Below are 144,179 nucleotides of genomic sequence, written 5' to 3'. Positions count from 1 at the left end.
GAAGGTTAAACATGTGTGCATGAGTGTGTGGTATATGCGTGTGTGCATACACATGTATCTATGTACATATATATGTTAGTGGGAAAGGACTAAGGCAAAAAAATACTCATTTAAAGTGATGTGCGTAGAGACATACATTTTTTTAAATGCCTGTAAATCCTCAGGTCTCTTCTCCTATCTTGACCTTGTAATTCAGCTCCTGAGTCGCAAGGTCACTCGATACAATGCATGAGCCACTGCTGTGTATCTAAGTGCATCTGCAAGAGCTAGGCTCCTTGCTTCCTCTGCCTGTCTTCCAGCTGCTGGAGACCTCAGCCATCCAGCCGCCTCCAACTCACATTTTCCGTTGTGGAGCTCACTGACAACGGACCAATTAAACAGAGGTGGAATGCCGGAGATATTTAAGTTTCTGTCCATAAATTGTGGTGGGAACCTTAACGCAGACCTTGCTTGATTTTCTCTCAGAATCTCAAGGTCAACAGGAAGAACCCATTAGGAGCCAACTTGTTATTCCGATGTTTAACCCTGCTCTTCATTAATCTTCCAATGTGCTTTCACTGCTGATGGTTTATAAGAAAGCTGAGTCTGCATCTTGGAGCCCCATGTGCATTTTAGAAATGCATGCAGAAAGAGAATTGTCGGAAGGCATCTAGAATTTTAGTATCTTTTTTAAAAGAAATTTTAAAACATTTAAAATTCTGTGGTTTAAACAAAGTTTATTTTCTTTTGACTTGTATGAAGGGACACTAAAAAATAAAAAGTACCTAATCGTCTATTAAATGACTTGATTTACCTGGCATTGTGCAGGATAAACTTATCCCCATTTCACAGACAAGCAAGTTGAGGGATGAATGGCCCAAGTGAGCAGAACTTGGGCTGGATTGTGGCTCTATTCCCTCAAGTTGATCTCTTGCTGTTCAGTTTTCACATCTAGAAAAGGGAGCTAACAAAACCTTATCCACTAGGTCTTACAGTTTCTGGGAGGACTGAATTTGAAAGGGGTCCTTTCTCTCTGTCTCTGTCTCTGTCTCTCTCTCTCTCTCTCTCTCTCACACACACACACACACACACAAAAACACACACGTATTGGGTCCCTTGGCTTCTGTCCTTGGAATAGCATCTACCTGCTGGTGGCCATTGAGAAAGGCTACAAAATCAAGTTCCTCTAACCATCCACCCCATGTGGGCCCTTTAATTGGAAAATTAAACAAACTTGGTTTTCTCTTTGCCGACATGGTGATAAATAGTCTCAATCTCACTGGGATGTCATGCAGATAAATGATGTCATAGGAGCAATGTCAGCACCTAAGAGTTGTATAGCTTATCAATGACTATTATTATCACTAACAAGGTATTTCATGCCTATTATACTTTTTTACTATCAGTCTTTAAATTGATACTAATTTCCTTGCCTTTTGAACTTTATCAAAGAGAGAAAATTAAACAAAAAACTGCCTCTATTTCTCATAAGAATATACAAAAATAATCATTCTTCAGCCATATCTATTTTGCATTTCAGACTCAATAGGTGACGTTGTTGTGCCTTCTACATTGCATGGACTAGAGAAAGCACCTTGGGATAGTGTCAGGAGAACTGTCTTCTATTCTCCAATCCAGCACTAATTCTCTGAGGTGAATTTGGGCAAATCATTTGACATTTCTGTGTCTCTATTTCATCTGCTAAACAAGAGGACTACAAAGTCTGTTGAATAATTATATGTATAAAAATCCCTCAATATGCATGTGTGTGTGTATGTGTGCATATCATGTCTCCATAACTATGTTTGTTATCTAAAACCACCTTGTAATCAGCTGAGTTAAACCCTTCTTCAAGTTTTCCTGTGAGATAATGCACAGAGCCTGTAGGGAGTTAATGGCAGAGACAGAGTTAGAACGTGCCGACCTCAGCCTTGGGTGTCTGCTTTGGCTCAGATCTCAACCTTGCTTAATCATCCAAGCCTGACATCCTGCTCAAGAACTCACTGGACCTGTGGGATTGCTAATGAGGTGGGGAGGACCTGCTGGCCCTTTCTCATGTCTCCTATCATTGTTGAATCTGGACATCTTTGTTACTTTGCTTTGTTAGTTAAAAATAGTTGGAAATTTCTGACAAATATTTCCAGTGGTCCTCAACAATCCATTTACTTCACACATCTGTGTGTAGGAAGGCAAAATACAGTTAAATTCTGCCTGGCTGGTCCTAGCAGTATGACATTCAGTATCTTCAGTACCTTTCAAATGCTTCAATGTGGAGGTGCAATCATTTCTCCCCTGTGCCCAAGAGCTGCATTTCCCTTTACTTCTTCATGGTTAGATTTCCAGATGCCTGATGATGCTGGCTTTCTTGATATTGACAGAGCTTCAAGAGATTGACCAAAGGCTTTTCAGATTTAACAGGGCTTTAAGAAAAGACACAGTAAACTGATTCCTCAGACTCCATTCTTTCCAAAGAGGAATGCTGGCAGAGCCATTCTGAATGAATCTGGAAAGGGCTGATGGCCTGGAAAGGACAGATACCCTTAGGTGTCTCGAGATCCCTGGACGTAGGAAGTGACACAGCTCTGGCTCTTCTGTGGGGTATGGCCAGGCCACCCATGCTGGTGGGTTTGCAGTGCAGATGACAGAGATGGGGACCACCAGGCCACACTCATACTCCCCCTAGCCCTTCAGCTGAGGGTCCCAGGAGATTTCACAATGCCCTTAATTTGCCTTGTCACTCACTCAAATGAGACCACAACTGTTTTTCCTCCTGCTGAGGCTGAGATTCCTCCTTGGCCAATGCTTTCCCCAGCAAACCTACCAGTTCCTTGCCTCCCGGGGATGAGTTCACCAGACTCCAGGGCCCAAGGACCCAACATAGGGGCTACATGAAGATGGGAGTAAATGGAGGGCTGATCCAGAGGCTCTGTGCTCCCCATTGCTAGACCTTCCCAATCTAAGAAGACCAGCAAAGGCCAGGAATATGGCTGAAGGAGCAGAGCTGGGCAACAGGATGAGAGGGACTCCATCAGCGTAACCTTCCGAGGAGCATGGAGTGGTGCTGCAGAGCTTCTCTGAAATGCTTTTTAAAATAATTAGTGATGTGCTTGTAGTTAGCTGTCACGGCTAATTCATTTTATCAGTGCAGTCGTGTTTTCCCTTGAGACCAATATGCAAAGTACTGCTTCTTCTCGTGCTTGGCCCCCTTGACAACAGCGATGATGATGCAGTGTTTACTGAGCACAGGACTAAATGTTTACCAATGTCATCATCATAGTATTAATGCCCCACTTTACAGACAAGGACAGTGAGCTGAGAAGTCTGGCGTCTGGCCCAAGGTCACCAACTGAGTGGTGGAGGTAGCGTAGGAGTTCAACTGGTCTGCACCAGCTTATGACCTGTCATCACCCTGCACCTGCCCCTGATTGGACATTGCGACTTTTCTATGACACATTCTCTTGTTACAGAGAATTTTAAACAGTGGAAAACCAGAAGGTAAATAAATTAATATGCATGGGGACAGTAGGCTGGAACAGCACAGACTACTGTGAATGAAATACAAAGGGGAATGGGAATGTGACTGCTCTACTAAGGGGAAGCTAGGCAGGAGAGGAGCAACATGGGAACAGACTCCAGAGGGATCCCAAAGCCACCAAGGTGAGCTTCGGGGGCTCCTCAGCCCTGTGAGGTGAAACCGGGGGGCATAAAGCCCCAGGTCTGTGCCATCAGACTTGACACTGTCTCACACGTGTCCACCACGAGCTTCTCCTGGCTTTGGAATATTCCCTTCCATGAAGGAGAAAATGCCTACTAGAAATCCCAAGCATATTTTCCCTGTGCCAAGCCCAGGGAATGTGAGGAGTGCGGAATCCACAGTAGTTGTGAGACAGCGATAGAACAGCTTTGCCTCCATGAATGTGCCTGTTTTTGCATCACTGAGAGGGTAACAACACTCATCTCAGTGGGATAATTTGAAAACCAACCTTTAGATGAAAGAATTTATACAACAGATGGTCCCTGACATAGGATGGCTCAGCTTCGATGTTTCCGACCTATGAAGGTGGCAGAGTATACCCATATTACCATGTTTTTCACTTTCCATATGGTATTCAATACATGACTGAGATATTAAACTCTATGATGATGATGATGATGATGATGATGATGATGATGATGATGTATGTATGTATGTACAAAAGCAAGTGCCAGTCCTGGGGCTTAAACTCAGGACCTGTGTTCTTGCTCAGCCCTTTTACTTCAGGCTGGTAGTCTGCTACTTGAGCCATACCTGTAGTCTGGCATTTTTCTGGTTAATTGCTAGTTCATAGAATCTTATGGCCTCTTCTCCAAGAGCTGGCTTTGAGCCATGATCCTCAGATCTCAGCCTCCTGAGGATTGTAAATGTGAGCCAGCAGGGTCTGATTTCAACACTTTATTTTAAGCCAGGTATGTTAATTCTCCTTTTGTTGCTTTAGCAAGACAACTTAAGGGAGGTAAGATTTATTCTGGCTCATGGTTTCAGAGGTTTCAGCCGATGGTCACGTGTCTTGTTTTTGGCTGTGATAAAGGAGACTATCAGAGCAGAGAGTATGTGGCAGAACAAAGCTGTCTGTTTCACGGCAACCGAGAAGCAGAGCGAAGCAGGAGGAGCAGGGACAAGATACACCGATCCAGGAATGTTCCCAGTGGCCTACTTCCTCCAAGCAAGCCCACATCGTAGAACTCCATAATGGTATCAACCACCCTCTCAACAGCACCACCATATGGAGACCAAGACTTCAATCCACGAGCCTGTTGGGGCCACAGTTCATATTCAAACCACTGTAGTTGTTTTTGGTGATTTTGCTGGTTTGGGTGATTAGGTTATATGTTCCGTGAACCTTTAAGGGGGGTGAGGCCTGCTAGTAGGTTTTTAACTTCTGGTTCTTCCCCACTCTTCATGTATTTGTCAGAATAGTTTCCCATTATATGTCAAGGAATACTTGTAGCATGTATATAGCTCTGTGCCATGCCAAGCCTGTTAAAAACTACAAACAAGTAGCTTTCTCGTTTGACAATGGATGAAAAGAGAGCCTGGGGATGAGGAAGTGTCAGTTGGAGGGGTCTTCGTGAGATGCAATTGGAGGAGGTTTCCATTGAGAGGACAGGACTGATGAGATTCTGGGGAGGTGGATGGACTTGAATTGTCTCCCACCCATCCTCATTTCTCAAATCTAACATGCCATGACATAACAGGTGTGGGCCCTGTGGTGCCAAGAGGAGATTACAAAGGTAGAAGATGTAAAATCTCACGGGAATCCATCTTTTTTCACCCATCTCTTTCTGAATTGCTTTTGCTCTTCAGAAAAATTCAAAACAAAACTTAAAATTCTATACGTGATAGCTCCATACAGGATATACAATTCTGATTTGTACCTGTGCTGATAGCATGAGCCCCTGTGTTCTGCGCAAGTTAAAACCATTCATGGGCCCTTCTAGAACTTGAGATTACTCCTAGAAGATACTGCTTGGGAGGACTGTTATTTTCCACCAAAGCACAGATTCTGTCTTCTTCTGTATGGTCAACAAAGTAGAGCCAGGTGGTGTATGGTAAATAAGACAAGCTCAACTATGAATCAATGGGCATTTTCAGAATGCCTGCACTAATCTGGGAAAGTCACATGCCTTCTACCAAAGCACTCTGGCTGTGTGCATTCTTTGTTGGTTTCTGATCCTCCTGAGGCTGTCCCTGTGCTGGCCACATGGCCTGCTAGGCTTGGCCTTTGACATTATCTCTTCATTTTCCAGGGCAGACATCAGCTATCTGAAAATGCTCAACTCAATGAGCATGCTCCTAGCTGCTAGCAACTCAACCTGAAGCAAACTTGTATTCCAGGATCCATTGAGAAGGAGCTTTGAAAGCCAGTGATGGGCAGCAAAGATGCCAATGGTAACCAGGGCATTTGTAGCCCTGTTGGCTTTACCCATCACTACTGGTCACAAAGTATAGATTGAGACCCATTGGACAGAACAAGCGTTGAAAACCATTGTGTGCTGTTTCCTGTGTCTCATTTCAGAGAAAAGAATTGTATTTCAGGGCTTCTCACCTTGACATTCTTTTCCATACAAGGTCTCTATTAAAGTTAAGAGCCTGAGCTGAGACTTAGTAAGAAGTGACTTGATGGTGACATGGTGATGTGGCCTGGTTGATTGAGTTACCCTCGGAAATCTCCCACCAGCATCAGAAAGGGATTTGTTCTGTGAGTCACTGTGACTCACAGGCCATGTACCTCAGAGAACTCCTCCAGTTCAGAACACAGCACTGGATTAACAGGAAAGGTGCTTCCATGCCAGAGATTGTACCCACTCTCATAGGGGAGGAGGATTCAAGATCACCTCTAGGTGACTTAGGAAGGCTGGTTGAATATGAAATTACTTCTTCCGGAAATCTCCAAAGCAGCTCCAGAGAAATATTCCAATAATCAGGGGGGACATCCTTTGTTTTATCCTCCCCTCCTTCTTTCCCTCCTTACAGTAGCAGATCTCCCCTTCTCTTGAGATGACCACTGCATGGAGGTCAGGACTTGCTCTCGCCTTTTCATCCCACATGTCATATAAATGGTTCAATCAAGGCCAACCAGGGTGGTTTCTGCTGGTGGTGCTAATTAGCCTGGCAGAGCAAAAAGTGAGTTAACCCGGCAGGAAGTTGGATCGTCTGATGTGGACTTCCTGAGGAGTGTCAACATCTAAGAAAGTACTCTAAAATGGGAATGAGTTTAGCATGTGTAAGAAACAGAGGATCAATATGGGGAGAGAATGCACAAGGGCCATATCCTTCCTAGGTAAAGAGTGTGGCTCTAAGGCAGGAGTAGGAGCAGAAGAAGGAGGATCAATAAGAAGAGGATGGCAGTAGCCCAAGAACAAGATAAAAGGGTTTGGATAAGAACAGTGAGAGTACAGATGGAGAGATGGGGTTGTGTTTCAGGTGTGTGAGATGATGGTGACAGGACAGGCTGGTAGAGTAGATAGATGCTGGTGGCAGGAGGTGAGAAGAGTGGTGCAAAAGACAGCACAATCAAGGAGAACTCCTAGGAGCAAGTTCTTGTGTGGAATAGCAAGAAGTAAGAGTTTTGGTTTGAATGGATGAGGCCTGGAATGACCATTGGGTAGCAATGTCCACAGGAAACGGGGCATCTCATAGGGGAATTCCTAGAGGAGGCCAAGGCTGGCAATCAATACGTCAGCACCATAGGCTTTCAGGTAGCATCAGAAACCCTGAGGCCAGATGGAATCACTCTGAGGGAGGAAAGATGTTCCCAGCCCTGAGGGAAGAGCAATAGGAACCATCAAAGGTGGCTGAGAAGGAGAGCATAGGAGGAGGACAAGGTGCGGTCATAAAGGCCAAGAGAGGAAGGGGGTCCCAGAAGGAGGAAAAGGCAGTCTTACTGAGCACTGTACATACGCCAAGCAAGATAATCAGACAGACCACCTCCAGGGTTTGCCCTATGCACAGATGGCGGGTTATCTAGACAAAGGCAAAGCCGTCTGGGAGAAGGTTTGAGTTAAAAAGAAACAGTGGAAGAAGGCTGAGCAACTATTGAGACAGGACTCCAGATAACTCTTTTCTGAAATGTGATACCATCCTCTTTAATCAGCATAATTGTGATACGAGGCAGGTGTTATAATCCATGGGAAAATAAGAAAATGGGGCTTAAGACCCTAATGTCAGTAAGAGATGGAGGTGACTTTTGATGCAGAGCTTGGCTCCTTAACCAAATACTCTTCCCTTCTGACTCTCACTCCACTTTCTATTCCCACAGCTGCCTGGGGAAAGATTAACCACTTAGGGATGTGGCTACCAGAAGAAAGAAAACAAGCTAAGGGCCATTTCCCTTCAAAATGTCAGCTACCAGGCTGTCTGGAGACGGTCTTCCCTGCACCTCCACCCCCTCCACAGAGATGATGTCATCTGAGCCAGTACAGGTATAGACTGCACAATTACTTTTTCAATCTTTCCTTTAGGAACTCCAAATTCAGCCTATTTTTCATCTCCTTATCTTGAACAAACTGCCCCAGAGTCTTAAAAAGAACAACATCTCCATTCCAGTTCGCATTTTGCCTGTGGAATACAGACATCCCAGACAAAGGCCTTGAAACAGCCTGGCAGGCAGGATGATTGAGACCAGAGTGTTCCATTTTATATATAGCCTTGAAATCATAGCATTAAATCTTACCAGTGACACACTGTCCACCTAATCCATCTCCAAAGAAAGACAGCCAGTTGCAGAGGTGCCCAAGGGGCATGAGGTGTGGGCCACGGACCCATAGTCACTATACACATTGTTCTAGAAGGAATTGCAACTTTCTTCTTTTTCTGTATAAACTGCTTTGTGGAAAACATGAGGTTTCTTTTGTGAGGAAGGAACTCAATAACCTTGCTAGAAAAGTCCCATCTCCTTGGGCTGACTTTTCTCAAATATAAAATGAGCTATAAAGACTTAAACCTGATTTCAGACATTTTCCCCATAAGCACACTTTCCTTTGGGAAGCCTAGATTTACACAGAACACCAGGACATTTAAATCTGTGTGGAGCTGGGAGTGGTGGTTCTTATCTGTAATCCTGGGTAGTCAGGGATTGGGAGGACTTTGAGACCAGTCAGTAAGTTGGACCTAATGCTCACCGATAACCCCAAGTCTGCCTGCAGGAGGCATAGATAAGAGGACTACATTCTGAGGTGGACTCTGGCAAAACAAAAACAAACAAACAAAGAACGTAGACCCCGCGTCAAAAATAAAGCAAATACAGACACAACAACAAAAAAGGACACACTCAAATGGTAGAATTCCTGCCTAACAAACGTAAAGCCCTGAATTCAAATCCCAGTGCTACACACACACACACACACACACACACACACACACACACACACACACACACACACACACACACACACACACACACACGTGTTTCTTGTTTCTTGTTTCTTTTTCTTTTTTGTGCCAGTCCTGGGACTTGAACTCAAGGCATAGGTGTTGTCCCTGTGCTTCTTTGGCTCAAGGCTAGTGCTATACCACTGGAGCCACAGCACCACTTCTGGCCTTTCTGAGTAGTTTATTGGAGATAAGAGACTTTGCTGCCCAGGCTGGCTTTGAACCATGATCCTCAGATCCCAGCCTCCTGAGTAGCTAGGACTACAGGTGTGAACCAGCAGCACCTGGCTCACAGGTGTTTTAAATGTGCAGCCAGGGCTGAATGAATCACTGCACCGATACCCTAGTGGCATTCTCAGACAGCAGCATCCACATCAGCTGAGATCCTGTAGGAAGAACACAAACTCTAGGGACCCATTTCAAGCTCACTAGATCCAACTTCCATCTGAGGAGCTTATCGGGAAGCTGTGCAAATAAATCCATGTTCACATGTCAAATGCTTGCTTGAGCTCTCCTCCTCCCCTTCTTCTTTTTCGGGGCATAGCCCACATGTTTTGTTTTTTGTTTTTGTTTTTTTTTCTTTTTAGAGTTCTAAGTTTTATAGAAATGCAGAAGTGCCACTGGGAAAGACATGATTAATCATCTGTGACTGGTAGAAGGATGTTTGGCAGAACACAAATTTGTTGCCCATCCATAGCAATGAAATGACCCAGGGCAGAAAACAGAAGCATTGGGGAAAGCAGCAATGCAGAGGTCTAAAGGCTTGGAGCGGGTTTATGCTTGTACTGTTTTCCACCTCTGGGATCCCTCATATGCCGAGCTTGTCTAAACATTGGATTACATCTGGCACTTTTAAGATTTTTTAGTGTCAAACTAACTTCAGTGAAGCCTAAGCCAGACTCTTCCAGTAACTAGGTAGCAATCCCAAACCATGGGTAACAAGAAGTCAGATGCAAGCCGAGGTGTAAATTCCTCTTGTTGGTCTGTCTTTACACCATTACCTTTTGAGCCTATAGTAAGAACTGGAGGAGGAACAAGGGGGGCAGAGAGGATACAGAGATTGGGAGCAAAGCTCAGGTAACACCATGAGCTCTGAAGCCAAGGTAACGCAAAGCCCAGGACCACGAGAGCTGTATCTACAGACAGGGTGAGGGTGAGAGGTCACACATCAGCATCTCCGCCTCTTTCTTCCCAGCTACAATATGTGGTTGTGGTTGTTATTTTTGTGCCCCTCCTCAGTTTGAACTCAGGGCCTAGGCACTGTTCCTGAACTTTTTTTTTTTTTTTGCTCAAAACTATCTCTCTACCACCTGAGCCACAGCTCTACTTCGGGCTTTTGGCTGGTTAACTTGAAATAAGTCTCATGAATTTTCCTCCCTGGGGCTGGCTTTGGACTGCAATTTTCAGATCTCAACCTCCTGAGTAGCTAGGATTACAGGTGTGAGCTACTGGTGCCCAGTCTTAGGATACATGTTTTAAGGGGGGAAGCCACAGTAGTGGCTCCTGGGATGTAATTGGCCAACCTCTGGTTTAATATGTCTTCAAAATATCATGTTTCCCAAAATCAAAATTAAAGCAAAATTTGGGGCAACAGCCCTTTAGGGATACAGATATTTTTCCAAGAACTGCTCAAAGATGTACTTGAAAGAGAAGCTTCTCATGGAGACTTTCAACACCAGAAAGCTCACATTGTACAGGGAATGTGCCTAGAAAGCAGACCTTGGGTCCCTTTGATGTCTGGAACTGTCTGCTCAGCAGTGAGGAGGCCATAAAAAGGATGGTATTGAAGTGAGAAGACTGGGTCTAAGTATAAGGCGTCTTGTCTTTACAGCCATCCTGGCTCATTGCTGGGTGGTAGGGGCTCCAAAAGGGGTAGAGGTGAGAGATGCCATTCATTGAATTGCAGATGTCATGCCGTTCAGTCCCAACACAGCTTGGGAACAGAGAACATTCACCTCTGACTGTTTCCTCCCTTGATTTACTGGCCTCTGAGTGAGTATCTCCTCCCTTGATTTACTGGCCTCTGAGTGAGTATCCCCCTATGTGGAAAGTTCTGCTGGTACCTGAGCTACTTCCCTATATAGAAAGTTTGGCTTGTATCTAAGCATTTTCCTGTACAGCCTGCTTTTGTTGGGGTGTCCACCCCAAAGATGTGGGTTTTGTCTTTAAAAACTCCATTCTGGGCTGCAGGTCTTTGGGACAGGAGTCCCATGCAGTCGCCAGTTTTCTAATAAAGTGAACTCGGCCTCTCAAGAGGTGGCTTCTCTGTATCTTGACGATCAAATTCCCGTACAACAGTGTTAGGAAACTGAGTCATTTGGAGGTATTAGAATAAAGAAAGAGCTAACTCAACAGACAAGATCAACATTAGTGGAGAGTTGAAGAGGGATGCCATGGTGACCTGCGGAGAGTCAGGAGACTCCAGACATGGGGTAAAGGCAGCAAGGGTGGAGGGCTTAAGTAGGGTAATGGTTAAGGGGCAAGGTCACAGGTAGCTGAGGATTCAGAGAGTTTGGTGAGTTTATATTGGAGGTCTGGCAGGTCCAGGAACTTAGTGATTAAGTCTCCAGCCTCATTGCTTTCAGGCATTTATCACCTGGGGGGTGGGGCTGGAGGGAGTGGAATTTTACACTTAGATTAAGATTCTGTGCCAGAGACTCAGCTGAAGAATTTCCAGAAGATCCCCTGGGCAAGATCTTCCTTGGCCTGAGCCAAGGGAGCAAAACTGACTTGAGAGCAAAGCAGATTCCTATCAGATGGCAGGCCACAGAGACTGGCAGCCTCCGCAGAGGCTCTGTGGTAGAGCACTTAAGCTCTCATGTACAAGGCTCTGGGTTTAATTTCCAAGAGGAAGAGGAAGACAAGGAGGTGAAGGGGAACAGGAAGGACAGGAGGAAAAGGAGAAAATTGGAAAATTGTAAGCATTATGCCCACCTTTGGTGCTCAGCTCCACCCAGACCTGAGCTTCTCCCTGCCCTGGGGTTCCTGCCATACCCCTCCCACTCTCTGCCCAGACCCACCTGAACTCCCATCTACCTAATTTCTGACCCTCAGACCCTGCTGCTACCTATAGTTGAGGCTGCCATGTGCTCTCCTCTAATAAACCTTGTAATAATCTTTCTCCTGTGTCTGCCTCCTCTGCATGGTCTCCTGGCATGGAGGTGGTGGATCCTTTCATTGATCCTTTCAGAAATGAAATAGGCAAGTTCCAGCAGAATATTTACACCAGAATTCTAAGAACTTCAAAAGAAATTGGGGCAGCTGGCTCCTCAAAAAAGAAAAATATTTCCATTTCTCCTTAACAGGCCATCAGGATAATGAAGCAATTTGGAAAGACTGGTCATTTCCATCATCTTTTCAGAGCTAAAAATGTTGTTTGGAAGCTTGATCAGCAAGAAACAGAGAAGCCGCATTTTGAGAGGTCGAACTGGGAGTCTTTATTGGAGAGCGGATGACTGCTAGTGGACTCCTGGTTCACAGACCTGCAGACCAGAACAGAGCTTGCACAAAACTTTTAAAGACACAGACCACGTGTTTGAGTGGACACTAAAGCCAACCAAAGCAGACCATATAGGGCGGTAGTTCAGGTACTAACAGAACTTTCCATCTGGGGAAGTACCTTAAGGGTCAGCTTGAACTTTCCATATTGGGGGTAGGGGGATAGGGAAATACTCAGAGGCAAGTGAATCAAACCATTTAGGGAGATAATCAAGGTTGAGCATTTTCTGTAGCAAAAGTTCTCCTAAGACTAAACAGTATGATATCTGTAATTCAATGAATGGCCCCTTTCACCTCTAGGCTTTTCAGAGCTAGTGGAAAAACCCCTCCACCCAGCTAGGTACCAGGGTGGCTGTGAGAACAAGGCAATATTACCTAGACCCAGTCTCCTTATTTCAAAAACACTGCACCTGTAGAACTAACTGCATCTAAGAATGGGAGTCTATTTCAGAGTAAACATTTCCACTTCTTATCCATGGATTGTGAAGAATCCAAATATTGACTAAAATACTTGAAATCTCTAAAGAGAATTCATCAATTTGACATCTTCCACTGAAAAAGAAAGAGTGAACTGAAGCATAGAAAAAATAGTTGGTGGGGCTGGGAAGGTGGTTCAGTGATAGAGCGCGTGCCTTGCGTGCATGAGGACCTGGGTTTGATTCCTCAGCACCACATAAGCAGAAAAAAGAAGCCGGAAGTGGTGCTGTGGCTCAAGTGGTAGAGCGCTAGCCTTGAGCTGAAGAGCTGAGGGACAGCGCCCAGGCCAAGAGTTCAGGCCCTACGACCTGACCCCCCTCCAAAAAAAGAAAAAAAAATAGTTGGTATATAATGATATAATGCAATCTTACATGTGAGGTAGCATTTTTGTGAAGACTGGAAATGGTTTAGGCAATATAGTTGTGGGTTATTCCACACAGAGTTCAAATACACATTTTTCTGAGGATAAAAGCTATTCAGGTCACATTCTTCGAGTAGAGCCTAAAACAGGTTTGGGGGCATAAGGGAGCCATGACAGGACAAAGAAGAGGCAGAAGGCAGGCAGGAGTTGGGGAATGAGGCAGAGGATATCTCTTAGGCACTATGAAGTGAGATTTATAGCACACGATCCTCGATTGTACTCTTGTGTCAATCAGGGTTGCTGGGATGGCTAGTATCATCAGGGTAACACTGAAGAAGGGAGCAGCTGTGAGCCATTATATAGCACTACCATCCCATACTTATATTAGAAGGACAATGAGGGCTCTTACTTGATAAAGGGAGCTTGAACAAGGTACTCGCAGCACCTGCCTCAGGGCATCATTTCTACAAGATATTCTCTGTCTTATATATATGACTTCCACTTCCTAAAAGATCAAGAAACAAACAAGGTATCAGGGGCTTACACCTGTAATCCTAGCTACTCAGGAGGCTAAGATCTGAGGATCACAGTTCAAAGCCAGCCCAGACGGAAAAGTCCATGATATTCTTTTCTCCAATTAACCACCACCAGAAAAGCAGCAGTAGAGCTGTGGCTCAAGTGGTAGAGCACTAGCAGCTCAGGGACAGTGCCAAGTCCCTTACTTCAAGCCCCAGGACTGGCACCAAAAAACCAAAAATCAAGAAACACTGATACACATTTTTTAAAAAATGCAATCTCTTTAGGTAAGAAATGTGGTGTATATAAAGTTACTTATTGCATCCTTCTTTATAATAGTCAAAAGCTGAGATCAACCTCAATGCCCATCAATAAGGGGTTTATGAAATCATGGTAGTATGCATATGATTGAACATTCTGAAACCATTAAAAATAAGAATTCATTCACAGTTTATTTTACAGTGATTATCAACATACATTGTTAGATGAAATAACTATACAGAGCAACACCTTTGCTACCCTATTGTTTGTATGAAAAGGGTGGGGGGGGTCAATGTTTTTTGTTCTTACATATATACTGTGTCTGAAAAGATTCACAAGAAGTTCCTACTGCTGGCTTCTAGAAAAATGGCCTCAGTGATGACAGGCTGGGAGACTAAGGGAGGACAATGACTGTCCTTTGCTGTGGCTTTAAGTACTATTTTATGATAGTGTTTTACTCAGAGATTCTAGAACAATATTACTTCAGCCCTACTAACAATTATGTTTTGCTGAGGGCAATGAAGACATGTGTTCTGCTTATCTAAGAATGTGAGCTGCTTTTGTCCTAGACTCTGTGTAGTTCCTTAGCACCAACATCACAAGGAAGAACATCACAATAATAGAGAGCTCTGTTTTCGTGGGATCCTTAGTTTTTTCTCTCAAGAGCTCCTTATTTGATCAATTAGCAGCCTAATTCAGTTGATGAATTCATTCCCTAAGCTATGTGAAGTTTTTGGTGCTTAATTCTGACTGAATATTTCTTTTTCTTGTTCATAGGCCATGATTAGGGGAGGAAGTTCCAGGAACTTGTCAGAGATATGTTATGATGTGTCTAGTATGTGAAGTGCAGGAATGTATTGTTCTACAGAGAGTAGCTTACTAAATGGACAGCTTAGTAGTGCGTATCAAGTGCGATTTAAAGGAATGGCTGGAAGATACACAAGAATAATAACTAACCCCCTTGGAGAACTTGGTACCTACCAGCCAGTGTGCCCAAAGTCTTTTCCATGTTTCTTACCTGACACATTGATTTTTAAATCTTCACAACAACTTTATGAAAGCTGGAAGGATGGCATTAACTTTCCACTTAAAAATTTTTAAATTGTTATAAGGGCGATGCGCAGAGTGGTTTCATAAGTCAGGTAAAGAATACATTTCTTTTTAGACTATGTCACCCCCTCATTCTCTTCCAGTAGTGTCTTCATTTTTATCCAAAGAAGTAGAAACCAAAAAAGTTCATAAAGTCACCCAGGAAGACTGTCCAAAGGAAGATACTTAGGAGAGGAACAGAAAGGTACAAAGTCTATGTGCAGCTGATCATACAAAATAATATCTAAATGAACTCCAGGATATGGAAACAAGGTTTTTTCTTTTTTGTTTTGTTTTCTTTCTATCTTATTTGTTCATATATGTCTTTGGGAATATAAGGGGAAGCACAGAAAGGAGGGACAAAGGGTAAACAAATGCAGCAATGGTACTCACTGGACCCTGTGTTGAAAATGAACTATATAACTTGTTGGTGGGATGGTAGAGGAAATCTGGGAGAGAGCAAGGGAAGGGGTGACATTGTCCAAAAGGAAATGTACTCATCTGACTTATGTAACTGTAACCCCTCTGTATCTAGCTTTTTCAAATAAAAATAACATTTAAAAAGACACCCAGATTATATAGCTAATAAAAGAGAGAGCTGAGTTCGTTTGGTTGGCCTGACCTCCAAACTCCCCAAACCACTTCCCATTCTGCTGTTTGTAGCCACCTGGCTGACTGCAAGAAGGAGTCATTTGTTCCACTCAGCCTACAGCTGATGCTAGTCCTGCCATATGGTCAGTTAGAGGTCCAGACACTGATCATAGACTTGGTTCCAGCACATGTATTTCCAATCACTTCCCTTTTTCAGTTGCAGGAGATGCTCAAATAATAAGTATTGGTCTGGTGGCTCAGAAGACAGTTATCACAAATAAAGCCAGAGGAACAGAGTACTGAAGACCAGAAGTGGTACTTATAGTAATGATTATAATAACAGCATCCTGATGATGATTACGTTGATATTGCAGGCTCAGACCCATGTGTCTGGAAGAGCAAAGAAGAGTGATCTTATTTCCTCCAAAGAAGTCACATATGCAAAGTCGGTCTGGCTTTTGTCTGCATCCAAAGACCTTGCCTCCTCAATTGCTGCAGGAGGTGCCCCTTCTCTGTGTGGCTCTGACCTGCCACAGAGGAAATGAACTTCATAACACTCGAGGGGTAAATGTCCATGTCTAAGCCATCCACTGTGGCACTTATTTTAATGGCAGTGACACCAAGGGCTTCATCTTACTGGATGATCCTTAGAATGGCTTCATAATTCAACACTGCTTGTAACAGGAGAGGTAAAGGGAAGACCTAATCCACATTCCCCAGACTCCTAGTGGTCAATGTTTTCTGTACAGATGTACCCTCCACATTCTGGAATGCTCAAGGTGGGCACTGAGCACAACTTTAGGAAAATAGGGAAGGGTGAGGATTCAGATACAAAAAGAGGTGGGAGGTAAGTACTGGTGGCTCACGTCTATAATCCTAGCTACTCAGGAGGCCGAGATCTGAAGATCTCAGTTTGAAGCAAGAAAGTCTGTGAGAGTCTTATCTCTAATAAAGTACTCAGAAAAAGCCAGAAGTGGTGCTGTGACTCAAGTGGTTGAGCACAATGAGCCTCAGGGACAGCACCCTGAGTTCAAGCTCCAGGACCAGGAAAAAAAAAAAAAAGAAGAAGAGGTAGGTCACTGTCACGTGATATCTGTGTGAAGCCCACAATAGCCACACAGGGCTGGTCTCAGTGTCTGCTGTAGCAACCTATCTTGGAATCAGATGAGGCTGAGAGCAAAGGAGTCACTACAAAGTGACTTGTGGAAAGTCTCTAACAGCCCCCAAAATAGACTCTGTAAGGATATAAATATGAGGTTATTCCTTTAGTATATATGTATATATGGTACCTATGGTACTTTGTTTCATTTATTCTAAAGAACAATTCTGCCAGATAAGTATCTATATGTGAATAAACCAAGGTTCAGGGAGGTTAAATAATCTGACCAATGTGACACAATTTGCCAGTCAGGACACTAACAAGGTCTGACTCTGGAGCCCAAGCCATGTCTACCACAGAACACTTATCATTGTTTATATCTTAAAAGGTAGAAAGAGCCGGGCGCTGGTGGCTCACGCCTGTAATCCTAGCTACTCAGGAGGCTGAGATCTGAGGATCGAGGTTCAAAGCCAGCCCGGGCAGGAAAGACCGTGAAACTCCTATCTCCAATAATCCACCAGAAAACCGGAAGTGGTGCTGTAGCTCAAATGGTAGAGCACTCGCCTTGAGCTGAAGAGCTGAGGGACAGCGCCCAGGCCCAGAGTTCAAGCCCCACGACCGACAAAAAAAAAAAAAAGGTATAAAGAGAGAGAGAGAGAGAGAGAGAGATGCTGTTTCCCCTCCCCAACCCCCAGACTTTTATTGAGAATAAGTAACCCTTCATCTACTCCTCTACACAAGATGAAGCAGATCATCCTCACAGTCTCCACAGAATGGATCCAAAGACAGTTTGAAACTGGTTTGAATTCCTGTTCTTCCCACCCCCTCCACAGCAAAAGAGGGTAGACAGCAGGACCCAGAAATCTTTAATCCATTTTGACAGCACAGGGTACTTCCTTTTATTCCATCTTCCCAAGTCAGAGTTGTATCCCCAAGATCTACTGGTTAGTTTGAACTAGTATTGGGCTCACCCACAGGCAAAAAGCCTATTGGTCCATTGGAAATGGACAATTAACTAAACAGGAGCCTGGAATAACTAATCAGGAGCCTCCCACAGCTTCTAAGAAGGCTGATTGGGTTAGGACAGGTGAGCCTCCAGGCACTGGGGAAGAGTGGCAGAACTGCTGTCAGGCCACTGACTAGACTTTTCCCATCAAGTCCCTTCTCAATGGCCACCCTAACTGCTATTAGGAGAAGGGGTGTGGTGGTTTTTCTGGCTACTTCCTGCTGAAAGGGTTGATGTAAGGCTCCCTGCAGCATCAGAGGCCTGTATGGAAGGAGGGACTGTCTAAAGGTCCATGGTTGTAGGTTCTCTTCATTTCCATTAACATTTGTAACTTAAATTTCTTTTTTGATGTTTTCAAGTCCCAACAGGTGGGTCCTTGTTCTCAGTAACAGAATAGAAATAAAGCTAGGAGCAGAAAAGAAAGAAAAATAAACAAAACCCACAAAACAAAAGAGTTTATTGCATAGCAAAAGGAGGAAAAAGTCTGCCTGGAAGAGCTGACAGCAGGACTGATAGTCCCTGAACTCTTGCCCTTCCTGGCTTTTCTCCTGTTCTCTGATGGAGCATGGTGATGGCTTCCTGAGAAGATGGGGCTCCAGGAAGAAGTTGTCACTGTGGTCACTTTAGGGGAGCAATCTGGTTCTTTTGTGTGTGTGTGTGTCAGTCGTGGGGCCTAAACTCTGGGCCTGGTGCTGTCCCTCAGCCCTTCAGCTCAAGGCTAGCGTTCTACCACTTGAGCCACAGTACCACTTCCAGCGTTTTTCTGCTTGTGTGGTGCCGAGAAATGGAACCCACTGCTTCAAGCATGCAAGGCAAGCTCTCTACCACTGAGCCACCTTCCCAGCCCAAGCAATCTGGCTCTTATGACATGCTTACTCCTGCCCCAAGGTGCAGCCTCATCACTGTAAGCTAATTGTCCTCATTTTAGAGGGTGGTCTGTCTTGCAAGGCTCTGTTGTTTTTTAAGGACAGTTTCAGCCCCTTATCATAGCTATGCTATTTATCAGTTTTGTCCTTCCTGGAACTCAAAGTGGTTACAAGAAAGAGAGAGACTCAGAGGAAAATGACACATTAAAATAGCAGAGAAGGATAAAATGGAGTTAACCAAGACAGTCACCAATGCCTCTTTCAACAGCATTTACATTGTACTGGGCATCATAAACAATCTAGAAATGGTTTAAAGTTTAAGACACATGTGTGCCAGCTAGATGAAAAACCTTTTCAATTTCACGTAAGAAACCTGAGCATCTATGGATTTTGAGCAGGGTTTAAACTTCCATCTTGCCCCAGGAATTCCAGCTCTTCTTATTGCTCTCCTCTCAACTTACCATGGGAAAGAAACCTCCCTGGTTGTTTTTCATTAATTAATTTATTGGTGGGAGGGTGGACTAAAGTGCTCAAATCATGGAAGTTTTATGATGTGTGCTGGGAGTTATTAAGCATAGATGTAAACAGTTTTCCCCATATGAAAAGCGCGGGCATAGTTCCAAGAACAGAACTTTCCATAGCAAAGCGTCCTCTGATTTCCAGTGACTCTGGAGAATCAGAGTGTGCAAGACAGTTTTAAAGCATCAGTTAGGAACACAGCTTTGTCTATGGTATAGGGCTGGCTCCTTCCAGGTTCCTCAAGTTTTTACCAGGTCTGAAGGGTGAGTCCCTATCCATAAGCCATCAGACAAGCAGATTGAAATAAAAGTGCTAATATTATGTTTTCATTTTGCTTTTTATTAAAGTAGAAAATGATACTTTTCATTGATCTGTCAGAAATTAGTTATATTCAAGTTTAAGATATTGCATTCTTTTTTTTGTGGTACTGGGATTTGGACTTAAGGCCTTATGTTTGTTAGGCTAATTCTCTGCCACTTGAGTCATGCCTCCAGTCCTGCTTTTGCTGGTTAGTTTGGAGGTGGAGTCTAGCAACTTTTTTTTCTGCCTAGGTTGGCCTCTGATCATGGATCTCTTTATCTCAGCTTTTTAAGTAGATAGAGTTACAGGAATGAGCTAGATGTTTAATTCTTTTTTTAAGTTTTTAAGTATTGTTATTGTAAAGGTGATGCCTAGAGGGGTTACAGTTACATGAGTCAGATAAACAGTATATTTCTTTTAGAACAATGTTACTTCCCGCCTCACTTTCTCCCAGTGTTTCCCTCCTATCCCTGCCCACAATTTGTATATTGAACAAATGCAGCCATGATACTTACTAGACACTGTGTTGAAAATGAACTATAGCTAGCTAATCCTGAGTAGTTGAGATTCTGAATCTTCATGCCCTGGATTTCAGCAAAGAAAAATTGCATTAAGCATTTGGGGGGGAAAAGCCTTCTGCAAATGTTTATCAATTTTATTTTTATTTTCCTGCCTTCTATTTTTGTTTTGCAAAATGATGCCTTTTCAAATTCAGTTCACATTAGTCACAGCCTCTGCGGGGCAGGTCACTAGGTTGGTTTCCACAATACTGCGGGAGTAATGATTCCTATTTTGTCACAGAATATACTCCTTCCCACCCAACATGCTCTCAAATGCTGCAACCACCCCAATGTTTCAAAATAGATTAAACATGACTGATCTTTGTGTAAGTCTGCTCTGTTCTAAATGGCATCCCAATGTACTGTTCAGTTTTACATCTGCTCATTTGTGAAGTTGCTGGGAAAGCAGCTGAGACACGGAAGATGTGGGGCGACTTAAATCTGATGTCCATTTTCTATTTTTGAAGAAGATTCAATAACGCTGAACTTGCCTGTCACTCAAACAAAACAAGCCTGTGACTAGGGACTGAGTTGCCTTGAAGTTGATGAGCCTTAGGAGTCAAGGAGAAAGCGCACAAGCTGACAGCTGACAGAGCACCAGATCCCCAAGGCTGTTTCTTAAGCAGTTGTGTGTACAGAACAGTGTATCATGGGAAATACACCCCGTGCCATCCTTGCAATGGGAAACTTGAACTATTTCAGCAATGAGATACGCTTGCACCCAGGAGACAGGGAACCAGCACACAAGAGGTAACTGTGCTTGGACCATCTAGAAACATTCTCTTCCCTCATCCCTGCATCCCTAACTCAGGCTAGGATGCTTCGGCCCACTCACATGGTGAAGGGATCTGATAGGTCGTTAAGCCTAGAGATCATATTTTACAGACAAGGCCACAGGCCCAAAGAGGAAAAGCTGCTGACATTCAGCTCCAGTGTTAGCACAACAGAATCCATGTCATTCACAAGTCTCTGAGGAACATGGCAGGTGGCCAAAGGCAGGTCAGAAATGCTGAGCTCCTACCTGGTGGCCTGCCACACCTTCCTCAAGCACTTTTCACTCAGTATACACCTAAGAAACTCAACCAGCCACAGAATGTCCTAGAGACATTTAAAAGAAGTTCTAAGAAAAAGGTATGATTTAACCAACATGTCTGTTTCAAGTTCTAGTGGCGATCCTCCTCACCTAAGGGTGAGCACACAAGGAAGTGGGAGGTGGGAGGGACACCTTGTCTTTTTCTGGTATCCGATACTGAGGTTGGGCAGAGCCTCTCAAGATCATAAGTGAGCTGTTAAAACTCACGTAGGTCTTGCGGGGGTGAGGGAGTAGTAATTCTGAGCAGTTCAGAGGGGGTACAAGTTGGAATTCAGGACAATTTCCAGGGCCACTAGGAGCTGGAAAATGTTCAAGAATGCAATCTTAGATTGACACAGGTAGGAGCTCCCTCTGAAGTTTCTGGTAAAGACTGTGCAACCTTCAATTTCTTAGTCAGTCAATCAGTCTTGAGTGCGGAGCTCTCCACACTCAAGCTGCTGCAGACTGCTGCTCTGATCCCAGCCATGGTATTAGCCATGAGGTTGTGAAATGGCAAAGCATCATGGGAATGAACTTCCTAGGGAGTATGTATGAGTAAATCACTGCTCTAGAATTTTAAAACCAAAATGTTAATAGTTTTTTGTTGTTGTTGTTTCTGCTAAAAAAAGATGAAAATAAAAGACATAAAAAGATAAAACTTATTTTTGCTCTCCCAGGCAAAATCCTGTTAATTATTGATATTTTATGGTTGAAATCTTATGATTTGCCTTTCACTTTATTTATTTAACAAACTTCTATATGCATTTTTCAAGATTAGTAAAAAGGCATGTGGACATCATTTTAATGCATGCACAATTATCCTCTAAGTTCCCTGACTACTGTGTGCTTGGTTCTTCCTGCGACTTTGCTGTCATAAGCAGCACTAACAGAGGAGATACTAGAAGTTGCCATGAGGTTGGTGGCTCATTTTAAACTACAGCAAAAGTTCAGTAGCTGAATCTAACTGGATGTTATGGGAGTTCATTGTACTTTCAACCTTTATGCAGATTTGAGACGGTTTCATAAAAACACTGGAAATAATAGCATAGTGATAGATCTTTTGTTAACAATTAAAATGCGATGCAGTAATTTGCATTCAAAATAAATTCAGAGAAAAGATAGCAATGTCTTCAGGGATTGCAATATATATTTTTCTATTGTGCTCTGGGAGATTTACTTCTACAACATGAAGACTGTGTGTTTCATTCAACTCACACCATCATTAAATAATAATTGGCTTTGATTATCATTGGCTAGTACATTAAGAAAACCAGTATATGGGGCTGGGAAGGCCCAGGCCCAGAGTTCAAGCCTCATGACCGGACCGCCCCCCCCCCCCAAAAAAAAAAAAAAAAAAAAAAAAGAAAACCAGAATCTTATAACAGAGATTGCACGACTTTGGAAGTAGCTCAGATGTACAGACCCAGCAGATCAGGGTCAGTTCGGTACATGAGGGTGGCACCAGATCCATGTGGGCATGGTCAACCTGAAGCCTATTCCCAGATCCAGGAAACAACAGATAACCAGAAGGTTGGAGAAGAAGTAGAAAATGTAGCAGAGGCCTTAATGCCGAAAGACAGAAAGGAACTTGATCCTGTCTGTTCTTTGAGGGAGGTCTAGTCCCAAAAGATTTAAAGAGAGGCATTAAATTCAGACATAAGTATCAGTCTTTGAGTCTCAATGATATAGGATAAACAGGAAGGGAATGATTATATAGAAAATCCAGGAAACAGGTACTATATCCTGTCTGGGATTTTGCCAAACATTCCGCTCCACCATCAACCTAGACCATCAGTTGACTGATTGAAGCTTCTTCTTAGAGCAGCAGCTGATAGTTCCAGCAACTATCTCAACAGGTTGTAACGATAGCTAGCACTTACTAAGTGCCTAATGAGCACAGATATTACTAAATTTCTATTGAAACCAAAGTTTTCCTTTGGTTTTAAAATAATGACCTTTACTGAAATAATAGAATTGTATTACCTTGGGAAGAATGAGTCATAGATAGCAAATGGTATTTTGAATATTTTTGTGTCTCTTTTGGTCTGTGGTCAAATGTTAAAATGAAAGAAAGCTCCATTCAAAGTGAGCAGGGCTATCTGCATGATATATCTATGTATTCAAGAGGGTTATGACATACAATTTTGCATAAATTGTATACTTGGCAGACATTTTTCTGTGGTGCAGGCATCTCCCAGAGGCGGGGGAGAGAGAGACTATATGTATGAGAGTGTTGGAAGGGAGCTTTAAAAAACATACTTTAAGTTGATATGCTTCATTATATATAAGTCCTATGCACTTAGCAATTGGGCTATTGAGAGTCCCTGTTAAGAATATCACAGACATATTCTAGTTATTACAAATGAGGGAAAGCATGCAACCTACTTTTTTCTTTGGGTCTGGCTTACTTTGCTTAATATATTTTTTTCCAAGTCTTTCCATTTCTTTACAAATGGGGCAATGCCATTCTTTCTGATGAAAGCACAGAACTCCATGTGTCTATATACCACATTTTCTTGATCCATTCATCTACTGAGGGGCATCTGGGTTGGTTCCATATCTTAGCTATGGCAAATAATGCTGCAATGAACATGGTTGTGCGGGTAGCTTTAGTATGGCCTTGTTTGTGCTCATTTGGATAAATGCCCAGGAGTGAGATTGCTGGATATGCAGTTATTTCCTTTCCCTTTCCCTTCCTCTGTTTGGATAAGCTTATATACAAGACAAAGAGTACAGAAAACTAAAACAGAAACAGTAGGAAAAAGAATGAACTAATGAAACAATGATACTCACTTGACACTATGTTGGGAATGAACTATACAACTTGTGGGGGATAAGAGTAGGAAGGGGTAAGCAGGAGAAAATGAGGGAAGGGGTAACAATGTTTAAAAAGAAATGTATTCATCACCTTACTTATGTAACTGTAACCCTCCCCCTTCATCACTTTTACAATAAAGATAAAGAAAAACATTAAAGAAATAAAAATCCTCATAAGTAAAAATAAATAAATAAAAAAGATAAAAAAAATCATTCTAGTGAGTTTGAGCTTTCAGCCATGTGAATTTATATTTGTTTTCTATTTAAAAATGAATTTAAGATCAAATAGAATCTAATTGTGTAAAGAATGTAACTCTAACCTGATATCTGAAAAATAATCATAAGGACTGGGAAGGTGGCTCAGTGATAGAGCGCTTGCCTTGCATGCATGAGGCCCTGGGTTCAATTCCTCAGCATCACATAAGCAAAAAGAAAAAAGCCAGAAGTGGCACTGTGGCTCAAGTGGTAGAGTGCTAGCCTTGAGCTGAAGAGCTGAGGGACAGCACCCAGACCCAGAGTTCAGGCCCCACAACTGGACCTAAAAAAAATTAAAAAAAGAAAGAAAAATAATCATAATAGAAAACCTTCCATAAGCACCATTCCACACAATGCCCTCTTTCAGGACTGAGCATCTTAAATCTTCAGTCCAGACCAGGGTCAGTGCTTACTGAACAATGTGGGGCTAGGGATCAGAAGGGAGAAATGTATAAAGATCAGATTTGGGGGGCTTCTGGGAGAACTCGATTTATTGGCCTGCCAACTCTCTGGCCTGTAGATGGCGCTGTCCAGGGTCAGAGTTATATAGATCCTAGCCCTGTTCATAGCAGTTGCTTGGAGCAGCTGGACCAGAGTCAGGAGCAGTGATCTCTAGATCACCTTTGGGGCCTTCAGGTTTAGGACCAAAAAGAAAAATCAGGCAGAAATGAGTCATTCTGGCAGCAAAACATGTTGGTCAAGCCTGCGAAGTCCAGAGTGGTCAAAGGGACCATTTCAGTCCCTCTGTATAGGCAGCCATGCGAGCAGCAGGTGCAAGCAGCAGCAGCCATACACACTGCACAGGGTCTTCCACAGCATGGTAGCCAGTTCTGAACATTAGCTGAGGTCCAGGCATTATGACCAGGGTTTCCCATGCATTCTTTAAAAAATAAATTCTACTTTATTTTTTATGATTTATTGAATGTCTATTTTTACTGTTGTTTTTATGTGGTACCAAGAAATCGAACCCAGGGTCTCATGCATGCTAGGCAAGCGCTCTATCACTAAGCTACAATCCAGTCCCTTCCCATGCATTCTTTAACCTAATTCCCCCACCTGCTCTATGAGGTTGACAGTATTCCAAGCCCTCATTTTATAGATCTAAAAGCTGAGGCTTAGAGTGAATGAGGTAGCAATTTACCTGAAGCCATAAAACCAGTAAGTCTTAGCAATGGTATTTAAATCTGAGCATTCTGGTTCTTGAGGCAGAAACTGTGCTAAGGATAGAGACGAGACAGTTAGTAGATTATCTACTCCTTCCTTCTAATGAACATGTATTGCACATTGAGGTAAGAAGACTAAAGAGCCTGTCTGCCTCTGCTGCTGCCTTGAAAAAGCTCGTGGTGGGCTGGGAAGATGGCTCAGTGGTAGAGCGCTTGCCTTGCATGCATGAGGCCCTGGGTTTGATTCCTCAGTACCACATAAGCAAAAAGAAAAAAAAGCTGGAAGTGGCACTGTGGCTCAGGTGATAGAGTGCTAGCCTTGAGCTGAAGAGCTGAGGGTCAGTGCCCAGGCCCAGAGTTCAGGCCCCATGACTGGACCCAAGAAGAAGAAGAAGAAGAAGAAGAAGAGGAAGAGGAAGAGGAAGAGGAAGAGGAAGAGGAAGAGGAAGAGGAAGAGGAAGAGGAAGAGGAAGAGGAAGAAGAAGAAGAAGCTGCTCGTGGTGAAGGGGGCAAAAAGAAGCAGGTTCTGAAGTTCACCCTGGACTGCACCCCCATATAGAAGATGGAATCATGGAAGCTGCCAATTTTGAGCAGTTTCTCCAGGAGAGAATCAAGGTACACGGGAAAGCTGGACATCTTGGTGGCGGAGTAGTCACCATCGAGAAAGCAAAAGCAAGATCACTGTAACCTCTGAGCTGCCTCTCTCCAAAAGGTATTTGAAATATCTCACCAAAAAACATTTGAAGAAGAATCATCTACATGATTGGTTACATGCAGTTGCTAACAGCAAAGAGAGTTATGAATTGCGTTACTTCCAGATTAACCAGGATGAACAAGAGGAAGAAGAGGAGGATTAAAATTCATTTATGTGGAATATTTTGTATGAGTTCTTGAATAAAACTTGGGGTTTCAAAACTTGGGGTTTCCCTCCCACACACACAAAAAAAAAGTAGATCAGAAGAGACACTACTTCAAAGATGCTTAACCTTCACTGCAGGATTAGAGAAGAGTTTGCTGACAGAAAAACTTAACTGAGACCCACATATCTATATAAAAGGATGGAGCTAGAAGAGTCAGAGAAAGGAAAGAGAGTGCCAGACAGGGGAATTGACATGTGCAAAGGTCCTGTGGCAGAAGAGAGGATGTTGAATTTAAGGAAAGCCCAACACGGTAAATGCAGGCTGCTTTGGGGGAGAGCATAAGCCAGTGACAGAACCATGTAGAGGTTAATTAAAACTTGGTAATTGTCAAGGCATCTAGGATTTAGAATAGACAAGTGATCTGGCAGGAAGGCCCGGGCTTCCTGCGGGTGGTCATGTGTAGCTAGCTCCATACTTGCACATATTAGCAGTTCTTCCTCTTCCAGAGCCAGGTTCCTCCTTTCCAGAATTAAGCAACAATACCAGGTTCCGCAAAGAATTGGGCTATGATGTCCTCGAATCTTCTGTCCTCTGAATAGGAGGTCTCTCTCCCCATTCACTCTGTCCTGGATCTACAGTGACTCACCATATTGGAGGGACAGACAGCTAAAGTGCATTTGGCCAAGGCCAAGAGCACACTGTGTTTGCAGGGTTTGTTGGCTTTTCCCATCCTGGTCTTTCAAAAGCAATTCAAATAAGAGATGAACCAGGTGCCAGGGTCTATTGATCTGTGTCTGTTAGAATTGAGGCAGTCGTCAGCTGTGTCCCCATTTGGCACTACCCTTCTGCTCTGTGCCAGAAAGGCATTGGAAAATGCCTACTGCGTGGGTGACAGAAATCTGGCTGGTTGGCAGGTATGCTCTTATTTTGTTTATCTGGGTCTCTGCATAGTGGCAAAAGCTCCTTCGACCACAGAATTGCTGTACTCAGCTTGTCCAACTAGGGAGTTTTAACTTCTTTTTTGTTTTTTTTTTCCCTTCCTATGAATATGAGATGATTATTCAGTTAATAATCAGAGGGTGATTGGTTATTCAGGAAAGTCCTACACTATCACATTACAGGACTCAGTCCCTGACCTGCAGAAATAAAGGCAACACACTCGGAATGTTAAGATCCAAGTTAGGCACTGAAGCATAAAAACAGGAGGATGTTAATGGATGTTTCTAGCCAATTCTTCCAGAACTCTCTCTACAAAGACTCTTTTATTTCATTTCTTCCCCTTCTCCCCTCCTCCTCCTCCTCTTTCTCCTCCTTCTCTTACTCCTCCTCTTCTTTCTCTTCTTTTTCTTTCTTCTCTCTCCTCCTTCTGTCTTTGCGCTGGTACTGGGGTTTGAACGCAGAGCCTGGGCATTGTTCTTTAACTTATTCACTCAAGTTGAATTCTACCACTTGAGCCACGCCTCTACTTCTGGCTTTTGGGTGGTTAATTGGAGATATGAGTATCATGTGCTTTTTCTTCCCAGTTAGCTTCAAAGCATGACCCTGAGATCTCAGTCTCTTGAGTAGCTAGGGTAACAGGTGTTAGGCACCAATACCCAGCAGGAACTGTCTCCTTACCTACATTGAGTCCAAAGCACAGGAAATGTTCACTAGCAGCACTTGCTAATCACTTGGCATGACCCAGCTTTGCGGTGCCTCCTGGACCCCTGAAGAAGAACAAGCCAGTGACCTGGGGGTTCCCAAGAGAGAAGGGATGTTGACTATCCATTACCTCAGATATACCTCAAAGCATGATGGGAGCAGAATGCAAGCCAGGCCCATTTGTCTGGGAAGGTCGGTGGCAGCCTCAGAGGCCATCTGACTTTCACCTACTTGTTCAAAGAATGTGAAATTGAGAATTCTTCCTGGAAGAGAATTGGTTTACACTATGTGATGGCTTAAGATCCCCTTTCTTTGCTTCTATAAATGTTGTTCTACTGGGTATTGTTACCAGAGAGTCTTCAGACTGAGATCCTGACTTAATAGTAACAGTTAACATTTATTTAGTTCTAAGCAGGAGCCACCTCATTCAACCTTAGAACAAACATGCAAAGTAAATGTCATTTCTGCCCCCACCTTATAGATAAGATACCTGCGACCAGGAGGGATGTGTGGATTGTCCAAAGTTAGGGGATGTACAAAAGGACAAAATGGATAGTCTGTTGGTTGAAACATTGTTCTAATCCAGGTATTGACAAACTTTGGCCCCCTGTTTGATTTTGTAAATAAAGTTTTATTGGAACAAAATTTTGCCCACTTGTTTGCTATTGTCTGTGGCTATCCTTATGCTGCAGAGACAGTTAGAAAGTTGTAAAGATGACCACAGAGCTCATAAAGCCTAAAATATTTCCTGTCTGATCCTTTGCAGAAAAGTTTTTCCTATTCCTGCTCTTGGTCATGACACCAAGCAACTTCCTTTCCAATGAAATGGGCATCTCTCAGAGGTCCAGGGCTGCCTCATTCATCCCTGCCATTCCTCAGCCTCTAGCCTGGGAGATGCCTTTACTGATAGTTACACTTCAATAGACAGTAAATGCTTCATTGATTAAATGGCTCTAGTCTGTGTTTAAACAATCCTAGTCCTCCTCCTCTTAAAAATGTAAAAGCACAGGGGGAAAATAATGTTTTCTGCAACCTTCATGAAGCCAGACAAATCCCACAGGGCAAGACTGATGGCCTTAATAGTGTAACAAAGGACAATTCTAAATTAAAGTGCATGCTACCTCTGTAGCAATTTCTCTTTTTAAAAAATGTACGAGGCCTGTGAGTAGCTCTGCAGTAAGCTGCCTGGAAAGAAAAAAAATATATATCTCCCACCACTTTGGAAACTGGAAAGGACACATAAGCAAAACCTCAAGGAGACAGGAATAAATAACAGAAGCCCACACTAAGTCCCTGGCGTCTGCGGGCAGCCCTGGAAGGACAAACAAAGACTGAGGGATGGCCTCAGCCAGCCCTGTCCAGCAGCAGGGAGGGTATGTGTTGGGGGTGGGGAGCTGGGTTCCCAAGGGCTGCCATGGTCTGAGAGGAAGTACAATGGCATTGGAGCTCTGGGATCAATTTTCTGGTGACTTCCTGACTGTATGGCTTGACCCAGAACCTGGCACAGAGATGAATAAATGTATCACAGAATATGTGTGGATGCCACGCAATGGATGTAATTTCTGGTGCTTGCTCTAGCTCAAATCCCAGCTCTGCCTTTACTGGCTAGAGTGTCTTATGTAAGTAATTTATTAATTAAGTTCGCAACTTTGTTGAGGTAGGGACTATATCTTCTCCAGCCTTCCATTCCCAGGACCTGGGAGATAATAGGTACTCCGTGGTGAATGGACACATCTATTTAAACCTTGGGCGTTAGTGTAAATGTTAAATAAGAACAATGAACGTCAAGCCCAAGAAATTAACAAGTGTTTGGTAAGTATAAATGATGATACATGGGAATATGTTAGTAAAGTAAGACACCTTTTGTGCCTCCATTTCCTTGACAGTAAAAACAGAATCACAAATGCTTGACAGGGCCAGATGTTGTAAGATATCAAATAGACTGAGAATAAGAATGTTTTCCCTCTCACAGAAAAAAAAATTTTTTGGTTGGTCATAGGACCTGAACTCGGCCTGAGTGCTGTCCCTCAGTTCTTCAGCTCAAGGCTAGCGCTCTGCTGCTTGAGCCACAGCACTATTTCTGGCTTTTTCTGCTTATGTGGTGCTGAGGAATCAAACCCAGAGCCTCATGCATGCAAGGCAAGCACTCTACCACTGAACTACCTTCTAGGTATAAGCCACCAACACCCAGCTATTGCAGCATTATTTTCTATTGCATGGCCATGATCTGTTTCTAATTGCTCAGCACAGCTAAAAATAATAGCATGTCCTCAAGAAATAAACACATACTAGATTCATCGACTTTGAAATACAGAGCAGCAGCAACAGCACCAGCATGGAAAATGACACTATACAAATATAACTTTCAATGTTGAAAGTAATGAACAATCTAATAATGCCATTGAGCAACTTTATAACCAGGAAGCAAGTGGTTTACAAAAGCCATATTGTACTCCATTGCTTACACTTAGTAATATTCTGCTATCCTTGCTAATTTCTGGGGGTTTTCCCATCTACAGAGTCAGCATTTCAGATCGAGGTGTCTTCCAGATTTTGCTTCTGATCTTTTCTAAAGTGTAAAATAATGTTTGCTTTTTGTCTAGGATTCTTACAACTTCAATGTCATTTCAATCCTTTTGTCTATGTCAATAACACTTCTTCCAAATTTCTTCCATGCACTCAATTACATCCCTGTCTTGATTCTCTGAATCCTATAAATAAAGGAGGTGCCTTGCAAAACAGAAACAAAAACACAAAAAACCCACAAACAACAACAAAAACTACAAAGTGCTTCACCCTCAGCTTCTATTCCTAATCAGCTAAGCCAGTTTTATGAGTAAAATATCTGTAGAACCTTTATGGGACTCAAGATGCAGCTAAATTTAAGTAATAAACAAACAAGAAAATAAATACAATTAAGCTAATTCAACTTATTGCATTTGTAAGTTTTGCCAGGCTCAAGGTAGATCTCAAGGGTAGAGTATTTGCTTTGTACCTTCAAGTTTTTGGGTTCAATCCCTAACACTACAATAATAATAATAGTAATGATAATAATTTTGCCAAAACCTCAAAGTGAGTGAAGAACATTCAGCTACAACAAAATGTGGACATAGGAAGAAGACTCAAATCAGGACTAACTAGGCTGAAAACAATGGACGTGCTCAGATGTTGATTTAGCAGAGTCAGGGAGGCACCAAACCTTTATTTCCTGCCTCACTGGTGACAGGGGTGGCCATCAATTACCCTAGACCAATCTTTTTTCCATGTGACATGAAATCAATAACTCCTACATAATCACGCGCAAGTTTCCTTGTATCCTTGGCAGCTCCAGCCTCTCACAGCTTCTGGAAGCTCCTCCCTATACAAGTGAGAGCCAACAGCTGGGCCATTGGGAAAACTCAAAGGTCATCATTTAAAAAGCTAGCATATAATTGCTTATAACACATCCTGTACCTGCTGGCAACACACAAATGAGTGATAACTCTATACAAATCTTCAAAAAAAATTGGAATATGACAATGCATAATACATGGGCTCTGCTATGGACTGAATATTGCTGTCCCCACTCCCTAAATCTACATGCTAGAGATGAACAGAAAGCCCATGGACTGGGAGATCTTCACTAGCCATACAACAGACAAGGGCCTCATATCAAAAATATGCCTAGAGCTCAAAAAATTAAACCCTCAATAAAAAACCCTCAAAGAAACATTAATAACTGGGCTAAAGAATTAAAAAGAGACTTCTCTGAAGAGGAAATAAGAATGGCCAGTAGACACATGAAGAAATGTTCAACATCTCTGTCCATAAAAGAAATGCAAATCAAAACCACACTGAGATTCTACCATACTCCAGTTAGAATGGCTATAATCAAGGAAACAAGTAATAGTACATGCTAGTGGGAATGTGGCCAAAAGGCAATGCTACTGCACTCTTGATGGAAATGTAAACTGGTTCAACCACTCTGTTAAGTAGTATGGAGGTTCCTGAAAAGACTAAACACAGAACTACCCTATGATCCAGCAAATCCACTCCTGGGCATTTATGGGAATAACATAAACAAGGCTGAACTAAAGTTACCAACATAACTATGTTCATTGCAGCACTATTTACCATAGCTAGGATATGGAACCAACCCAGATGCACCTCAGTAGATGAATGGATCAAGAAAATGTGGTATATATACACAATATGCCTCCATCAGAAAGAATGACATCGCCCCAAGGAAATAACAAGACCTGGAAAAAATCATATTAAATGAAGTAAGCCAGACTCAAAGAAACATGGGCTCTATGGTTTCCCTCATTTGCAATAATTAGTATATGTTTAGGATAGTCCTAGCAGAGGATCACAATAGCTCAATAGTTATGTACATATGATCATATAAAATGATACTAAATCAAAATGAACTCCAAGATATAGAAACAAGAGGTTTTTGTTGTTGTTGTTTTAATGTACTGTGTGAAGTTATTTCTTTTTTCTTTCATTTTTTTCCTTTTCCTTTGGTTTATCCCTTGATGTCACTATTTTTGATTTTGTTCTCCTGTGTCTTGAATACATGTCTATCTGATTGGGGACGGGAGGGTGAATAACAGAGTGGTGAGACAAAGGACAAAGGGTGAACCAATGCAACAGCGATACTCACAAGAAACTATGTTGGAAATGAACTTTACAACTTGGTGGGGGGGAGGAGGAGAGGGAAAGGGAAAGTGGGAGGAAAATGAGTGAGAGGGTAACAACGTTCAACAAAAAATGTACTCATTGCCTCACCTATGTAACTGTAACCCCTCTGTACAGCACCAGCGTGGTGGCTCACGCCTGTAATCCTAGCTACTCAGGAGGCTGAGATCTGAGGATCACAGTTCAATGCCAGCCCAGGCAGGAAAAGTTCGTGAGACTCTTATCTCCAAAAAGCCAGTCAGAAAACAGGACATGGCACTGTGGTTCAAGTGGTAGAGTGCCAGCCTTGAGCTGAAGAGCTGAGGGACAGCGCCCAGGCCCAGAGTTCAGGCCCCCCAACAATAAATAAATAATGTAAATCTAAATGCTGGGATCCTAACCCCAAGGGTGATAGTAGTCAGGAAGCAGGGTCTTTTGAAAGGTGCTTAGACCCTGAGTTGGGGTCATGCCCTTATAAAAGAGGCCCCAGTGACCTTTTTGTCCTCTTCCAAGTAAGGACATATCAAGAAAATGTTATCTTCCAACCAGCCCCAGAGCCTCTAGAACTCTAAGAGACCGGCTTCTGTTGTTTATGGTACTTCCTTATAACAGCCCAAAGGGCCTAAACCAGGCACATGGAGTGCTTGTCTTCCTGCCATTCTGTTTCACCTGGAGGATGAAATACAGTTTACATGAATGACCTGAAGAATCCACTCGCTTTGCCTTTTGTTATGCAAGCCAATTCACTTATTGATTTGGTTTGCAAACTTTTAGTTATGTCTCTGGGGCAATGAAGTCATGAATTTAACTTGCTCTATGAGTGTGGGGAAGAACCCCATAATTCTAAAATTCATCTCCCATTGCATAATAGACCAGCCCAAAGTTAGTCGATTCAAACAACAATTTTCATTATTTCTCAAATATTTATCACAAGTTGAACAGTACTTTTGCTGGGCTGGCTTGCTGGCCTAAGATAACTGTTAGCGAAATGAGCTCCCTAACAATAACTCTAGTTGGTGTCTTGAGATCTCAGCTAGCAAAGGATTGCTGGGGCAGCTGGAGACTGTGGAGAATAAACAAAGCTGGGCATTAGTTAAAAGCAGTGACACATTTTACTCAGAAACTCCTGCAGCCAGAGACAAGCTAAGCTCATTCCACTTTGCATAGGGGTGACTGGGCAATTTAAAAAGGAAATGAGAGTCAGGACACAGCTGAGTGAAGGAGGTGACAAATCATAGGAGAGCTGGCTAACGATTAATGGCAATGTAATCAGGCCATTTCCCCTATCTGCTAGACTCCGTGCTCCCCACAGAGAATGGGAGGTAGGGTCCTCCTCCACACAATTCAAAGGAGACAAATGTGTCTCAAGAAGACAGAGGAAGGATTCACAATTGTAATGTGTGCCCCACATTAAAAAAATGCTTCAAGAAAGTAAAATGGATGGGGGTTTGTGTCCAGGTATTGGCTAGAACTTGGAACCTACTGCAGATTTGGCTGCTTTCTGTTTGTCCAGGCAGGTTGTCAAGGAGGTGGTAGGAGTTGTTATAGGCCATGCTACGTTTGGTCACATCTCCCTTCATAGGGATCTGAACCCAGTATTTGCAGTTTTAGGGCTCTTACGCATGATAACCTAGCTTCTAGTAGCCTTTCATAGGAGAGAGATAAAGCAAGCTGCACACGGCACATTTTGAAAGCTTGGCTTGCTTCTTGTGCACTATCATCTCATTGGTCAGAGAGTGAGAAGGTCAAGCCTAGATTCGGTGAGGGGACCGATAGACTCCATTGTGGGAGCAGCCAGGCTGTACTACAGAGGGAATGCAGGAGCTACTGTCACCATCCATGCAAACAATCTACTGAAAATTCCAGCTGATCACCAACCTGACCTTATTCCCAGAAAATATAATGTAATAATATGCCTATCTCAGCTTAAAACCTAATGCATTCTGGTCATTTAAACAGTTTGCTTCAGTAGGTAGACTTTCTCTGAAATAAAATTGCTCTTAGAGGGTTGCTATTCTTCTTATTTCATGGAGATAGTATCTGAGGATGAGGTTGTAGCTGAGACAAGTCTGTCCAAGCTTCTATGTATGGTTGGTCCCCTTGTGTCATAAATGTGCCTTGTTGTGGTTAGAGTGGGCCTTCATCCAAGCTCATAGTCTGTGTGCCACGTGATAACCAGGCTGCAGCTGTACTAGCTGGAGAAGGGACATTCTTCCCAAGTGATCAGCCCAGAGAGGTACCCATTTCTTACTTCTGATATACACCAAGATCCTTTATATGCTAGCACAGCCCTGGGCACAGTGTTCTCCACCTCCTTTGGCCTCTGGGGGTGTTTCTTAGTTAACTAATCATGTCTGGCCTTGGCAGTGGGGCCTGTGGCCAGACTCCCCACTATCCATTAGTCCCCCCCTCCTTCTGCTTACCCTTACTCTCTGGATTAGTTTCTCTTCTGTCTGTGACCCTCAACTAGAATCTTCCTATGGGTCTGATCAGTGGTATTCCCTGAAGAGTTACTTAACTCTGCGATCATGACCGGTATCTTCAGCTATTTCTAGGACCTTTTTAGGTCACAACAGTCCCTAAGATGTCATTCATTCTGTGAGTCCAGGTGGATGTAGCTTTTCCCTAGACTGGTCAGGGCAACAGGTAACTCTTCCCAGAGTTCCATAAAAGCAATTATTCCCCACCTTAGGTGCTCCTCTCAATTTTCCCTGCTCCCTAGGCGAGAGGTCAGAGAGGAGAAATCAGGGACACTTGGTTCTCCACTTTTCCATTTTCTCCCTACAATCCCCAAGCTTACTCTATTCCCTGTTCTCCCTGACCTATGATCCCATCTAACCTTTTGTGGTAGGAAGAGCATTTCCCTCTATTCTATAGACAAGTCTATCTACTAAATGAGTCATTTGATTTTTTTAATGTACTAAAAGAAGGGCTGAATTTTTAAATATGGGAACTTCGTTCTCAACCAAATAGCCTGGCTTATAAGATTACTCGTGTGTGTGTGTGTGTGTGTGTGTGTGTGTGTGTGTGTGTGTGTGTGTGTGTGTGGCTGTTTTACATAATTATTCTTTGTTCCCCATGATGACCAGGCTGAAAAAGGGGCTGATTCACTCAGAGAAGTACCCATTACCTACTTCTGATGTGCATAAAGATACTTCATGTGATATCACAGCCCTGGGCACCATGTTCCGAAATTCACTACTACTTTCTACTTCATTTTCCTCCACCTTTCTCCTGTTTTTCCTCCCCCATCCCCATCCCCCTCTTTCTCCTCATCATTATCATCATGACCACATACTTCCTCCTCCTTTTTTGTTTTCTCCTGAAACAACTTCTTTTGACCACCTTTCTCCTAGAGGTAGAAGGGGTTCAGGAAGACAGGGTCCAAAGACAGCAAAAGCTTTACCCTGGAACTTGTTGGTAAGGCAAATTCTCAGACCTGACACCAGACCTACGGATTTAGAATCAGTGACATGGGGTCCAGAAATCTGTGTTGTTGTTTATTTGTTTGTTTTAACAATTCCAAGAGATTTTGATGGCCACAAATTGTTGAGAAGCACTGGACCTGGATAAGGAACATGTATTATACTTGAAAATGCATTTCAAAGCTTTTATGATTTCCCCATGGAAGATTCTGGCTCATTTGAAATGAGGTCACTACAGTAGTTAGTAAGCCATCCTCTTAATTAATGTACCATTTCTCAACAATTGCTCTCCAATGGCAAATGCAATAAACAAAGGATCTCTCTTGCTCTTCTGTGTAACTGTCTCACTCAGGACAAAAGCAGATGTAGGAAAAGGAGGTCAGACATAATCCAGTGGATTTCTGATCTTAAGAGACAAGATTTGCCTTCCTACTTAATCTTTTTCTTCTCATTTTGGAAATGAGGTCTTATTACATTGCCCAGGTTGGTCTTGAACTCCTGGGCTTAATTGCTCCTCCTGCCTCAGCCTCCTTGCTACACATTTATTTCAAATACTGAAAAGGGACAAGGGGTTGCTGGGTAATGGGACCACTGAGAGAACCTGTGTGGAAAGGCCTCCTATCTAGAAGGAAACAGCTGAGCCACTGCATAGACTGAATCTGCCATTTTTTTAATATAAAGTTAAATGATCTCTAAGCATTTTGTACAAATGGGTATCTATTCAACATGTTCATTTAAATACAACACATGTGGATCTATGTCACTCTTTCTACCATTCTTCCCCATTTGACCCATCCCCTCAAGCTACCTGCAAGTCCAGACTCAGCCAGGTACTACATCCAAGTACTGCAAAGGATTAATAGAGCAGCAGGGGTTTAATGCCCATGCAAATGGCAGAATGGGCTGGCACCCCAGGGTGACAGGACAAAGTCAGAATTCAGGTGGCAGCCACAAAGGAAGAGCCCAGCTAGACACAGTCAAAACACAAGCAGAAGTCAAAGACCACTGCAGAAAACCATTCAACCCAAGGAAGCGAATGATAAAGGATCCAAACAAGAGCTCCAGAGTGCAAGAGCAGAACAGCCAGGAGGGAGGCTGGAAATGTGGGGAGAGGATGTGACCGGTCAGCCGGAGTGCATGCCAGGCCAGGGGCAGTGTGGTCTTCCCATCCCTGCTAACTGGCACTGTGATCTCGGAGCAAACTTCCAGGAGCTCTGACAGCATGCCGAACGCCCTAACATGGTGTCGTTCTAAGTTGATTTGTCTTTCTGTTATTTTTTTCTCAGTAGGCTCTGCTGCCACTGCTGGCTCATCTATCTCTCTACAAGAAGCCCAGGGACTCAAATCTCTTTAGCTCTTTACTGCACCCTGCCAATGACAAGCAGAGGCCAAATGCCAAAGTAGGTCAAGGTGAGGGGGAACTAGCTCTGCTTTCCAGAGGTTCTCCCTAGAAATGGGCAACACTCAGAAGACACTCAGGAGCTTCCTGCTTGCTCATGAGTGGCGGGAAGAGCCCACATAGTCCCCCACTGCTTCCTGCAGTGTGGGGCAGGGGGTTCTGTTGGTGTGTTACAGGGGGCACCTTGAGCAGCACGCAGCCTGAATCTCACTAAGGGGAATGATGATAATCCTTGTGCTCACCTGAAGGTGCCAAAAGTTCTAACAAATGCTCCTGTTGCCCTCCCATTCCCACCAACAGCCTCAGGAGATTGTGAAAACAGAGAAACACTGTCGTCTTATATATTAAAATGCAGGAGGAAGGAAAGCAAAAAGGACTCATTTCAAAGTGCCAGACCCTATCTGAAAAATAACCAAAGGAAAGGGGCTTGAGCTGTGGCTCAAGTGGTAGCATACGAGGCCCTGAGCCCAAACCCCAAATACCCATACCACAAGAAAAAAGAAGGAAGGGAAGAAGGGAAGAGAAGGGAAGGGAGAGGGAGAGAGAGGAACAAAAGAAGGAAGAAAGGAGGCAGGGAGGGAGGGAAGGAACACTTCTGAATATTACTGCTGGAAGTCCACTCACAGGTGACAGCCTCATGGGGTACAGGCAGTGTAGTGGATGAGGGAATGCCCATCCCGAGGCTGTTTGGGCCCCTGCCTCTCTCATAATGCCATATGGTAGGCAGGCCAGTAAGCAATGCCAAGAGAGAGCAAAGCAGACAGCTCTGGTTTTCTACATCATATGTAGAAAAGGAGTCTAGACCATGTAAATAGAATTTCAGAGCTACTGACCAGTTAGCCTAATACCTTAAAGAAAAAGAAGCCATTTGTTTCAGGAGGGGGAAAAAAAAGCAACCAAACTAATTCCTTGATATACCATTAAGAAAACAAGCACTACAATTTTTTTTAAATTTTTTCTAATCAGTTGTTTCAATGTTTGCTTTAGCATGAAGTTCTTAGAACATATGTCACCTGCCAAAGTCACCTTTACTTAAAAAAAATAAGTCCCCACATAGTGGAATTACAGCAATAATAGTGTATTTATGTGCATGGGAAAATCCTCTCCTCAATATTGTTTAATAAAAAGAAAATCACAAAATAGTGATTACATTGCATAAACCTTTTGGGATAAAAGGGAAGATATAAACTTGTTATGTTAATTGCACACATGTTAATTAGGCAGGTGGGATTTTTGAGCATTTTTACTTGGTTTTGTTGTTCAATTTTTGTGAAATAAGCATGACTTTTTGAAGAGTTAAAAAAAAATTTAGTAGCCAGTGACAGCATCAGGGAAAAAGCCTGTGTGGGAGAATTTTCCAGAGAAATGACACAGTCCAGGATTGCTTCACAAACCAAATCTCAACAATTAGTGAGCATTGAGATGTATAAAACGTATTTGTGAAATAGCCGCAATACTTTCTGCAGTCAAAAGCATCAAGACCCCCCGAGAAGCTATTGAGAAGGAGAAAGCCTACCCTGTTAGAGAACTCAGACAAGAAGTGCTAACTCTGTGAAATGTCAACAAGATGGCAAAGGAGGAGGTGCCTGGCAGCCAAGAGTCAGATCTGTTCCTTGTCACTGCCTGGAGACAGCAGCCACTGAGCGCTGGCACTTGTCCTGAGAAAGTGTTTCCATCTTGCTGCTCGGTTGATGTTTTTGGTGCATCGCATTCGCATTGATTTGTTTTGTTTTGTTTTTGTGCCAGTTCTAGAGCTTGAACTTAGGGCGTGGATGCTGTCCAGAGCTTTTATGCTCAAGGAAGCACTCCACCACTTGAGCCATATCTACACTTCTGGCTTTTAGAGGGCAGTTGAGTGGAGCTAAGAGTTGCGCCGACTTTCTTGCCCAGACTAGCTTTGAACCACAGTCTTCAGATATCAGCTTGCTGAGTAGTTAGGATTACAGGTACGAGCCATTGGCGCCTGGCTACTCACATTGTTTGTGTGAGTGTCCCACAAAATGGACAGACATGTGCGGCAGTGGGATGGATGAGGAGACAGGAATGGGTTCTGGGCCAGTCACGAACTGTCCCCTCTTTACCTACTGTAGTCCCTGAAGGACTTTTCATTCCACACTCAGAGACCACAGAAATACACTTCATTTTTTTGAATTAATTTAAAAACACTTGGTAAACTGCTGAGTACAACTTCTCAGAATTACCTTGAATATGGTTGATTGACCTTACAAAGTCTTTAGGAGAATTAAATAGTTCACAAAAAATATTTAACATAAGGCTTGATATATAATTTCATATGATAAATGTTAGCTGCTAATACTTTCTTTTCTTTTTTTTTTGGGGCGGGGGAGTCTGGTCATTGGGTCTGAACTCTGGGCCTGGGCACTGTCCCTCAGCTCTTCAGCTCAAGGCTAGTGCTCTACCACTTGAGCCACAGTGCCACTTCCGGCTTTTTTTCTTTTTGCTTATGTGGTGCTGAGGAATCGAACCCAGGGCCTCAAGCATGCAAGGCAAGCGCTCTACCACTGACCCACCTTCCCAGCCCCTAGCTGCTAATACTTTCTAACTGTGTTTTTTTCCAATTAACATTAAATAAGTGTGCTGCTTTTCCAACCCGTTTACGTTGAACAGTTAAAAAGTTTAATTTGATCAATTCTTGTCCCACTGAGAGTGAAAGAGTTCCCGAACAGAATTCAAATTCAATTGTTTGGACATGTGATTAGGCAGTAAAATGCAACCTTGCTCTCAAAATGATTCTGGTATGCACTGGAAATCTATGAGGGTCAATTCTCATGCTTTAACTCCTGGAAATTTCCACTGCTATGTTTTTGTTTTGTTTCTAGATATTTGGGTTCTTTGCTTTGTCTTTGCTTAGTATTATTATTAGCTTACATTAGTTACATGGAAGGGGATTTCATTGGTACATTGCCACACACATTACAATGTATCCTAATCAATCTCACCCCCTCTATCACTGACCCAGCCCCCTTCTCCTTCCATTAGTGTCTTCATTGTAGTTGTATCCATGGATTTTGGACTGAGTTAGCCTAGGGAAGTTTGCTTCAAAAAGGACAGTGGCTGATGGTCTTCTTTTCTCATGATTATTGAATTATATAAGGATAAATTTCTAGGGATGAGCCAGGCACCAGTGGCTCAGGCCTGTAATCCTAGCTACTCGGGAGGCTGAGATCAGAGGATCGCAGTTCAAAGCCAGCCTGGGCAGGAAAGTCTGTGAGACTCTTATCTCCAATGAACCACCAGAAAACCAGAAGTGGTACTGTGGCTCAAGTGGTAGAGTGCTAGCCTTGAGCTGAAGAGCTGAGGGACAGCACCCAGGCCCAGAGTTCAAGCCCCATGACTGACAAAAATAAAAAATCTAGGGATCACCAGGACAGGCTATAAAAAAAGAGATGAGCAATTCCTAGCAGCAATAGGACTAATGACAGCTTGGGCTAGGGATAGTGATGTTTATTGTCTGCTGAGGTCTCTTGTGAGAAACATCTCTCATTCTCCCACCTTGTGGATCAGTCATCCTGTGGCCTGAGCAGTCCAGAGTTTTATCTCCCACGCTGATCAGCTGTTCATGCTCAAGCAGGCTACACCAGATCCTTACACTTGACTTTTAATGGCACTAGTAAGAGAAACTCCTTCCTTCTTTTATCAGAATTGTTCACTGGGAGACCTCTATAAGCCAGGAATGTCTGATGGCTGTCTTTGTCTTTATGAAGAGTGATGAGGGGGAAAAAAGTCTTCCTAAGAAGGAAGCTAAAATGGAGCTAAGAAAAGCAAAGACAGTTCACTGAGAGCTTCTTTTTAGGCTCTGAGTATACCCCTTCCAGAAGCAAGTTGTGTCCCTTGTTCTCATAATTGTATGAGTCATTACAAGTAAGGCTGAGGGTCTGGCATGCTGGTACATGCCTGTAATCCTAGGTACATGAGACAAAGAGATAGGAAAATCACCTTGTGACCCATCCTGTGCAAAAGTTAGCAAGATTTAATCTCAAAAACAAGCTGGGCATGGTGGAACTTGGTAGTACATGTCTGTGATCCCAGGTATTTGGGAAATAAAGATAAGAGGACTACTGTTCTGGGCAAAATGTTCATGACCCCATCTGAAAATTAACTAGAACAAAAAGGTCTGTAGTAAACTTTTGCTTACAACTTTACCTTGTTAAATACCGTAGCTCAATGGCTAACATTAGTAACCAAATACATAACACTAATGTTATATTTTTTTAAAAAGAAAAGCCAGAAGCAGTGGTGTTCTAATAAAGTAATGGCAACTGTCCTAATTAGTTTCTTGAATACATTTACTCTTTAATGGTTTTGAAACAACTGTTTAATTTTTGAAAACTTGCTAATAATTTTTGTTCTAATTTAGCAAATGGGTTAATGTAGAACATCAACTACATAATGAAAAATGCTTGAAATGCTCTGTTTTTTTCAGACAGATCAAATTAAATCAAACTATAGAACTATACCAGAACCTTAGTCCTTGTTGTTTTTGTGAACTGGATTGATTTTTCTAATAAATCCTTAAAGACTTTCCCACAGCATGAAAACTGTTGGCATTTTGAAAAAGTTTAATAAGTAGAAGCATTCATATTTTCCTTTGTTTTTGAAAAAAAGTTTTATTCTGCCAGACCCAGTCCCAGGGCTTGAACTCGGGGCCTAGGTGTTGTCCCTGAGCCTCTTTGTGCTCAAGGCTAGTGCTCGACCACTTGAGTCACAGTGCCACTTCTGGCTTTTTCCAAGTGGTTTATTGGAGATAAAAGTCTCATGGGTTTTTCTTCCCAGGTTGGCTTTGAACCACAATCTCAGATCTCAGCCTCCTTAGTAACTAGGATTACAGGCATGAGACACCAGTGCTCAGCTATTTTTGAAGGTTTTTGTAGACATAAATAAGCCCTGTTAAAGAAGAGGAAGAGAGGGAAGGAGGAGGATGAGGAGAAGGAAGAGGAGGAAGAGGAGGAGAAGGAGAAGGAATAGGAGGAGGAAGAGGAAGAGAAGAAGAAGGGGAGAAGGAGGAAGAAGAGAAGGAGGAAGGGGGGAGAAGGAGGAGGAGGAGGAGGAGGAGGAGGAGGTGGGGGAGGAGGAAATGGCTCATAACTGTAATCTTAGCTACTCAGGAGGCTGAGATGTAAGGATTGTGGCTCAAAGCCAGATCAGGCAAGAAAGTTCGTGAGACTTGTATCTCTAATTAGCCACCAGAAAATTAGAAGCGGGGCTGTGGCTCAAAGTGGTAGAGTGCTAGCCTTGAGCAAAAGAGCTCAGGGACAGTGCCCAGGCCCTTGACCAACAGAGGAGGAAGAGGTCTGTGTTGGTCTGTCATTTGACGTGTAGTACAAAGTTTATTGAACGTTATTTATTAGCTCCTTTCTTTGTGCCAACTGCTGTACTATGCTCTATCTAGTTCTTCTATTTTGAAGCAAATGAAACAAAGTCTTCACAAGTAGTGAAGTCCCTCATGAGGGCCTATGGACCTAGAAATCTCATTCAACTTAAACTTTAGGTATTCAGCAAACCTTAGACTTTCAAATAAGTTCTTCTCATCAGCACCACCGAATTTCTTAGTTTAACCAAAAAGGAGTATCACGTCTGAGACTGCTCTTTGTACCATGGTGTTTGTCTATCCAGGTACCACGTGGTCCATTCACTGTGTGAATCCCTGACCACATCCTTGGATGAGGAGTTTTCTGTAAAGCCATCTCTATTAGCTTTCTAAGCTGCTATAATAAATGATCATAAACCAGGTGACTTAAGACAGTAGGAATTTAGTCTCCCACACGGGTAGTTGGAAGCTGAAAGTCTGATATCAAGGTCTCTGCAGGGCTACATTCTGAAAACTTAGGGCAAGAATCTTTGTCTTATTCTAAGCAACAAAAAATAAAAAGAAAGAGCAGTAAAAAGGGGTGGATTGGAGCAGAGTATGTTATATACACATATGGAAGCATCACATTGAAATCTCTTTTGTACTAATTTGCACCATTAGAAAAAATAAGCGAAGACCAGGAAAAGAGTGAAGGGATCCGGGCAGAGAAGAAGCTCCTCACTTCTCTTGGAAGTTAGCCCATGGCGCTGTCCTTCTGGACCCTCCAATGGGGAAACACGTCCTCTTAAACACAGGCACTTGAGCCAGAAGGACTTGTAAAAACAAGAACACATTCTATGCTTTGGAATGTTCTAATAGGGAAACCCATATTCAAGAATGGACTATTCTATTTTTCAAGTAGCCTCCCTTTTGGTGTAATGAGCCTAAAGCCCAGACTGAAGAACTAAAGGCAGATGAAAATGGTATCAGACTGATTTTCTCACCTCACAGTATTGCTCAAAATAACTCTGCCATAAAGAATACTGAGACCCATAAGACATGGTTTGGTGTACTGGCGAGAACTAGCTAATAGAAAGCAAGGAGGGCGTTGAGGGTAGAGATGAAGACCGAGCCTGTTGGCTGCCAGCTATAGAATAACAGAGAAAGTGTGCCAGGCCCTCTCCTTCCCAAATATAGCAACCAAAGCAAGTAAGAACACCTATGATCTATGTTGGCCCAAAGGAAAGTTCTGGATGGTTATAATCTGAAGGAGGGTCTCTTTTTTTTTTGTTGCTTGTCTCCTTTGCTTAAAATTCTTGTCTCCACAGTTCTTCTAGATGCCAGAGGCTGCCACTTGTTTGGACCACAATTATGATCAGGGTAGCTGGAGTCAGGACAGAAACAACCAGTACTAAGGTATCAGGTACCAAGCACTCACAACGTTGCTTCCTTTATCCCTTACAATCACCCTAGTGGAGCATTGATGGCTTCTGGCTTCTCCCAGTGTCCATTTCTTGCCCATTCTACTGCTAAAAAAAAAACCTATAAACAAGTTTCCACAGAGTTTATTTGAACAAAGATTGACTCAGCATTCAGAAGAACCAGGGGCAATTCAGAGCACTCTACCTAGCATGGTGAACAGGGAGCTTCTGTAGATAGGACACCAGAGCAAAGCTGAGAAATTTCAGGATTGGTTACAGTTGGTTGTTTGCCTTATATGAGCAGAGACTCATCAGTTGAATGTTTGTTACTAAAGATACTCCAAAATTAGGTTTGGTTCACTTATGTACTAAATTAAGTTGTGGTTTGTTGCGTAGGAACTTGAAGTGTGGAGACAGACACACATGGATGGTTTCTTGCTTATGGTAGTTTAATACTTCTAACTGAACCTTCTCTTCCCTCTTCCCCTGTGGCTTTGGGAAAATCACATGCATCCCAGCTCTTAGGCTCGACCTGATCCATGGCGTGATCTTGTCTCCTTTCTTGGATGGTTTTGGAGTAGGCAGGTGCACATCTGGTCTGGACACTGAAATAAGATGATGGTCAGTGTCCTTGGGCACCCCCTCAGAAAAATGTTCTCACTAGTGGTTGGGGTGTTTAAGATGTTCTTCAGTTCTTGGCTGTACCTAAGATTAGAATACTGCCACGACACAAAACCATAAAGAGGAGAAAGATGGTACAGAGTAATTTATGGGGAAACTGGAATTGCTCCTCCAGGGGTAGGTGGGCATTCAGGTATGAAAGCTGCTGGGACCTAGGGTGTTGTTCAATTGAGTGGAGCTCCTAGATAGAGCAAAGCTCAGGCCTTTCCCTTGTGACTTTTCTCCAGGTGGTTTGGCCGTCATGCAAAGATGCCCAGGTATGAGAAGGCAGAGGCCTATGCATTTGCTCCTCTTTGCCCTTCCCAGATCCTGGAAGAGAAACACAAAGGTGTAATGCCTATGTGCTTCAGAACTTATAAAATAATGTTTATCAAAATCAACTCCAGGAAGTGGACACAAGGTTTTTGTTTTCTTTGCTGCTGTTTTTGTTTCCTTTCCTTTTTGTCACGTTTGTTCATGTGTCTTTGGGAGGGTAAGGGGGGACACAGAAATGGAGGGACAAAGGATGGACAAGTGCAGCAGTGGTACTTGTTAGACACTATGTTGAAAAAGAACTATGCAACTTGTGGGTGAGGATGGAAGGGGAAAACTGGGTGAGAGTAATGAAAAGAGTAATATTGTCCAAAAAGAAATGTACTCTTTACCTGACTTATGTAACTGTAATCTCTTTGTACATCTGTACATCACCTTTATTATATATATATGCATATGTGTGTATACATGTATATAATAAAATCTTTAAAAAATTCTTGATATGGGGAGTAAGCTCTGTGAGGATATAGGGTTATTATCTAAATCACTGGCCCAGAGTGTGGGCCATGTGGGTATTTACTTATTTATTTATTTCTTGTTAATTAGTTACTAGGGTTGAACAAAAGCTCTTCCCTTGCTTGACTTGCTTCCTTGGCTAGTGTACTACCACTTGAGCCATCTCTTCAGTCTAACTTTTGCTAGTTATTTTGGAGATGGAGTCTCAGAGATTTTTCTGTCTGGCTGACTTTAAACTATGAACCTCAAGACCTCAGCCTTCAGAGCAACTAGGATTACTGGACTGAACCACCAGTTCCCAACTTCCTCTGGGGTTTTAACATGGAATCTTACAGCTTGGGGACGCTTCCTCACACCAATTTCTGTCTACCTAGCTGCCTAAGCTAACATTTCCTTCAGCCATATAGCTAACTATCTAGGCAGAGCCAACCTCACTACACTCATAAGCCACTGAGTCAACAGCATTGAGACCTGAATTCTTCTAACTGTCCTTTTATGTTTGTGACTCCCTGCCCCTACTGTGTGAGCCACTATGAGTTGAACTGTTACGTAACCTGCAGCTTCAAGCATCTTACTGGATATAGTGTTATCATTTTTCCCACATGGAAATCGGGAGTCAGGTAGATTGAGTTGGCTAGCTGAGTAATTTTCAAAGCCTTCACTAAGTGAATAGAGCAGAGTTGAAGCCAGATATCTCTGACTCCAATGCCAAGCAAATGAATCTGAGAATGGACCAGTATACAGGGAGGAGGGCACCAGGACCACTGGTATACCAAATTGTAGGTTGGAAGCAAATCAGATTTTTCTCTAAATGTTCTTTCATTAGATTGTGGGGTGAGGGTGGGAGGTAGCTCCCTAAGCAACCAGGGCAATCCAACATGCTGGCCTTTGGATGGAAGAGGGGTCTCAGAAGTCCCTTTAGAAGAGAGGGACTTTCACTATATATATATATATATATATATATATATATGTATATATTTACATATATAGTATATATACATATGTATATAAATATACATATATATCAGTGTCTTCACGGAGCTCTCCATGTACAAAGTGACTTTTGACTGTGTTCTTTGTGTTCTTGTTCTTTTAATTATCCTATTGGGATATGAATTCGATTCCACTTTACAGAAGAGGAAACTGAGGTGTTGTATAGTTAGGATTTGCCTTGGGTCTTTCAACTATGAGTTGGAGCTAAGGCTTGATCCAAAGTGTATCTCGTTCTAAATCCAATATTCTTCCCTATGTTGGTTAGTATCAGTCTTATTTCTGTGGGTGATATGCTCATGGCCATAATTTATTGGCGACATCTTGGAAAATGGTGACTTAAATGGCTGATGCTCCCAAGTGATTTAGAAGACAATCTAGACTCTTCCCCTTTTAGAGGGAAGAAGGAGCCAACTGCCTTGAGAATTCCCCGACAATGTACAATGCCTGAGCCAACATTCCTTATTGTCTGGTATCAGAAGAGGCCCTATAGGGCAGGCTGGAAAACCTCAGGCAAGGATCCTGCTCGCCAAAGCGTCAGGAGTAGTATTCTTCCACATAGACAAGCCTTACTTGAAGGCCCTCCCTTAGGCTATGAGAGAAGATAATTTGCAGTATCTCTCTTGATATCTGGCAAAGTCCCCATGCTGAGAAAAACTCTTACCACAATCCATGGAGAAATTCAGTCTATTGGTTTCCTAATGCTACTAGCTAAAGTTTCTCCTTGCTGGTCTCAAAGTGAATGATAAAGTAAGCTGCCTCTGTACATACCCACCCACCTAAGAGCAATTCTGTTGTCTTGGCCAGCAGATACTGAGATCCTATGGGTGACTCCTTTCTGGAATATTTTAAAAAATATTTATTGCTCACTAAGTACCAGACACTAAGCATTCCTTTAGTCACCCTAACCTTATGACAGAAGGTATTGTTCCCACTAAACTTCTGTGCAGTCTTTGGTCCATGATGATTTGCTTGGAGACCTACAGTAGTTCTGTGGTAGAGAAGAGGGCCAGTTTCCACTGCAGGTACCTGCACTACCCACCATGACCAGGCCCTGCTGACAGGTGGCAAGAGAAAAATGAATGACACCTCTTGTTCACTGATCATCAACTGCATATATGTATATATGTGTATATATGCATATATGTCTCAACTGTATATATATATATGTGTGTGTGTGTGTGTGTGTGTGTGTGTGTGTGTGTGTGTGTGTTGCTTGGTGAAATCAGGCTGGCTAGAGACTTAGTATCCTTGAGTTTCTGATTTAGTAGAGGCAGATGTTGGAGAAGAAAACTTTTAGTTAACATCTCTTTTTCTAAAGTGGCATAATTTTCAGCTGGATACATGATTACCGAATGAAATCCTTTATTTTCCCCTTAATCTTTGACCTTCAACAGCGTTCTGGACAATAGAACATAGGAGACAGTGATCTGTGCAACTTATCAATTATACCTTTTAAAGGAAGCAATATTCTCTGTCCTCTCTTCTGCTCTTCTGCTCTTCATGTCTGTTGCTTGGCTAGCAGACATGATGGCAGGAGTTGAAGGCTCCATCTACACCTATGAGGATTTTGGAAAGGAACAGGAAGAGCAGCATCAAGAAGTGCAGGAGGAAATGACAGGGTCAAAGGCAAGGAAAAGGAAAATGGGAGGGGGAGAGCTCTGAGAAAAGAAGGAATCATATCTCAAAATATCTTAGGTCACAAAATAGCCCCTAATGCCCCATTTCTAACAACCTCAGAACAGAAATCTGTGCTGGAGAGTTGTTAAGGAGAAAGGAAAAAAATCCTTTTAAAAGACTTTCCATGCAAGTTCATCTGAAGAATAAATCTTTTTGATTGCAGGAAACATCCTGGAGAAAATGGAACTCAGTGGAAATTTTTAAACAGGGTTGGAGGCGATGCGGGTAAAGATGCATAAAATTCAGCTTGGCGAAAGAGGAAATCAGGGGTGGGATTAGCATTAAGCACATCAAGAGCAATGGAAAAATGTTCTAGGAGTCTGTATTAATACAAGGGAGTTATCTGTAAGGCAGAAAGATATCCAATGACTGGTTCTGAAGCAGAAAAACAGAAGGATTAGATGATTGTAGATGATTGTAGGAAGAATGAGAAAAGTTCCCTTACCCCCTAACAGTGAATGATGACTTACTCCTGCCACGGGGGTTTTGCTCCTCTCCTGAGCCTGACTTCCATTCCCTGGCTCTGATTCTGACATAGGCTGGCTGTTGCTCTTTCATGGGCTCCTAGAAACATTGTTGTAGGACCCTGGTATGCTGCGATGCCCTTTACTGATGTGTAAAACCTTAGGAAATGTTCCCACCCTGTCTTCAGTTTCTGTACTTTAAAATACAACCATTTTGATGAGAATAATAATGGAGTCTATTCTGTAGTATCACGAGGGCTGAGTTTAACACATGTAAAGTGCTTAAAACACTATTCTGCATTCTCAGGAAATGTTTGTTGTTTCCATTATTATTAGTGACAGCCTTGTTCTATTTCCTCCTATTTTACATATGAAATTGCATGTTAAATTATTTCCCTAGCTGGGCACTGGTGGCTCATGCCTGTAATCTTAGCTACTCAGGAGGCTGAGGTCTGAAGATTGCCTTCCAAAGCCAGCCCAAGCAAGAAAGTCTATGAGACTTATCTTCACCAGAAAACTGGAAGTGGACCTGTTGCTCAAAGTGATAGAGTGCTAGCCTTGAGCAAAAAGAGTACAGGGACAGTGCTCAGGCCATGAGTTCAAGCCCCACAACTCACAAAAAAAGTTACTTTGCTAATGACAACACATTAGATAAAGATGGTAGAGCTGGGTACGGCCAGAATCTTTCTTTTTGTATAAGAAAATGGTTAGAATGATGAAGTAATAGAGCTTGTGCTTCAACAAAGAAAGGTGGGAGCTGGGAGTGATGGTGAATAACTATAATCCCAACCATTTGGAAGATAGAGACAGGAGGATCATGAGTTTGAGGCCAGGTCAGGTGAGGGTAGCAAGACCTTCTCTCAGTAACAAGACAAATGTAGCTCAAATGGTAGAGTGCTAGCTTAGCAAGCCAAGGTCCTGGATTCAATCACCAATAACTCCAAAGCTAGAATGAAGAGAGGGAAAAAGAAGGAGAGAAAAGAAGGACCCTGGTTGTGTGGATTCCAATCCCATTTCCTCCTCCTTTTCTAGAGTTGAGTGATTAAGTCTGGCTCTGTTTTCCTACATATCCAGATGGTTGCTATGGTTTCTCCTGGGTGGCAGCCATCCCATGGAATTCTGTGAGCACCCATGTATCCAAACTGATAGTGTATAAGCCATTTATGGACAAAACTCTTCTCTTAACCTTGACCACAAATACCTTCTGAACAGTGAGTTTTTCTCAAGATCCTGATGGTTTATCATGCGAAAAGAAACAGCTCGTGGGATTTGCAAAGTGAATCACACAGAAAGGTTACTCCACGTGAAGTGTCACAGGCTAGTGTTGGAAAAACATTAAATCTACCTAATTTACTTCCTCTGGTCCTCTTATGAGTTGGCTGCATTTCAGTGCATGTATGTTTAAAAAGATGAGCTGAAACTAGTACTCAAAATGAAGTCTCATTATGGGACATGGAGAATCACAGCCAAGATCTGCACATTCTGGTATGTAAAAATTTCTCATAATGGCTTGCCTTGCAGTGGCCAGGAGAATTCAGCAAGCTCTACTCTGTCCCCGCTTTAAGCCTCATCTTCACCAGATAGTTGTTGGCATCATTACTATGGATGCCCCAAATCAGGTTCACTCACATTAAGTGATGGTGTGACCTTTTATAGCACTCAGAGAGAGACATAAATCAGTGTTAGTTTTTGCCTTGATATTTTCTTCTCTTTCTTTTTTTCTATGGGGGAGGTCAGGGTTATATAAAAACATGTCGTAGTCTGCTATCAAGATTGTATATATAGGAGGCTGAGATCTGAGGATCATAATTCCATGTCAGCCAGGCAGGAAACCAGAAGCGTAAGTATGATTCAAATAAAAGAACTAGCCTTGAGTAAAAAAGCCAAGCCAGAGTCAGAGGCCCTAAGTTCAAGCCTCAGTATCAGAAAAAAAATGTTCATGATTGAAAATTCAGCAAGTAGTTAAGGAAAAAAATCTATCTATCTATCTATCTATCTATCTATCTGTCTGTCTGTCTGTCTGTCTGTCTGTCTGTCTGTCTCTCTCTCTCTCTCTCTCTCTCTCTCTATCTATCTATCTATCTATCTATCCACCTACCTACCTACCTACCTACCTACCTACCTATCTAAAATCATCTAACAACCAAAAGAAAAAAATTCAAGAGAGACCTAGAGAGAGGTTATTAGTGACTTTGCAGCTCAGTAAAATCTAGATTACAGGCTTATTTTCTCACTCACAGATGGCTGCTGAACATTTGTCTCCTTTTATCAAGGTACTTCTACCTCCTTTGACAAACATTGGTTTATACGCGTATGCTGGGATGTGGATGTATGAAGCTCATATCTAGCTGCCCAAGGGAGGTTCAGAAAGTCAACAAGGAAGAGGAAATAGGGAATGAATGTTGGATTGGCCAGTTCACAGTGCCCTCTCTTTTGAAATTGGAGGCAATGACTCAGGTTTTTTCAACCCAGTCAGTGGGAAAAAAACGTTTGCAGATTTGTTTGGTATGTTTTATTATCTTTGTATAGATAAGTGTGTAGCATAATTTGGGAGTTTTCTAGGTATCTGTTTTTGAATTGTATTTTAATTTCATTGTAATAAAAGAATATACTTTGCATTATTTTGATTCTTCAGATATATGAGACATGTATTATGGCTCAGCATATCAACAAAATAGTATCTTTTCATTATCAGCAACATAGTTCCACTGCTCTAAGCATCCCCTGGGCTCTGTCTATTCTTCCATCCCTCCATTTCCAACTTTAGAAACCACTCTTCTTTTTCCTGTTATTCATAGTTTTGCTTTTACCAAAAAGTTGGAATCACAGTAAAGAACTTTTCCAGATTGGAATCTCTCACTAAGTAGTAGTGAAATTACTATTATAGTAATGAAATTTCAATAATAGTGAAATTACTAAATACAAATAGGGCATTTAGAGCCATTCCATGTTTTTACATTGTTTTATAGTGGATTTTCTTTTAGCATTGAATAATATTCCATTGTCTGGAGGTTTCATACTTCATACAGTCCCTACTGAGAGTCATCATTGTTGCTCCAAAATTTTGGCACTTATGAATAAAAATATCATAAACACTTGCGTACAGATGTTTGTGTAGATGTATGTTTTTCACTCATTTGAGCAAATACAAGGACTGTGTTGGCTGATTGTGTGGTTTAACTATGTTTAGTTTTGTAAGGACTTGCCTACCAGAATGTGGTATGCTTTATTCTTGCTGGCATTGAATGAGTATGACTGTCTTGCCCATTCTCCCCAGCATTTGGTATTTATCAGAGTATTATCAGGTCCCAAAACTCCATCTCACTAAAATTTAAAAGGATGCTGTAATACTGTGAGTTTTGATCCTTACCTCTTCCCCAAATTACATTCCATGGCATCTCCTACCTGGAAATTAAGATTATGGTGAAAGGTCAGGAAAAAAAAAAGAAATCCAGAAATCTGTTGACTATCTCACTTGGAAATTAAAAACATAAAATAAATGGTTACTTTTCATTTTGACGAAGCACCCAAATACTGGAATTAAAACAATTTTATCAAACTAGTCTCTAAATCAAAGTAATTGCATTAAGCGAATCTTGTTAAAATGTTTTTCTTCAGGCATAACTTTTTTTTTCAAAAGAGAGTGAATTTCAAACAAATCCATACTTAAAAATACATAGTTAAGGAGGAGGTACCAATGCTCGATAGGAAATGAACTCATTACCTAACTCACGTAACTATAACCTCTCTGTATAGTATTTTTACAATTAAAAATATAAAAATGCATAGTTAAGCTGAGCATAGTGGCTCACACCTGTAATCTCCATGCTCTGAGACAGGAGGATCACAAGTTAAAGTCCAGCCTGGACTGCAGAGTGAGACCTTGTCTCAAAACACCAAGGACTCAAGGTGTAGTTCAGTGGCAGAGCATTTGTCTCACAAGAACCCAAATTCAACCTCCAACACTCTATTACCCCCCCACCCTCCCACCCACGCCAAACCACAATTAGCTGAACATTTGGCTTTGACCATTTGTTATCTAATTTGATCAAATTAGATTGGAATTTTCCAAACGCAGCTTAAAGTTATGAAATAGGAGACCAAAGTGTAAACTGGGTCTGAGAAGGCATCCATCTTCCCAGCTCGGTCATTTAGGCAATGATGTCTATCATCCTCTTTCTTAAGCAACACTCATTGCTGGTAGGTGAGCGAGACTCCAGTGTGCTTTTCTGCAGTAACAACAACACTTCCTGATAAAGGAAGGAATCCATTTCTATGAATACATATTCCTAACATAGTAAATGATCACAGGAATGAAGTTGAATACACATGACTATTGGCAGGCCTCAGGTCCTCTCTGGCTCTTTATCAAAAACATCACTTTTCTTTTTCTATTTTTGTCACACACAAACCTTTCCCTAGGATAGCTCACAACGCAACAGCTAGCTTCCCCCAGAACAGGCAAATGAGAGACAGCAAGAGGAAGCAACCCAATATGGAAGCCATAACTTTTCTGCTGACTGGTATCAGAAATACATCCCATTATTTCTGCCAGGGTCTATTTGTCTTACCTCCCAAATCCAGCCCACAGACATGGGGGGGTGGGGGCGTTGTTAGACTATAGAAGGTCATGAATTCCAGGAGTAACCATAACCATGCTCAGAGCAATCTCAGAGTCTGCCTAATAAAGTAATCATAAATGAAAATTCCTACTAGTATCATCCAGACTATTTTGGGGTTCAACTTATTTGATCCCTATCAGTTCTGTTTATAGTGCCTCTTACTATGTTATACCTTGTCAACATGTATTCCTTCTTACAACTTCCTTCTCTCATTTTTGTTAATATTTCAGTCAAATTTTTGCACTACTTTTTGTTTGTTTTTTGGAGACTAAACTCAGGACTTCTTGCTTGCTAGAAATATTTTTAATACTGGAAACACACCTCTAGTCCTTTTGGGGTTTAGTTCATTTTTCAGGTAGGGTCTCATGCTTTTGCCTGGACTAGCCCCAGGCTATAATCCTCCTATCTCTGCTTCCTGAGTAGCTTGGATTGTAGAAGTGCATCATGATACCCAGCCTGTATTATTCTTCTGACCACTGTTTCTATTATATTTCATAGGACCATTTTACTCTAATGAATTTTCATCATTTTCAAAGTATATCTTCATTCTCTGTATCAAAAGTTATTGATACTGACTCATATATTCAAGTATCAATTAAATGAAAACATTGGTTGAACATTGAATACCTGATACCCTGACATCAACCATTTTGTTTGGTGGAGACATTTGAAGATTAAATCCTTTGACTTGGTGCCATGAGTTTTCCATATGTTCACATATTGGCTCTGAAGATGTACTAAACTCCCATGGAGTCTACTTTGCTATTCTAAATTTGAAATCAACTGCACAAGCAGGTGGGGGTGAACAGATCATTCGGCTTGTTTTCCATTCTGCTTTAGGGACATATGATTTAGTTTTAAAAGTTCATAATGTTTGTCCTAAGTTTGCTCATCTGAAAGTGATTTTAACTTGAGTAATTTAATGATTGGAACATTTTTGGAGCTTTTTCCAAGGCACCAAAACTCTTCACATGGTTTATGAATTCTGCAGCACTTAACTGACTGTTGCCAGCTGTTGGGGAGCCTTTCCCAAGTCTCTGCAGACTCACAGACACAGATTTCCTCTCTTTCCTCTTCGTAAACTGTTGCCCAGTTCATCTCAGAATCAGGCTGTTATTGTGGTAAAAAGACAGCATGTTCTCAGCTGGGCAAACATTACAGTAAATATGTGCTAATCATTTAGTGGAAGAGCTCAGGAACATCCAGAAGTCCTTTCTGAGAAAAGACTCAATTGAGCTAGAAGATGAATGGAAAGAAAGCTTCAAGCAGCAAAAGCTATACTACCGCTTGTTACTCAGTTTTCTGACTCCTTAGGGAGAACAAAGCAATCAGTAGGACTTTGTGAATAATGTGAATAGTGTGGGAATTTGAACACAGTGACCCTTAGCTAAATGCTGAATCCTCTAACTTGGGGGTAAATACTATGTCAGACACTAAGTAACTTGTTGGATAAGGCTGCTGCTCGCATTACTTACACTGTCAGAGTAAGCACTCACTGCTCTCAGCAAATGATTGCTTTTCTCTCTTCTTTCCTCACCCTGAGCATTTTTCCATGCTTCCTTTGCATTCTAAACATGATTCTGTAAAAAGGCTATGAGAAGTACTAATGTCAAGCCGTGTGAAGGAGCTGGATATATGTCAAAGGGAATTATTCAGGCAGGGTTGAGAAAACACATACCCACGTGACTTCATTCCCAGCTCTATTAACACCAAGTTGTCCTTGGCCAAAACGTGGCCATTAATAATCCTTTCAAACCCTGAAATAGCCAGACACTTCTAAAAGTGTTGGGATTTCGGTCAGAGGGCTTTGTTTAGATCTTACATTGTTGTTCTACTATAGCAGAAAGTTATTTTTAGTTCCTTCTTTATCCTTATTCAATCATGTCTAATTTGGGGTAAAGAGAAAATTTCCAAACAAAGTCATACATTAAGGCTGAAAAGAGACTTCTGCTTTCTAATAGTCTTGGTCAGGAGAGATGTTTGGTTTATGTAGTCTTCCTAATCAGCTTTCTGTTCCTGTGACAGAATACCTGAGCAAAGGGTTATTTAGGCTCCTAACTTCGGAGGTTTTAGTTGATGGCCCCGCTGGTGCTGGTTTGATTTTGTTTTAACAGGGAGGAGCTATAGCAAGGCAACACACTGTGGCAAGGAGCCTGTGGTGAACCAAACCTTAGGTGTTGTTTTGCTAGTGGAAAGTTGGGATGGTCTTAATGTTTCCTTCTAGGACATCCCTTAGTGACTTAACATCTTTCCACCAGACCTCGCCTTCTAAAGGCTTTACGGTGTCACAAGCTGACAGCTTATGGGCCTTTGCAGCATGCTTCAGATCCACATTGTGAACTGTGCTTCACAGGCAATAGTTTGAGCCCAAGTGACCTGAGACAATCTATACTGCTTGAAAGAGAAGAGACCTGAGCTAATTCTCAGACTCTTCCATTCTATTTAATATTCGTCAACTATCAGCCTTACCAAAGATGTTACTAGTGACCTAGTTGGTAACTTGGATGGAGTTAAGATAGACGCAGGGGGAGGAGGTGGATAGAAGGGGTGATACTGATCAAGATATATTCTACTTACAAATTGACCTGTTGAATTGAAACCCTTGTTGTACAACTCTTTAAAGATAATAAAAAATAAATTTAGTAAGGATTTATCACCAAAGATTCTACTGAAGAGCAACAATGGTATAAAGGCCTGATTTCCTGCACTGAAGGACTTGGTATGAGGCAAGCATTACAAACCAGTAATGACAAGAAAAAAAACTCCATACTCCATAAAGAGAGCTTTTGCTTTCCCTGCAGATAGTTAAACTAACAACACCTATTGATTGTTGACTGATTGATTGTACAAAATGGTATTGGGACTTGACTGGTACTGGTCTTCAAGTGTGTGGCAGGAAAACCCATGCAATGTACAACTGTGAGTGATCAAATGATACGTTCTGTGGTGTGGTTGAAAAATAGAAAAGAGGAACAGCTGATGGACCATACTGTAATCGGTGAGGCCCATCTGTGTACTTCTAAGAACTTTGACAGAGGTCCAAAATGCAGCCATCTGAGGGCCTTTTTGGACACTGGGAGTCACTTGGTCCCTGAGGAGGACAGCATTTATCCTTGTATCTCCAGAATATCCTCATTCTTATGCTGAGGATCCGTGTGTGAGTTCAGTCCAGTGCTGTCTGGTTTCTATCAATCCTGATCACCTTAGCCACCTTAGCATCACCTTAACGAAAGAGAGACATAGGGGTGATTGCAGATACTGGAAATATAGATGCTGCAAACTTCCAGAGAGCAGAAAACTACTTCTTTTGTCCCCTCTACGAGTTGCTTTTTCTTCCCCAAATGGATTTTCCTCCTTGACCAGCACTAAACCTGAATTCTGCTTAACCTGTTCCACTCTAATACATGGAAGATATCTTGACGGTTTTCATACATGGCAATTTCATTCTCTAGGCAGTTCTGTAGGTCATTATTTTCTGTCACATGTACCACTTGACTCTGCTCTCTGTTTATCAAGAACTGGAGCTCAGCCTGCATGACAGGCACCATGCCCACTGCTGGGAGGCAGCAATCAGCGAGGCTTCGCCCCCAAAGATGCAAACTGGTATTGGATGCCATTATAGATTGAAACAGATGCTGCAGAGGAAAGTAACGGGGCAGTGGAAAGTGACCTGGTGACTGTCTCGCAGGAGGCCTAAAACAAGAGGAAAGGCCAGCCAAAAGGGGCTGAAGCTGGGAGAATATTCCAGGCAGAGGTTCATCCATGGAATACAAATGGGACAAGCGGCCAGGGGCAGGTGGTTCATGCCTGTAATCTTAGCTACTCAGGAGGCTGAGATCTAAGGACCACGGTTCAGAGCCAGCCTAGGCAGGAAAGTCCGTGAGACTCTTATCTCCAATAAACCACTAGAAAACTGAAAGTAGTGCTGTGGCTCAAGTGGTAGAGAGCTAGCCTTGAGCTGAAGAGCTCAGGGACAGCTCCCAGGTCCAGAGTTCAAGCCCATGACCAATCAAAAAGAAAAAAGAAAAAAAAAGAAATGGAAGGAGCTTAATCTCCTTTAGACAGTAGCAGGTGGCTAGGGTGAGCAATGGGACAGAAGCAGGAGAAGAGGTCCAGAAGTAGGGAAGGTGGGGTTATGCGGGGCAAACCGTGAAAGACCCTAATGTTATACTTCATTCATTCAACATCTGGTGCTCAGCCAGGACTTCCTTCAATAGTCTTCTGGCATTCAGCATGGACCTTTGTGCAGAGTGAACTTTCAGCAAATACTGAACGGTTGCAATGACTCAGAGATTCCAGGCATGTGCTGACACTTCCAGAACCTTCCAACCTATCAATCACCCAAGCCTGACTTCAGCACCAGCTGAGGTTCCTAAAGGTCTCTCCTCAACCCCATGTTTGACCCTGTCCAGCCCTGACTCAGGCCTCTCCCAGACAGTGAAGAGTCCAGTGGGCAAGAATGACTTCACCGAACACATCTTGTCACTAACTCACTTCTGTATCACATTGAACATTCGAGAGCTGGATTAGCCAGTGTGCTATGAGTGAATCGGTTTAGCTTCTGAACCTCAAGTTCCTCTCCTATAAAATAGGTCTAATCACAGGGCTTTCTTAGGGTTTCTGTGAGAATTAAAGGTGAGGATATGTGAAAAGCCCTTACCACAGTGCCAAGCACTTGGCTAGAGCTTAGCGGGTTCTTAGCTACTATTGGCTACTGTCATAGTATATCAGCATCATTATTATCAACCATGGCCCCGAGAATGTGCAAAATTTACGTTTCCTCCTGCTCCTTTCTATTTGGAGACACCCTAAGTTCACACTGAGCACCACTTTCGGTGTGAGGGGTTCCCGACCGTCTCACAGTGGCAGCGTCCTCCTCTCTGACACAGCAGAAGCTCATGCGCTTCTCTCCATGCCACTGGATACCTCCCACATGGGAGCCATGTTGAAGTCTGTCCTCCTGTCCAGCTGTGAAGTCCTTGAGAAGGACACGTGGGCACCATTGATTAATAATCATCAGTCTCCCTTTGAATTATTGTATCTCTGAATTGGGCATGCATCTTAATGTTGAAGTTTGCTGACCATGTTTTCTTTCTTTTTTCTCTCTTCTTTCTTTCTTTCTTTCTTTTTCCTTCCTTTCTTTCTTTTTTTTTTTTTTTTTGCTGGCTTCGAACCAGGATCCTCAGATCTCAGCCTCCTGAGTAGCTAAGAATACAGGTGTAAGCCACTGGCACCTGACTTCATGATCTTTTCTATTTTTATTGTTATTATAAAGGTGATGTACAGAGGGATTACAGTTATGAGTACATTTCTTTTTGGACAGTATCACCCCTCCACTCTTTTTCTCCCAGTTTTTCCTTTCCATTCATCCTCAAAACTTGCATAGTTCGTTTTCCAGATAGTGTCTAGTGAGCATCACTGCTATATTTGTTCATAATTTGTCCAACCATTTCTGTGCTCCCCACTTCCCCTCCCCAAAACAGATAAACTTACAAACAAGACAAAAGGCACAGAAAACAAAAACAACAATGAAGTTTAAAAAAATACCTCTTGCTCAGTAGCTATGTGCACATGATCATATAAAATGATATTTATCAAAATGAACTCCAAGAAATGGAAAAAAGAGGGATTTTTTCCCTCCATAATCTTTCTTATGGTCACATCTCTTATCATAAGGAGAGCCTTAGATTAAATGAAATACTAAAGCTTTAGGCATAGGTTTTCAAGTACCACTACTGGAGTCAGTCTGTACTTGGCTATCTAGCTAACCTTCCTGTGTAGCACTTGCTCATCTGAACAACAGACAAATCAATTTTCTCTACATCTTCACAGTCTTAAGAATTCATTGACTTAACATATTAGAAGGCATTTAGAATAGGGCCTGGCATATGGTAACTGATACACACTTATTATTTATTGTTATTTGTGTACTCAGTGGCCAGCTTGTTATCTGGCTTTAATAAGGCTCAACAAATGACAAATAAATTGAAAAGCGGGAAGTAAACTATGATCTAATATCCAGAGAGCACATGGTCAGTTCTTCCCTGAAGAGAACCACACTTGGGGAGCTGGCTGGTGACTACCGTGGCTATACCCTCACACTGGAATCTGTACTGGATCACTGGGTCAAAGCCAGAGTTGTAACAGCCCACCCCTAACAGTCTAACTGGGCTTGAGGTTTCTCATTAGCCCAACTCTTGACTTTCTCAGAACTACATGATGGCCTGAGACTCTTACAAATCTTTGTTCCTCATCATGAGATGGTCTGAGGCTTTACCACTTACTCCTATTCTCTCCTGTTTATCCTTCACAGACCTTCTCCACCATAATCTCTTGCCTGTGTCTATCTATCTTCTATCATGGCTTCTGCTTCATGAAGGGCCATCTAACTTGGCAAGGCTTGTTGACCAGGTTGGTGCCTACTTGGATCCAAGGAACATTTTTCCAGTTTCTTGCCTTTACAAAGGTGGTCCTGCTAAAGAAGCTGAGCTGAAAGGATGTCCAAACATCTAGGAAGAACTTAAGCCCTGAAGAAGCTCTTTCAGAGTGTCAAGGTTCAACAAGAACTGTGTCAGGCCTTCAATAGTATCCATACGGTTTACAGGGAAATCCTGCGCTCTCCTTCTGTAGGTCCCAGGAAAACTGTCTGCAATCTCAATGTAGAAGACAGAACCTCAACCAAGGCCTTTCCTTCATACCCTGCAGCTGACCTGGCCACTGAGAGACCTTTTCCCTGGTTCTTTCTGTCTCTTGTGAACCAAGGCTATGGTGGACTTGGGTTGTTCCTGAGCAAAGCCCTAGGAAATTCTGCCTTTCGGATCTGTTCTTGACCAGGAGCCAAAGAGGCCCAGTTTTGTCTCCCACCAAAAATATATTCTGTTTCTTTTCAGTCTTGTGCTTAATTCAAAAGAGTAACTGAAAAATGCAGGGTAAACACATGGGCTATTTTTATTCCCATGTCCCCGGTGCTTACTCTTCTCTTCTTCCAAATGTAGCCTTCCGCTCCCGGACTCACACATCAACCAACTGCTGCAATGGAAAAAATGAAAATGCTTTCTCTCGGTCCGATGAGCACTGACTTCAGCAGCCCACCCCCTCTTCCTTTGACCTTCTGTCCTTTGCCTTACTGTCCTCTCTGCGGGGCTCTTCAGGGGTGACAAACATATGGGAAAGGCAGGTTTGGTTTCAGCCCAAAGAAATTAGTGATCGTTTGAAGATAGTACATGGAGGCCTCAAGTATGACTTAGGCATTAGATGTCAAAATCACTATACCAATTCTGAGACAGCCCTTTACTCCAAATTCCAAACAACCCATCTTCTCAAGGGGACATCCTCTATAAGAGCCCAGATGGCTTACAAATGACTAACACACAGCAGATGCTCAGGAAATCATTCTGAAATGGTTAACAAAGCTTGGAGCATGTGGCTGTGTAAAAATATAAACACAGAAAAATCAATAAAATGGAAATTATAACCCGCCTTTCTGTTTTTACATTGTCAGTGATTGTGATGGTGAATGCTGACTATGAACTCGACTGGCTTGAGAAATACCTAGGAAATGAGTCAAACACATCTCTGGATGTCTGTGATGGTCTTTCCAGAGATTAAATCTGATGGATTCAAAATCTGGATAGACTTTTAGGAAGTGGTAGGACAAAGAAGGTGGGAGCCTGGTTGGAGGAAGTTTGTCATTGGAGAGGTGTCCTTGGGGGCTGTGTCTTCTCATGGGCTTCTTCCTGTTACTCTTCCATTTTCCTTCCTGTCAGCTGTAATGTAAGCTGCCCTTGTACACCTTTCCTCCCCACCACCCCCCCATCCTCACCCCTGCCGTCACGGATTGAAACCTCTGAAATATCAAGCTAAAATAAATCCGTCTTCTTCTCTAAAATTGTTCTCCCAGGTGGTTGGTTGCTGCAGCGAAAAGGTCTGAATAACCCAGTGGTATTTACTGAAATAGCCATCTCTGTAAGCATATGACAAGATCACTCTGAGAGCTGAGAACATGAACAGAGCCTTGCCACTTGTTCCTACAAGGGAAGGCTGCTCACCTGAGGACACAACCAGCTGCTTCACCCTGGTTTCACGGTGAGGTTTGTGCAGGTTCCAATGTACAGGCACAGGAACCCAGGCTGCTGTTAGTTGAAAGCTCTCTTGGGCTAAAGGAATAATTTTCAGTGCCACTGTGTTTTAGTTTGGCATTGTTTTTTTAAATATGAAATGATCCTGGAGAGACCCTTATCCCTTATGGGGCTTCAATGAACACTGTGTGAAAAGACAAAGACATTTGGGGCACAGTGTAATAAGACACAATACTGTGGTCTTAAAAACAGACATTAGGAGTTAGTGGTTTTTCTTTACTGAAGATCTTCTTCCTGGGTGGGTGGTTGTATAACAGGGCAGGTAGGAAACTCTAAAGAGTAGAGAACCATTGTTTTCTGGTCCTTTTCCTTTAACAAATGAAAAGAAACAGCAAAGAGATCAGGGAAATATAAACAATGACATTTTTTATTCTTGGTTTTGGTCACCATTTTTATGCTTCTTTCTTTTCCTCATGCATTAAATATATAACAACCAAGGCTTTATTAATATACACATAAAGGTAACATGCGCAGCATGTAAGCATGGTAGGTAATAAGTGGACCAAGCAGCTGCAGGTCTACGCTTAGGCCTCTGAAGTTGGCCTTCAGGAACACAGCAACTGTGTTGGAGGTATGCAGGGCTTTGCATCGTCCCCAAGTTGGAGCCCCTCCATGGAAGAGCCACCTCAGCCACACTGGGATAAAAGTGATTAACAGCAACCTAGAACAGCTTCTGCCCATCCTAAGGGACCAGGTTGCTTGAGTATTGTTTTTCTGAGAGCTCACTTTGTTCTTTAGCCTGACAAATGGTCTGGATTCAGTGAGCTATGGACTGAGGGGCCATAAGATGGAATGAGAAAAATCATAAACAGCATCCAGAAAGTTCTGTGGGAGACAACTGTTGCATCTCTGTAATGAAGCAGACATGTACAGAATAGTTAATCAGCTCATTTGTTTCCCCAAAGAGGGAAAATACATATTTTTGGTTTGGGTTAAATAGCTAAAACTTTGGCAAAGGGGAAAACAATGTCATGGGAAAATACAAAATATCTCTAATGTCTACAGCACATAAAATATCTAAGAGTGATAAAATATTAAAGGGCAAGAGGGAGTCGCTGTAAAAAATTACAGAACACATGTTGGATGGGAAGTAGAATTATGAAATGAAGCAGCTGGTCGCTGAAGTAGCACTTGATGGATGAACTCTACCATTTCTCTTCAAAGTCAGCGTCTCAGAGGGGTGGCTTCAGGTGACTGGGTGTTTTCAACATTACATTTGCTTTTATCATTCCTTATACGGATAAACACAACTGCTAAAATTATACCTACGAGAGAAAACCCAGGGTCAAAGAGATGGAATCTTCAAATGGACTGTCACGGTCACTTATAAACTAATGTCCTGGGAGGAAAAAATGACTCATGTTGCTTCATTTTTTGTTTGTGGCTCAGCGAAGTTGTTCAAGTGAAGGAGGGACCCTCGGCGCTGGCTGACTTGGATAAGTAAGCTTATCACTTAGTATCAGTATGGCATGGAGTCCCAATGGTTTCCAACCTGGGGGTTGCCACCAAGATTATCTCAAGGCAAACAGGATGTGTTCTGCATTCCAAGAAGAAAGCAGCTGAGTTTCTGGACTTCATACACACACAGTCTCAGTTGACCTTCCCCAGAGCCAGCAGTCCAACCAGAACAGCCAGAGACCTCTTAGGATCTGTTCACCTAAAGCCTACTTTCATTGTGTCCACATCTAAGGAACTTTGAATAGACTGCTTAAGATTTTGACTGTTTCTTGCCTCTTAACTCCTACAAAAAAATATATTATGTATCTTAGGATTGATTGTGCTACCCTCTATGGAAAAGGGATTTCGTTATTTAAAAGAAATTACCTATTAGCAAATATATAGGAAGAATCTTGGCGTAAGTAACAGGCTTTACCAAACCACCAGTGAAAAAAATATATAAAGGAAAGTCATGCAACATTTCAGGTATATCAACAACTCCACTGGAAGGTCAAGTTCTATCCATCCCAACCCTGGCAGCTGAGACCATGACCTCTGTGACCTTGACCTCTATGGATGAAAGATCTTTGCTGATCTCACCCATCACTGTCTGCACTCTGAAGCCCCATGTCAGATGTATAGCAGGGTCATAGCAACTGCATTTCATTCTCCCTCATCATGTTAGCTTGGCATTGAGGCTTAAAATATAACAGTTAGGATCAACATGCATTGTATTCATAAACTGTATTCATGCACATTGTATTCATGCAAAGTATTCATAAACTGCTTTGTTTAATGGCAACTCTTTTGTGCACTACTTAAAAATAATATTTTTGAAGGGAAAAGGTAGATAATAAACCTAAAATACTTATAACACACAGCAATGGATTAAAGTCATATATATATATATATATCAGTTAGTGGTGCTGTGGTTCAAGTGGTAGAGCACTCGCCTTGAGCTGAAGAGCTGAGAGACAGTGCCCAGGCCCAGAGTTTAAGCCCCACAACCAACAACAACAACAAAAAAAGAGAGACATTCCCATTTTGAGTTGGGAAGGTGGTTCAGTGGTAGAGTGTTTGCCTTGCATGCATGAGGACCTGGGTTCAATTCCTCAGCACCACATTAACAGAGAAAACTGGGAGTGATGCTGTAGCTCAAATGGTGAGCTGAAGAGCTGAGGGACAGTGCCCAGGCCCAGAGTTCAGGCCCCATGATCAACAAAAAATAAGTAAAGACATATATATATATTGGATCTGAGTGTCTCCCAAAAGGCCATGTGCTTGGTCTCCAGGTTGGTGTTGTGTGGAAGAGGTAGAAAGTTTAAGACCTAGTTGGCCCGCTTCTGATCTTTGAGGGAATACCCTTAAAGGCTCATGTGTTCCTAGCCCCAAAGTGAGCACCTTTGCTCTGCCACATGCTGCCTGCCATGCGGTGCTGCCTCTCCACAGGCCCAAAGCAACAGGCCAATCAGTCATGGATGGAGACCTCTGAAACCACGATGCATTATGCCAAAAACTTCTCTGTATACCTTGATTATGTCAGGTATTTGTTACCATTAAGAAAACCTGATTAACACAAAGCCTCTTTGGAATAGAACCTGTTCTGCCAATCGAGAAACCACGATAGGTAAAAGGTAGTTCCAAAGTAATGTTTTCCAAGAAAGTATGAGGGGGTTGACTGGTGATCTATGTCTTCGGTTAATGTCTAAGTTGCCATTTGGGTAGCTACTAGATCAACCCCTAAGATGAGCTAATATTTCTGAGGCCAAGGCCAGAAGTCCTTGAATCTGGGAAACCATACTCACCTATGATCAGAAAAGTGGTCAGCAGTATACCAACCGCCATGCCCACGGTGGGTATCCCAGCCTGCTCACCCACTGGCCGGAAGCAGCTTCCTTCCACACACTTGCAGAAAGTCACTGAAAAGCAGAAACATACTTGGTAGGATACATATTCAGGTGAACAGCTAGAGAAGAGAATCCCACATCAAAGCTGAGAAGCTCCTTAAACTTCCCATGGTGACAGCGCCTATTCAAGTAGCAAAGTACCTACCTGATAAAGAGACAGTCCCCTCCAAGGGGGGCCGACCCCCGTCATTGATGCGGATGGGGATCTCATAAACTTTCTCCTCAAAATTTGTGTGCTTAGTAGAAAGTCTGGCGCTAGTACCTGTCAGAATGAGGAAAAATGAAAACAGAACTCAGACTCCTGGCTTCACAGGAATAAAATTCACCTCTTCATTGTGTACTAGAGTTGACTGGGAAGTGGTTGGACAGGAGTTAAGTTTATCAATGTATTATTACTTACAACCTCCCACATGTATCTTTGAAGAAGGAGAAAGAGAAGGAGGAGAAGGAGAAGGAGAGGGAGGAGGAGGAGGAGGAGAAAAAGGAGACAGAGGAAGAGGAGGAGGAGGAATAGGAACTACAGCATCTTTTAAGTGCTCAACTCATGATTTCTTGGTAGAAAGGAATATTAAATACAATCAGTTCTTGTTATTTCTAGTAGTTGTGGTCTATGAATTACCCTCAAACACTGAATTAGTGAATACTGAACATTTAGTCATTAGGGAAATAGAGGGCTAGGTTCTTATAAGCCTTCATCACCACATTTTAATGAATACATATGCTTTTTCCTGTCTGTTTCTCTTTAAAGGCATTTTATTTAAACATATGAATGTTTACTCTTTAACATGGACCTTTAACACTGGACCACAGCACTTGACTCCTGCCTTCCCAAGGCTCAGCTAAGTAGTTCTGTAGACTCACCAGCTTCTTGCACTTAGGAACACTAAACTGCCCTTTTCTCCTATTTGAAGCCAACAACAAAATCAAGTCAGGCACTGGTGGCTCCCACCTGTAATCTTAGCTACTCAGGATGCCGAAACATGGAGGATCATGGTGCAAAGCCAGCAAAGACAGAAAAACCTGAGAGACTTTTAACAAGCAAAAAGCCAGGCATGTATCAGATGGGAGTACACCATCCCTGAGAAAGCAAGAAGAACTAGAATGTGTGGCCTTGAAACAAGAATATCACCTTGTTTGACTTTGGTTAGGAATATGTACATTGAGTAATTCAAACGTCCACCATTCTGTGAGTGTCCATACACACAAAAATTCATTAAGTATTGGTCTGGAGGATGTAAATTGTAAGCAGTAAATGAATTTATCAACAAATAATCGTGGAATAGTGCATCTATTGGCCTGATCCTGAGTTTCAAATTTGCCTTTTGTGAGCTATGTATATAATATGGTAAGTCCTGTCACCTGTAGCTTCAAGAGTTTCTTTGAGCCCTGAACTAGGGAATGTGTGGTACCCACCTGATTTTCAGGTTATTTCTTTTGTTTTATGCTTTGCAAAAAATTAAGAGCTCAAAATAACACTGTCTCAAATCTCCAAAGACAGTTTTGCTCTTCTCCTATTCTCTCAAAATCATATTTATGACTAGAATTTTTTAAAGTTTGTGGTAAGATTTTCAGACTTTGAAAACTATTATAGCTTAAACTTGCATTCCTAGAAAAGACAGATTAATAGGGACCAGATTCATCATCCCACCAAGAACAATAAAAAAGAACAGATGTAGGAAATTAAGGTTTTAAAAGCATTGGAGCCAGGCACTAGTGGCTCACACATATAATCCTAGCTACTCAGGATGCTGAGCTCTGAGGATCAAAGTTCAAAGCCAGCCCTGACAGACAAATCCAAGAGACTCTTATCTCTAATTGACCACCAAAAATCTGGGAATGGAGCTATGGTGCCATTGGTAGAGCACTAGCCTGGAGTTAACAAAAAGCTCAGCGATAGTGACCAAGCCCTGATTTCATGCACAAGTACTGGCACAAACAAACACAAACATTGGATATTAGACAGTGAGGGACAATGGCCCCTGTAAAAAGAAAAATGATGTAAGTTTTATAATTGTCCCTAGCAAGGGAGACTATCCAGGTCTCAGAGCAAGACAGGGAGCCCAGGGAGCATGGGCTACCTTCACTGCTGTAATCAGAGAGGTCAAGGTTACAAGCAGACTGAGGAAGAGAGGGAGAAAAACACAACACCACACACACACACACACACACACTCGCTGAAGACCTCCACAGACCCTCAGCTGAGTTCATGTCAGATACATACATGAGGGGACAATGTCCCCAAGATCAATGATATTGATCTCAGAATTTACAAAGGGGCACCATAGAAACTTCATCGTTTGTGGGGGTAGATAGACTCAAAGAATTTTGTCTCAGCAGTTGGGAGAAATGAGTCTTAGAATAAATGCTACCCTGGGCCTGCCTAATGAAGCTTAAAAACAATATGTGAAAACAACAAAGTATTTCCAAGTAAGATAACCGCACTTCAGAGGAAAATTCAATAATATTTATGAGAATACAAAAATATTCAGCATCTAAGTGTTTGACTTTTACAATTTGCCAGGCAAGCAAGAAAAGAGAAAAATAATGAAGAGGAAAACAAATAGATTGAAATATATCCAAAAATGACATATAAGACATAAATAGTGGACTAGGCTAAGAAAATAGTTATTATAGTCATGTTCTCGGTGCTCATGAAGGAAGAAGATTGAGAAGATTAAATACAGATGAGGAAAATGAGAAAAAGACCCAAGTTAACTTATAAAGATCGAAAAGCTTGATATGAAAAATACACCAGGTGGATTGAAGAAGTCAGGCTATCATTCATAGGCAATATAATTTCTGCATAGAAAAATCTATGGAATTTAGGGCTGGGATCATTGCTCAGTGGTAGAAAGAAAGAAGAAACTCTCTGGACTCTAAATAGTATAACAGTAAGATGAGCAAGGTTGAATTTTTGGATATAGGATCAATATCCCAAATCATCAATTATATTATTATAGCATAGAGCTATTTCAAAATGTAAGTATCAATCTTAAATATTATTTAAAAGAGCATCAAAAATAAGAAAATAGAATGCTAAAAGGGGTGGCATTGATCAAGATGCATTTTATGCATAAACTGCTCTGTTAAATGGCAAGCCTTTTGAACAACTACTTAAAGATAATTTAAAAAATAGAACATCAATAAATAAAAAGAAATAACACGGCTGGGAATGTGGCTTAGTGGTAGAGTGCTTGCCGAGCATGCATGAAGCCCTGGGCTCGGTTCCTCAGTACCACATAAGCAGAAAAAGCAGAAGTGGCAATGTGGCTCAAGTGGTAGAGTGCTGGCCTTGAGAAAAAGAAGCTCAGGAACAGTTTCCAGGATTGGGAAAGAAAAAAAGAGAAAAAGAGAGAGAGAGAGAGAGAAAGAAAGAGAGAGAAAGAAGGAAGGAAGGAAGGCAAGCAAGCGAGTGAAAGAAAACAAGCGAGTGAAAGAAAGGAAGAAGGAAAGAAAGACAGAAAGAAAGAGAGAACAAATTTGGAAAAAATCACACCACCTAAAACCAAATCTTACCATAGAGCTATAGTAATCAAGACAGTGTAGTGTTAGAATGAAGACAAAGACCAATGAAGCAGAAAGTTCAGAAGTACATCCCTATATACATTTTCACCTGGTTTTCACTAATGTTGCCAAGACAATTTGAAATGAAAGGAATGAAGGAGGGGGTGGGTTGGGAGGGGTGGGTGAGAATGCCGAAAGGAGCAACATTAATCAAGACTCAATGTATTCAAAAACTGCTTTGTTGAATGGCAACTCCTTTGTACAACTACTTTAATAATAATAATAACCTAAAACAAAACAAAAATAGAAACTCTTCAGACAGCACAGAAAAACCTACATAATTTTAGTACATGTAGACAGCCACCTATGCTACACAGGATGCTATATGTTAACCATCTTTCCTTCCTCCAAAGCCTAAAGTTTTGTCCCCGTGGCAGACGTTGTGAGTTTCTGAAGATGGACTTCCTGGAACGTGTGCGAAAGCTGTGGTTGAGTTCTAAAAGCCCACAAAGACCATAAAACCTGAAGCGCCACCCATCATTGTTTGCAGGGTGCATCTGACAACTCACCATTGATTTTGGAAACTTCCCAGTCCCTTTGTGAGCTTTCGCTGCCCAGGCCAAATGTAAACTGGGGGCCCCGAAATGCCTGCTGATCATCATCAGTGGCCTCAAAAATGAGACTTCCTGGGGCAGAGACGGGATGGCAGAAGAACAAGCCGGTGTAGTCCCTGGCTAGGCGCGGCGGGTTGTCGTTCACGTCGGCAAGCATCAGGTGGAAATGGGATGTGGAGCTCAAGGAAGACCCACCTACAGCAAGGAGTGATCAAACAAGGAGTCAGCGTGTTCACTGTCCATAACAACAAGGAGCATTTCTTGTTACGAAAATATTCAGGCAGTCAAGCCTACGGAGCCAGTGGAAAAAAGAGACCCTTTGTGTCAGAGATCTGGTTTTATTGCTGAGTAACAAAGTCTCAAGGGGAGCTGGACCCTAGTGGCTCACTCCTCTAATCCTAGCTACTCAGGAGGCTGAGATTGAGGATCATGGTTGAAGCCAGCCCGGGCAGAAAAGTTCATGAGACTCTTATTTCCAATAAACTACTTAGAAAAAGCCAGAAGTGCCACTATGACTCAAAGGTGGCACTGGGGCTCACTTTGTGCTTAAGCGGGGGCAGAGCCCAGGCCCTGAGTTCAAGCCCCTCCTGGCCAAAAAATAAAAGGTCTAAAGTGATAGTCATATTAACAAAGATGTAGGGAATAATTGTTTACATATATTACACCAAAACAACTCTGATGTAATATGTACAGATGAGAAGACTAAAGCTCAGAAAAGTTGTGTGACCTACCCAAACTCACACAGCTAGAGAGCAATAGCTTCAATTTAGGGGTTCTAGCTGTCACTCACATCTTCCATCGCTCCCTAGCACTGCCTTACCTATAAGAATCTAGTTTTCTAAGCCTCACTTCTTTGCTGAGAAACATGTGACTTTGTAACTATTCCACTTAAAAACAAAATGACCTAAGAAATTGTAAACAGCTGCACAAGCGTTGTCATACTATAGTGGAAAAAAGCTTTGTCCTCTTGCTGCAGAACACATTGATAGCTTCATGATCTTGGGCAAGTTACTCCACTTCTCAGTGCACAAGATTTGGCCAGTAACAGAACCGACCTCATAGTGTGGGGTGAGGAGTAAGTTATTGTGCGAGGTGCGTAGCACAGGGCTGTCAGGTTGGCGTAAACATGGACTGCTTTCTCTCTGACATCCAACATGGACTCTTGTTTCGACAGTGTCTGACTCCACTCCAGTTCCAGTAAATCCTGCTTCCTGGCTCCTACTTTGATTCCAGTAAGCTCTGTTTTCGTCTCAATTGTTTTCTATATTCCTAAACACTCTTAAACCAGTGGTGGGGGAAAAAAATTTGTACTCATGTCCTTCAAGTCATTGTGTCTATTTACATTATTATTTCAGTGCCAACAACCAGAAGCCATGCAGCATTTTGGACCTTGGTCTTGATCCATACAACTTCCTTTAGCATACACCCAGAGTGAAGTGTTGATCCCCAGGAGATGATGAAGGGCATTGGGCAGCACAAAGACCCAGCCAGAAACTTTCTACTGATTAGCTGGAAGATTTAAATCAAGAGTTAAATGTACACAACGTGGGAGTGGAATGTGCTAAGTTAAGGCAAGTGTCAGCCAGCTCCTCTGTCCAGCGGGTCCGCTGTGCTGCATTCCTGTCCTCTTTGGATCTCTTCATCTTGCACATACAAGGACCATTTTTATGATTCCTTTTTCTCTGTTCCCCATCCCAGCCTCCAATTTGGGACTTTGCATGCCAACGAAATTTTTTTAAAGTCTAAAATTATTTATTTAGTAGTAATTTGTTCCATCCTCATCTGTTTTTTTTACAAAAAACCAAGAAGATGTATTTACTAAACATAGAGCCTCCACTGGGCTTTAAGAATCACAGAATTCCTACAGCAAATTGGAAAATTCCATTTAGATGCAAGAGACTCAATGTTTTAATTATCAGTCTTATCCCTAGTTAGCTCGCTATTCCTGTGAGTTTATTTTCATGTTAATTTGGAAAAATTCCCTAGAGTTCCATGTTAAGAGTCATGAGATGCAAAGATTATACAGGGATGGCTCAGATTTCTAGTTCTTTTTTTTTGTGAAAATACTGTACAGAGGGGTTACAATTACATGGGCAAGATAATGAGTACATTTCTTTTTTTTTAGTTTTTTAAAGTTATTTTACTGTACAGAAAAAAGGAAAAGCCACTTTTTGAGAGGTTGAATCTTTTGAAGTCTTTTTTTTAATTTTTTTTATTGTGAGAATACCGTACAGAGGAGGTACAATTACATGGGCAAGATAATGAGTACTGTCTTATCAAGCATTGTTGCCTCCTCATTGTTTTCCCTTCCCATCCCTTCCCATACTCCTCCCCTCCCCCAACCTGATCCTCCCCCACCCCACACCAAAGTTGTTAAGTTCGTTTTTCCACATAATAACTTGTACATCTCATTGTTGCAATGGGTCCACCTGTATCTCTAGTTTAACGATTTGTTTTTTTCCCTTCCCCTCCACAAATTATACCAACATCAAAAACAGTGAAAGTATGGGTTATACTGTGGGGAAGGGACATACAAAGCAACATAGAAATCATCTTATAAATATGATAGAAACAATTGCATGAAAAGAAAAAAAAACAAAAAAATTTGAATACTTATCTTGGGGTTCATTCCCCTAACATCACCTTATCTGACCTTTTCTGCTTGACTCAGACATATACTAGATATTACAAATAAGGGAAACCATGGGACCTATGTTTCTTTGGGCCTGGCTTACTTCACTTAATATAATTTTTTCCAAGTCTTTCCATTTCCTAACAAATGGAGCAATGTCATTCTTTCTGATGGAGGCATAGAATTCCATTGTGTATATATACCACATTTTCTTGATCATTCATCTACTGAGGGGCATCTGGGTTGGTTCCATATCTTAGCTATGGTAAATAATGCTGCAATAAATATAGTTGTGCTGGTAGCTTTAGTGTGGTCTTGTTTGTGATCATTTGGGTAAATGCCCAAAAGTATGATTGCCGGGTGATAGGGGAGCTCTATAAAAGACCCCGAATAGCAAAAACGATCCTTAACAGAAAGAATAGTGCTGGAGGAATATCAATACCAAATCTCAAACTCTACTACAAAGCCATAGTAATCAAAACAGCTCGGTACTGGCACAAGAACAGACCCCCAGGACCAATGGAATAGACTTGAAAACCCAGAAATGAACCTAAAGACCTATAGCCATCTAATCTTCGATAAGGGAGCTAAAAAAAATAGAATGGAAGAAAGACAGCCTCTTCAGTAAATGGTGCTGGCAAAATTGGTTAACTACTTGTAGAAAACTAAAGCTAGATCCTATATATCACCCTGCACCTGAATCAACTCCAAATGGATCAAAGACCTCAGAGTCAAAGCAGATACTCTGAAAACATTACAGGATGGAATAGGAGAAACCCTAGGTCTCCTTGGCACAGGCAGAAATTTTCTTAATAGAGACCCAGAAACACAACAAATCAAAGAAAGGTTGGACAAATGGGATTGCATGAAACTACAGAGCTTCTGCATGGCAAAGGACATAGCTAGCAAGATCAATAGAAAGCCCACGGATTGGGAGAAGATCTTCACTAGCCATACAACAGACAAGGATCTCGTATCTAAAATATACCTGGAACTTAAAAAAAATTAAATCCCCCAAAAACAAATCTTCAAAGAAACAATTGCCCAATAAATAAGTGGGCTAAAGACTTAAAGAGAAACTTCTCTGAAGAGGATAGAAGGATGGCCAATAGCACATGAAGAAATGCTCAACCTCTCTAGCCATAAAAGAAATGCAAATCAAAACAACATTGAATTCTACCTCACCCTAGTTAGAATGGCTAAAATCAAGAACTCTAATAACAACAGATACTGGAGGGGATGCGGATAGAAAGGAACCCTACTGCATTGTTGGTGGGAGTGTAAACTTGTTCAGCCACTTTGGAAAGCAGTATGGACGTTCCTCAAAATGAGTACATTTCTTATCAAGCATTGTTGCCTCCTCCTTTGTTTCCCCTTCCCATCCCTTCCCATCCTTCCCTCATCCCCCCCACCCAACTCTCCTCCTCCCCCCACCAAAGTTGTAAAGTTCATTTTCGACATAACAACTTGTACATCTCATTGTTGCAATGGGTTTCTAGGTCTTATTTGTATAATAGTCTTGCCTTTCAAAAGTTCATTCTGTTTCATCAAACCACAGATACCTAGGTCCCTTCAGATCACCAGAATCATTATTCCAAGTGACTAAGAAGTGCTGTCGAACACACAGGCTCGATGATTCTGACATATACCAAAATGGACAATATTACATGACATCTCCTACTTCAGAAAGGCTGAGCATGGTGGCTCACATCAATAATCCCAGCACTTGAAGCAGGATAATCATGAGTTACAGGCCAGACTGAACTATATAACAAGACCCATTCTCAAAAACAAAAGAAACAAATAGATGAGCCCTGAAGGTCTATAGCTTAAGGATCAAGAAACAGCAGGCCACTGGTCTGACCAATCACCCAGGAGAAAACCACAACCAATGAGTGAGTTCAAGGAGAAACCCTGGAACATTCCTAGAAGACAATGTGGCTGGTGTAGGAAACCACAGAGTGAGCAGCATCCTGGGGCAGCTCCACCCTGCCCAGAAGCAGCTCAGGTGAGCATAGGTGGTTTTTGCTTTTAACAAAACTAGGAAGGGTGAACACGGCCTCCATGTTTCTGTACCTACCCTTCTCATCCTTCTGTGTAAAGCTTGGTTGGTCAGGCCTGATGATGTGAATTCATTGGGTTCTTTACCTACCCTCTCATTTCTATCGATGTGTCCTGGATAATCTAGCTTTCTATGACTTGTGCTGTGCTTATTTCCTTTTGCTCACCTACTTCAGTGGCCACCACTTGCACTCGGTACACATTTTCAGTTTCCCTGTCCAGTGGGGCCACGCTGAAGATCTCACCGGTGACAGCATCAATTTTGAGCCAACCTCTGGTATCGCCCTTCAGTGAGTACCTTCATGAATGGAAAGAGCAGGGGAAGAAAGAACCCACATTACTTTGTATGAAAAGACAGTTTGTCCATCACCACACAACCTGAACAGCACTATCATTTGTCTGTTATTAACAACACATTTGAAGGATCATCCAATGTCTCAGTCATTTCTACTTGCATATCATCTTGCTTCAAATGAGCATTTGTTCATCTTTACAACATGGTGTGGGTGCCTGTCTATTGTCACAAACTCTGTAAGAAAAGTTAATTTTCCTTGCAATTGAAGCATTCAAATTTAAGCAATCTAAAAGCATCTTTTAAAATCTCTCAGCAAACCACCCTTTCTAAGGCAACAAGCCCCCAGTGGTGAGCCACAGGTGAGATGAATGAAGAATCAGAGACCGCTGGGTCAGCAAATCCCACATTCAGCGAACATCAGTTGAGTGTTTCACATCAGGCAGTGGGTCAAGGGAAGGATCTACTAAAAGAAGCTCTTAGGCAATGGAGGAGATAAAAAGGAGAATGGGTATTTCCACTGAAATGTGGTAAATATTGTGGGGAGAAATCCAGAGAAGTCTAGGGAACCACCGAAGCCTTCTGACAATGATGTTGACAGAGATGGAGTGGGGAGCTCAAGTAGAAGGGTGAAGGGAAAGTTTGATGGGGGAGGGGTATCCCATGTGTTGGTGGTTTGAGGAGCCAGACATACACAGTGCTCAGCCATGGGCAGCCATCAAATGCTGTTGAGTGGGAAAGTGACCCGTTACATCTGTGTTTTCAGTGGAACCCAGCTCTCCTCATCCCCTGTGACTGTGGCCCTAGCACCGGGATAGGCCTGGCCAGCCCTGCTTTCCATACCTTATGTCCAGACCCTCGGGATCCCTCGCGGTCACACTGTCCACTTTAGTGCCTACAGCCACATCCTCACTGACTTTTGCTTGGAATATATTTTGGGAAAATACGGGTGCTTCATTCACATCTGTCACAATAAGCCTGAACGAGGTAAAAGAACTGGTGTTGTACACAACACCAGACACCAGAGGCTCGGGATTCTCTGCTTGGACTGTGATGGTAGAAACAGCTGCTGTTTCAAAATCAAGAGGCTGTGGAGGGTTGGAAAGAAGAGGATTATCTCCATGAAAATACTCCTTTCTTATACATGCAGAATGGCACTTCTTAATGCAGTATCAGCAAAACATACTTCTCAGGATGATAACAAAGCCATAAAAAAGTCTTTACTGTGGGATTTATCAGAGCTTTGAATAATTTAATGTGCATGATGACTCTCCTAACCCAAACTCACTGAATCTTGGGACTCTTCATTCATTTACCTATTAAACATTTACATTCTGAGCCCCAAAATAAAACACTTTAGAATTATGGGAGGTGGGAGAGGTGATCAGGAACCATTGAAGATGGACGATTGGTTCTCATCCAAGTCATGCTAGTGGGACCAGGAATGAAAATCAGGAAACCAGGAATGAAAAATGACAGATTTTTGGTTTAGTATGATGGCATAGTTAACAAGTAGGGCTATCTAAGATGAAAAGAGTTGATTAAGAAAATACATAAGGAGTTGGAAGCGTAACTGAAGTGGTAGAGTGCCAGCTAATGAACAAAAACATCAGAAACTGAGTTCAAGTCCTGGTCTCAGACCAAAACAGAAAACATGAAAGTTCCCACTTCTGGAAATTTCCAAGCATAGGCCTAAAAACATGTGACAGCTTAAAGATATGACCATCATGTAAGCAACTAGCTCTATGGGGTCTTCATGGTCCCTCTAAAAGCTGAAGACTTGAGAAAGAAATTCTTAGGAGAGGCCAACTGAAGAACAGATGGCCACTGCCACAGGCCTTGCTTACTGGGCCTCGGGTGTCTCTGACTACCTAAATGTTCTACACATGAGTTTATGTGGATCTGTGAGGACCAATGCAAAGCCCTAATCTATATTATAGATTATGGAAACCTCCTCCTACTACGTTCATTTTTCTAGTTCTAGAAGTCCCAGAATGTCTTGGTGAACTGTCGGGGCTTCATCCTTATACCAGTTTTTCGTACACAGGCAGGACCATTACCCCTTCATAAAGAAAAAGATGGAGACATGTCTGAATCGGTTCAGCCTTCCCCTCCCCTAGGAGCTGCTCAGTTCTGTCCTCTCCTTCTCTGCTTCCCTGACCCCAACAGACAAGCTCCACGCCCCCTGCAATCTCGCAGCGCTTAACCTAAGAATTCTAATTGTTTGCATTTTTTTGTTGTAGATCCTCACCAACTCTCCACTCCATGAGGAGAAGTGGGGACAAAACTAGATACCTCAACTTCATCTATGGTCGCATGATGTGGAACACAGATACACCTCTCTGTTCTTAGTCTGTCTATCAAGGACACAGCTCTGTTCCTTGTCAGTTCAGCCTAGCCCAGCCCAGGCAAGCTATGTAGATGTCTACACTCCAAAGCAAAGAAGGCCTGCCTATCCTCATCCCCAAACAAGCCCTATGTCTACTTCATGGCTCTTCCATCCCATCACTACAGTCCCAAAAGCACAGGCTTAAGAAATCAGGCAGAATGTGTCGATGGGAAGCAGCCTATGTTACCAGAATGAAACATGTGAGACCAAAGGGAGAGAGAAATGGCAGAGAAGACTGGGCGCCAAGCCAAAGAGCTGGGACTTTATCCTTGACTGAGAAGGTCAGAGTTGAGTTTCAGAAAGATAGCTCCTGGTACAACTAAAGGAGGGATGGGTTCAGGCTGATCCAAAGCAGGACAGAAAGATGGGATAAGAAACTGGGCAAGAAGATCTGCCAAGAGACTCAGCTGGTGCTCCATAGTTATAGAATGGAGAGGTAAATGACAAAGGAAGAGTCTGCATTAGGTACTCTGTCTGCTTAACTTCTGCACCTGAACAACACCCAGTCAAATCTGCAAGGAGCAAAAAAAAATTGGAAAGGGAAAGTACTAAGTTAGAAATGGTAATCAGCAAAGCCGAGCCCAGGGGCGCTGTTTTCCAGGTCAGCAAAGTCAAGAGACCTATCTCGGCCTGGTGAGCCACATTCATCTGATGAGCTGGAGACTCTGTTCTTGCCCTCATTCCTGCCTGCGCACAACTGCCTGCAAGCTGAAGCGGGGATTTAGACTCAACCTTAAAGGAGAGCTAAAGTGACAAAGGAGAGGGGCCAAGATGGGGGGGACATTCAACATTTTCACCAAAGTGTGCACATGCATTTATTAGATGATGCTCCCATCGGTTAATATTTCAAAGGGCTTCCCATGCTGGAGAAGGGACAAATTTACATTTAAAAAAAGATAAAACCAAAGAAAAACTCTGCATTTCAAGAAAGGAGGTCTCAGGAGAGTTATAGATGAGCAGAGCTCAAGAACGTAACTGTCCTGCTCATGATCAACACTACTTAACCCTACAACAGGCCCAGGGATGGGCACCAAAAAGGTGGTCGAGTGAGTCGGTTTTTCCACGCATTGCCTGGAGGACTTGCCCTAATTCCTGGTTTCCAGTCTTCTCCTGGGGAGGCTGAGGCAACAGTCTCCAGTGTGGGGGCTGGTGTGTATGTGGGGAAGGGGAGTATTTAAACAAAAGTGATCGACACAATTGTTCTGAAGTAGCGTTCTGAAGTTGTGGAGCGACATAGGAATAACACTCAGCCATACTTAAGAACACACATTTCAAAGCCAGGTGCTGGTGGCTCCCGCCGGTATCCTAGCTACTCAGGAAGCTGAGATTTGAGGATGGAAGTTTAAAGCCAGCCCCAGGAGGAAAATCTATGAAATTTGTATCTCCAACTAACCACCACAAAGTCCAAAGTGGCTCAAGTGGTAAAGCTCAGCCTTGAGCACCAAAGCTCAGGGACAGCTCCCAGGAGCTGAGTTCAAGCCCCGAGGTCAACACATATACACATACACATACACACACACAAAAGCATATTACAAGGGTCTGTCATTAAAAACACTTTGGCAAAAATGGCGTGAGCACATGCATTTATCCCACTTTTTTCTACATCTGGTAGGCAAATATTTAGTGGTTCTGAATGAAGAATCCACGTCTGAGACCTAGTTGTTGCTTGGTATTTGAGAGATTTCCCCATCTGAGGCTCACACTGTGGAGGGAGCTGCTACAATCCTCCAGCTAGCACTCTCCACCAGCATGACAAGGCTTGTTAATTAACAAAGGAATCTTTCAAAGAGATTTTCGCAGTACTATGGCTGGTGTTCAGTACTTCATTTAGTTACAAATACAATAGGTTGCTTGATCATTGCCAATGGAAGTATGAGCCTGGTGGCTCAGCAGCTGATGCCCTTCAGAGATCCAGGACTCCAGCTGTGCTCTGTTGAGCATCAGTCTTCATCAGGATGACCAGGAAATCCCCTCTCTTGAATACTGTTATTACAGTGTTTCAGGGACACAGTCTGCTTATGTGACTGTTCATAATTATATATAGAACTGACTTCAATTATTCAGTCAACAAATATATGCAATACAACCATATACAAATTAAAGATGTGACAGAGTCTGGACAGAGGTCCACTCTATTATAGCATATTACCTCACGTCAAGTTTGGGATTAACTCTCACTACTAATCACTGAGATTACCAACATCTCCCTCACTAGTGGAAAATTACCTTACTTTGACTTATCAGAAACTGCCATTATAGAAATTGACATTAGGAATGAACAGGCCTCTATCTTCCCTAGAAGGAAGCTCATAAGAGTCCTCAGAGAGGAAGGGAGAAAGTTTCCAATCATGTACAAAAGAGATGCTGCCTGGCCAGCCACTGCCAACTCTGAAAGCTGCCTTCTTCCTAAACTATCCTTCTGCGTACTTTCTTCCCATGTAGAGAGCCATGAACAGCAGTAGGGGCTACAATGGAATCTTTCCCAAATGCCATACTTAAATAGAATGTGCTGCTTTCCAGAGCCCCCACACAAACCTCTCTGTTGAGCCCAGAGAGGCCATTTATCTGAGATGGGGACTATAACATGTAGTCAGAGGTCTGAGACACTGTCCTGGGTACTGGCTTCAGTACTAGAATTTTACCCATTTGCTTTTATCCATTTCTGTGATATCATTCTATCCGTAGTCACCTTCAGCCTCTGCTTTCAACTTATCTTTACTTTGACTCAAAACTGTTTCCTAGAACATTTCTTTGCAGCCTCCAGACACTGCCCTGCAATCTTTCAACAGTTAACCATGCTTAATGATTCCCTATTGCTGAACTTCTGGCACCTCGTAACTGGAAAGCTTCCCTCCTTCTCCCAGGAAAGGTATTTTAGCTATGAGTACATTGGACAGCGTTGAATGTGCTTACAAGTGCATCATCAGACAGACCCATTATGTGTCCTAACACAGGCAGAATAGACAAAGAGAATAGACTGAAGACTTCAGGGGAACAGGATGAGGACAATGTTGAAGGAGGACAGGGAGGATCTGCATAAAGAATAACTGACACACTTTAGCTATAGACTACCTTGTCCTACAGAGAAAGATACAAAGCCAGAGCTACTGGGTTTAGCAACATCATCAAAGATAAAAGTAAGGAGAGGAGCCAGATGCCAGTGGCTCATGCTATAATCCTAGCTAGATTGCGAATGGGAGGATTGTGGTTCTAGGCCAGTCTGGGCAGAAATGTCTGTGAGATTCCATCTCAACAGCAAGAAGCCGCATGTAGTGGTATGTGCCTATGATTCCAGCAATTACAAGAAGCCTAAAACAGGTGGGTCGTGGTGCAGTTGCATGCCCAGGCAAGAAGTAAGATTCTATCCTAAAAATAAAGCTCCATATGTGGAAAACATGGCTGAGGGCATGGCTCAGTGGTAGAATACCAGTCTAGCAAGTGTGAGGTTCTGAGTTCAAACCCCAGTATCATAAAAGAAAGAAAAGATGACTAGATAGATGGGAAGGAAGGAAGGGAAGGAGGGAGTCAGAGAGGGAAGAGATAAAAGGATAAACTTGTCTATCAATCCTCAGACGAAAATCCAGTGATTCTTAATCATTCAAAAGGAGTTGGTGTCAAGAAAAAGAAAAAGAAACAGCTGGGGATTTGGGTGTTCAGCTCAGTGGAAGAGCACTTGCCTAGCAAGTGCAAGGCCCTGAGTTTGGCCCTCAGCTCTGCAAAAAAACAAGGGTAGGAGGGGGGTTGCTGAATAGGGGCTGGAGGCATAGCTCAGTAGTTGAGTACCTACCTAGCAGGTTCAAGGTTCTAAGTTCAAATCCCATTAATGCTAAGTGATATGTCACCTCTGCTGAATGGTCCTCACACATTTACAAATAAGTCAATCCACAAACAAAGACAAATTCAGCAAATGGGCTATTTACCTTTTTAATTGTGACATATCCTGCATTGGTTTGGGGATCTGTGTCAATTCCTAGTCTTCCCTCGTCGTCTCCCTGGGTAATCCGATACAGGATTCTAGAACTCCCAGTAAACGGCTCGTCAGCATCGGTGGCTTGGATGGTTAAGACGACAGACCCAACAGCTGTGTCTTCAGGGAGAGTCAGGACCCCATACTAAGGAAGAAACAGGGAACAATGAAAATATCCATTGTCATAGAATGTAATTGCCAAAGGGTAAGCCTGTTTTTTTGGTTTCAGAATAGACCTACATCATGGTCTACACCAATATTTTCCAAGTGTGGTTTTCCAATGGATAAACATGTTGCTGTAAATTTTAACTAACAATTAGATTTATGAATCCAAATCCATGGGAACGTTTCAATGACCTACTGGCAGGATTCTAAAACAGATCACCCCTTCCATATCCAAGATGGTGTGTGTGTGTGTGTGTGTGTGTGTGTGTGTGGTGTGTGTGTGTGTGTGTGTGTGTGTGTGAGTGTGTGTGTGTGTGTGCCCTGAGGCTTGAATTTGGAACCTGGCACTCTCACTCAGCATTTTTGCTCAAGGCTAGCACTCTACCATTTGAGCCATATCTTCACTTCTGGCTTTCTCATAGTTTACTGGAGAACCCTACAGACTTTCTTGCTCAAGCTAGCTTCAGATTTCATCCTCCTGAGTAGCTAGGATTACAGGTAGGATTAAAGGCATGAGCCACTGGAGCCTGGCTCCCATGTTTAAGAACTATAAATGTAATAATAATAACATTATAAATAAATAGCTATAATATACTGAAATGCGCAGAATGTGACAGATGCTTAATATACATATATTCTTTTAATTAATTAATTAATTAATTTATTGCCAGTCCTGAGACTTGAACTCTGGGCCTGGGCACTGTCCTTGAGCTCTTTTTGCTCAAGGCTAGAACTCTACCACTTGAGCCACTCCTGGCTTCTCCTGTAATTTAATTGGAGATAAAAATATCACAAACTTTGCTGCCTGGGCTGACTTCAAACTGCAATCCTCAGATCTCAGCCTCCTGAGTAGGGATGAGCCAGTGGCACCCAGCTCATTATTTTAATTTTTAAATCAACTAAGAAATAGAGGTTAAGAGCTGGAACTTTAGAGTCAAGAAATTAAGATGAGTCCTACACTTACCATTCATTACTGGAGTAATAAACATATCAGGTCATTCATCAGTTTGATTTGTCTAATGGAGACAATAATAGAACCTACTTTCTGTTTGTGGGGATTAGAAAAGATGATAATGTATATAAAGTAAGACCCCTGCATGCTTGCTACATAGTACTTCAAAGAGATAAGCAACAAAAACCCAAGTAGGGGTATTTCACTGCCAGCTCTATTTAACAGAAGAGCAAAGAACTAGGTGGAACAAACCTTTAGACAAGATTACACAGCTGGGAGTCACAGACTTGGGATGTAAGCTGGGAGTCACAGACTTGGGATGTAAATTCAGGTGTTTCCAACTCCAAAGCTGGTTTTGTTAGGACCAGCCTAAAGAATTTCCCACTCCCCTGACAACTGCCCAGATCAGCTCTCCTAGCACTAAGATAGTATAAGATAGTAACTGAAGGGGTCCAGGAGGGGATGGGACAATGAAAGAAGCAGGATCACTCTCCTCATAGTCAGCAATTGTAAGCTCTGAGACTCCCAAAGCAGAATCCTTAACTACTGCCTGGATGAAATGCAGGAACTCACAACACTGAGAAAGGTTCAAATACCCTAGGGAATAGAGGCTGAGAAGAAATGGGTTTTTATTTCATGCTTGCTTAACCTCAGTGCCTATTACACAAGGTGTGTCAGTCACACCTCTTACCATCCTGAGCCCTGTTATAAATCAATTCCCTTCTTTGTCACAGCCTTGTCCCTAATTTGATTTATGAGCAGCATCAGAGGGCTCGAGGCTGCCTCATAACTGGCTTTAAGCATGACATAACAATCTAGTCAAATGAGCTTGTCTCCCCTTCAGACTAAATAAATCGAGATGTCCCTTTGAAAGGAAGTAGTGATTAAAGCTACATCTAGTCTACAACTTGTATGAAAGACAAGAACGCAGTCACTTGCAATGTCTGACAATCTGAATCAACTATTTTCTTTATGTCCAGTTCTCCTGATTTTTTTCTCCCAAATGCATGCTGTCTTTAATATAAGCTAAAGATTCTGTTTTTCTTTTTCTTTTCTTGTACCCAATTATTATAAAATGAGTTAAAGCTGACCATATTTCAAATATTAAACTATACATAATTATGCTTTCTATTACCATTCAACAAATCAGTTTATAAGTACAATGAATCTTGATTGATGTCACCTCTTTCATCATTCTCCCCCTCAAATACTAACTTTTAAACTCAAATGCTTGATTGAAATCTAGCCATAACTTATTTATTGTTCTACTGTACACAAAATCTATAACAACAAACCACAAGTGGCCATTCGACTCCATTCAATTCATCAAAGCTTGTAGTTGTTTCTTTTAAGCGATCCTTGGAATAAATGAGCTGCTTATAAGAATTTAGAAGCAGACATTCACAGATAGTAGGACAGTGATTGTTTTTGTTCCCTGAAGATTTCCACTGAACATGGTGTCTGGGTTTGTTATTGGAACACCAACTAAGGCTACCTGTCATATTTGTCATTTTTTTCTTAACTATTGTCTATGAGTTTACTGGAGAAATAGGGGTAGAGTAATGGGAACAAAGTAAAGAAAACAGCCAACAGTGACAACTACTCACATCTGATTTTTCAAAGACAGGAATTTGATCATTGATATCGATCACGTTGATTTGCACAGAACAGAGGGTCTTGAAATCTGAAAAACCAAAGTCATATCACAAACATACATTTTCACTGTAAACCATGTATTCTTTGACTCTAAACAAATCAGAACTGTCAGAAAAAAATGGCAAGTGAAATGACAGTCACAACCACAAATTCACTTTTGATGTGTAATTTATGCAAATAAAGGGTTCTCTGCTCCCCACCTGGACTAACAAGCAAGTCTCCAAGAGGAAGGCAGAAGCTGAAGAAAGATGTGACAGAAGTTCCCCCTGGGTTTCCCATTGCCCCATCCTAAGAAAGGCGTGCTGCTGATCAAGATGGAGTCTTTTTTTCTGTAGGCCTCTCCCTTCTCTCTTAATGAAAAATGCATGGTCTTCAAAGTCCAATGCAAAGCTCTCCTTCCAAGAAGAAGCCTGCTCTGGATGTCTTGCAAGCTGTCCTTTCTTCTCCCAATGCATCCTCCCTTCATCAGTTCTGCCCACTGTTGGGGAGAGTTTCAAAGGCTCCTTGTTTTTCTCTCCTAGTAAGGAAGCTGCACAATTAGCCTACTCCAAGGAAGGCTGAGAGTGAGCGCACAGGACCCTGAAGAACTCCCTTGTACATGTTCCTTCCATTTACTGATTCACAGGTCCAGGTCCTCTCCAGAATGAGCACCTTTTATGACAGACAATGAGTCTTATGCAAATGTGCAACCCCAATACCTGTCTGGTGCCCAAAATAAGACAAAAAGCTCAAAAACCACTGAAAGAACAGACAGCTAATAGTGTAAAACTGTCACTTCATCATAACAGGGATGATTTATCAGAATCACTTCCACACAGTGTTAAACAAAGATTTGACCTTCAATAGCTGTCAAATTACTGGGTTTCAAACCTTCTGCACTGGAACTTGCTAAAATCAAGTTCTCCCAACAAATCTACATCCATGTGAAGAAGAGGAATGCGGAACACAGGAAGAATGATGCTCATTTCTTCTCCATATTTATGTAACCTGTGTTCCCTAGCAGAACAGTTACTGAATTGTTTCCTATTTTAAGACTGAGTTAGTGCTAGCTCAAATGCTTCTTAACCTTCTAGGAGTCTGCACACACTGCTACCAGTCTTTTTGAATGAAGGTCTTTTTGTGTATCTGTGCACATTTGCCTAAAAATGTATATGGATCTTGTGATGCACAGCGATTAGGAACCATTGTTTTGAAAGTGTGCAAGAAGTAGGGGAGAATGTTTCCTGGTATTGAAGCTGATGAGAGAAGACAGAAATTTCACAAAGATTCAATTCTCCTCCACTTTCATATCCACCTCCTTTGAGTCCAAAAGCAAGATTAGGAAATACAATTCATTTGCCTGTTTGTGATCATGGTGGTTCCAAGAATGTGCCTGGGAGGTCTTTAACCATCAGGATAGCAATTGCTCAGCAATAAAATCCAACAGAGCAGTGTTGCTTGTGCTACATCTCTAGCCTTTATGAAAACATGCATTTCACCCAGGAAGCAAGGAATTCTTAAATGGCACCATTCTATAATATATCCAGGCATTGGAGCCACCACAGACAACAGAACAATATGAGGTATTCAAGCACCCAGCCAATCCTAACAGAAGGAGAGTAATTACTTGTGATTATGACAGCAAATGTGATACTGACCTCCATTGGACACCTCTACCGTTAAATTGTACTGAGGACTATCTTTCTTCTTCAAGGACTGTTTAGCTAACTGGAACTTCCCCTCATATTCTCCAATCATGAAGAGTCCATCTATAGGAACTTTGGGGGTTTGTTCCACAATTTTGTACTTCAAAATGCTGTTGAAAGTGTTTGCTTCATCCAAGTCATGTGCAATGAAGATTCCAATACTGGCACCTGGGAGCAAGTAAAGAGGGAAACCAGGCTCCATGTGACATATTTTTAAATTGTCTCACTGATATAACCAAATCACACAACATGGCCTTTTACAATAGTATGTCATTTAATACACACCAGTTTTTAAAAGACAAAAGAAATGGTTTCACTGGATAAACAAGGACCTAGGAAACACATGGAATAGTTTTGAATTAGCAGACAAACGCTTTTAATTTTATTTTAACTCCTTAACCTTTTCTATGATGTAAATTTATATATACATATATACATATATATAATACACTAATACACACACACACACACACACACACACACACACACACACACACACACACACACTGCAGTGTATTAGTTAGCCAGGACTGCCATAAAGTGTTGTGGCCCAACTGACTTAAATGAGAGAAATCTGGTTTTTTTCTCAATTCTGAAGGATGCATAACTGATCAAGGTTGTTGACAAGGTTGTTTATTTCTGAGGCTTCTCTCTGGCGTTCTCTTCCCTAAGCTTTCCTGTCATCTCCTCTCTGCCTCCTTGTGTCCAAATTTCCTCTTGTTATAAAACACCAATCATAATAGTTTATAGCCAACCATAAACACCTCATTTTACCTTAATTTCCTTTTGAAAGACCCTATCTCCAAAGAACCACATTCTGAAGTATTAGAAGTAGAGCTTTACTGTATGAAGGAGGCGGGGCACAATTCAGCCCACACAGAGGGATAAGACTTCAAGGCACAAATCTGGGGGACACGGTTCAGAACAAGTGTCCATCTAACCCATATCCACCCACATTCTCAGCATCAGACCTTTGAAAACAGGGACATCACAGACAGAACTAGTTAAGGATATTGAAATGAAATCATCCTGGATTTATAGTAACCCTAAGTCCTTATAAGAAGGGGCTATGCAGGGACACACAGAGGGGAGTTGATGGTGTGAAGGAGGACAGAAATCAGAGTTATGCTGCCACCAGCAGCCAATGTGAGCCCAAAAGGGCAGAGATTCTCGCCTAGAGACTAGAACCTTCAACCTTGATTTTTGCTGCCTCCGGGACTTCGAGAGGATACTTTTCTCTGGTTTTAAGCCACCAAGTGTCTGGTGGCTCATTACAGCAATGCTAGGACATTCATAACCATATGGTTGAAAGGAATAGGGAGAGACCAACTTCAAAGAGCAACTGGCTCCACCCAGAAGATAGCACAGGCCAAAGAACAGGCACACACACCCTGCCTACCATGCTGCAAGCTACCAACCTAAGTATTTTATTCCCGTGACTGTCGGTCAGGGAGCAGCAGAGGTCAGTGCCCATGACTCTGTGCTCTACCAGCTCAGGGTAAGTTCTGAGAGGCTCCTAAACATCTTGTTCCATGAAATGGGAATTGTGGGGTTTTTACATAAGCTAAGAATCTCACCTAAGAGTGAAGACTTGAATTCATTCTAGTCTTTTTTTAAAGACAGGTCTCATTTTGTACTTTCTTCTTTAACTCATAATCCTCCTGCCACCAGCCTCCATCTCCTAAGGGCTGGGATTACAGGAATATCCCACCACAACATCTGGGTGGTGCAGGGTCTTGAGGCTTGAACTCAGGACCTGGGCACTGTCCTTGAGCCATTTTGTGCTCAAGGTTAGTGTTCTACCACATGAGCCACAGCACTACACTCAGGTTTTTCCAAGTTTTATGAAGATAAGAGTCTCATGGACTTTCCTACCCAGGCTGGCTTTGAATCGTAATCCTTAGATCTCAGCCTCCTGAGTAGCTAGGATTGCAAGCATGAGCCATCAGTGCCTGGTAGATTCAACCATTTTTAAGATAGTTTTCATGAACTGCCTGATAGGGAGACTGAGAAGAATATCTTGGTTTGGTGAGCTGGAAAAAGGAAATTGCCTACACTGTTTCTTCAATGGAACGGGCCCAGGCATGTGTTTCTCATGGACTGGGTTAATGGGCCATGGTGAATGACAGGACAGAAGAGAACATGTATCTAGAACATGGGCAGCTACTGCCCATTTCCAAATCCATCATGACTGGTTGATCTCTGTGGAATGTACAAGTCCTGGTAGGTGTCTGTGTGAGATAAAAGGATGCCCTGCAGAATCCTGTGATCCATTGGTGTCTGAGCAGTTCTGCTTCAGATATTTCCACTCAGCAAGTGAGTATGACACAAGGATTCTGTTCTCTAACTCCACAGGAAACGTCTACCTGTCAGGGGCATCATAAGGGCTATTGGTGTCCAGTAGCACCCCTTTGGTGGGAGTAAGAAGACTCTTTCATAAGCCAGAGTTCAAGGAACACCACGCCTCTGAGTGACTGAGCTAGGACAAGTGGTAGACCAAGCCACTCAGAGGCAAACCCAGCCACACTTGAGAGTACCCAGAATACTCTGGGGAAGCAGGGACTTCAAGAGAGGCTAAATTCCTTGTATAAATATGGTATAAACAATGAGATGTACAAGACAGTATGTCAAAAAGTGAACTTTACAACTGCAGCACGGACTGGGGTGGGAGGTGGGGGGGGGGGGGAGATGGGAAGGGATGGGAAGGGGAAACAAAGAAGGAGGCAACAATGCTTGATAAGAAATGTACTCATTACCTTGCCCATGTAATTGTAACCCCTCTGTACGGTATTTTCACAATTAAAAAAAAAAATGGGCTGTCACTTCCAAGATTAGGTTATTATCATATAGCAAGGAAGACTGATGTTCATGTTGCTCATTCTTTCTCTCTCATTCCCTCTCTCTCTCATTTCCTCTCTTTTCCCTCTTTCTCTCACTCTCTCTCTGTGTCTGTGTCTCTCTCTGAACTACACCTAGATTCCTTTGCTGACTCACAAAAACCATGAGATAATAAATGTCTCTAGATTCCTTTCCTGACTCACAGAAACTATGAGATTATAAATGTCTATCAGTTGAAGTTTTGGGAAAATTCCTTATACAGCAACAGACAACAAATACATCATTTGTTCGGCCTAGTGACTTGAGGCATCATCTGGAAAGGTTTTAAAATCTTCAAAGATTTTCCACCTTCATTCAGCTTCACAGACCATTCCTAAGTTCCACAGAGGATGGTACTACAAGTACAAATCCACTCTTCTTCCTCATTCTATTATTATTCAATTGTTACTGTGATAAGATTATTAGTTCAAGTTGTCGTTTAATTCTTCTTTTTGGGTCAAGAGTTAGAACTGAGTCAAATAGAAAGGACCGGGGCAGTACAGATGATAAGTAGCTCCTATATGTTACCTGACAACAAGGAAAACAATGATCATAGACCGAGAAAATCGACCACAGTGCCAGAAAAAAACAGTGTCTGTATCAGAAGTCTGTAAGGACAGATTAAATTGATTTTAAATAGATTTAAAACAAAGAAGAGAATGTCAACAACAACACCACCTGCAAAGCCCTAGCAATGATATTCACAGGAGACTGTTAAGTTTATAAGCCTTGGAAATTTCCATAGCACATAGACAAGAGCATTTCAAGAAATGCCATCCTTCTCAGTCATTGGGCTCAACACCAGGGGGAAATAGGTAAAGGCTGTCCCCAATCCAGGGAAGTCACAAAACCACAGAAATGATAAGGAACTTACAGCAGCATTTCTATTCCAAACTTAAAGTTTTGATTATGAGGTACAGCAAAAAGAAAAGAAGTTATAACCAAAAGGATAAACATAAAAAGACTTAACTTCATCCACTAGTCTCCTGAAACATCAGCTTCCTAGAGAAAGTGCTTAAGGGTCAAATTCAATTTTCATTGTGCTGTTATTATGGGGTACCTGATTGGGTATAAATGTTTATTTACAAGTTTGATGACATGTCATCTCTTTGAAATGATCTTATTAGAGATCAAATAAGATTATTTAAGGGAAAATCTTGCAAATGATATATCCCTGTATATATACTCAGGACACTGGTATGGGAGTATCTTGACAGTGAGAGACTGTACTCAGAATAATAGTAGAGGTGGTCGCACTTATCATGGTTGTAAGTTCCAGCTCAAGAGCGACACCCAACAGGCATGTGAGAGACCCTATGATGAAACCCCTTTGAACGATTAAGATGCACAAAAAAGAATATTAAGAAGTTAAAATATTTCTGATCTGGGCTGTAACCATAAGAAGGGGCAGACAAATAGGGAGGAAGAGGAAGACAAAATATATACATGGGTGAAAATGGAACAAGGCAACTTGGTAAGACTAGTTTGGGAAGGGGGATGGGGGACATTGGTAAAGGGTGAGTTGAATCAAGAGCAGAAGCCAGGCACCAGTGGCTCATGCCTGTAATCCTAGCTACTCAGGAAGCTGAGATCTGAGGATCAAAGTTCAAACCCTGCCCATGTGGGAAAGTCCATAATGTTCTTGTCTCCAATTAACTACCCAAAAAGCCAAAAGTGGAGATGTGGCTTCAATGGTAGAGTGCTAACCTTAAGCAAAAAGGAGCTCAGGGCCAGCGCTCAAACCTAGAGTTTGAACCCCAGGACTAGCAAGAAAAAAAAAAAGAAATAATGTATATAAGATGGAAACCTTGAAACTATTACTACAAGAAAGAGAAGGAGAAGCATTAGAATTGATTGGCACATAAGAAATGTAATCACCACCTTACTTATGTAACTGTAACCCCTCTATACATCACCTTAACAATACAGTTTTTTAAAAAAATAATTGATTGGCACAGGCAGGAAATTCCTGAGTAGAATTCCAGGGGCTCAACAAATAGGAGAGAGAATTGACAAATGGGATAACATTAAGCAAAGCTTTTGCCAAGTGAATGGTTTAGTCACTAAGCTAAAAAGAGCCTAGAAAGGAAGATCTTTTCGAATATGCATTTGACAAGAGTTAAAAAAAAAAAGCCAGAATATACACAGAGCTCAGTAACAAAATTCAGTCACCCAATTAATAAATAGGCAAAGGAGCTAAATCTACACTTCTCAGAAGTAAAAGGAAATACATGAAAAAATGCCTGACATCCCTGGCCATAAAGAAAATGCAAATCAAAACAACATTTAGTTTCCATCTCACTCTAGTCAGAATAGTCATTATCATGGATACAAACAACAACAAATGCTGCTAAGGGCTGGATGCCAGTGTCTCATGCCTGTAATCCTAGCTACTCAGGAGGCTGAGATCTAGGATTGAGAGCCAGCATGGGCAAGAAAGTCCATGAGACACTTATCTCTAATTAACCACCAAAATGCCAGAAGTGGGACTGTGGCTCAAGTGATAGAGTACTAGCTTTGAGCACAAAAGCTCAGGGATAGCACTCAGGCCCTGAGTTTAAGGCCCAGGACAGGCTCACTTTTGTAATCCTAGCTACTCAGGAGGCTGAGATCTGAGGATTGCAGTTCAAAGCCAGCTTAGGCAAGAAAGACCATGAGACTCTTATCTCCAATAAACCATTCAGAAAACCAGAAGTGGTGCTGTGGCTCAAGTGGTAGAGCCCTAGCCTTGAGCTGAAGAGCTCAGGGACAGTGCCCAGGCCCAGAGTTCAAGCCGCATGACCGACCGACAGAAAAAAATGCTGGTGAGGATGTGAGGAAAAAAACCTATATACTATTGGTGGGAATGTAAACTAGTGTAACCACTATGGAAAGTAGTATGGAGATCTCCCAAAATACTAAACATAAATTACCTTTTGACCCAACAATACCACTCTTGAACATTTACCCAAAAGACGGCAACTCAAGAAACAATAAAGACAACTGTACACCCATGTCCATTGCAGAACTATTTACCATAGTCAAGTTATGGAAAGAGCCCAAATGCTTTATAATAGACAAATGGATTAAGAATTGTGACATATTTTTTCATATCTACATATGCATATATAAAAACATATATTCCACATATATTTGTGTGTACGTGATTTTATTCACCCATCAGGAATAAAATATGTCACTTGCAGGAAAATAAGATGGGCTAGAAAAAATTATATTGAGTGAAGTTAAGTCAGGTTCAGAGAGACAAAGGCACATGTTTTCTCTCATATGTAGAAGCTGGATCTAAACACAACCAAATATGAAAACACATACATTGCTCTATGAGCATATACACAATCAAACTGACTGAAGCATGACATACCCAGGGTGGATTCCCATCTCTTTGAACAACTAACCAACCATTTAACAAGATGAATAAAACATGTGTTGCCTCCGGAGGCTGGAGATTAAGGGGGAAGGGTGTAGGAATGGAGAGTGAAAGGGTGGGTGATAATACTCAATACACTGAGTCAAAGTGCTACATGAATATGAAGCTAGATAACAATGGGTGGACTGGGATGGGGGAGGGAGAATGGTGGAAGGGTGATTCTGATCAAGATACATTGTACACACAAATAGGTATGCTGAATCAAAATCATTTTTACAAAGATTGTTTTTAAATGATAATGAAATTTAAAATAAGCATTGCAGGCATAGATGGACTTGTTAAAACATAAGCAATTGATGTTCATGTTTTTAAAAAAGAATATAAGATATAGTTTGATGTCAGCTCTTATGCCTGTGTAATTCTCATGGCACATTCAACCTCAGATATAGGCAATGACTGTATAGTAGGTCTACCTGCCCGTGTTTTACCCAAAAGACAGGAGAAAGAGATTATAGCGTTAATTCAGCACGGAGCAGCTCTCTTTTCTTACCCAATACTTCATTCTCCTGGACCTCAAATACAGTTACTGCAGATGGACATGTCGGTGGGTTATCATTAATGTCTAGAACTTTCACGTGAACTTCCAGAGGGTATGAAAGTAGTTTTCCATACTCGTCCTTTGCAGCTGCATAAAAAACATACTACAACAGGGAAGTCAAGAGTTAGAAGACTTTCCCTGCCCCTTTAAAAGGCAGAGAAAATGACTGTTCCGCTTGATCCACCCCTTTATTGTCAACTTACTTAGAACAGAGAAATGAGGAGGAAAGTGAAACAGGTGAGGAAATTATCCAACTATACGATGTCTTGGAGATCTAATAATACATCAAGTATGGAACCCAAATTTTTAAGTAACATCAATTTTACTTTCACAGTAAGGAGATGTGGGCTTTGTCAGAATTTCACGAAAGTTCTCCCTTGTACTCACCGAATCCTTTTCTTCTCGGTCCAAGGGCTGGGTCACATAAATATTTCCTTCCTGGTCAATTGAAAATGGGAATCTTTCCAGTTTCTCCTTCTGAGCTAAGGAATATTGTGCCCCTGGCTCATTCCACTGTACCTGATGGGCCCAAAGTACATGATCAGGAAGGACACAAGTAGAATTAGACAGGAAATAAACAACTTCCCATTTCTCATTTGAAACTTCTGATAACTTCCCATGTCAGGATAACTGAATTCTTTCCACCTAAAGTAAAACTTTAAAAAAAATGCTGTTGCTTTAAAAAAAACAATAAAATAATACCAAGGAAAGTTTCTTTTCTAATGCAATTTTTCTCCAAGAATTTATGGCTTGTTTTCTTTCAGAAGTTTGGACCAAGGGGCTCACATGCCTGAGATGTCAACTTAGGAAGCCAAGTGGACTTTGTAGCTGGCATTCTGAAAACTAAGTCATGATGTATAATGAGAAAGAATAAATGAATAAACCCAAAGTGAGAACAGTCTACTTGTTGCTCAGGCGGAGCTTGACCTCTCTGTTGTTCTATTAGTAATACTAATAATAATATTTATAGAAGATATATCACATTGCATACACAATTCTGAAAACTTCCATGTACCATCTCATTTACTCATCAAATGGACCTATGAACTAGAGACTACTGTTATACCCAGTTTACAGATGAGGAAACTGGTGCACACAAAAAAATGATGTGACAATCAGGCACTGGTTGGTCACACTTATAATCCTAGCTACCCAGGGGACTGAGATCTGAGGACTGCAGTTCAAAGTCAGCCCAGGCAGGAAAATCCGAGAGACTCTTATTTCCAATTAACAACCAAAAATGGGAAGTGGAGGTGTAGCTCAAAATGGTACCTTGCTAGCCTTTAGCAGAAAGGCTCAGCGACAGTGCCCAGCTCTGTCTGAGTTTCAAGCCCTATGACTGACCTTCCTCCCCACCAAAAAAAAAATCCAAGATCCTGAAACTACTTGAACAGAGAACTAGTCTCCCAATTTAGGAAGTTATCACAGAAATAGTTTTGTGCTTGCTAGTTATTTAAGCACCACCCATTCACTGTCAAAGACTGCATTCTTGGTCCTGAACTGAGCTCCCTTTCTATTTTTCTCAAGCTGAACCCCCCAAGACTAAAGACCCTCTGCTGGGTCTTCATGGAGACATTCCTCAACCCTATTTACTGAGGAGAGATTAGGATTCAGGTTAGTTAGATGACTTTTCTGTGGTCAGTTATAAGTTGATGGAACAAAAACGTGGTTCCAGGCATCTGCTTCCAAACCCAAGGCTCTACCACCACTCACAGACTTCCTGCCAAAGAAGCACTGGACTTCCAGAACATCTGAGACGGTGCTGGGCTCCAGAATGGATCTGCAGGAGCTCAGACAGGGAGGAAGTCACTGACAAGAGCACCCACCATGGAGGTGGGAAGGGAGACACTGAATGGGACGGAGAGACACACACAGGAGAGGGAGCAGGAGGTCTCCAAGGAGAACAGTTGCCTGTCATGGCTCTTCACTCAGAGCTAGCCCTGTCTCTGTTCCTCAGTCTCTGATAGGATGAATCTATTGGGTCAATACTTTCTTTCCTTACAAGATTTGAAAGCAGATTTTAAAAGAAAAATACTTGCAGTCCCAAATTTAAACTACATATATGTGCATGATATGTGCACCAAAAACAATCCCCAATTAACTGTGTGAGTGAAGTACACAACACACACACACACACACACACATACACACACACACACATTTGAATGTAAGTTTTCTCCCCATAATGATAATCTCCAGAGATTTGCTTTGCAATTATGTGATACCAAAAAAATGTACTAATAAGTGCCTCAGTGAAGACTCTCGGGAGTAGGTCTCTACCAAACAAGGCTGTGTATCTCACGGGCTGTAGATGTCACTCAGACGCTACCTGAGTGATTTTGATGGGGTGAGGGTCAGTGGAGTTTTCAGTAACCTCCACAGCATCTGGTGCTTTCCAGATATTCTCTTTCACCATAATATCCACCGATGCTGTGTCACTGAAGGAATTCTCGTTCTGGCCTCCCATATCCTTCACCGAGACCAACAGATTGTAGTTAGAATTCTTAACTGGATCCAATTCCTGAGACCCTGCAGGAAGAAAGGATGAAGAGCAGAGCAGATGCCTCTGAAGGTGGCAGACAGAAGTCCGTTTCTCTGACTCAGCATCATGAGACGTCCCTTGGCTTACCTTGTAGGGTGAGTGATATTGCTCCTGTCTGATTGTTGATCTGAAAGTACATGACGTTGTTGATCTTGGGAAGCTGGATGACAATTTGGTAAAAAAGCTGTGCATTGGGGGTGCTTGGATCGTCCAGGTCTGTTGCATTAACATACATGAAGGGCTTTCCTATTTAATAAAACATACCCAGAAGGAAGAGTTCATTGAAACCCAAACCAAACATAGGCACTTTTGCCTTTTAAGAAGTAGGAACACAGTAGGGGTATTATTCATAATTCATATCTGTGGAGAAGCCAGTCTGTATCTTTCTTCCCTCGTGGAGGATAGGGTTTCTCAAAGTGTGGTCCCTAGAAGTCTCTAGGGACCGTTAAGTCTCTAGGGATTCCGGAGTCAGTGTCAAGATGTCTACAGATTTGCAATCACACACACTAAAATTATATAAAAGCCATTCAAAGAGTAAGTTAATTTAATGAATTTTAATGCAAAAGTGTACAAAACATGTTGTCGCCGATATGTTTTCAGAGTCTGCATTGCAACTAATCTTAAGGAAACCATCACTTCTCAAGTTTTGGTAACTTCTCAAAGAATTCGCTCAGTTTTCTAGGAAGACTATTAAAATATTCTTCTCTTTTTCAACTACATATTGATGTAAGGCTAACTTTTCTTCAAGTACAACAACAACCAAAATAGCATATGAGAACAGAATAAATATAGAAACAGACATGATAACCCAATTGTTTTCTGCTAATCCAGATATTAAAAAAAACTTGCAAGAACTAAGATAATGCCACTTCTATCACTAAATTGTTTTCATCTTGAAAATACAATTTTCATTAAAATGTGTCTTTTAATTGACTTAGTGTTTTAATAACAGATACTATATTGATAAATATAACCAGGAATGTACTGGAGTTAGCACATTACAATTCTGAATTTTCAAAAGTTTTGTGAATCAATTATTAACACCACTGGTAGCTTGAAATATGTCATAATAAGGATATTTATACCATGGCAATTTGCAAATCATACCCAGAAAGAGTGATTAAACATTGACCAGAACGCCACTGGATATAACATGCATGTTCAAGAGTTTATTGAGACCCTCCAGTTTTTTTTTTTCAGAGAATGTTGGACTCCTGAGATCAAAAAGTTGGAGAAGCATTTCTCTAGGAGATTTTATTAATGATGAGAACAATGGTGAGGCTGGAGGATTCTTACACAGTAGAGACGGTGAGGGAATGTTTGGTGGCAACTTCAGGATTATGGGGACTGTGGGATTCTGCTCCCATAATGAATTTTCTGAATTATTAGTTATGGATGATGAGGACTGAGAAAAGGAAAAGCTTGGGTCAGATGAAGGATTCGTCAGTTCTGAGTCAGTGGAAATGGCTGAGAATCTGAAATTTTGGAAGTCTAACATTCTTTGTTTTTTTGTTTTTGTTCTGTCAGTTGTGGGGCTTGAACTCTGGGCCTGGGCAATGTCCTTCAGTTCTTCTACTCAAGGTGAGCACTCTACCACTTGAGCACCACTTCCGGTTTTCTGGTAGTTAAGTGGATTTTCCTGCCTGGGCTGGCTTTGAAATGCGATCTTCAGATCTCAGCCTTCTGAGTAGCTAGGATTACAGGTGTGGGCCACTGGCACCTGGCTTAAGTCTAACAGTCTTCTCTGCTTGGTGCAGTGTTGGGATACAATACTTCCTCATGGGCCTGCTGTACCCTCTCTACCTCCGTGAAAGACTGTGGAAATAAAGGACAGAAGGTCCTTTAAAGGAATGGGTCATGGGTGACAGATGGACAGAGAAGAAGAACTGGAACCAGCCACTGTGATTGGCTCTTGCAAAGAAATGCAAGAGTAAGCTCACCTTTCCCCACTGTCCTAGGGCACCCTTGAGCTCTAAGATATTTTAAAGCTCACTGTAGAGAGTGATTTTTGCCTCCCATCACACCCTACCATGTACTTAACAATGTTTACAGATATTTTTATTGTCACAACTTATGGTAGGGAATGCTCCTATCTCAGAGATCAGAGAAGCTGCTAAACATCCTACAACTCACAGGAGAGCCCAAAACAACACAACAGCAGCAACAAAAAGTAATGATCAGGGCAGGGCCAAGATGTCAATAGTACCGAAGATGAAAAATCCTGACCTAAACTTTAAATAATAAAACAATTCCCAGTTGGGCATAAGTGGTTCACACCTGTAATTCTAGCTACTCAGGAGGCTGACATGGGTCATGGTTTGAAGCCAGGCTGGGCAGAAAAGTATGTGAGACTATTATTTCCAATTAACCACTAAAAAAGAAGCCAGAAGTGGCATTTTGGCTCAAGTGATAGAGTGCTAGCCTTGAACAGAATTTAAGGACAGTAATCAGGCCCTGAGTTCAAGCCCCAGGACATCACCAAATATAAATTTAATGATACGAGCAACTCCCAGAAGATCACTGTGAAATTTATATGAGATAATAAATTATTAATGAGTGATAATCACAGCTATTAGCCACATAGATCTCCCCCTCCACCTTATTCCCATTTTCTACAAATATCTCCAGGCAGCTGCCTGTTACCTGGGCGGGAGTTCTGCCTTACTGAGCCTTCATACTTCTTTTGAAGAAATGTAGGCCGGTTGTCATTGATGTCCTTCACTTCTATGGTGATGGAGACTGGGCCCTCCACTGTGGCTCCCTGAGCATTGAGGGCAGCAAGCTGATGTTGAGGAAAAGAAAATCCACTGGTGAGACTGAAGGAAATTAGAACTAAAAGAATCAATGGTCTGGTGACTATGGGAGACAAAGAACCCACAAAAGCCCAGACTGACAGGGGTCCATCAGCTCAGTCAGCAGAGGGGGTGCTGGACACTGGACATGTTTCCGTTCTGAGTGACTGGAGTCAGGGCGTGCTGATGCACGAAGCCATGGGAGAGCCAGGCCCTTTCTCAGAGGTGTTCCATTGGTGTCCCTATGGAGCCCATGCAGAAGGGCCTGACAGGAAGCTGTTGGCCTGCTCCCACACAGCTTTCTGCCTTTCCTGGGTGTTCAGATACCAACCCTGAAACCCGGAGATAGGTGAAGGATCTTTAGTTGGTCTCTCACCATTGTATCCTTCTGCTCTGATGCCTGAAGAAGCTTTATCAGAGCCCTGGTTGTGGGTATGGATCCCATACAACAGCCACCAGCAAATACCCAGTGACACAGAACAGAAACACTGGTGAGGTTTCAGCCCTGGTGACCAAAGGCCATGTGGAGGCTTAATCATATAAATGAGATTTACTCTGGTTCAAATGCCTAAGGTAAAGCTGGATCCCAATTACTATGAGCTACGCAGGAGATTGTGATTGTTGAAGTTCAAGGCCAGCCTGGGCAGAAGAAAATAGGTTGCAAGACCCCCTTCTCAATGAAGAGAGAGATGCAGCAGTACGCATCTGTGCATCTGACTATCCTAATTACTGGGAAGCTAACTTAGGCTCAAGTATGTGCCTGGGCAGGAAGTGAGACCCTATCTCAAAAATAATGAGAAAAAAACCAGCAGCTTAGCCCAGTGGTAAGAATGCCAGTGTGGAAAGCTCAAGGCCTTGAATTCAAACCCCGGAAGAAAGAAAGAAAGAAAGAAAGAAAGAAAGAAAGAAAGAAAGAAAGAAAGAAAGAAAGAAAGAAAGAAAGAGAGAGAGAGAGAGAGAGAGAGAGAGAGAGAGAGAGAGAGAAAGAAAGAAAGAAAGAAAGAAAGAAAGAAAGAAAGAAAGAAAGAAAGAAAGAAAGAAAGAAAGAAAGAAAGAAAGAAAGGAAGGAAGGAAGAAAGGAAGAAAGAAAGAAAGAAGGAAAGAAAGAAAGGAAGGAAGGAAGGAAGGGAAAGAAAGAGAAAGAAAGAAAGAAAAAAAGAAAGAAAGAAAGAAAGGAAGGAAGGAAGGAAGGAAGAAAGAAAGAAAGAAAGAAAGAAAGAAAGAAAGAAAGAAAGAAAGAAAGAAAGAAAGAAAGAAAGAAAGAAAGAAAGAAGGAAGGAAAGAAAGAAAGGAAGGAAGGAAGGGAAAGAAAGAGAGAAAGAAAGAAGAGTGCACCTCTGCCTTGTCCATCTGTAGTTGTTAAAAAATGGTCATATGGATGCTGAACACTGGTGACTCACACCTGTAATCCTAGCTACTCAGGAAGCTGAGCTCTGAGGACTGAGGTTCAAAGCCAGTCTGGGCAGAAAAATTCCCCCAAATCTCTTATCATTCCTTAACTAGCAAAAAGCCAGATGTGAAGCTGGGGCTCAGGTCTAGCACACACACACACACACACACACACACACAGGGGTCATATGAGGATCATAAAGCATGTCAGGAATGTCAAGACAGCTGTAATGGCAGGCGCGGGTTGAAGGAGCCAGTGAGGCTGCAGGATCACGGGCACCATGGAGGTGTGAGCTCCAGCCCTTTGTGTGGTCTCAGCTTACCTGAAGATGGTAGGTAGCTTTTGTCTCTCTGTCCAGGGCTCTTGTGCAATACAGCAGTCCATCTGGTTGGATCATAAATATGTTGTCGGTCTCCCCAGTAAGTTCAAAGGTCACAGCTGGAGGATCTGCTTTAAACTGGGGGTAAAAAAGCAAAAGATAGGTTCAGCCATGAAGAGAAACAAGGCTGTGGAATCTGTACCTGCTTCCGGCTGTTTTTATTTATATAACCACTAAAAAAGAAAAATTTAGCCCATTGAAGTGATTGATATGTCCTAAGAGTTTGTTTATATATTAATTATGTAACACACAAAATACATGCTTTTTAAGAATTAACGTATCAGGGATGGGAAGGTGGCTCAGTGGTAGAGCACTTGCCTTGCATACATGAGGCCCTGGGTTCTATTCTTCAGCACCACATAAGCAGAAAAAGCCAGACATGGTGCTATGGCTAACATGGTAGAGCACTATCCCTGAGCTGCAGAGCTGAGGGACTGAGCCCAGGCCCAGAGTTCAGGCCCCACAACCGACACACAAAAAAAAACAAAAAACAAAAAAACTTAATGTATCATGCTGGCAGCAGATTCCTCACGCTGTGATCCTAATTATGGGGGAGGCTGAAATCTGAGGATCACCTTTGAAGCCAGCAGGAAAGTCTACAAATCTCTTTCTCCAGTAAGCTACTCAAAAAGCTGTAAGTTGGAGCTCAATTGGTAGAGCACTAGCCTGGAGCAAAAAACTCAGGGAGAATGCTTAGGCCCTAAGTTCAAGCCCCAGGATTGGTACAAAAAAAAAGGAAAACAAAAATAAGAAAAAAAGGGGGAGGAGGAAAAATAAGAAACAATGTTATTATATTAATTCATTGACAAAAGATATTAATGCAGGCTTAAAGAGTATTTTTCATGGAATATCTGAAAGCTACAATAGTACTCAGAAACATTAGAAGGATAACTTCATTGCTAGAATAAAAAGCTATCCTGTAAGTACTTTTACATATTATGACAAAGATTGAGTCATGTTAATATCACCAAAGACAGTAAAAATATGTGGCCTCAACCTAATACTCTCTATATAATCTCTTAATTCTCTTTTCAAATGTGGAAAGCTATTAACCACTATTCATGGGATAGCTTTTAAGAGAACAAACCAGAAAATTTCCATTAAAATAAGAGACATAAAGATTTCTCAATCAGGGCTGGGAAGGTGGCTCAGTGGTAGAGTGCTTGCCTTGCGTGCATGAGGCCCTGGGTTCGATTCCTCAGCACCACATAAGCAAAAAGAAAAAAAGCGGGAAGTGGCATTGTGGCTCAAGTGGTAGAGTGCTAGCCTTGAGCTGAAGATCTGAGGAACAGTGCCCAGGCCCAGAGTTCAGGGCCCACGACTGGACCCAAAAAAAAAAAAAAAAAAGGTTTCTCAATCAGCAGATATAGAGGCTACCTCCTATAAACCTAGCTACTCAGGAGGCAGAGATCTGGAGACTTCAAATTTGAAGCCAGTTCAGCCAAAGAGTTGGCGAGCCCTCATCTCAACCAATAATTTGGGTGCAGTATCACATGCCTGTGTTCCCAGTTACACAGTAAGCCATAAGTAAAAGGGTCATGGTCTGAAGCCAGCTCCAGTAAAACTAATTGAGGGAAAATTGGGGGTGGGGGATGGCGCTAGGAATGTGGCTCATGTGGTAGAGTGTTTGCCTAGCAAGCATAAGACCCTAAGTTCAAACCTCAGTACTGTCAAAAAAAAGTTGCTCAAACTCATTAATACCTTTAACTGAATAATTTCATATGGGTTTTACTAAAACACTTAAAAATAATGCCAACATTAGTAGTAAAGAAATACCCCAAAAAGCATATAGTATGGAGATATAAAACGTAGCCTTTGATAATAAACATTCTACACAGTTTATCTTAAGGAAATTTTTCAAAATAGTAAACTACATGCTTGTAGTATAAAGAGCATACTTATTAATAACGATAACATTGAAAACTTCTAGATGGCAAAAAATAGTGTAATTATGATGCCATAATCATAAACTGATATATTGTTAATCATTAAAGTGTTCACTATGAAGAGACATGGATGGAGACGGAGGCCGACTCAGTATTTGAGGGTAAAGCCACACTGATGGCTACAGAACCCAAAGTTCCCATGTTGGCAAGGAAGAAGGGGAGATTTATTTCCAAAAAAGACATGTTGATAGGTTAAATGAGTAATATCATGGGTAAACAGTTGTGTTTGTGTGCTTGTGGCTACTGCTTTATCTGCATAGTAAATAAAAGTGTTGTTGTTTATGTTTCAAGAAAAAGACACACAAATGAGTTGGTTTTTTTCCCTCCTCCTCTACAACGGTGATGAAAATGTTGGTTTAAAAAAATTAAGGGGCTGGGAAGGTGGCTCAGTGGTAGAGTGCTTGCCTTGCATGCATGAGGCCCTGGGTTCCATTCCTCAGCACCACATAAGCAGAAAAAGCCAGAAGTGGTGCTGTGGCTCAAGTGGTAGAGCATGAATCTTGAGCTGGAGAGCTGAGGGACAGCGCCCAGGCCCAGAGTTCAGGCTCCATGACCAACCAAAAAGAAAAAAAAAATGTGATGATTGCTGCGTGCTAGTGGCTCACACAATCCCAGCTACTCAGGAGGCTGAGATCTGAGGATACCAGTTCAAAGCTATCCCAGACACCCCTCCTTCCCCCAAAAAAATTGCGTGAGACTTTTTTTCTCAAAGCAAAATTTAGAAAAATAAATCCAGGAGTAGACTGTGGTTCAAGTGGTGGAATGCTAACTTTGAGCAAAAATGTTCAGGGACAGTACCCAGGTTCTGAGTTCAAGACCCAGGACCAGAACAACAACAAAATTAAAACGGTTTTTAAGAACTCTAACCATGGACTTTTCAGAACCTCAGGAATTAACCAAATGCTAGTTAGAGCTAGTCCGAAAGCATAGAGCATTATAGTGCTTTAATTTGCAAAGTTCCATTGTTGATTCTTTTTTCTTTTTGTCAGTTGTGGGGGCCTGAACTCTGGGCCTGGGCGCTGTCCCTCAGCTCTTCAGCTCAAGGCTAGCGCTCACCACTTGAGCCACAGCTCCACTACTGGCTTTTTCTGCTTATGTGGTGCTGAGGAATCGAACCCAGGGCCTCATGCATGCAAGGCAAGCACTCTACCACTGAGCCACCTTCCCAGCTCCCCATTGTTGATTCTTAAAGTGAAGTTGCCTTGAAAGCCCACAGCCTCAGACCCACAGCATGGTGGAAGGGCAAGGGTGGTTCTTGGAGAACTATAGCTATATGACCTGTTGGCATTTCTCTGGACACATCTCTGGCAGGGCTTGTCTTTATTTAATCTGACTCAGAGATTACTCATTACGAGTCCTCAGCTGGGGCAAAACTTGTTGGGGAAAAATTCACTAGAGGAAGTGCATAGAGAATACAATCATAATATCTAATGCATAACCTATGAAATTAAGCAAATTGAGGGGAGAGGTTGGGCAGGGAGGGATGGGGGAGAATAATGAGAGGGGTGACATCGATCAAGATGCACTGGACTTCCTATAAATTGGTTTGTTGAATGGTAATTCCCTTGTACAATGACTTAAAGATAATAAAAATATTTTTTAATGTCACTAACAATTTGCTTGATGTTATAGCTATCTGAGGTAAGGATAACACCAAAAAATTAAAGGCAAAGCTAGGCATTCAGATGCCCACAGGGGGCTTTGGGAACCCCTGATATATTACAAGGGATCTAGAAGGGCCCGTTCAGGAGCAAGGCTGTGAATGTGTGAGGAAAAGCCTGAGGCCCTAATCCCTCACCTCTGGCTGACTATGAGTAAATGAGGGCTAAGGTAAAACTGTAAACCCCCCTTTATTGAAAGTGTGCCCAGCATGCACGTGGTGCCCCTTGGTAAAGGTTTGGAGATTTATTGGCTCAAGGCTTACCTAAGTTCATCTCTGTGCAGTCATTAACTGAACACTTTGCTAACTAAACAGAGACTGGAGTGGTCTCAGAGAACAAAGAGTACTGACTTTGCAGAATTCATTGATGAAGTCACTAAATATACCATAACAACATCCAGCTCTGAGAAAAGGAAGAGATATGATTAGAAATCCCACAACATAGTAATTATTGTAAGATTTGCCCTGGGCCTTGCCAGCCCTGTGCAGACACCTCCCTACCTCTTGGCTACGTTTCCACTGGGTATCTGTGTTACCTAGGTAACTGGCACACCTGGAAGCAGTCACCTCTCCCTTCTGCTAGGTCACATCCTGAGATGCCCTGTCACATCCTGAGATCCAGTGTGGCCACACCTTTCCCTCACCTGACCACACTTCTTCCTGTCCCTGGCCTAGATAAGTCCTGGCCCAGGGGTGGATGGCCCTTTTTTGGCTGTGCCTCTCTGTGGCGGGGGCGGTAAATAAACTTCTTTTCCTGCCTGAATACGGGCACCTAATGAAACCTACCTACCTATTTAATATACCTTACAATTACAACATCCAATTTCAAAAATGATGGGGACATAAAAGTAAGAAAGAACTCTCAGCCTCTAGGAAGATCACCTGTAGCTATTGTCCCTGAGGAATCCCAGATGTTGGATTCCCTAAAGATCTTAAGTCATTTGTCAGATTCAAGTAAAGGAAACCATGGGCTGTAAAAAAACCAAATAGAGACTACCAATAGAGAATATCAATAAAAAAAACATAGTTTTGTTGTTGTTGTTGTTGTTGTTGTTGTAGGCCATAGGGGTTGAACTCTGGGCCTGGGCTCTGTCTCTCAGCTCTTCAGCTCAAGATGAGTACTCTACCACTTGAGCCATAGTACTACTTCTGGTTTTCTGGTGGTTAATTGGAGATAAGAATCTCATGGACATTCCTGCCAGGGCTGGCTTTGAAACTTGATCCTCAGATCTCAGCCTCCTGAGTAGCTAGGATTACAGGCGTAAGACACCAGTGCCCAGCTATAGATTTTTTTTTTGAGGTATTAATTCTGGAGTAAAAAAGTGCATTAACTGAAGTGAACAGGAATTATTTGATGGGACTTGCAAGATTTGAGGCGGTGGAAGACTATCAATATTTGCCAGCTAGAACAGAGAACAAAAATGAATAGAGTTTCCAGAGACCCGTAGAACACCAAAGAATGTGTAAGAGTCACAGAAGGAAAAGCAAAGAGGGAAGAAAACAGAATGACTAAAAACATCCCAAATATGAAGAAAACAGTTATCTAGACACCCAAAAAGATTAATGAATTCCAAAACAAGTTAAACTCAAAGCCTTCACAGACCATAATCAAACATTAATTTGTAGCTCAACTGGTAGAACACCAGCCTACCAAGCATGAGGCTCTAAATTCAAGCCCCAGTACCACTACGAGGGAAAAAAAGAACAAAGCAGAAATGAAATAGCCCAAAGAACAATTTTCTACCTGTCTGCTATCCTCACCCATACTGGGATGAACCTATCAACAGTTTATAGCCCTGGAGGTCCATAAGGTAGCTGGAGATTGCATCGATGTACAGTGGAATGGAAGTCAGATGTACTTACAGCTGTCACATTCAAGCACTTGAATATAACTGAAGAAGCCTTCCTAGTCTATCTTATGTCGAAATGGTCACTGTCTCTTAAGCATCTTCATCTACCTGCTTTACCCACAATCCTTTGCTTTTCTCTCTAGTATATACATGCACAGATATTATTAATCAAGCAAATCAGAGACCTAAGAGTTATCCTAAGCACCTGTCCCTTGCCTTCTGTACTCACTCAGAAGCCAGCCAAATCCACATTTATGACTTCCTGCATATTGCTCCTGTCTATCTTCTCCTTTTTCCCTATTTTAGTTCATTTGAGATGCTGTAACAAATGTCCTACACAATTTACAAACAATACATATTTATTGCTGAAGATCAAGGCCAATTTGCGCTACAGACTAGATGGATCTGTTCCTCATAGATGACAGTTGTTGACATGTCCTCGCATGGCAGCAGGAACAAACAGGTCCATCAGTCCTTCTTCACAAGGGTTCTATATTCTAGTCTTGAGGACTCTGCCCTCATGACCTAATAACCTCCTATGGTCCTAACTCTTAATACCAATGCTATAACTTGGGAGTTAGATTTTAACATGAATTTAAGGAAACATCAAAATGAAGACCATAGCACCCCCTTTGCATTTCCCTAACCATGATCTCGTCACTTCTCACTGGACAGTGGCAAGTAAGCAGTTTACTTCTTGTCTCACCCAACCCAACCCCTATTCACCGCAATCACAGAGAAAGCTTGCACAAGCACACAGCTTATCAGGCTACTCCACTAATGGCAGGAAGCAGCCTGCCCACGAAGACCCAGTCCAACCCATACTGACCTCAGCAAGTCTGCAGACCTCTGATGTGTACTTTCTCCAACCTGGACCCTGGATCACCCACTGTCTGTCACTTTCATACCGAATGCTTCCTGCATGCCTTGTCTCCTGCTGTCTTTACTGCCTGTTTCCTGTTCATGGACATCTACCCACTTTCCAACACTCAGCTCTGGGGTTGACGGAATGCTGGCTGATGAAACCCACTGCCATCTTCATTTAATATCGGCACTCTTCGATTTTGTGTTTAATCACAGGCCCAAAACAATAAAGAGGTACACATGTGAACTAGCTCAACTTACACATTCCAAAATGCATGTTTTTTTAAAAAACATGTATATGTATATTTTTCATAGAAATAGAGATTGAACACAGGGTATTGAGCATGCTAGGTAAGCCCTTCAGACCTTTGCTTTTACTTTTGTTTTTAAGAAAAGTTCTCATCACCATGAGAATATCTTTCAAATATCCTGTCTCCTATGGTGTATACCATCACATCTGGCCAAATACGTACAATTTCTATTTGTCAAGTTAAAAATAAATAAGGAAAATCAGTCACCTTTCTTCACCTGTCCTTTGACAACCAGACCACCCTCATATGTTTGTTCGCTTGAGTTTTCTCCCTGCAACTGTGAGCCCCCTGAGACTCAGATAGTATTGGCATTACCAGTACCCTACCCAGTGCCACATACAGAGTAGGTGTTTCATTCCTGGTTAATAAAAGGGAGTGAATGTGTACTTAGCATGTGAAGTTCTTTAGTGTATAAAGCATAATTCATAAATGGAAGGAATAAGAATTGTCAAAGAGACTTTACAGCCAAGTGCTCCCTGTCAGGGCAGAGGAAGGAAGTGAGGAGTGTATCTTCTGTGGGTCCCTGCCAGAAACTTAGAAGGAGTTTCTTGCATTCTCTCTGGCCCTTCTAGTTTATAGCCAGAGAGGTCTTTTCTGAATGGAAACTTGAGTTGAGTCCATTTCTTTGGGGAGAAAATCTCAGAGCTTCAATAGGCAGGGCCTTCCTGTCTGCCTTCTTCTTGACCCTCTTCTCCCCAGCCATGTAGCTTGCTAACAGTCCTTAGTTCATGCTCTGCCCTCTCCTTAGCACAAGGCTGTTGACTCTGCTGGGTCTTTGCTGAATTCGCCTTCCTTCCTTCCTTCTCAAATTGATTCCTGTGCCTTAGAAGATCTTTCAGCAACCCCTCTGTGTTTGTCCCATGAATGGAGTGATAATGGGGTATCAGGTGGTGGGAGCCATTATCAGTCCCAGAGGGTCCTCAAAGCTCCTCCAACCACTCTAAAGCCAAGGAGTTTCCTGAGGGAATGTCTAGCAAATGCAGTAATTTTTCTCCTTCTCCAGTTACATTTCTGTAATTATTTCAGTGCCCTTGGTAGCTTAAGTCCCTCACTCTACCTGGAACACACCCTTCCATGGGATGCTTTTCACGGCAGTCTAAATGAAATGACCACCTCCCAGTGTTGAGGTTTGGATAGGAGGTGTATTCACAAAAGACTCATTGTTGAAGGTTTGGTACCCTGGCAGTGCTACTGACAGGTGATCAGATCATGAGAATGCTGACTTTATCAATGGATCAGCCATTGGTGAGCTCATAACAAAATGGGCTATAGGAGGTGGGCTTAGTTCAGTAAGTAAGCACTGGGGGTGGGGCTTTCAGAGATGTATCTTGTCCCCAGATCCTTTTAGTCTCTTTGCTTTTTGGCCACCAGGAGCTGATCAATTTTCTTCCCCTACAACCTTCTAACTTAATTGTTCTGCTTTACCACCAGCCCAGTAACTGTGTGCTGAAACTTCTGAAAACCGTGAACTAAAGTCAGTCTTTCCTTCTTTTAAGTTTTTTTTTTTTTCAGGTATTTTTTCACAGTGACAGAAACACTAGCATCACCAGCATGCCTTGACCAACACATAGAGACAAAGGCTCTCCCTGAGCACAGAGGAGGTAGTCAGGAAAAGGCAGGCCATCTACAGAGAGAAGACCCATCTTTAAATGTCTGAAGTGGTGACAGTCAGAGGACCAGAGCCTCTCTAGGGATCAGCTCCCTTTTTACCACTGGGTAGGGGCAGAGCCCATAGATACCAGCCTCCCTGAGAGAGGGATGGAGGCACTGGCCTCAGATATGATTGAGGAGGACTGAATGAGGATGTCATGTCCAACTAATATACTACCATGGCCACCCATCTCTGTTTGACTTCATTTCTGAAATCATTCTAGAGAATGAGATGAGCCATTATTTCCATTTTATTTCCTGCTGTGCAGTAGAGAAAGGAGTAAAGTCCATTGGGAGAGCAGGAGAAATCAAGCCACCAGCAATCAAGAGTAACCTTTACCTGGAATATGTATATGATTTGATTTGATTCTTGGCCTTCAAATATAGAAAATTTCATGGGCTTCAGGGGTCCGCTAAACTTCCCATCTTGGCCATTTCCAGTTGTCTGTTAACAAAGAAAGAGAGGATTAGCATTGGTCATAATTGCGTGTGCCACTTGCTGATTTTATTAAGGGTTCCTAAATATAAAACCCCTAAATACAACTTCTTTTAGTCAGTTTGTTTGTGTGTAAATGCATTGATCCCTGGATATGTTATCATGAATAGTTGTATTTTGAATCTAGCTTCCACATATGAGATTAAATCATGCGTGGTTTGTTGCTGACCTGGCTTACCTCACTTAATAGTTTCATCCATTTCCCTACAAAATATATAAGATTCTTTCTAATGGATGAATAAAATTCCTTTGTGTGAAGCTATGTATATATGACCATATAAGATGATGCTAACCGAAATGAACCCCAAAAGAGGGACATGGGAGGTTTTATCTTTCTTGCTGCTGTTTTTAATGTACTTATACTCTGTGATCGTTTTTCTTTTGTATGTTCTTTCCCCATGGCATAACCCCTGTTTTCACTGTATTTGATTCTGGTGCCCTGCATCTTGTATATACATTTTTCTAATTTGGGGAGGGGAAGGGAAATAACAAAATGCTGAAATGAGGATACAGGTTGGCCCATTGTAGCAATGAGATGTACAAGACACTATGTTGAAAATGAACTTTACAACTTCAGGGAGGGGGAGGGAGGAGGTGGGAAGGTGAGGAGGAAAGGGATGTTAGGGGAAAAACAAAGGAGGGGGTAACAATGCTTGATAGGAAATGTACTCATTACCTGGCTCATGTAACAGTAACCTCTCTGTATAGTATCTTTACGATAAAAAAATATATATTAAAATTTTTTCTTTACGTATATGGACCTCATTTTCTTGATCCACTGTTGTAGTGCATCTGGGCTGTTTCCATCATTTGGCTATTATGAATAGTGCAGCAACGAACATGGATGTACAAGTGTCTTTACCATATCCTGACTTGTGAGGCTCTGAGATGCCTAAGAGTGGTATGGCTGGGTCGTAGGGAAGATCTATGTTTTGTTTAGTTGGTTTTGTTTTTGTTTTTTTTGGTCTGTCCTGGGGCTTGAACTCTGGGCTTGGGCACTGTCCCTGTGCTCTTCAGCTCAAGGCCAGCACTCTACCACTTGAACCATAGCGCCACTTCCGATTTTCTAGTGGTTTATTAGAGATAAGAGTCTCACAGACTTTTTCTGCCCCAGCTGGCTTTGAACTGCGATCCTCAGACCTCAGCCTCCTGAGTAGCTAGGATTACAGGTGTCAGCCACTGGCGCCCGGCTTGTTTTTTTGTTTGTTTGTTTGTTTTGTTTTGTTTTGTTTTTGAGAAATCTCCCAGCCACTTTCTAGAGTGGTTGTATTTACCAGCTTACATTCCCACCAACAGTGTAATAGGGTTCCTTCTCCCCCCACATCCCCACCAACATTCATTATTGTTCCAATTCTCGATGCTGGCCAATATTACTAGGATAGGACGGAATTTAAATGCTGGTTTGACTTGACTAATATTCTTAATTCACATAGTGAACTTTCTGGACTTCTGTCCATCTCCTCCTTTCTGTCTTCTTGAAGAACTCTTCCTGCCTTCTATTTCTTTCCTACATCTCATCCAATTACATTGTCGCTCCCTGGGAATGTGGCAGATGTCCAGGCTGCAGCATATTTGGTCCAGGATGGGGATAGTCTTTTCTGTGAGCTACTGCTCAACAGAAAACTACCTCCCTCGGCTCTGGGTCCACCCAGCATGTGGCCACACTGATGAAAACTACCAAAGCCAACAGGCCTCCTGGACAAAGCTCTGCCTTTCTTATAAGGACAAGCTGACTCACCTGCAGGAAAGGAAGGGCATATCTCAGTTCCAGAGTTCAAAGTTGCATCCTGTATCAGGGCAACACATCTTTCCTCCAGCCGGCTAATCTGGCTATTGGGGCTATAAAGATTTCAACATGCAAACACACACAGTGAGTCACCAGGCCACACCATCAGAGCCTGGAGGAATAATGTGGGAGAAACTGGCAAAAAGACTCATCACATCCAGGAGGAGAAATCCATGTCTCCTTCTCAGACAAGAGAGGAGTGAGCCACCAACCACAGAGTATTAGATAAGAATCTTCTCACTCTCTCAAATCCCATCATTGCTTCCTAATATAACTCTGCAATTGTGTATTCTGTTTCTAGCCTATTCTTGGAACTTACTAGGTGCTAAAGGTATAAAGGTGAATAAGAAGCTGTTCTTCCTTCATGGAGGTTAAGGTTCAGATGGATATGGATAATGAATATTTAAAGTGCTATTATACTGATAGGTATTTTTAAATTAAAAAATTATTTTCACAGTACTGGGATTTCAATTTATGGACTTTCATTTGCTCAGCTGGTACTCTACTACACTTCCAGCTCAGCTTTTTGCTAGTTATTGTGGAACTAGAGTCTCACCAGCTTTTCTGATGAGGCTCTTTGCATTGTAATCCTCTGGATCTCAGACTAGAATTATAAATGTGAGCCACCAGCACCTGACTAAAACCTGTGTGTGTGTGTGTGTGTGTGTGTGTGTGTGTGTGCGTGTGTGTGTGTGTCTGTCTGTCTGTCTGTCTGTCTGTCTGTGTCTGTGTGTCTATGTGACGCACACGTGCCAGTCTTAAGACTCGAACTCAAGGCCTGGGTATTATCCCTGCGCTTTTTTGTTCAAGTAGTGCTCCACCATTTGAGCCACACTTCCAGCTTTTTGTGGTTAATTGGAGTTCGACTTTTCTGCCAGGCTGGCTTCAAATACTGATCCTTAGATCTTGGCTTCCTGAGTAGCTAGGATTACAGGTGTGAGCCACTGGCACCAGGTCAAAAAAAAAAATTCTTATTCAGTGTTTAGGCTGTGCTAGTCATGGATCTGAGAGAGAGAAAGTGCACTGTCTCACTTAATTGCAACATCTCAGAACTCAAGCACTGAATTAGATCCATTTCAAAGGGAAGAAAACTGGGGTTCAAAGTTTAATATAACTCACTTGGGTTCATATCTTATGTAAATTGGATCTAACTCTACCACCAGCCTATAATAATGTAGGTAGAAAAGAACATTTGAGAGAGTAAGAAGAAGAGAGAGGTCGAATGGATGTTTGACATCATACTTGTACAAAAATGGGGATACATTTTGAGCCCTCAAGCCACAAGAATCCCATTGCTCATAAAATTTGAACTATAGTCCTCCTTTTACCCAGAGAAAGGCACTGATAACTCTGGTTTTATGTCAGTCACTCTGTAAATATTTTTAATTGAATGGGCTCTAGTATGCTTTCTGAAACTTAAAATTTCATGTAGGTTTTTTTTTTGTACACTAGAAGAAATGAAGCAAGATTTGAGGTCCGAGGATATAGAAATTAAGGAAAGGAAATACAGCTCCATAATCTTGCTTCATAATACAACAAAATTTTGACAACCTTTTGTGAACCTCAGGAGCCTCAAGCATAAAACAAAACTAACACCCCTCTGTCTAGCCAAGGTCAAGTGCTGAAACTGTCTAGTTCCCATCAAGCTCCAAACTTTAGGAGCCTATTGAACAACAGGGTTAACTCAACAAATGGCTAAAGATACATTCAGTAATAAAAAATCCAATTGGTAAGAAGAAAAGTACAGGTAGAAAAGATTCTAAAACAGAGAAAATGACCTCTTGATGTGTTTTGATGCATGTCTTCAAAGTTTAAAAACAGTCAAAATTAAGGGATATAGATAAATATATACATCAATATAATTTCTTATGAAGTTCCTAGCCTTGTTCCTATTCTCTTTTTCCTTTCTTTTTCTTTCTTTCTTTTTTCTTTTCTTTTCTTTTTTTTTTTTTTTTTGTCATGAGGCTTGAACTCAGGACCGGGGTGCTATCCCTGAGCTCTTTTTGCTCAAGGCTACTTACTGCTCTATCACTTTGAGCCACAACTTCACTTCCGGTTTTCTGGTGGTTAATTGGAAATTAGAATCTCACAGACTTTCCTATTGAGGCTGGCTTTTAACAAGGCTGTTCAATAATTAGACCTCAGCCTCCTGAGTAGCTAGGATTATAGGCATGACTCAGTAGTACCCAGCTTTGTTCCTATTCTTTTGTATGTAAATAATAGATTTGTCCATAGGGCTGGGGGAAGTCGCTTAGTAATAGAGCATTTGCCTACTATGTACAAAGCCCTTGCTTCTACCACTATCACTGCAAAATCAAGTTATAGATTGTCCATTACACAGTGTCTGCTTTTTTCTCTCTCTTTTATTTATCTCTTTTTTGGGGGGTGGGGAGCAGCCATGGGGCTTGCACTCTTGGCCTAGGTGCTGTCCCTAAGCTTTTCAGCTCAAGGCAAATTGCTCTAATACTTGAGCCACAGCACCACTTCCAGTTTTCTGGTGGTTTGTTGGAGAGAAGAGTCTCACAGACTTTCCCGCCTGGGCTGTCTTTGAACCACGATCCTCAGATCTCAGCTTCCTGAGTAGCTAGGATTACAGGCAAGAGCCACCAGCACTTGGCCAGTGTTGGCTTTTTAAGAAGCCAACAAGCTGAAAGACACCCAGGTGGTTTATAGCCATTTCACTAGAAATATTGATCCGAATACAGTGTCCAGCCTGTACAAAAGTTTAATTTGATAGGCCAACTTAGACAAGTGATGATAGTCATCCTTTCTCTAGTATGGGAAAATATTCCAATGAAGAAGTAGAGAACTTTACCTTTGCTCTTACCAAACACAGCATAAACAGACATAGGGAGTGAAGACGGACTCCAATCATCTTGCTATTCTCTGCTCAAATGCCTGTGAATAGACCAGAGATGGGGTGATCACATGTCAGCCTGTTAAAACAAAGTCTTCCCAACTGGAAAGAACCACTGCCTGACATCCAGTCACAAACCTAGAGAAGTGGATCTCTACAGATGAGCTCACCTCTGCATGGAACAGCCAATCTTCCAGAAGCTTCCTGATCCCCCATCATAGGAACATACAAGTCAACAACTCCAATGAGCTGTCTATAATTTATTCCTTTCATTGCTTCACTCTATTTCGGCCTTCATTGAGAGTCTTACATAACAGGCAATGAGTGTGATTTTTCACTCTTGTTGGGTTTTTTTTTTATTATTTTCAGTTGAGTTTACAGTTTTTACTTTTATAAGCAATTGAGGAAGGTCTGTTTTGGCAAATGCCAGGATAGCTATATAAAATAATGTTAGTGGTTGCAGTTCAAAGCTGCAAATATATGAGAGCTCTCAGAAAAGAACCCAGGAATGTTCATGATCACAAACCTCATCAACTGTCTCTGTCATCTCCCAAATATTGTTAATCTGTGTAACACATGAATCCACTTCCATGGATCAAATAAACATCCAAACTCTGTCCATTTTGTCATCAGCCTGCATAGAAACTGTAGCTCTCACCCTGAGACTTGCCATGCTATACTGATATAAGTATGTGAGATAAATTTCCACATTGCAAAGAGAAATTAAAACTGTATTCATTTCACTAAAATTTCAAACAATGTTGTTACATTGAGGAATGGTAAGTGACCCTTGTTTACTTCCTTTTTTTCTTTAGTTTTTGAAAGTCTTTCCACATTTAACATTTATCAATAATATGATTATATGGAAAAAGGTTATTATAGTATAGTGTATAGTGTGCTAACTACTACAAGGATAGAAACATAGATGCAGACATAGCAATGTAATATATGTGTTATGTTTATATGTATATATAACATGCTATATATACATATGTGTGTATATATATATATATGACATGCCATATAAATTTACATTTTTACTCCAAATTTCCACAGCTACTTTAAGAAAAAGCTAGCATTGAAATCCTTCTGGAACTGTAAGATTTATAAATCCCTTGAAAGTTTGAAAATTATCTTTCACAATGGAATTTAATTTGGTAGGCACATCCAAACATCGTTTTAAAATAAACTCATTAAACACGCAACATTTTTTTCACTGCTGGAGACTGATTATCTGGTTTGGAAGCACAGAGAAACAAGTTATACATAATCCCTGGCTCTAGAAAACTGCAAAATGAGATCCAGTCAGCCTTCCTCACCTACATGGATCAAAAGTGGCTCATGTCTATAATGCTAGCAACTCAGGAGGCTGAGATCTGAGGATCTGAGGATCCTGCCAGCCTGGGCAGGATCTGAGGATCATGGTTCAAAGCCAGCCCGGGCAGGAAAGACCTTGAGATTCTTATCTCCAATAAGCCACCAGAAAAACCGGAAGTGGTGCTGTAGCTCAAGTGGTAGAGCAGTTGCCTTGAGCTGAAGAGCAGAGGGACAGCGCCCAAGCCCAGAGTTCAAGCCCCATGACCAACAAAAATAAATAAATAAATAAATAAAAATCTAGAGGTGCTTTAAAGTACATGAGAGGATGTGTGTCAGCTTCATGCAAATATTATGTGATTTTTACAGAAGGGACTTGAGTATCCATGGACTTTGTTATTCATAGAAATCCTGGAACTAAGCCTCATGCGTACTGGAGATTACCTTTATGTGGCGATGGGGGGGTGGGGAGGGGAGGGTTGTAAATCAGTATCCTTAAAGTCTAACTAGTTGAGTGTCTTTTGACATTACCAAAATACACATAATCAGCTATCAATCAGCTATCACTTTGCTAAATCAAAGTGAAAACACAGAAAATAAAATGACAAATTGGAGTATCCTTCTCCTCAATCTCCTCCACATTTGACATCTTTCACATGTGCTCCCAACTCTTCTCAGTCTTCTCAGTCTTATCTGCCACTCCCTCCCCACACCCAGACCCACTGCACTTTGGCCCAGCTCTCCTGGGTCTGAGTCACGGCACTGGCTGCCCTCCCCACCTGGCACCAGCCTGGCCCAGAGAAAATGGACAATGGTTATTTGTTTAACGAAGTTGCATTGAAACCATCCTTCCTCCTTTCTGCTTCTGCTCCTCTTATCTTATCACCTAGATCCAAATTATCCATCTTTACAACAACAAAAAAATTCACTCAAGCTTCCCACAAATGTTAGACACTGGGCTAAGAACCAGGAGACCAAAAGAAGGAGTTCTGGGCTTGCCATCATGGAGCTAAAACTTAAATCCTACATTATTCATAAACAGCCAGAAGCCTTTTCCTCTCTGAATCCCTCACCCACGGTTTTGTTTTTTTTTTTAATAACTATTAATATAAAAGAAATGAATTTGAGATGTAAAGCCTTATTTTGATGCAAAGCATAGTAATAAATTTTTTATCGCTGATGACAAAGGTTGTTTTACTTTTAAATACATTACCAGATCTTTGTTTGATAATAGTTGAAAAATGGTTGAATATATATTCAACTTGAAATACAAGTTGAATAACAGAAAAGCAAGTAACAATAAAAATGAATGCCTTATTTTAAGATGTTCATGCAGGCCATTGTCTGGGATGTCTTCATGGAAATACACTTAAACTTTATTTTGTCATTTACATTTAGTCTTACCACTCACAGGAGAGTTTCAGGTAGAAAAGAGAAGTAATTGCTTTTCACGCTCAGACATGGGGTGCCACCATTTATTTCAAGGCATAGAGTCAAGCTAGATTAGTTTGGTTCCTGGTTCCTCTACTACTTCCATTTACTCTTCCATGCAGCCAGGACAATGATGGCATCCACCACTAAGAGCTACCGGATCCGATGAGTTAATACTTAGAGCAGTGTTCATCAAATAAAAATTCATTTGACAACGCAAGCTTGCTTAGTCAGAACTATAAGCCTTGCCCTACAGGAAGTCAGCTTCCTGCCACCTACTATTAAGAATTTTCAAGCAAAAGCCTCCACAGTAATTTCCTGAAGGCCAAATGAAGAGGCAAGGCAGAGCCTTTTCTGAATGATTCAGAGAAAACCACATGAATGTTGGGATTATTTCCACAGAGGACTTGGTTCTCTCCAACAGTCTTGCTTTTACCTCCTCTTTTCAAGGGCATGGTGCATTCATGAGTATCAGTACTGGGGTCATAGAGATACTGACAGGAAATTTTTGTTTATACCTGAAATAACCAAATCATTCACATGGGAGGTCCCCTCACAAACACCACTTGGAAAGTGTTTGAATAGAACAGTCAGTGACATTTTATCTGAATTATCTGACAGAATTTGCCCAACCATCTGCTTGGAATTTCTGCTATTTGCCAGGGTCTCCATCAGATGCAAGGGCTAATTCAAGCAGTTCCTATGGCCACTATCTATGGCCAAACATACCCTTAGCAACACAGGTCAGTTTTGTAAAGACCTACCTCCCTTAAAAATGTGCATGGTTCTCACCAAATAGAACTTGCTATCACCCCTTATTTTTTAACCATGGGTGAGGGCCTTGGAGCCATGGTTGCTGGTCTCATGCTATACAGGAGGTTCCTTCATTGAATTTACATCAGCCCAGAAATTATGGAAATCCTTATGTATCCTGAAGTTGTGTCCAGCCAAGACCACAACACAAAGACCACTTACATTTACTGAAAACATACCATGCTGAGACTTCTGTATGAATTCTCAGAACAATCCTATGAAACAGGTACTATTAGCATCTGCACTTTGAAATTTCTCTAAATCAAAAGCTAAAAGTCAAAGAAGTTAAGAGACTTGCCCAAGGTCACACTGCTAGCTAAGTTCCATGCCTAAGACCTTAAGCATCTATTCTAACTCTGAAAGCCTAAGCATCTTGATCATGGAATACTGAACCTCACCTCATCCACTTCATCTTTCCAAACATTGTTTTTGTGTTTAACATCATGACTTTTTCCCATTCCCCACCACAAGCCTCCCACCAACCCAGAAGTAATGGTTGTATCAGCTTAGAAGGTTTTGCTCTTACAACCAATGAATTTCTGTGTCACTACCTCCTTCATTTCCCCTCTGAGCTTCACCTGTGGAGTCTTCTATTTTTTCTTATTAATCAAGCAAAAAAGTCATGAGCTAAATTGTATTTCCCTTCCCAGGGTCACATATAACAGTCCCAACTCCCAAGTCCCTCAGAAGGTGACTTAGAGTCTTTTACAAAGGCAGTGAACGTAAAAGAGTGGGCTCTGATCCAATATGTCTGCTGTCCTCATAAAAAGAGGAAAATTTGGAGACAGACTCAGACACCAGAAGAACACTGTGTGACATGAAGACAGCCATCTGCAAGGCAAGGAGAGAGGAACAGATCCCTGTGTGGCTGGCCCACAAAAGGAGCTGAGCCTACTCACCTTGACCTTGGACTTACAGCTCCAGAACTATGAGATGGTAACTTTCTGTCAGTTAAGCCACTGATTCTCTGGTGTTTCATTATGGCATCTATTGGAAAGTAAGACACCAAACAACCCTGGCTTCAACTTGGTAAGGTGCTGCCATACCAGGACCTGGGCAGATGCAAAGGGGTCTTGTTTCTGCTATTGTACCTAGTGCCCATTACCTCCCACATGGCCACTTGAAGCTTGATTGATTCTCCTGCTGGCTTCCAATGCTTCTAAGAAGGTTTTAGATATGTTTAGATACTTATTATTTCTACATTTACTTGAATAAAGATAGAAATTTCTAGGTGTCAGATTTTTAAACCTACAAATAAATCAACAAATACTCATTCTCCACCCCCACCTCAGGCACCTACAAAAAGTTAAAGGCTAGACAATTTTTAAAGTATGTCATCTCTTATCATATGTTGTTTTGATTTTGTTCAAGAAAGAGGAGAGGAGGAAAAGAGGAGAGGAAAGGAGGGATGGAGAAGGAAAAGGAGAAGAAAGTACAGGAGGAAGTTTAGAATTAAAATTGTTAGTGTGTCCTCCCTCATTTTGGTTTGACTGCCTCCATCTTAGATCCTCTTCCCTTTCCACAAAATCAAGTGATCAGGCCAGGCCCGACCATAGTTAGCCCCTCCCTCATTCCTGAAACTAGAGGTATCTTTAGCCTCCAGCTGTATCAGCAAAATGCTGACCATACCTGATGAACTTCCCTGATTATAGACTATCTCTGGTGTCCAGCAGAGCATTCCTTGCCCCAAGTAGAATCCTCTCACCTCTAGCCCCTCGGCCATAAAAGATTCCTCCTTTTCAAAGACAAGCTGTTACTCTCTATCCCCAAAGAGCTAGCCTGTCAGCCCCTGCTGACAATAAACTCCTTTCTCAGTACGTGATCATGTGTTCACATGGTTATCTGGGCTGGTGCTTTCAAAAATAGTTTACACAACACCAAGATTGAGTCATGCAGCTACTAAGAACAAAGAAGTTGCAGGAGGACAGAATTATAAATTTTGTTGTCCAAAACCATAGAGTGATATGGACAGGAAAAGTGTGACTAGAATTTATAACACCACTGGGACCAAACAGTGCCACATATTCTGTATGTCATTTATTTTTCATCCACATTATATGTTGCCAAGTACAGTATAAATCTCAAGGTGAAGCTGGCTCAGACCATTGTTCACGAGTCATGTTCAGATCAATCACTCTTGTCTTTTGTTCTGGCCCACAAATCACTGCCACCAATTACATCACTTAAGATTTAGGAAAAACCACAGGAGAGCTGACCATTATGCTGTTTTGACAAATTAAGGACCCAATTAAAGTGACTCTAATAAGCTGGAAACAAGCACTTAGGCATAACATCAAGGCTGTTGCCTCACACTTCAGACTGCCAGCTCTACCCGAGGAGGGAGTGAAGGCTGTATGGTGTAGTTCTGGCCCAGGAAGAAGAAAGGAAGAAAAAGAGGAAAGAGAAAGGGAGGGAGGAGGCAACTCCACCCAACACATAAGCACCTTTTTTCTTTCTGAACTGTCACTCTGTACATGAAAATCAAGTTACTCATGCAAACTCAGTGGTGATTATTTGTTTCTTAGTAGGTTCGTGATGAGGTAGATGGGCTCATGGGAGGAGAGATGGCTCCTCTTAACAATGTGGTTTACATGTATATGATCAATAGAAATGACTAGCATAATTATTACTCTTTCCAATAAAAGAATTCTAAGGAGTACTTTCAGAAGCGTGTCATACTCAATTGGTTGGCTTTTGTTACCCCAAGCTCTTCCCAAACTGATCAAGAAAAAGGACAACTGTGGTTAAAAAAAAAAAAAGGCATTCACACAGGATGTGCCAGTCACAAAGGATGTGCCAGCCTGAGTGAAAAGCTGGCCCCCAAACACTAGATTAGCTATCCTGGAGGGTTCCCCTCACAGCCTCAGAGGCAAATTCCTCTTAGAACCTAAGGAAGAAAGATATCAAAACTTCCATTCATTTCTAGCAGAATTCCACCCCTAGACTAAAGAAGAGAAAGAGAAGCACCATTTCTCACAATAGATGGCTATTATTTTTCACAGCGTGTTCCTTCATGTATTCTATACTTCCTCATGGACTAGAAACTGAACAGATGATTATTTTGTCAAGACAATGAAATCACATGTTCAGGTTCAGGTAAGTCTAAATTAGATTCCATCCATCTAAATTAGACACTATTCAGGTAAGTCTAAATTAGATGTTGAAGAATTAAAAACAGACCCCACTTGTTGTCATATTCATTCATGCACAAAATGACTCTCAAGCAAGAAGCAGAACGGCAAAACTAGTGTCCTGTTCAAGTAGAGCAGGTTAACTTTCTAATTTCTATAATCAAATCATAACTCATGACTGGCATGAGGAGTAAGGAAAAAGAATTTAACTTAGTTCTCCCTAATAAAGAGTACCATACCACTATGGAATCTCATCATGAATTTGTTGTTCATTGAAACTTTAAAAAAAAAAACAGCTTGCATTTATTGAACATTTGCTAAGTCAAGTACTTTGGGAAGCCTATTCATTTAAACACAATAGTCCTATTTAGGACTACACTAAACTTAGCAGGATGGATATATTTCCTCAACCTCTACTAGAGGTTGAGGAAAGAACATCTGAATGCCGAGAAGAGCTAAGCACAGAGCCTCTGGGTAGATGGTTTCTGTGGGAAGTCTATAGTTTTTATTCTCTTTACTTGAGAACTCCAAGTGCTGATGTTTTAAAATATGTGAAAGAACTATTGACCCTAAGTGTCATGGATGAGATCACTCAAAATGTCAACCTCAGAGAACATTTTAAGAGAAATTCAGTTTCTTTTGTACCGCATATGCCATCACCAGCTTAGCTTGTTACATGCTCTTAAATGGAAAAATAAACCAATTTTTTAAAGTCTGCTTTTATTAAGTTATATTTCTTGTATGGAAATAAACCTTTGTTTTTACAACTATCCAGTAGGTAGACAGATATTTGCCATGCCTTTCCCTATTCAGGTAATCATGAGTAGACCACAGAACCACCAGCCCCATTCTAGATTCAAACCCACCTGTGAAGATTCCTGAATGAATATAATTGCATGCCCACCGATGACTCTATCTAATTTCTATCCAGATAAACTAACACCTGAACAAGTGCTTCCTTGTGAACCATCACCATGCTCAGCTTCCCTTCTCAGTATAACCTCCCTGACATGGAAGAACAGTTAGGCCATGTGCTCCCTTCCAGAAATTTCCTTTGACAATGGAATAAGAGTTTATATTCCCACCTGCATATGGTTGATCTTTTGTAAAAGAAAGAAGGTAGTAGCAGAAATTAAACCCTCACCTTGAACAACATCTTAATTTCAAAGGATGCCACACCTACACTGCTCCTGAAGACTCATGGAAAATATTGGAGGTACTTTTAATCATTAGGTTATTGCCATTTATCAAGATGAAATAGTTTTATGATTCTCTTTTTATATTGTTGACCCTGCCCCCTTAGCATCAAGTTAGTTACTCTTTTGTGCAAAGGAGATCTTTTTTCTTTCTTTTTTTATTGTGAAAATACTGTACAGAGGGGTTACTATTACATGGGCAAGATAATGAGTACATTTCTTATCAAGCATTGTAGCCTCCTCCTTTGTTTCCCCTTCCCATCTCTTCCCATCCTCCCCCCGCCCCCCCCAATCCTCCTCCACCCTCACCAAAGTTGTAAAATTCATTTTTCCACATAACAACTTGTACATCTCATTGTTGCAATGGGTCCACCTGTACCCCTATTTAAACGATTTGTTTTTCCCTTCCCTTCCACAAATTATACCACCATCAAATACAGTGAAAGCAGGGTTTATACCATGGGGGAGTGGATATTTTTAACTATATATGATGGTACACATCTGTACGCATACCTGTAGCCAGCACTTGTGAGGCTGAGTGAAGAGTTTGAATTTAGCCCAAGCAACACAAGTTTGAGGTCACCCTAAGCTACATATCAAGACTCTATCTTTGAAAAATAAAATAAAAAGTAGCATTGTATTGTTTTTCCTTTCTTTTTCCCTATAAAATGAGCAGTTTATCTTGAGTCCCTTGAACTTGCTCTTGGAAAAGACAGCTAACATTCATGGAATGTCTACTATATGCAAAGCAATGTAATAAGCTTTTATCCTTGTTTGTCACAATCACCCAGTTAGGCAGGCTATTTCTGTTATAAGGATAAAAAATAAATTAAGGTTCAGAGAGCTTAAGTACTCTGTTCACTGCCCTCAGGCTGGTAATTGTGAAACTGGCCCAACCCATCTGACCATCCCTGAAGACTCATCCACTACATGGCCCACAATGCACTACAAATTCTCCCCCCAGGAAATGACACATTTTGCTTCCTGGTGAGAGTGGACCGTCATCCACTGTCCTTATTATCTAAACGAGTATTTTCTTCTGATTTCCAACACTGCTAGTTTCGTTTTTTGGAAGATATTAGAGCAAATAGTGCCTTTCCAATCTCCCGCTTAGCATCACCTACAGAAGGCATCTGTCCCTATAAAGGCACCTATAGTGAAGCAACAAACAAGACACAGGAAAAGACGGAGCTTGGAAGATGCCATAGGGAGCACATGACTCAACATCTCAGGATTGGCTCAGCAGATGGCTCCTCCTCAGGTAGGCCAAATTCAACACCAAAAGCTGATGGCCTTTCTGTCCCAATGGGGAAGGCAGGCCTGGCTCTCTGTCTTTAATCCATACTCCAGAACTTTCTTTAAAAGGCTTCTTAACTGGGCATCAATTCTAGTTACTCAGGAGGCTGTGATCTGAGGACTGTGGTTTGAAGCCAGCCCAGGCAGTAAGGTCTATGAGACACTCATCTCCAATTAAACACCAAAAAGCCAGAAGTAGAGCTGTGGATCAAGTGGTAGAGCTCAAGCTGTGAGAAAAAACGCTTAGGGACAGCACCCAGGTCCTGTTCAATCCCCAGGAATGACACTAAAACAGGGGTGGGTGGAGTTTTCTTTTCTCTTCTGTGCCTTCCTCCCCACAGTGTCCTAGAAAGTCCTGGTCTGGGAAGGTGGCTCAGTGGTAAAGTGCTTGCCTTGCATGCTTGAGGCCCTGGGTTCAATTCCTCAGCACCACATAAGCAGAAAAAAAAAGCCGGAAGTGGCGCTGTGGCTCAAGTGGTAGAGTGCTAGCCTTGAGCTGAAGAGCTGAGGGACAGCGCCCAGGCCCAGAGTTCAGGCCCCACGACTGGACCCAAAAAATAAAAATTAAAAAAAAGAAATTCCTAAGAATCCAAATAGAATTTTATTGTCTGAAAAGTAAACAGAGAGTTCAGCTTTTAAAGCTCAAATCCAAGAGATGCTGCACTTCACAAAAATAAATTCCTAATAGCAAGTTCCTTATAAGAACCCCAGAGCATTGTGAAGACCAGTCATCTTTTATGTCGCTCACAGAGAATGGATCTAATCCTTGTTTCAACATTAGAGAACCCAGTCCTTCATTTAATTCCACTACCAATCTTAGTTCAACCAAAGTTACTTCATCCAATGAATTTCTAAAATGTGGACCAATGAAAAGGAACTCCAAAAGAAAGCAGCTGTGCTCCACAAACAAAACATCAAACCAGGAAATGTATGTTTTTTTCCCAGCAATGCCCCTTAGGCCACCTGAAGGAATACATAGTGCATCTATTCAACAGCTGCTTACGTATACCTCATCTAAATTTCCTTCTTGAAGAAATACATTTTTTAAATACAGTGAAGATAGGCCCACACTTACCTTTCTGTAAGTAGGAAAATGGTGGTTAAAAGTTCTTTGCTTCCATTCAGCTGTGGAGACAACTGCTGGACCTCGGGGAACACACCCTGTGTCCCTGCTGCCTCTCAGCCTCTCCCTTCATCTTCTACAATCATTAACCATGAACATGTTTTATAGAACCACTGGATATCATAAAAGGTATCATTACATTCAGTCCAGGAAAGAAATGCATTTGTTCCAAAGAAGTTCCACTCACATTTAATACATCGCAAGACCAGTCACCGAATTTTTAGTGTGGAGGAACAAATAAAATGCAAAAGAGTAGAAAAGACTGTTATGTATTCACAATCTCTGGCTCTATGACATATTTGCCTGCCCCCCCCCCCAACACTTAGTCTAATGTCTACCGGGAGCACTAAGCCAATAACTGTGAGGATTTTTAAGTAAAAACCACTTGGGGCTCCATGTGTGATCCAAGATAGCATCCATCCATTGATAAGTAGCCACATGGGTTGTTATAAATAACTCAGAAGATTAGATTGGATGCATGGCTGCCCCTGCTTCTGGAATTCAAAGTCTGCATGAAGCCACCAATAGTAAACCTTCTCCAAACACAAGCTGAGTCTTTTTCCCCCACTGTCTGGGAACAGACTTACTTATGAGTAAGTTCTTTTTAAAAAAATAAAATAAAAATGAAGTTTCAAATTAACCCATAAAAGCCAATAGCCCAGACTTCTTAAGTCAAGCCCTCTTTTAGATGGATCACTGATTCTCATACTTAAAAAAAAAGAATTGCTGTAAAGGTGATGCACAGAGGGGTTACAGTTAGGTAAGTAAGGTAATGAGTACATTTCTTTTTTTTTAATAGTGTCACCCTCTTCCTTGGTGGCTCCTGCTTACCCCTACCCAACTCCCCTTCTCCCCAAAAGTGTAAAGTTCATTTCTAACATAATGTGTAGTAAGATTCGCATACTTCTGTTGCCTGGGAATCTACATTCAAGATGAAAACCTATGTCATTTCAGAACTACTTGTTTCACCATTTTAACCCTGTTTCTAGAACTTTCTGGAGTTGGCTCTAGGTTTCTCCTAAGTTAGGGTATTTTCCATCTGTGGCTGGTAAGCTTCTACTGCAGGGCAAGCAGAGGGCCTGGCCTGCTCTCAAGGTGGTTCTTTCCTTCCAAGATCACATGAAAGGCCATTCCAAGAGCTTCTTTGGGGGTCTTCATGAAACAATCAGTAGTAAACTCTCTCTAAAGCACAAGCTAAGTTTTCAGCTTGAAAGCTCTAAGCAACTACAGGAAAGAGACCTTGTTTCTCTTGGGGACCCTAAAAGTCAAAGCATCTCACTGCACACGGGTGATCAGCTTCTGCAGTGGAGATGGGGTCCAGGAAGAGCCCCTGCTCCTACATTCAGGGAATCAGGTGAGCCAGGGAATCCCTTCCCAAATTCTGACCACCTCTGCACGTCCAGTAACTGGCTGGCAGGACCTCGTTCTACACTGTCATATGGCTTCCACTAGGGATATTCTTCACCTTCTGGAACCAATAGCCTCTGGCCTCATGGCATCACATGGAATAAGGTTTGCTTCTTCTCTGGAAGCTTTTTCATAATGTATATAAAAATTATTTTAAGGCCGGGTGCTGATGGCTCACACCTGTAATCCTAGCTTCTCAGGAGACTGAGATTTGAGGATTGTGATTCAAAGCCAGCCAGGACAGGAAAGTCCACAAGACTCTTTATTTCCAATTAACTACCAGAAAAACAGAAGTGGCACTGTGGTTTAAAGTGGTAGAGCACTAGCCTTGAGCAAAAGAGCTCTGGGACAGTGCCCAGGCTCTGAGTTCAAGCCTTACAAATGAAAAAAAAAAATTGATGCTACAAGGTTTTCTGCTGTTTGTTTTTTTTTAAATAAAAGTGTGTATAATAATTTCTTGTTTATCAACAAGTTCTTTTTTATGAACAAGTTTTTGTTCTTAACAATACTATATGCATATTTTACGACATATGGGTATATCAGTTAACTTCTTTTTTCAATTACCCTTTTTATATCAATGAAGTGGATTCCAGCTCACAGATAGAATATAGAAGAACAAAAAGGTATTGGATCTTGCCCAAGTTGCTCAGCCTGTGACAATAAAATCAGGACTTACATTGGAATATTAGCTTTCAACACATTCTACCTCCTGTGTTTTGAGAACCTTTGGTCATGAGCTGACATGTACAATATTTTGTCTTGCTCTTGTTTACTTACTGATGGCAAAAAAAAAAACCCTTGGTGTCCCCTTGTTTTTTAGCAAGTACATCTTAGAACTGAACTCCCTTCAGTTATTTAATGCAATAATTGAGCATGGGCAAATTTCACATACAGGCCCATTCACAGTTGATGAGAGTCTATACAAGCAAATGATTTTATGCCATTTTTTTACGTTTTTTTGTACCACAATGCTTTAGACTGAACTGGGTACTTTAGCCTAAAGAATCTTCCCTGATTACAGTTTTGTTTTGTTTTCTTTTGAGGGATGTGGTGCTGTGGCTCAAGTGGAGAGCACTAGCCTGGAGCACAAAGACACTAAGGGACAGTACCCAAGCTCAGAATTCAAGCCTCACAACCATCAAAAAAAAAAAGTATTTTGAGGTGCTCCTGTTTGAACTTGAGGCCTTACACTTGCTAGGCAAGCACTCTACAATTTGAACCATGCCTCCAGCCTTTTTTGCTTTAGGTTATTTTTCAGATAAGTTCTCATGTTTTATCCTGGGTCCAGCCTCAGACCATGATCCTCCTAAAAATGCCTCCTGCATAGCTAAAATTATACATGTGAGTTCCACACCTGACTTGTTTGTAGAAATTAAGTCAGACTTTTTGCCCAGTCTTCCCTGGAAATCTTATCATTCTGGATCTCTGCCTTCCAAGTAGCTGGGATTGAAAGAATAAACCATCTTTCCTGCCCTTCCCTAACTACTAAACAGAGTCTGTTTTCTGGTAAATTTAAACAAAATAGTGTCTACTTTTATATAGTTCTCACACATATTTCTGGGTTCATTTAGGTGTTTTGTTGGTTTGGAGCTATTTTATTGCTGTTGGCTTTGTTTGATTTTGGTAATATTCAAAACCAAATCACTTTGGTAGAATCATTAAAGAATTTAAAACTAAGATAATAAAATGAGTCACTAGTTCCAAGGAAGAAATATTTGAACTACATGTAGCACTGTTTTAAGATTTTAGCTAACAGCTGGGCACCAGTGGCTCACGCCTATATTCCTAGCTAGAGATCTGAGGACCTCGGTTCAAAGCCAGCCTGGGCAGAAAAGTCCGTGAAACTCTTATCTCCAATAAACCACCAGAAAACCGGAAGTGGTGCTGTAGCTCAAGTGGTAGAGCACTAACTGAAGAGCTAAGGGACAGCGCTCAGACCCAGAGTTCAAGCCCCAAGACCCACCAAAAAAAAAAAAAAAAAAAGATTTTAGCTAACAGCTACCTTATGTTCTTCTTTAAAAAACTATTCAAATTAATAAGGTCCTTTTCCCCATTATCTCATCTACCAAAGTCGAACCAGTTTGCAGTTGTTTATTCCAAGGATAGTTTAACTCTTTGTTCAGGGCCTTTCATCTGATTGCAATTATCCTTCCATGCCACTGGGGAGACCCTCTGGGTGGAGTGGTAGTATTTATATTAATACTGCACATTAAACAAGTAACTTCCAGGCTTTCCAGACCCAGAGAGTTGATTAAAACTGGGCTTGTTCTGTGATATCCTGATTCAGCAGGCCCAGCATACCAGGGAATCGTGTGTGTGTGTGTGTGTGTGTGTGTGTGTGTGTGTGTGTGTGTGCTGGTCCTGGACTCGAACTTAGGGCCTGGATGCTGTCCCAGAGCTTTTGTTCTCAAGGGAGCACTCTACCATTTGAGCCACAGCTCCACCTTTGACTTTTCCATGGTGAATTAGAGATAAGAGTCTCTTGAACTTTCCTACCAGGGCTGGCTTTGAACAGCACTTCTTAGATATCAGCCTACTGAGTAGCTACGATTATAGATGTGAGCCACCAGCACCTGACTAAGGAATCAATATTTTTAAAAACACTGGTCCGTGAGAAATGCTAGCTTAGTGATTCTGTGCTTTCTTTTTCTGCCAATGAAGTCTTTAGAAAGGTACATGCTTAATTGAGATTAAACTCCCTGTCATGATGGGTCTATTCTACGGCAGTGTCCCAGACAGCAATAAGGCTGCTCAGACATAGACCAGACAAACATTACCTGGAGTACACACACACACACACACACACACACACACACACACACACACACACACACATACACACACTACACACATGCTCCTTTTTCCATAGACATTTTCCACAGTCATCTGAACTTTTTCATTTGATCTTGAGTTTTCTTTCATTTCCTAGGAATGAAAGTAATCTTGCAAACAAACTCTGTTTTATCAGATTTCACTAGAGGGGCCTCTGCTCACATCTACTTCACTGCTCAGACCCCTACATCCAGCTTCTACTCCTTCTTTCCACAAAGGCTGCAACTATCTTGAGACAATGGCAGGAACAAGCTCTGTGTGGCACCTTCTCAACCTCTCACAGCCTTCAGTGTGCTGTCATTCATTCGCATCTCCTGTCATGGGCTCACACAGAAGATGGGCATGCATGCCTGGGTTTCACTGCCTTGTCTAGAAGGGCTCTGTAGTGTGGACAGTAGGGGTGTGGTTAGTATACCCTCTCCCTGTTGGATTACCTCTGAAAATTTTGCCCTGAAGAAGTGTTTCTTAGGCTGTAGGAATGAATCAAATGGTAGAGTGCCAGCCCTAAAAAGCTCAAGGTTCTGAGTTCAAATCCCAGTATGAAAGAAGACCGAGGATGTGGAAGAAGAGAAAGAGAAGGAGAAGGAGATTTAAGGCATTGTTTCTTAGGAGATGAGTATGGTGAAACATACCTATTGTTAGGAAAATGGAGAAAAAACAGCAATAAGGTGGACTCAGTCTCAACAGACAAGGACTGTTTATTGAGGAACAGTGAGAGGGAGACAATCATCTCATGGGATTGGTGAGATCAGAGGTTGTTCAAGGGGATGAAATTGGGATTGGGCTTATATCGGTCTTAACAAGGAAGCAGAAACTAAAAACAGGCTATGTGCTGGGCACCAGTGGCTCACACCTGTAATCCTATCTACTCAGGAGGCTGAGATCTGAGGCTCGAGATGCAAAGCCAGACTAGGCAGGAAAGGCCTCAAGACTCATCTCTAATTAACCACCAAAAAACTTGAAGTGGCACTGTGGCTAAAGTGGTAGAGTGCTCTCTGTGAGCTGAAGAACTCAGGGACAGATATTCAGACGCAGAATTCAAGCCCCAGGACCACCAAAAACACAACCACCACCAACAGGCTATTATCTCTTGGGGGCCAATGGAGGCACCCTTGGGCAGGCCCAGAAGGGAATGCTCTGCCTAGAGTGAGGGAACTATCAGCTAAGCAAAGTTTGGAGTGACCTGCCTGCAGTCAAGCACCTGAGTGTGCCCTGGTGTTTTGCTTGACCTGGGGAAATAAGGTGGGAATCAAATCTTTCACTTGTAATCTCAGGCCTTAGGAAGTTGAAGCAAGAGAATTCTGATGTTTTGGCTTATTGTGAAACCTAAGAGAAATCTTACTTTTAAATTCCACTTAGTTCCAATGTTCAGCTAGCATTGTGAACTACCATTTAAATATCTATTTTCTGCCAAACCTGTTTATAATTGCTGTGAAGATATTATCTCATTTAGTCTTCACAATAACCCTGGGGAAATTTCTGCTTCACAAATAATGAAGAAATTGATAAAGAAAATACAAATAGATCCTCTAAAGATTGATGAAGTTTGGTTTTTAAAAAATCATTAGTAATAGAGCTGTAGCTGATCAGGTGGCATTTCCAGTAACTGATGATACCAGCCACTTCATCCTGTAAGTCAAGTAAGAAATATATTAGAAAGCCTCTCCAATAGACTAGATTAAATGGAAGACAAACTATCAAGAAAAATATAATAGAAAAGTTAGAAGATAAAGGAGAAGAATAAAGAAGTATGAAACTAATTTGCAAGAACTCCAGGAATCCAGTAAAAGACCAAACCTATAAATCATAACAAGAAGAAAGAAAAAGAGGTGCAAGCCAAAGCTATAGAAAACATTGTCAATAAAAGAATCACAGGAAAATCTCAAGAGAGATGCTTATCCAGGTATAGGAGGCTTTTGGTTCTCCAAACATACAAGACCAGAAAAAAAACTTTCCCATAGTATATTATAATTAAAACATTAAGTTTTACCTTATAAATTATGTGCTACATGTTATATAACATATAAGGAAGGAAGGAAGGAAGAAGGGAGGGAGGGAGGGAGGGAGATAGAGAGAGAGAGAGAAAGAAAGAAAGAAAGGAAGGAAGGAAGGAAGGAAGGAAGGAAGGAAGGAAGGAAGGAAGGAAGGAAGGAAGAAAGAAAGTGCTGGTGACGTGTGCCTGTAATCCTAGCTACTCAGGAGGCTGAGATCTGAGAATCACAGTTCAAAGCCAGCCCAGGCAGAAAAGTCTATAAGGCTATTATCACTAATTAATTACTAAAAAAGCCAGAAGTGGAGTTGTGGCTCAAGTGGTAGAGTGCTAGCCTTGAGCAAAAAAGCTTAGGGACAGTGCCCAGACCCTGAGTACAAGCTCCAGGACCAGACACAAAAATCACAGAAGTTAAATTCCAAAAGTCTACAATAATAGTTCAAATTCAAAACAGTACGATCTCATATTTTGAGTGTTATATTCAGTTCTATTCACTGAGAAAGTCTAGGAATGATGAAAAAGTCTGCATCTGAGGGCAGCCCTAAAGTCAGCTTTTGATGACAAAATGTCACTGGTAAATTGTCTGTAAAGGAGCAAGTGTCCTTGGAAAAACTGCTGACTCAGTCCAAGAAGGAAATGTACAAGATGTACCTAGAACTAGAACATTGTCATAACAGACAGTAAGGAAATTATCAGATACTGGAGTATATCAAAGACTTGGAAATCAATAAGAAGAGGCCAAAAATTAGGGAGGGGAAGAATTGGAAAACTACTAAGAATCATGATTTCAATGCATTTGAACAGATAGATCAAACATGTTAAAATCCAGGGGATATAGAGAGACAATGGATGTATATTTAGCTTATAAACTTGCAAGTAAATACATTGGGTGATATACAAGTATATACTAATGTATTAACTGAAATACAGTATATTCAAGGGTGAACTCTGTACAATTCCTTAGAAAGACAAAGTCAAAGTTTAGCAATATAAAATACCAGGAAGCAAGTACTTGAAAGGAGTGGAGTGGGATTAAGGGAAAAGGGGTGGATAAATGAAGAGGAGAAGAGGAAGAGAATGCAGTTAAAATACAATATCTAGCCTACAATGTTGAAAGGGGTGACATTGATCAAGATATATTGTATTCATAAACTCTTTTGTTAAATGGGAACTCCTCTGTACAACTAATTAAAGAAAAGAAAATCCATGGAATCACAATTGTACTCAACAATCAATTCTCAATAACCACATTTGGAGAATGTCAGAAAACCAACTTCTTATTCTAAAAGCAGAAATACAGGGCAAGAATCAAAGTTTAACCTGTCCTTACTAAACTAGATCTCAACTAAATATTTTTATTTTTTAGCTGGAGGACTTTTTTTATTTAATGCTGGAGACAGAACCCAGGGCCTCACACATGCTAGGAATGTGTCCTACCATTTTTACACCCCCAGACTCAAATCATTTGTAAGGAACAGTTTTCCTTTATGAAAGTTTTACAGGTCATAATGAAAGAATGATAAAGTATCACCATTTTGCAATCACTATTGAAACAATGATCTCTATTAATTCATTTTGGGCTGCTATAGCAAACATCTGAGACTTAGTGGCATACGAAGTAAAAGGTCTCTTTGGCTCACTATTCTGGTGGCTCAAGGATCCAAACAGCATAGCATAAACATCCTGGCATAGGCCCCAGACTGTGTCAAAGAAAGGGAACTGGCCACATTTGTAGATGGAGCCTTATTGAATTTTAAGCCTAGTCCTCTACCATGAATGTAATTATTATCACCAGAGTTGGACAAATAAGATGGAGGTTCAGAAAGGCTGAGTTACTTGCTCAGGGTCACATAGCTGGTAAGTGGCTTGGCTTGTTCCTTAACCCAGTACTCTGCTGTCTGGATTTGGTAGTTAGGGAACAAACAGCACTTTGGGGACACCATTGGTTGGCCCCATTACTGCAGACGTCACCACAGAACATTTTCCGGGCAAAATTTCTAACCCTCGCACAGAACTGTCCAGGAAGAGCTCACACCTCAGTCACTTATCCAGGAGGTAAGACCAGGCCAAAGCATTCAGAGAGCCTGGCAGGGTCTGGTGGGAAGTGAGCAAAGAGGAAGTGTAGTTCTTGGCTCCTGTTTCCCATCACCTTATATTACTTTCAAATAGACACCGAATGATATTTTAGAAAAATGTCTCCCCTTTACCCCTGGGGTAAGTAATGCAATAGAAGCTAATTGGCTTTAGCACCCTATTGATGAGAAAGTGGTGATAAAATACAATGAGAATTGATGGCCTCAAGCCCAACCCAAAGCCAACAAGATATCCTAGAGGCTGTGACTCATCATCAAAAGGAACTTATATTTCAAACAGGCAGAGAATTAAATGTGTTGTATGGAATTAAATTAACCTGACAGCTATTCATCAGTATGTAGTTAGAGGAAAGCTCTAGAAACAGAATACTTGATTATTCAGAATTCCCACGTAAGAAATGATGTACATACGGGTCCTGTGTATGCCCAGTAACTGGGAAGGGCTTCTCAGAGGCAGCTTTTGTTCTCATAGCCATATGCTATCACATTTAGTATAGAACGAGATTGGCAGGAACGGGCTTGTGCTGTCTTTGTCTTTGAAAGGGAAGTGGGTGTGTAGCATCCAAATATTCCATCGATTCATCTAGGTTGGGGAAATCGCAAAGATGAGCTCACTCCTCCATGTCCAGTCTGCAGACAGCAAAGCAGACCGTCCCCTTCTAAAGAGGTTTGGGGACTTCCACAGTAGGAAGATATGCTCACTGGTCCCTGCCTAACCCCCTCTCTTGACCATCATCATTTGCAGGAAATTGTCTCTGAGGCCACACACAGGCCCCGCATGGACCACCTGCCCAGTTCTGCTCTCTGCTAAGTACACCTGCAAGCTCATTGTGGCTTGTAGTCAGTGGCAGAGGTTTTCCAAAACTGATATACAGCTAGACCAGAGTACAACAGGGTATCTAGCTGGTTCCTGAAAACAGTCTGGGGGATCTACCTCACTCACTTGGAAGAATGCCTTTGGCTCAGGTTCAGCACTGCTGGATGTTCAGAGGGGGTGCATCCTACTGAGGGGGTGATGGTTATGGAAACCCCAATGCTGATGGCTTCTGCAGTGTGCCTTGGATTTGGGCTGGGAACATGGTCTCTCTCCCTTCTCCCAAAGTGCCATCTCCCTTTTCCCAACTTTGTGTGTCAAAGATGAAGAGAATTCTCTTCTTCCAGATGCCTGTCTGCCTGATTTTCAGTAGGACCAAAGCCAAGGCATCAGGAGAGGCTGAGTGTGTGGCAGAGAAGTCAGCTGCAGCCATGATGGAAATCCCAACTAGTCCATTGTGCGTGACCCAGTTGAGACCTAGGGCCAGCTGCTTGTGCCATAACCACCTACTGAGTGTGACACAGGAGAGCTGGCCTTCCCTCCCCACTGCCTTTTGCTATGAACAGCTGGTCTGTGAACATTTTTTAGAGCGAAGCTAAGTCATAGGACGTCATAGCTAAGATGAAAAGCAATGCTAGCTCAGTCTCTCTCTGCCAAGGCAGCTATGCACAAGTACTAATGACAGATGCCAAGAGGTAAGCTCATGTACATGAAAATGTAATGCCCAGAAACCAGGAAAGTGGTCACTCTAAATCCAAAACCATATTGCTAGCCATAAAGCAATAACCACAAGAGGATTCATATAAAGAGAATACTGCACCAGGAAAAAGATAACAGTGGATTAACTCCTAGAGATCTGAAAACAACACTATCTGCAGGCATATACTATCATCCTCCTTATCCTCCAGACAAGGAATCTTGGCCCCCACAACTTAAGTAAACTTGCATGAAATAATTCAGCCAGTAACCTGGTACCAACAGGAAGTTTATTTTCCAGGTATAAAACTTTAGCCATTCTATTACACTGCATTCTGTTTTTATTTAGTTATTTTTGCAATTCAGAAACATCATACTGGCCCACTGAGATTTATCCTCTGGCGGGAAGGGGGCGCAAGGGTAGCACTGAGGCTTAAATTCAAGACCAGGCATTCCACTTCTTGAGCCATGCCCCTAGCTCTTCATTATTTTTTAAAAATAGAATCTTACAGGTATGCCCAGAGCCAGCCTACATGTATTATACCTATTTACACTCCCTATGTAACTAGGATAAGTGCATGTCAATTTGTCCAGCTATTGGCTGAGATGATGTTATATTTGTCTCAACTGGCCTGTACCTTAATCCTCCCTCCTGTTCTCCACCTCCCAACTAACTGGGATTCGTCAAGCACCAGCACCAGGCCAAAGTTTATCTTTTTGTTGTTGTTGTTGTTGTTGCTGCTGCTGTTTGTGGGGCCTGAACTCTGGGCCTGGGCTCTGTCCCTCAGCTCTTCAACTCAAGGCTAGTGCTCTACCACTTGAGCCATAGCACTACTTCCAGCTTTTTCTGCTTATGTGTTGCTGAGAAATTGAACCCAGGGCCTCATGCGTGCAAGGCAAGCACTCTACCACTGAGCCACCTTCCCAGGCAAGTTTATCATTTTTATTCCCTTATTTTATCCTGTATAGTAAACTATTGTTTAGAATAATGATTGTACATGGTATATTTTCTAAATATCTTATATTTTCCACAAAGTAAAATTTTATAAATTGAACATGATGATGCATACTTATAATTGCAGCACCCAAGAAGCTGAAGCAGGAAGATGGAACTTTCCAGGCTGGCCTGGGCTACATATCAAGGCCCTTTCTTGAATGGAGATGGGAGAAATTGGGAATGATGGAAGGGGTAAGTGACAATGCTCAAGATGCACTGTGCTCATGCTGAGTTGAAATACTTTTGTATAACTACTTGAAGATAATTTTCAAAAAAAAATTTTTTAATCTGTCTCAAAAAAAAATAAAAAAGGTAAAAGAAAGGAGTTTGAATTTGGCGAGACTAGACAGTTAACTGGGTTAATCAATGTGTACATGTATTTAAATGCCACAAGTAACTCCATTAATATGAGTAATTTTTCTGTTTTTACATAAAGGAGCATTTCACCTACAAACAGCTCAATGAAGAAAAATAAACATTCTGCCAAATAAACTAAGAAATTGTTAGCTTCCTCAAGTAGGAAGAAGGCTGGGGGTCCTAGGATAGAGGGAAGGGAAAGGCTGAGGGAAAGCTACACAGTGTGGAGTCATTTCATCCCTGAGCCTCGCAGCTCCTCCCACTCAAAGGTGGAGTCTGTTTCCTTCCCCAGAGCATGGACAGATCACAGAGCATGGGCAGATCACAGGATTGCTTCAGCCAATAGCAAGCAGGGGAAAGTGCTCAAGTTCAAGCCTTGAAGGCCCTGCACCTCCTCTCACTCTTGAGTGAATTGACCTCCCCGAGCTCTGCCCCAGGGTCTCCCAGCTGGTGATCCTCCTAGTAACTGGAGTGACAGTCTCCGTGCCCAACATTTTAAGTTTCTCTTTCTTTCCTTGGGCCTGGCCTGAAACAGTGATCTTTCTGCTCTCTGCCTCCTGATGAGCTGGAATTATAGGCATGAGCCACTATGTCTGGCCAGGGTATTGTCTTGGTGGTGTTGCAAACTCCCAACTAGGCCCAAATTTTTAGTACACCCCTTGCTTACTGATACTTTTCCTACTGAGTAAAGCAACAGGGAGAAAAGGACATGAGAAGCAAGAGGGCAGTCAAAGCAAGAGAGGTGCTGAGGGGGTTTGGAAACCAAAGGTAAGAATCAGCAAGAGACCATGAGGAGGAGCCCAGAATCCCCGAGAGGAGAAAGGAAAGGGAGAGGAGACAGGCCCTAGTGGGCGGAACAGGTCTGGGAAGGTCTGTGGGGACATTAAAGGCAAGGTGACTCTTAGGCCTACCTGCCACAGTTCTCAGAGTATGCTACTGTGACTGCACTTCCTGTGACAAACAGGAAGGTGTTTATCACCACAAATTACAAATGAGGATCCCAAGGCTCAGGGGCTAAACAGTCCACCCAAGATGACTCAACAAGTGGAACCAGCTTTGTCTGACTCAAGCGCTCTGAGTGAACTTAATTAAGTACTCAGAACTCTGAGCACTGATTCCTGAGACAGTTAGTGCTCAGGCCTCCCCCACATCCTCTCCTTTTTAAGGCCTGATTAGAGGGATCCCCGATGTCAATCCTCCCATCCCAAGAAGACCTCTAGGACTTGTTTTTATCCCAGTAAACATCCTAATGGCTCCCTGGATCCCTCCCTTCTACACCATCTTCAACGAGAGCCAGGGGTCCCACATCTCCAGCATGGCTGAGTCCAGATCAGGAGCTGCCACCCGGCAGGGACCCATCAATCCTTCCTGCTCACTCCAGTCATGAAATTCTCTCCTCAGACCCAGTGGTTGGCTCCAGAACTCAGAATAAGCTTCCCACAAGGCCACATGTTTGCTGACCCTTCATGTCAACGATGACAGAAACTGAAGCATGCTTTGGTCACCACCAGTCAGAACCCAAAAGAGAAAGCCTTCGGCCCTGTCTGCCCCTGTCTCTTGCCAAGACAGTCAAAATCCTCTGTGTGTGCTGAAATTTCCCTCCTTGAACTATTTCCTTTTTGTGTTGATTAGGATAGATTTATTGTGCAAAGAGGTTTCATTGTGTTTCCATACCGGCCTAGGATGTATTTTGATCAACTGTGCCCCTTTCTACTACTCTTTCTTATCCCTACGTGCTTCCATTTTTAAAGGAACATTGGCAGGTTTCATTGGATCAGCCTGGCTTTCCCCTGCTCTTTCTCCCCCACGTCCACTTCTACAATAGTCTGCTTCTTAAGTGTAAAAGCAATGCCACCTGATTTCTCTTCCAAGTTCCAAGAGAACAGACTGGATTTGACCTCCCTGGTCTGCGGGGGGTGGGAGAGAGGACCATTAAACCCATTATTGCCCATCTGCTCAGATCTGGCATCTGTGCTTTGCATAGCTCACACACACACTCTCGGTGCTTGGACCTGAATGGATGCGCCAGGCTCCCTGCGGCCCTGGCAGAGTTTAATCCCGGTGCAGAGCAAGCCCTTCCCCCCGGGACAGCGGGCCACTCAGGTAAAAATTAATTGAATGTGAAGCTTTCTCCCCAGGCTCACTCCAAGCCCAGTTGGGAGCTGCCTATGTGTGAGGTGTTTTCTGAGCATTAATCTTGCGGTTCGTAGGAGGATAGCTGTGGAGACAGCTTGGTCCCTGTCCTTGGTTTTCCAGCATATCTGTCATCCGGAGGCTGACTTCACAACCATCAAATTCACCTCTCCCAAAGCCCACAGGACTCAAACCTTTCCAGGCCACCTAGCTGCCAGAGGGGCCCTGGGCTTTGCCTGTTTCCAGTGACTAGACAACTTTCCTTTGAGTCCTGCAAGTCCACAAAAAAATCAGGACCAGCATCTCCAGAAGGGCACTGGGCCTTGCGTGCGATGCAGGGATCAGAATGCTTGGGATCAGAAGCCCGTTAGCCCAGTGTCCTTGGCTAAGTTATTTCACTTCGCCAAGCCTGAAGCTCCTTCCTTGTAGAATGGAGCCCCTAACACCTGCCTCACCTTCTTGCTGAGTTGAGATGAAGTGTGGAGAAAGAAACAAAAGATGGGTGTGGGATATAAGCACCCCAGTGGGGAACTGCTTTGCACGCGTCTCTCAGGAACAAAGGCCAGGCATGGGCTAGCAAGGGACTATGCCTACACTTCGGCCTACACTCCCACCTGAGAGAGCAGCTGCATCCACTTCTTTCTCTTCTCATGATGATGCGAAGCTAAGCAGCGGCCTTGAAATGAGGGCGTCTCTACGGCGCTGTGTTCTCAGAGGGAGGAGAAAAAGAAGGCTTAGAGGGTCAGATGGTGGGCAGAAGAGTCCACCAAGAGGCAAGGGAGCCCTTAGAAGTGGTTTTCTGACCAGTTTATATCACCCTCCTCAGAAACAGTACAGGCCTGCCTGCTTGCAAATGGCTCTTTCTTATTAGGGACTTCTGGGTCTCTGGATCTGAGATGTCTTTGGGGCCTGGAACTTCCATGATGGCCTCACCCTCAGGGCCTTCAAAGGAGAAAGAGGTCTTGACTGATGTCCTCACAACCAGCTCCTGGGACCTCTCCTCCCCGCCCTCCCCCAGCTCAGGAAGGACCCTAGAAAAGGGCCCATTGTCCTTCCGACCATCTTTCTCAGTGACTCAGCACAGCGGCTGCACTGCCTGCACACAGACATGAGATCAAATGTTGCTGACAGCTGTGACTAGCAAAAGCTTCTACCCTTGGGCCTGCTCCTTCCTAAAATACCAACATAGTACCTGTAGACTAAAGTACCAACATAGTTCCTGTGCACGCCTCTGCCATCTCTTGACCAAACCGCTGTCTTTGCTTAGCAAATGATAGCTAAGACTTTACCCACAGGTGGGAAAATCTAGGAGGAACGGACAGATCCATTGCCAGCAAGCTGCCCGGCACAGCACACCGGCCTGAGAACCAAAACATCTGGGTTAAACCCAGTTCTGCTCTTATAGCTGTATATCCTTAGACAGGACACTTGACCTCCCGCGGGAAGAGCAATGACACTCAGTGCAGTTACACATAAAGCACTCTAAACAGGGCTGCCCCAAGCTGGGCGTGGTTTATATCCCCAGAACACGACTGTGGCCAGAAACCATGGGGAGCATCTTCAGAAGGAAGTGCTGCGCAGGCTTTATTTAATGCCACATCCCTCCAGCGCGCAGCCTGATGCATAATCAAAGTCTGGTAAATGTTTGGTTTAGACTCACACCCTTCACTTGATTGAGGAAAATCATTCCAAAGCACAAAAGCCATCACATATCTGTGGAAGAACTAAAGCCCCTAGACCCTAGTTTCCCGCCTCTGGTCCACATTCTGAAGAATACCACTGCTTGCTCCCCATCTCCAGGCCCTGGCCTCTGGGCAGCAAGGCTGGTCTTTGAGGTCAGGGAATTAGGAAGTTACCTGAGGACCCTGCGAGGCTTCCAGAAGGCTCTAGTAATCCATCCCAAAGCTTGTCTTCTGAGGCCCGGGAGAGTGGCTGAGGGCTTGAAGCTGCTGTCCTGCTGGGTGGCTGTCAATGGCTTCCTGCAGTACACCAGGATTAACAGAATGGTGGAAATATTCACGTCTGCCTACAATTGGGAGAAGCTAGAAGGGATGAAATTAGACCCTTGTACTTGCTGGCAGGATATGAAATGGTGCAAATATGGAAAACAATATGGCAGTTTCTCAAAAGTGTTTAAAAAGAGACAATCATTATGTGATCCAGCAATTCCACTTAGGGATATACGTTCCCCCAAAGAATGAAGGTAGACCTTCAAAAAGGTACTTTCGTGAACATATCTATGGCAGCATTTTTCCACATAGCCAAAAAGATGGTAGCAACTGAAGAACCTAATAAATGGACAGGACAAATGTAGTATGTATAGTCCATGGAACACTATTCAGTCTTATTTTTTAAAACAAAGATCATGGAGACATGCTCCAACACGGATGAACTTTGAAGAAAGAACGTAGTTTACCACACAGCACAAGGTATGTATGATTTCACTCCCTGATTGGCCACCTGAAGAAATCACACTTACAAGAGTAGCATGGTGGTCACCAGGGGCTGGAGAGAGAGGGAGATGGATATTATTATTTACTAGGTACGGGATTCAGTTTTGGAGATGAAAGTTCCCGGATGTGAATAATGGTAATGCCTTAGGTTCTAGCTCTAGTGGGAAAAAACACACTGGGCTACTGTTTTCAGGAAGGAAGATGCCTGTTTCTTGATACCAGGAGGAAGAGGGAAAGCAGGAGGGCCACAGAGCTACAGAGAGGAAGAAAGGCATCTGTTTCTGGGTCTGGACATCAAATGTCCGTGAGCAAGGCTGACGTGAGAGCTCGGTGGTAGAACATCTGCTCAGTATACACAAGGCCCTGCGTTCTGCTCCAGCCCCAGCTAATTGGGAGGTACTCCAGGAGAATATTCAACTGGAGATTTGGGAGCTAGAACACAAGGAATTCAAGCAAGAGACCTGAAACACCATGATCCGCAACATGTGACCCAAAAGATCAGGCTGACCACCTCTGATGTTATAGCTCAACCTGCTCATGTACACGGCACAGGTGCTTAACAACCTCAGGCTTCTTCAATGTTTCAACCTCTTAACTGCTAAAGGAGGATTCCTTTGGCCAGGGAATCTGTTCCTCCCACAAATCACTATGTACTAAATAGCTTTTCTTTCTTTCTTTTTTTTTTTTGTCGGTTGTGGGGTCTGAACTCTGGCCTGGGTGCTGTCCCTCAGCTCTTCAGCTTAAGGCTAGTGCTCTACCACTTGAGCCACAGCACCACTTGTAGCTTTTTCTGCTTATGTGGTGCTGAGGAATCGAACCCAGGGCCTCATGCATGCAAGGCAAGCGCTCTACCACTGAGCCAACTTCCCAGCCCCAGCTTTTCTAATGCATCTACTTCATCTCTTCATATCCAAGATGAGAAGATGGAGCTTCAGAAAGATAAAGTTATTTGCTCCCATTTCCTAGCTGGGAACTGGTACTTGCCAGCATGTAAAACAGACAACTGGATTCCAGAACCTACCCCAAGCTCAGCCACTCCATCTTCAATGGCTCAGCTTCTACCTGCCTCTCAGCACAAGCAGATGATCTCTCTGTGTCTGCCTTAGTCTTCGTTGCCAAACTCACCATTCTAACCTGGAGCACCTGTGAGACCCTAGAGACCCTTAGGCGCATCTCTCTATGAGATGGGATGTAATTCTGCTTCACATGACAGGCAAGGACCAGTTCACCCTCAAACTGGTTTTTTTTTATGAGTCAAACACCCTGGTCTTCAGCACCTAAAATAGCATTTCTCATTGCCCAGTCTGTACCGAGACTCAATAAAGGAAATCAAATTAAGAGTTCCCTTCCTTTGCTGCCAAAGAGAGACTGTTGGCAGCTTCCCAACTGCTAACGTTTTTAACTGGCTTTATGTATTCTGAGAGGCAATGACCAAGACAGTCCCAGGTGGTACAAAGTAGGCCAGTGACTCTCTCTGTACTAGAAAGAAGGGTGGGTAGGGTAAGTTGGAGGTGGGCATTAAGAGGCACCCTACTCCAAACGGTCTTTTCCCCATGCCAATGAGATACATGTAGTTTCTCCTCCCTCTAGACACGATTGAAGCAACTGAAATGAAAACAAGCCCTTAGCTACCTCCTCTGTGCATAGCACAATGTGTGAGTGAGTGGGGGTGGGGGGAAGGGGGCTTGAACTCAAGGCCTTGCTCCATTCCCACTCCTCTTCTCAAGGCATACTTGATCTACATATCAGGCTTTCTGTTGGTTATGGAGATGAGTTCCACCCACTTTCCTGCCCTCCCTTGGCTTTGAATTGTAATATTCAGATCTCAGCCTCCTAATTAGCTAGTATTACAGCAACTCATTCACACTTATCCTTGTCTATCCTCTCAGTCACTAATAATTAGCAAAGCCAGAACTAGTACCTAAGACACCACTGCCCAGTGGTCTCTGGATAGAAGACATTATTAACACTTCAAATATCTCTGAACCAATTCTTTCACCTGGCAGATGCCTGAAGCCTGGGACAAGAGAGATTTGCTAGGTGTGGTAAGAACCAAGTCTAGAGAATGGAATAAGACCTGTTCAAGGTGAGCAAAGACCTCTTCTCTGCCTGCCATGGTGTGGCCTCTGATGATATAGCAATGTGATCTTAGGGGAAGAGCAAGGATCTGGGACATGGAACCCAGGGTTTGAGGCCAATTGGGCTACTGAGACACCTGAAGGAAACCACATACTGTGTGAGCCTCTCAGTATTTCTCTGTGTAAAACTGACCAGGAGGTCCTGGCTCTCTCAGGTCCTTTCGAGCTTGAAGCTTGAGTCATCTGTTAGAGTCTGTACATAGACACAGGCTGCCATGTGACAAGAGCCCAGGAAATATTAGCCACTTCCGTCCTCCTCAGCAGCAGCATCTCCGCTGTGATTAAAGTAGTTCACACATGACAACTATAATGTGCGCTTCACAGAGTATGAAATGTCAGTGGAATGGGGTCCTCATTTAGCCCTGGATGTTGCTTTCTTATCCAAAAGACATCTGCTGGCCCTGATTTCATTTATTTTTATTTTTCCAGCCCAGCTCAGAACTACTTTTGCCCAATCATTCCTCAAATAATCCAAGCTCCTCACAAGCTGTTTCCAAATATTGAAACACATAATGGCAGGCCACCAGCTCCATCTTATAATCAAATAGATGAATCACAAGGCAATTTCCTTTGAATGTTTTAATAGGATTTCCATTCCTACCTCATTGCTTCGTCTCACCCGATGTTTACAGAAAAAGAAATGACTACTTTCAGATAGATCTGATTGTGGGTTTTGGTGACATCAAAGCTAGCTAACAACTCGAACTGTGCTCCCCACAACCGTGGCCTGGGCCTGGTTTCCGATGTTCACACACATGTCCCCTCTCCTCAGCATGAGCTCATTAACAGCTATTTTTGGTTTGGTTTAGTTTGGTTTGGTTTGGTCAAATGTGGTCTCACAATGAAACCCAGGCTGCTTCAAACACTTGATGCTCTTGCCTCTACCACCCAAGTGCTGGGATTACTGATGTGTGCCACCAGCTCAAACACCTGCCATTTGAACTGCACTTATTCCCTTGATTTAATGTGTGTGTGAATATTTGTGTGAACACAAATATGTGTGCGCATATCGTGAGTGTGTGTGTGTGTGTGTGTGTGAAAATTGTAAATACTTTCCAAGAAAGTGACCCATTACCCAAACCCAATTATCCACAAGGCTGCCATATTCCTCCCAGTCAAACAACTGCCTTTGGACCTCTGGCTGGTAATAGCAAGACAATTTCTCAGTATTTCTCTGTACTTTTCTTGCATTTTGATTTGTCTTAAAGCCTGATAGCAGAATGGTAGCTTTTCTACTTTAAATCAGGAAGTTAAATGCTTCTGTACAATCAAATATATAAGGACTTTTTTATTTTTAAATAAGTTTTTTATTGTGAAAATACTGTACAGAAGGATTACAATCACATGGGCAAGGTAATGAGACATTTCTTATCAAGCACTGTTGCTTCCTCCTTTGTTTTTCCCCTACCATCCCTTTCCTCCCATATGAGGACATTTTTTAAAGTGTATGTTTTTTACTTATTTGCCCGCAATCTCTCCAACCTAAACAATAATGACTTCTCTTTAGTTTCAGAAAGGGTGCAAGCCTCTTGGATACTCAGCATCCTTGGAAGATTCTGAAATAATTAAGACATTGACAGCATCAACGGACTGTTTTGGAACACATAGATTGAAATGTGGATCAAGGTGAATGTCTAGTAGCTATGTGAAGTTACTCATTTTCTTTTTATGCTTCTGCAAGTTGATTGGTTTATTTCATGAATCTCTTCCTTGCTTGATTTTACACTGCATAGATGACAGAAATATGGAAAGGTGACATTTTAACAGTTCTGTTCAATTATTTATCATCAGCCACCCGGATTTCATATGACTGGCTCAGCAACTAGCTGAACTCCAGGGCAGATAGTAAATCTATCCTCAACTTCAGTCCAGTGAGTGTAAATATTACACGCATTACTCTTATTCCATGGGAGTTATTCTAATCACAGCACTCTCTTTTCTCTTTGACTCTGAGCCTCCCTCTCCTCTGCCTCTCACTTTGCCTGTGCTCACAAGCTCACAAGCACGCATGCATGTACACGCAGGATCCTCGTATCTTCCTTTGCTGAATAGCCAAGTCTTTTTTTAAATCTTTATTGTAAAGGTGATGAACAGGGGGGTTATGGCTATATAAGTAAGGTAATGAGTATATTTCTTTTTAAACACTATTACTCCCTTCCTCATTTTCTCCCACTTAGCTCGCCCTACACCCCTTCCCCTGCCCAAGTTTTATAGTTCATTTCCGACTTAGTATCAAGTGAGTATCATAGTTGCACAGTTGCATTAGTTCATCCTTTGTCCTGCTGTTTTGGTGATTCTCTTTCCCTTCCAAGGATCTGATATATTTATATACAAGACAAAGGGTACAGAAAACTAAAACAGAAAGAAAAAGAAAAAAACAACTGCATACAGGACATAATAAGAACCTCATTTCCAATTCTCGGAGTTCATGTTGATATGCTTCATTGTATATGGTCCTATGCATTTAGCAATTGGGCTATTGAGATTCCCTGTTAATGTTGTAGATAAGCTGGGCACTCACACCTGTAATCCTAGCTACTCAGGAGGCTGAGATCTGAGGATCACGGTTCAAAGCCAGCCCAGGCAGGAACATCCGTAAGACTCTTATCTCCAATTAATCAATAGAAAACTGAGACTGGCATTGTGGCTCAAGCAGTAGAGAGCTCACTTTGAGCTGAAGAGCTCAGGGATAGCACCCAGGCCTAGAGTTTAAGCCAAAAAAAAAAGAATGTCATAGACTATTCTAGTTATTACAAATGAGGGAAAACATGCAACCTACTTTTTCTTTTTTCTTTTTTTTTTGGGGGGGGGGTCCAGTTGTGGGCCTGAACACTGGGCCTGGGCTGTCCCTCAGCTCTTCAGCTCAAGTCTAGCACTCTACCACTTGAGCCACAGCGCCACTTCCGGCTTTTTTTTTTTTTCCTGCTTATGTGGTGCTGAGGAATTGAACCCAGGGCCTCATGCATGCAAGGCGAGCACTCTACCACTGAGCCACCCTCCCAGCCCTACCACCTACTTTTTCTTACTTTGCTTAATATAATTTTTTCCAGGTCTTTCCATTTCCTTATGAATAGGGCAATGTCATTCTTTCTGATGGAAGCATAGAGCTCCATTATGTATCTATACCACATCTTCTTGATCCATTCATCTACTGAGAACATGCCAAGTCTTGAGTTTACATACATTTATTTTTCCCTAACCACAGGATCAGAAAATGGGAATCTAATATTCATTTGCTCATTTCCCATGGGTTGGACTGGACCATTTACTGTGACCATTTGGGGTCTATGACTGTTTATCAACCTAGAATTCATGTCCTTACTGCCCTGACATCTTGTCTCCTGCAGCTCCCTCCTCTCACTCTTAGTCCTATTGCCTTGTTATCTGACATTGTAGGCATCAGATAGTTGCTTTGAGCGAACTTCTGATAGGAAACCTTTGGTGCTCCAGACACAGGCACTGCCTGAGCCTGGAGACCATAGGTACAGCGGTCCCTGAGCTGAGGCCTCCACAGTGATGGATAGATGTCCTTCCCTCTACCTGAAACGCTGCAGGCAGCACTCCAGTCCTGAGACTTCAAGGCTCCTCCCCTTCAAGACTCCTCCCCCCGCCGCCCCCACCCGATGGACCCAGGCCCCCTGGTGCCAGCCAGCTTCAATATTCAGGAATGACACCTTGAAGCAGATCCCAGCTCTGCCCTGTTTGGAAACGTTAATGATCCTCATTGCCTTCTGAACCAAGTCCACACTGCTCAGCCCAGAGCGCCCATCTACAATGAGCTCTCCACCTTATCTTGCCAGTTTGTTCCCTCTCCACCCCTTGGACAGACAGTAAGTTAATAAGTGAATACGGGAAGAATTCGCTTTTAGTCCTAATGATATTCTTGATATGCCACTGCTCTTTTGGCCTTTCAGGTGAAGGAAGTTACCTGGTCCCAAATAAT

General features: G+C 42.1%; 1 protein-coding gene and 1 pseudogene across 1 annotated transcript; one reads left to right on the top strand and one right to left on the bottom strand.

Moving 5' to 3' along the window:
- The first annotated feature begins 22,554 nt into the window (after nt 1-22,554).
- LOC122102299 lies at nt 22,555-26,197 on the top strand (annotated as a pseudogene).
- Nucleotides 26,198-61,747: 35,550 nt separating this feature from the next.
- Nucleotides 61,748-122,353, bottom strand: Cdh17 (cadherin 17). The gene is made up of 18 exons (XM_042673014.1): nt 122,279-122,353; nt 111,993-112,063; nt 107,224-107,328; nt 98,546-98,680; nt 96,685-96,823; nt 94,129-94,287; nt 93,829-94,028; nt 91,887-92,018; nt 91,452-91,602; nt 84,610-84,825; nt 82,924-83,000; nt 80,153-80,344; nt 74,687-74,931; nt 73,719-73,849; nt 68,814-69,053; nt 64,886-65,002; nt 64,639-64,752; nt 61,748-62,661 (listed from the first exon to the last, which is right to left on the bottom strand). Exons 2-18 carry the CDS (start codon nt 112,038-112,040, stop codon nt 62,561-62,563), a joined length of 2,502 nt encoding a protein of 833 aa, XP_042528948.1. The 5' UTR covers nt 112,041-112,063; nt 122,279-122,353; the 3' UTR covers nt 61,748-62,560.
- Nucleotides 122,354-144,179: the final 21,826 nt, after the last annotated feature.

Source organism: Dipodomys spectabilis, unplaced genomic scaffold (assembly GCF_019054845.1).
Source record: "Dipodomys spectabilis isolate Male_0828 unplaced genomic scaffold, ASM1905484v1 ptg000783l, whole genome shotgun sequence".
NCBI lineage: Eukaryota > Metazoa > Chordata > Mammalia > Rodentia > Heteromyidae > Dipodomys > Dipodomys spectabilis.
The sequence above is the reverse complement of the archived record's forward strand: the minus strand, read 5'-3'. Positions and strand labels throughout refer to the sequence as shown.

Bases quoted from the DNA above. Each gene is read 5' to 3' on its own strand.
- Cdh17 (XM_042673014.1), bottom strand. From the start codon at position 112,040: ATGATTGGAGTCCGTCTTCACTCCCTATGTCTGTTTATGCTGTGTTTG. The intron at 96,824-98,545 runs GTAAGCTGAGAC...CCTCAACATCAG, and splicing joins AAGCTACCTACCATCTTCAG to CTTGCTGCCCTCAATGCTCA. The intron at 73,850-74,686 runs GTATGGAAAGCA...CCATTCATGAAG, and splicing joins CCCGAGGGTCTGGACATAAG to GTACTCACTGAAGGGCGATA.